The sequence below is a fragment of the Delphinus delphis genome, chromosome 7 (assembly GCF_949987515.2).
Source record: "Delphinus delphis chromosome 7, mDelDel1.2, whole genome shotgun sequence".
NCBI lineage: Eukaryota > Metazoa > Chordata > Mammalia > Artiodactyla > Delphinidae > Delphinus > Delphinus delphis.
The window spans coordinates 27,803,968-27,934,381 of NC_082689.1; the positions used below are offsets into that span (position 1 = coordinate 27,803,968).

The window sequence follows — 130,414 nt, forward strand, 5'->3', positions numbered from 1 at the left end:
GTGAGGGGTGGGGGATGGACAGTCTTGAGGGACTGAGCCATTAATCTGTAGAACCTGATGCTATCTCCAGGTAGACAGTGTCAGAATTGAGTTGAATTCTCAGATACCAGCAGGGTGTCCAAGAATTTCTTGTTGATGTGGGCAAAACCTCCACACATTTGGTGACCAGAAGTGTCAGAAGTGAAATTTTCTGTGTAAAAGTAAAGATGACGCACAGGAAAGAAACACACAGGAGATAGACTGAACTGAGGTCTTTCCCTCCAATAGGAAGGAAAGACTGGGTTTTTTCCTTTTTACGATGAGAAATTCAGAGGACAAAGACTGGCTTGTGACATTCCTCTAGGTGGAAACAAGTTTTACCAATGACTTTTCTCCACCTCACTCTGTGGTAGGCAGAATTCTAAAATGACCCCCAAATGACACTTGTCCTTGAATGACTTTCTCTCCTTGAGTGTAGGCAGAACATGTGACTATATTATGTGGCACAGTTGACCTTAAGATAGGGGAGATTACCTCAGTGGGCCTAACCAAACCGCATGAGCCCCTAGAAGCAGAGTGCTTTCTCTGGCTGGTTGCAGAAGAAGTCAGAAAGATTTGGAGGACAAGAAGGATGTGGCGCAACTTTGCTGGCTTTAAAGATGGAGGGGGCTACCTCAAAAGGACCTAAGATCAGACTCTAGGAGCTGAGAGCAAACCCTGTCTGATAGTCCATTAAAAAAAAAAAAGAGGGCTTCCCTGGTGGCACAGTGGTTGAGAGTCTGTCTGCCAATGCAGAGGACACGGGTTCGTGCCCCGGTCCGGGAAGATCCTACATGCCGCAGAGCGGCTGGGCCCGTGAGCCATGGCCGCTGAGCCTGCGCGTCCGGAGCCTGTGCTCCGCGACGGGAGAGGCCACAACAGTGAGAGGCCCGCGTACCGCAAAAAAAAAAAAAAAAAAAAAAGAAAGAAAGAAAGGGAAAAAAACAGAAATCTCAGTTAAAGGCACAAAAAAGTTAAATTCTGCCAACAACCCGAATTAGTTCAGAAGTTAATCCTTCTTCAGATTCTCTAGACGAGAATGCAGTTTGGCCAACACCTTGGTTTCAGCTTTACATGACACTAAGGAGAGAACCCAGTCAACCCAGTCAAGCCCACCTGAATGCTGACCTACAGAACTTAAGATATTTTAACATTCTGTGAAGTCAACAAAAATGCATTGTTTTAAGCCAGTAGTTTGCAGCAATATTTCATGTAGCAGTAGAAAATTAATACACCCATTGTATCAGAGACACTGAATTTTAGAATCAAAAAAAAAAGTATTCTGTGATGGAACACAAATAATTAATAGAAAATTTGAAGTTTAGAGAGGAAAAGTAGCTAATTAGAAGAAAGTTCAGACCCTACAGATCTGGAGAGTTTGCACCTTACCAAGTATTGCATTTTAATATTTGACAAAAATGTTAATATATATATGGAATGTTTATCTCTAAGAAAGTGCTTGAAGCACATTGCTAACATTCTCTAACATCTTCCACACAAGTATTCAATAAGTATTTTGTAGCCTTTGAATTCTTTTCTTTGGTTCTGATCCTACCTATTTCATAGGAGCCTCCATTGATACAAAGAAATACCCAGATACCCTTATTAAGTCATAGTAATTCAGATTAACTTACAAGAGGCAAGCTCTTAAATCTTGTCATTATAAGCCAAAATTATCTCTGTTGGACAGCCACTAATGAAAATAGAGTCCTATGAATTGAATTCCTTATTTTTGAAGTCTAGCTGTCATTTTCACTGGTTCATGGGAAAAAAAAATTCATTCAAAAAGGTAAAACTGTATCTTCATCCATTCATTCATCTAGATAATTCATTCAAGGGTTCATTTAATCCACAAGTATAGTATTAACTTAAGCTCCCACTATATGCCTGCCAGACTCCTTCTGATACCCCTCAGAACTAGAGGAGGCAACCCACATCTTTGCTTCTATAATCCTACAGCAGCTCTCCTTTACTTCTCAACCCATATCCTAAATATCTGTTTACGACTTATCTCACCTGTTGGGAGTTCCTTGAGCATCTTGTTCATTGTGTATTTTATGGACCTAGCCCAGCTACAGGCACATTGTATTTATTTACTCAATAAATATTTGTTGAAAAAATAAATAGCAATTGCTGTGCTAGGTACAGGGAATATAAAAGAGCATTTCATTGCCTTTAAATAGTTCAGTCTCCAAGTACACATATTGACAAGAAGAACACTATTACAAGGTATGATAGTGTCTATGCAAGAACTAAGAACAGGGTATTTTGGGGGCATCTAAACAGTCTGAGAAATAATGATAAATTATGAGTAAAGGCTGGATAGGAAAAGGAAAAGGAAATAGGCAGGAACAAATGTGGGCAAGAAGGACACAGCTGAGGCAATCTCAGAAATACGGGTGGTTCACTATGTCAGGATGGTAGAATGAGGGGGTCACAGTGAGGGGTGGAGCTGGATAGATATGTAGAAGACAAGTCATAAAGGTTATAGTAAGCAATGCTGAGGAGCTTGGACTTTGCTCTTCGGGTAATAGGAAGCCAATGAGGAATTCTAAACTGGATGCTCACGTCAGAATACAGTCTGGTGCACAGAGTGATAGACTGATCAAGCCACTGATGTTTGTGAATTCTGGCAAGAAAGAAGAAGGGCTATCCTGGCGGACAGACAATGATTACCAGGAGTCAGGGTCCAGGAAATATGCAGAGATCCAGGCCACCTGGGAGGTGAGACATGGGCTTGGATTGGCTCTACCCACCTCTTGGACTAAGCTTCAAAGTCAAGACTCCTGCTTGGGAACATGAAAAGAAATATCCCAGTTTGTCAGAATGGGGCAAGAATTCAGACTCAAAAGAAGAAGCAATTACTCCTGATACCAAACCAGATGTTCAGAGGAAAATTTGTTTAGCTGCCCATAGATGAAGAGCAGAGAGTCAGACAGTCTAGTCCAAATAAGCCTTGTCCACATCGTGAGCTGACCTAACAGAGATGCAACAACTGAAGGACATTCAGAGTTGTATCTAGCCCTAAAAATAATCTTCCTTGGCATGTTTGAGAAGATTTAAGGGCTATAAATAAAGCTATATCTACAAGAAAAACATTTGTCATTTATCATAAGAGAAACACTTGAAACACTTTTTATTGTCACCTCAAAAAGAACCTGGAAGGAATGTGATAACAGAAAGAGAAAGTTTTAAAGTAGGGGAAGAAGATTAGGGATGTAGGGAAATGTTATTCTAGTGCATTGAACCTTAAAGAGTAGTCCATCAGCATAGAAGCATCACAATACTTGGAAGTATATTAGAAATGCAGAAACTCAGGCCCACCCTAGACTCCCTGAATCAAAATCTCCATGTTAACCTGATAAGAAGGTAATTCATTTATACATTAAAGTTTGAAAAGCACAGATTTATGGGATAGCTGACTAGATATGTTAGTATCCACAGTATACCAAAAGGGCTCCAAGCCATGGCCACTGAGCCTGCGCGTCTGGAGCCTGTGCTCCGCAACGGGAGAAGCCACAACAGCGAGAGGCCCGCGTACAGCAAAGAAAAAAAAAAGGGCTCCAAGACTCTGTGTGTGTGTGTGTGTGTGTGTGTGTGTGTGTGTGTGTGAAAGAGAGAGACAAAGATGGACATGTTGGTTATAAAGCTACCAGGAGGAAAGTCAGCGAGATGCTGAGGCCAATGCTAAGCGCCCATTTCATAGTTTTCCCATTTCATAGTTTTACTTATCAATTTGCACTGGCTCTTGATCATACCAAATCTTAGTCACATATTGATTCAAACACTTGATAGAGTAATAAGGGCACTATTTTTACAATCAGAAAACCTTGTTCCAAAGTTCATCCGTACAACTAACTAACTAGGTTAACTTTACCTTCAAGGTCTTCATTTAAACATTGGGTCTGTGTCCATCAGAGTTCACTGCAAAGAAACAGAACACCTCTATGTTTTCAAGTACGACTAGGCTTGTAGAAGACAGAATGAATGGCTCCAATTCTCCACACCTTAGTCATGACCTCATCATTAGCAGAGCGTATGCACTGCAAGTTTGTGCTTTTCTCCAAGGACTCCAGGAGTCAGGGTACAGACCCTTAAGCAAACCTGAATAGAATACACAAACAAGTGATTAGCCCTGTCCTGAGCTAAAATTCAAAACATACCAAAGGGAAGCCTGTATGAACTTGTCACTATGTTTTATAGAAAATATGCATATCAGTGGTTTATACCTGGTATTGGTTACGTTACCTGAGTTTCTCTTATTGAGCTTGCTCATGCAGCTTTGTTTTAGCTATATGACCAATGACGTGTAAAAGACCTTTCCTGCTCAGATGAGACTGGCTTCTTTGAAATCAAGGTATCTCACACATCTCTTGGTGGTTTATCATCCAAAGACCAAGCTTATCCTGGGTAACTTGATCCTCTCTACTCTACATTCTTTCTCCTGCTTCACCATACCCTTCACCATTATTAAAGCCTTGCATGAATATATTCTGCAGAGTCTCGTAAGTGTTTTCAATAATTTAACCCCTGTGATTAACACCATTGGTATAATTTCTCCACAAGTATGCTCCACCAGTTTTTGGCTTTGAGCTTGGCCATGTAAGTTGCATTAGCCAGTGGTTTATAGACAAAAGTAACAAGGTACCAGTTCTGAGCCAAGGATCTAAGTGCCCTTTCATGTTTCTGTTTGCCCCCTTGTACTTCTGCTACTGCCATAGGAAGACTTCCCCTCCAGCTGGGTAGTTGCTGCCTCTTCCACATAGACCCAAGATTTAACAGATGTGCAGTGAAGTTGCCCAAGCTAAGCCCAGCTGGACAGACAGCTTGAAGCAGAACCACACTGCTTAGTCACACACAGATTAGGTCAGCCAACCATAAAAATGGCAGATTCATGAGAACATGGGATTGTTGCTTTAAGCCCCTGGACTTGGGGGTGGCCACATTAAGCAGTATTTGTGAAGAAATAGTTAACTGGTACAGGTCTGAATGTAGAAATTAAATGCTTACAAATATTTTGGAAGAACTGGGAAATCACTAAACCTTTAAGAAATGCTCAGAGAAGATGCAATCCAAACACTAGGAAACTGGTACAAATATCCAGATAACAGAAAACTTCAGGAAACCACTTCTCCACAGTGCCCCAACCAGGGAAATGGGGAGTTGTGTTGCTACATAAACTCCATGTCTGCTAAAACTTACTAGCGTCAGAGGAAAAATGACTGCTACCTCCCTTCTGCTTTCCATATCTTCTACTTTCAACTGGCACAACCCTTCTGACAAAGGAGTCAAGAAAACATAGTTATTGGATTTTAGTCTTTACACCATAGCCACTAGAAGAGACTGGGGATAAATGTGGACAGCCTGTGTACATTTTCCAATAGAAGTGTTATAATTCTCTTGTCTACAGTGTTCTTGTAAAAACTTAGTAAACAGTATATACAAAGTGATTTTAATTTACAGTGATGTAACTATGATAGGAGGTTCAAAAGAAAATAGCACCATTAAAAATGGAACCTACCTTCAAACTGATTTCCTCATTTCAACAAATAATGCTTCTAGTTTGGAAAGACCTACTTAAGGGCATTCTGTTTGAGAGTGAAATCCTGAACAACTGTGGACTAAGCAATGAAGTGACAAAAGGGAGTTAAATTGCTTATTTGGATAAAAAAAAAAACAGATTTGCAATTTGCTTCATGGGGGCTCAAGAAGGAAGTCTTGGTTGCTTGGGGATTTGGAGAAAAAAATGTGTGAGAAAAGTTGAGAGTGAGAAAAAAGACTGAAACTGAGTAAAGGAGTCCCAGTAATGGGGTAGCAGCCAGTGCTCAAAAAAGAAAACTGATTTTCTGGGAAGGAACTGAATAGCAAAATTCAGGATATTTGATATTGTTTTCATTTGTTTATTTTTTTAATATTTTTATTTTTTTTGCTTAAGTCCTTGCATTGTGTACAAACTCTCAGCAAAAGATTCTTACACAATAGCCCTGTGTCAGTGGTACTATAAGTCATGAAGGTAAAGAGGCCACTTGAAGAACAAGGCAAAGTGGGACAGCAACCTAGAAAGGTGTCCATCATGACAGACAGGAATCAATAACTGAGTTAGGAAGAGAAAATTCAAGACAAGAAGTGATGGAAAACCACCAGGAAAAGATAAGTGTCATCTTTAGAATCTTGAAAAAAAAATAGACAAGGGGTTTGTGCTTTCCATTTTTATATGACATGAAGTGTGAGTTATGTCATTTAGACATTGAAAGACAGAGAGACATCAGAATACTGGAAGACTTAGGGACTATTGGACTACATAAACTAGTACTCTATAAAGAGTATAGCAGAGCAGTCCCACCCCCTGCATCCAAAATGGAGCCCGTGTTTCTGCAGAGCTGGAGTTCCTGGCTCGGGGTCTCTTCCCTCCGCCGTCACTGAACTAGCCCGGAGCCCGATGGGAGGGGGGCCTTACTGAGGCTGCCAGCTCTGGAGGTGACCCAGTAGCCGAAGCCGCGACAGTCCTGGGGACCACAGACCAGTAAGTCCCCTACATATGAACAAGTTCTGTTCCAAGTGTGCATTTGTCACAGTAAGTTAAGCAAAATGAGAAGACAGAAAAACACACAGCAGATGAAGGAGCAAGGCAAAAACCCACCAGACCTAACAAATGAAGAGGAAATAGGCAGTCTACCTGAAAAAGAATTCAGAATAATGATAGTAAAGACGATCCAAAATCTTGGAAGTAGAATAGAGAAAATACAAGAAACGTTTAACAAGGAACTCGAAGAACTAAAGAGCAAACAAACAGTGATGAACAACACAATAAATGAAATTTAAAATTCTCTAGAAGCGATCCATAGCAGAATAACTGAGGCAGAAGAACGGATAAGTGACCTGGAAGATAAAATAGTGGAAATAACTACTGCAGAGCAGAATAAAGAAAAAAGAGTGAAAAGAATTGAGGACAGTCTCAGAGACCTCTAGGACAACATTAAACACACCAACATTTGGATAATAGGGGTCCCAGAAGAAGACAAAAAGAAAGGGACTGAGAAAATATTAGAAGAGATTATAGTTGAAAATTTCCCTAATATGGGAAAGGAAATAGTTAATCAAGTCCAGGAGGCACAGAGAGTCCAATACAGGATGAATGCAAGGAGAAACACGCCAAGACACATATTAATCAAACTATCAAAAATTAAATACAAAGAATAAATATTAAAAGCAACAGGGGAAAAACAACAAATAACACACAAGGGAACCCCATAAGGTTAACAGCTGATCTTTCAGCAGAAATTCTGTAAGTCAGAAGGGAGTGGCAAGAAAGTGATGAAGGAGAAAAACCTACAACCAAGATGACTCTACCCAGCAAGGATCTCATTCAGATTTGACAGAGAAATTAAAACCTTTACAGACAAGCAAAGGCTAAGAGAATTCAGCACCACCAAACCAGCTTTACAACAAATGCTAAAGAAACTTCTCTAGGCAGGAAACACAAGAGAAGGAAAACACCTACAATAACAAACCCAAAACAATTAAGAAAATGGTAATAGGAACATACATATCGATAATTATTTTAAATGTAAATGGATTAAATGCTCCAACCAAAAGACATAGATTGGCTGAATGGATACAAACACAAGACCCGTATATATGCTGTCTACAGGAGACCCACTTCAGACCTAGGGACACATACAGACTGAAAGTAAGGGGATGGAAAAAGATACCATGCAAATGGAAATCAAAAGAAAGCTGGAGTAGCAATTCTCATAGCAGACAAAATAGACTTTAAAATAAAGACTATAGGGTTTCCCTGGTGGCGCAGTGGTTGAGAGTTTGCCTGCCAATGCAGGGGACATGGGTTCGTGCCCCGGTCCGGGAAGATCCCACATGCCGGGGAGTGGCTTGGCCCGTGAGCCATGGCCGCTGAGCCTGCGCATCCGGAGCCCGTGCTCCGCAATGGGAGAGGCCACAACAGTGAGAGGCCCGCGTACCGCAAAAAAATAAAAAATAAAAAAATAAAGACTATAACAAGAGACAAAGAAAGACACTAAATAATGATCAAGGGATCGATCAAAGAAGAAGATATAACAATTGTAAATATTTATGCACCCAACATAGGAGCACCACAATACATAAGACAAACGCTAACAGCCATAAAAGGGGACAGTGACAGTAGCACAATAATAGTAGGGAACTTTAACACCCCACTTTCATCAATGTACAGATCATCCAAAATGAAAATAAATAATGAAACACAAGCTTTAAATGATACATTAAACAACATGGACTTAATTGATATTTATAGGACATTCCATCCAAAAACAACAAAATACACATTCTTCTCAAGGGCTCATGGAACATTCTCCAGGATAGATCATATCTTGGGTCACAAATCAAGCCTTGGTAAATTTAAGAAAATTGAAATCGTATCAAGTATCTTTTCTGACCATAACACTATGAGACTAGATATCAATTACAGGAAAAAATTTATAAAAAATACAAACACATGGAGGCTAAACAGTACATTACTTAATAACCAAGAGATCACTGAAGAAATCAATGAGGAAATCAAAAAATACCTAGAAACAAATGACAATGAAAACACGAGGACCCAAAACCTTTGGGATGCAGCAAAAGCAGTTCTAAGAGGGAAGTTTACAACAATACAGTCCTACCTTAAGAAACAAGAAACATCTCAAATAAACAACCTAACCTTATACCTACAGCAATTAGAGAAAGAAGAACAAAAAAAAACCAAAGTTAGCAGAACAAAAGAAAACATAAAGATCAGATCAGAAATAAATGAAAAAGAAATGAAGGAAATGATAGCAAAGATCAATAAAACTAAAAGCTGGTTCTTTGAGAAGATAAACAAACTTGATAAACCATTAGGCAGACTCCTCAAGAGAAAAAGGGAGAAGACTCAAATCAACAGAATTAGAAATGAAAAAGGAGAAGTAACAAATGACATTGTAGAAATACAAAGGATCATGAGAGATTACTAAAAGCAGCTCTATGCCAATAAAATGCACAACCTGGAAGAAATGGATGAATTCTTACAAATGCACAACCTTCAAAGACTGAACCAGGAAGAAATAGAAAATATGAATAGACCAATCACAAGCACTGAAATTGAAACTGTTATTAAAAATCTTCCAACAAACAAAAGCCCAGGACCAGATGGATTCACAGGTGAATTCTATCAAACATTTAGAGAAGAGCTAACACGTATCCTTCTCAAACTCTTCCAAAATATAGCAGAGGGAGGAACACTCCCAAACTCATTCTACGAGGCCACCATCACCCTGATACCAAAACCAAAGATGTCACAAAGAAAGAAAACTACAGGCCAATATTGCCGATGAACATAGGTGCAAAAAGCCTCAACAAAATACTAGCAAACAGAATCCAACAGCACATTAAAGGATCATACACCATGATCAAGTGGGGTTTATCCCAGAAATGCAAGGATTCTTCAATATACTCAAATCAGTCAATGTGATACACCATATTAACAAATTGAAGGAGAAAACCCTATGATCATCTCAATAGATTCAGAGAAAGCTTTCGACAAAAATCAACACCCATTTATGATAAAAACCCTCCAGAAAGTGGGCACTGTGGGAACTTTCCTCAATATAATAAAGGCCATATATGACAAAGCCACAGCCATCATTGTCCTCAATGGTGAAAAACTGAAACCATTTCCACTAAGATCAGGAACAAGACAAGGTTGCCCACTCTCACTACTATTATTCAACATAGTTTTGGAAGTTTTAGCCACAGCAATCAGAGAAGAAAAAGAAATAAAAGGAATCCAAATTGAAAAAGAAGAAGTGAAGTTGTCACTGTTTGGAGATGACATGATACTATACATAGAGAATGCTAAAGATGCTACCAAAAAACTACTAGAGCTAATCAATGAATTTGGTGAAGTAGCAGGATACAAAATTAATGCACAAAAATCTCTAGCATTCCTATACACTAATGATGAAAAATCTGAGAATGAAATTAAGGAAACGCTCCCATTTACCATTGCAACAAAAAGACTAAAATATCTAGGAATAAACCTACCTAAGGAGACAAAAGACCTGTATGCAGAAAAATATAAGACACTGATGAAACAAATTAAAGATGATACAAAGAGAGGGAGAGATATACCATGCTCTTGGATTGGAAGAATCAACATTGTGAAAATGACTCTACTACCCAAAGCAATCTACAGATTCAATGCAATCCCTATCAAACTACCACTGGCATTTTTCACAGAACTAGAACAAAAATTTCACAATTTGTATGGAAACACAAAAGACCCTGAATATCCAAAGCAATCTTGAGAAAGAAAAATGGAGCTGGAGGAATCAGGCTCCTTGACTTCAGACTATACTACAAAGCTACAGTAATCAAGACAGTATGGTGCTGGCAGAAAAACAGAAATATAGATCAGCAGAACAGGATAGAAAGCCCAGAGTTAAACCCACAAACATATGGTCACCTTTTCTTTGATAAAGAAGGCAAGAATATACAGTGGAGAAAAGACAGCCTCTTCAATAAGTGGTGCTGGGAAAACTGCACAGGTACATGTAAAAGTATGAGACTAGAACACTCCCTAACACCATACACAAAAATAAACTCAAAATGAATTAAAGACCTAAATGTAAGGCCAGACACTATCAAACTCTTAGAGGAAAACACAGGCAGAACACTCTATGACATAATCACAGCAAGATCCTTTTTGATCCACCTCCTAGAGAAATGGAAATAAAAACAAAAATAAACAAATGGGACCTAATGAAATTTAAAAGCTTTTGCACAGCAAAGGAAACCATAAACAAGATGAAAAGACAACCCTCAGAACGGGAGAAAATATTTGCAAATGAAGCAACTGACAAAGGATTAATCTCCAAAATTTAGAAGCAGCTCATGCAGCTCAACATCAAAAAAACAAAGAACCCAATCCAAAAATGGGCAGAAAACCTAAATAGACATTTCTCCAAAGAAGATATACAGATTGCCAACAAACACATGAAAGAATGCTCAACATCATTAATCATTAGAGAAATGCAAATCTAAACTACAATGAGATATCATCTCACACCAGTTGGAATGGCCATCATCACAAAATCTGCAAACAATAAATGCTGGAGAGGGTGTGGAGAAAAAGGAACCCTCTTGCACTGTTGGTGGGAATGTAAATTGATACAGCCACTATAGAGAACAGTATGGAGGTTCCTTAGAAACTACAAATAGGTCATAACCATATGACCCAGCAATCCCACTACTGGGCATATACCCTGAGAAAACCGTAATTCAAAAAGAGTCATGTACCGAAATGTTCATTGCAGCACTATTTACAATAGCCAGAACATGGAAGCAACGTTAGTGTCCATCAACAGAGGAATGGATAAAGAAGACGTGGCACATATATACAATGGAAGTTTACTCATCCATAAAAAGAAAGGAAATTGAATTATTTGTACTGAGGTGGATGGACCTAGAGTCTGTCATACAGAGTGAAGTAAGTCAGAAAGAGACAAACAAATACCATATGCTAACACATATATATGGAATCTAAGAACAACAACAAAAAAAAAGGTCATGAAGAACCAGGGACAAGACGGGAATAAAGACACAGACCTACTAGAGAATGGACTTGAGGATATGGGGAGGGGGAAGGGTAAGCTGTGACAATGTGAGAGAGTGGCATGGACATATATACACTACCAAAAGTAAAATAGATAGCTAGTGGGAAGCAGCCGCATAGCACAGGGAGATCAGCTCGGTGCTTTGTGACCACCTAGAGGGGTGGGATAGGGAGGGTGGGAGGGAGGGAGATGCAAGAGGGACGAGATTTGGGAACATATGTATATGTATAACTGATTCACTCTGTTGTGGGGCAGAAACTAACACACCATTGTAAAGCAAATGTACTCCAGTAAGGAAGTTATAACCCATAGACTAAAAAATATATATTAAAAAAATTTAAAAATAAAAAGAGTATAAGTAATAAAAAAGGATAGATTCCAATAGGTCAGAAGTGCTGGAGTATGAGGCACAGACTATTTCTTATTTTTTGTTTCCTATTATTAAATTATATAAAAGGGAAATGGGCACATAATTAATATGCAAGTAATATTTATTTTATTGATGATTTAGGCATGAAAAGTACCAGAGATATCAGATGATATTTTAAATTTGTCCCATGAGGCATCCTGGACTAATCTAAGAAGTAACATTACAGATCCCCTCTCTTTTAGATTACTGCCATAATTTTATCTCATTTGATATATTATTTTTTAAGTCCTAATTGCATTAAATAAGGCTTACACTGGAAAGATAGATCTTAAAAGGTTTCAGGTCTTGAACAACTAAACAAATGTGTCTTTGTATATGGAACAAGGGGAAGACGGAAGGGTATTTTTAGCCTTCATTAAAAAGCTAGGAAATATAGTCAGAGGGATGTGCTATTAAGAATACAGTATGTGAATTATGACCCCATATCTTTAGATAACACACTATAAAAGTCACAGCTCATTCAACCCAAAGTGAAAAGAATAATTCTTCATCCGAGTTTTTAATTTAAAAATGTCTTGTTTGCTCTTTCCTGAAAGAATGACTTCTTGGAAGTAGATAAAGCAGTTGGGTGACAGCTAATTTTTCTCTGGCTTCCACTCATTGGTATTAAAATTATATTTGGGTGTTGAGTGTACTTTGGGGTTCAAGAAATACTGGTAATAAATAAAAGGACAAAAAGCCAGTGTGCTCTCAAAACAGACAATAGGAGCTCAAAGGAGAAGGGACCTTTCTGGAGAGATCCTTGTCCCATTCATAGTCATTTCAATCATTCCTTGCACCTCAGTTCCAAATAAGTGTTTTAATGTCATCTTTTTTCTGCAGAGGAGATGAAACTTTTCTTTGGTTAAACAAAGAAAAGGAAAGGAAAATGCTGTTTAGTCTTCATCTAACAGTTACCACACACTGATTTCTCATCTTAGACATCCTCATTGTCTTCTACTTATATTTCTGTTATTATCACCTCTTAAAGGCACAGATTTTTATTTTAAATCTTTTACCTCTTTGTCAGTGTTCTCTATACAGTAGGAACTCCAAAAATTTCTGTTGTTCAAGATGATGATCTTTGTTCTATTGTGTCATGGCTTCTTGCTGTCTTTTCCTACTCTCACCCTACTAGCCAAGAAAAATCTCAAAATTTTCCATGTCTGACATCTTGAACTCCTCCGTTTCTCTTTTTTTTTTTAATCTTTATTGGAGTATAATTGCTTTACAATGGTGTGTTAGTTTCTGCTTTATAACAAAGTGAATCAGTTATACATATACATATGTTCCCATATCTCTTCCCTCTTGCGTCTCCCTCCCTCTCACCCTCCCTATCCCACCCCTCTAGGTTGTCACAAAGCACCGAGCTGATCTCCCTGTGCTATGCGGCTGCTTCCCACCTTCGTTTCTCTTAATAGATCTTTATACATCTGTATTTTAAAAAGACACAATTCTATTTCAGTTCCATAGTTTGGTTTTATCAAAATATTCTAAAAAGTAAGTATATGATATAGTTTTCTTTGTAGTTGAAATCACATGTATTCATGGCAGAAGGAGTAAAAAATCAGTTCATTAACAGAGGGGTAGAAAAAAATGCTGAATGTATTCTTGTATTTTTTTCAAAGACTTTTTTTTTTTTTCGGCAGTCTGCTATGTACTTATCTCAAGCAATTTGGAAGGTAGTAATACCAAGTTCTTTACTGTAAATATCAGTGGCCTCTGGTGATATGAAGAAAGAGGAATCTGTGCATCTCCTTCCCCAATAATCTTTCTGCTGTATTATAGTGAAAGTAAGTGTCAGAGCAAAGTCTGACAAACTTATAAACATTTACTAGCAAGAAGACCCAAAACAGTCATACAACTTATCATTTCATGCTCAGATGCTAAGTAATGTCTATGCATATACACTCCAACAGCCTACCACAGGAGATCCTTATTCTAAGGCACATAGAATAATACCTAACCATATCATCCAAATTCTTTTGGGACAAGAAACAAACAAAATGCAGTATACACACTACCGAATGAATCTCTGAGATCTACAACACTGCACACCATAAGTGCTAGGCATCTAGGCTTAATGGACTCTTACATCTGGATCATGAAATGTGATGGCACCTACATCAGTGTTTTATAGGCAATCATGTACCTTGAACTTCACTCATTTCACCAAAGGAAACTTTTTTCTAACATTGCTGATGCTAATTAGTGAATCCTTTGGAGTAGACTACTATACTATTTAAAGAACATATGCAAACACAATTGGAGTAAGAATTTCTAATCAAGGTCTTCCAAATGGTACTATCATACTATAGTTTATACAATAGAGAAAAGGTTACACATTAAAGTTAAAATACCCACTTACATCACACAATTCAAATGAAGTATTTTGAGGTAAATTACCACATAAACAATGTAATAGTCTAGAACCCCAATTTGATGTTGATCATCTTGAAGATAATAAGCATGTTTTCTATTTGTTCTGTATTCTTTCTGAGTTCAGCACCACGTTAATATATGAATGACAAACTATTACTGACTTAACATTTACTTAGGAATAGAATAACAATAAGGAAGAAGGAAGTGAAGAACAAGGATGTAAAACTTGGGCTGGGGAAAGATCTAGAGCCTCTCAAGGGGCCACAACAAAGCTTCTCATCGCAGCAATGTTTGTTCAAAAAAAGTTTCTCTTGGTAGTAAATATGGTCAAATGCCTCTCCTCTGGATTCTCTCTTATATCACTTTATGATTTGTTTTTAAGCTGTTGGGGGTAGGAGTTTATTTATTTATTTTTGGCTGTGTTGGGTCTTCGTTTCTGTGCGAGGGCTTTCTCTAGTTGTGGCAAGCGGGAGCCGCTCTTCATCGCGGTGCATGGGCCTCTCACTATCGCGGCCTCTCCTGTTGCGGAGCACAGGCTCCAGATGCGCAGGCTCAGTAGTTGTGGCTCACGGGCCCAGCCGCTCCACGGCATGGGGGATCTTCCCAGACCAGGGCTCAAACCCGTGTCCCCTGCATTAGCAGGCAGATTCTCAACTACTGCGCCACCAGGGAACCCTTATGCTTATTTTTATGTTGCTTTATAATATCTGTGTTTTTTCAGCATTCACTGTTTTAAATAATTTTTGGAAATAAGGAATAAATGAATTTTAAAACTGATTTTGTGTGAGGTATACTACAGTCAGAAACTGTTCCTCTGGTTCCTCTAATCAAATCTTTGAGCTAGTTCACCTGCTGTTCTTCCTATGTAGAATGTCCTTCTTTTATGTTGGCAAACTGTGTACTTTTCTTCTTTCAGTTTCCATCCTCCATGAACATTTTACAAATTAACACTTCTCAAATATTTTGATTTTCTACTCTTGAATCCCAACACCATACTGCTATCTTCTATCTTCATTTAGCTGTCTTCTTCAGTAAATGATAAACTCCTCAAGGATGGTGCAAATTTGTTACTTTGGTTTTAAATTTCATCATAGCAACAATACATACTTGCAAAAACTGGTATTGAACAGCATTATCTAAAAGCAAGTTATTTGATTTTCTGGCTTTTTCACCAAAATATCTGAAAATCATCTTCACATATATTAAGGGTTAACACTATGCATACTGATTGAGTGATATAATAATGGCTCACATAATTTTATATTTTACCATAAAAATAAAAGCAATAGTTTGACTTATTATCTTTGGATAAGCTAAAGCTTTTAAAGGTTAGATAATTTCCCTAAATCACAAAGATAGTCAGTGATGGGGCCTTGATGTTAACTCAGGTCAGTTTCACTGCAAGTTTATACTTTTAACAAACACTGGACACTACATCCCTAAGGAAACAGAAGGTTGCATCCTTGGAAAAGTATAATTTGTTTCTTAAATGAGAGAAATCCAAAACCACCAAATATAGTTAAGAGAATACTTAGAAAGAACAAAATTAAATGCACTTGAGAGAAAGACGTCAGACATAAACAAATTTAATGAAATTGGAGGTCAGAAGCCTATGACCAGCTAAACAATTATGTAACCATGGAAAAGTTGCTTAGTCTTTGAGTTTCAATAATTTTATCTGGTAAACGAGGTAGCTTAACTAGATGAACTCTAAAACTTTCTATAACTGAAAGTCTATAGACTTTCTAAAGACCCAGCTCAGATATAGGAAGTAAAGATGTTTCCTCAGTGACTATTGTCAATTACTATATATATTCAGCAAAACTATAAATCAGACTATCTCAGGAATTCTGTATATCTTTGTGTGATGTCAAAACTTGATGTTACTTTCCAACAGAGATTTTTATAGCTTAGTTCCTTACGTTGATCTCCTGCATCATTGAAACAATCATTTCTTTCTTCTTGCTTGCATTTTAGCTGAGAGACAAGCAAAATAAAGCTGAAGTTTAAAACACATAAATATTTGTTTTTTGGTAACATTGACTTTTGAAAATAATATGGTGTTCTTTGGAATTTCTCTGATGATAAGTTATTAAAAATATGATTTCCCCTAAGAATGTTTTATCACACTGATGTAGGTGTTGACAGCTGAAGATGAATTTAAATATACATATATATTGTATCAGAAAGGATAAAAACAACACCATATCCGCATTCTGAAAAGAGACATTTTATTCAGACATGGTTAAAGGACTAATATATATTGTAAAGTTTTGAACTACAGTAACAAATGAAACAATAACCCTATTCTTTCTATCTGAAATGATTATAACTATGATCGCAGTAAGTTATCTTCATAAAAAAAAGTAATCTAAGTTTTAATCAGTAGCATGTACTGAAAATTCTCTTTTAAGCGGATTACTATCTAAACCTTTAACTCTGACGTTCCTTGTTGAAGAATTTTTTTCTCAGTGACCATGGAAGTATCAGTAATATTTTGAAAATAATGCTGACTTTCTTCTTGAATTTAATTCCAGATTTATGTAACAAATCAGCGATCACTTGCACTCTCAACATCCAGCTCACCAACCAGAAATACCCACTATTGACATTTTAACATATAGTCCAACCTCTCTCTTTGTGTTTCTCTGTGTAAAACAATATTTTATCCTGTGTGTTAAACTTAACGTGAGAGCATTTAAACTAATAAAGATAGGCTAGATTGTGCTGTGGAAACAACCTCCAAATCCCAGTGAGTTATGACAACCAATCTTTATTTCTCCATCATGCTAGATCCACCATACTGGTCAACAGGGGCTCTTCTCCCAAGGCATCTCCAGGACACGGGCTGAAGGAAGCTTTCATCATCTTTAGCTGTGCCATCTGGAGCATGTGGCCACAGCAGTTGTCATCACAAGGGAGAAAGGAATTGCCATCATTCAGAGGCTTTCCACTTCCCCAATCCAGAAGTGACCACATCATTTCTGCTCACATGTAAATGGCACGGAATAGTCACATGGCCCCTGGCAGGGGGTGAGAAATCTGGAGAAACACAGCTGATGTTTGGTGAGTAGCACTAGTTTTTGCCACAGGCATTTTCTTAGGTCAGTGAACGAATCCTGACCTTTAGTGCTCAAGAATTGTTTGTGTAAAATTAAGTTTAAATTTACAACGTAACACCTACCATTCCTATCTACATGGGAAAACAAAACAAAGTACCACCAGGAAGCACTCCATGCCTCTAGTGAAGGACAAATACAGGGCTATCTACTGAAGTAAGGTCAAGTATTTCATGGTAATACAAGGATTTGGGCGGAGGGAGGGTAAGTTTTCTATTGATGTGTAACAAATTACTGCAAATGTAATGGCTTAAAACAACACACATTTATTATCTCATAGGTTTCCTTGAGTCAGGAGTCTGAGTACCCTTAGCTGGATTCTCTGCTCAGCGTCTCACTACCTGAAGTCAAGGTGTGAGCTAGGGTTGCATTCTCATCTGGGGCACTGCTGGAAAAGAGCTACCTCCAGGCTTCCTCAGATGGTTAGCAGAATTCACCTCCTTGCAGCTTTAGGACTGAGACCCCTGCATTTTTTTTTTTTTTCTGTCTGTTTTCTAGGAGTCACTCTCGATTCTTTCCACAGGCCCTCAGAACATGGCAGCTTACTTACTCAGAGCCAGCAAGGGGAGTCTCTCTACCCAGTCCGCTAAGAGGAAGTCTTATATAATGTAACTCAATCCAGGGGATGACATCTAATCACCTTTGCCATATTCTATTGGTTAAAAGCAAGTCACAGGACTCACCCACACTTGAGTAGAGGAGATCATATGAGGCTATGACTCACTGGGAGAGTCAATTTAGGTGTGTCTGCCACAAGAAGAAATGGACACACTGATAGAACCAAAAGATGTGCATCGTGCTCCCATGGAAAGTGAATGGACATATAGGTATGGTGACTCCTTTCCCTTTTAGAGAACACCATCCAAGTCATGTTTCCTCTAATACTTTACCCATCTGAATGTCTCTGTGAACAGCTTCTGTCTTACTCTCTGTTCTCTAATTGCAGACAATGACTCAGAAGCTTAACTGTAAATTAATTGTGCCAGATGGCAGGTGCTCCCTACCAGCTGCTGTTGTATTGTTGTAGCAATACCAAATACCCAACTGCACTGTGAGAAACCATTTCTCTCTATGCTAGATAGACTTCATTTATAGTATGAAACATTTCCAAACCACACTAGCCACCCTTAGAAAAAAAATTTAAGTACAGCATATGTATAAATAGAAGTCTGAAATTTGTCATTTTAAGAGGATGAAATTTGTTACCTTACCTTGGGTGCCCACTACATATGATCAGCCTTTCTATCCAAATGTGTTATTGATTTCTGAAAAGAGGTTTAAATTCTCTTCATTAAGGCTGTGGCTGGGGAGATTACCTTGTGTTGAGAAATCATTTGGTTTCATCAGAAGATTCTCTGTTCTGTCACCAGTGTATCTTCAGTATCTAAAAGGTCAATAAACATTTCTGTGACCTATCAATGTGATGTAATGAAATCCTATTCAGGATTTTGAAGTGTACCTTCAATGCTATGTTTAAATGCAGTTGTGAATAATCAAAAGAGTTCATTCTTATCTTTGAGAACTTTAAAATAATTAAAAATCAGAAAAAAAAAACCTCAGAGAAAGAATTTTTAAATGGCATAAGAAGGGAGAATTAACATTTGAATCTTACTGCCAAATCACTGGGCTATGATGGCTTGGTTATAGTACTGCCTAAGGCCATGAGGGTAACACACAACTTTTCAAGATTACCTCTAACCCACTCCCTCACAGAATTGGAATGGTTTAACTTGCAAATCAATGCGGAAACAAGTTTTCTCTGGTGGTTTGCGTCTATAGCATGACTTTATTTTTGCTTTTGTTTTTGTTTGAATGTTTTTAACTTTCACACCGAAAAAAAATTCAGACAGAAAAATGTTGAAAAAATAGTACAAAGAATTCCTGTATACCCTCCATCAAGATTATGCAAATATTAATATCTTATATAATCATAGGATAGTTATCAAAATGAGGAAATTAATATTGATTCAATAATATTAGCTGATCTAGAGACTTCATTCAAAGTTTTCCAACAGTTCCACTAATGTGCTATTTCTGGTCTAAGATCTAATCTAGGTCCACCATTGCATTTACGTGTCATGTCTCATTTGTCTCTTTTAATCTGGAACAATTCCTCATCCTTTCCTTGTCTTTCATGATATGTCTTTCATACTCATATATGAAGGATACTAGCCAGGTTTTTTAAAAATAGAATGTCCCTCAATATGAATTTATCTGCCACTTCATCGTTATAAAATTCAGGTTTTTCATTTTTGGCAAAATCTCACAAAAGTGATATTGTGTCTTTCTTGGTATATTCTATAAGAAGAGCATAATGTCCGTTTGTTCTGTTACTGGTCATGTTAACTATGATCACTTAGAGTTTTGTATTAGTTTGCTAGGGCTGCTGTGACAAAATATAGCAAATTGATTTGCTTAAACAACAGAAATTGATTGTCTCAGAATCCTGAAAGCTAGCAGTCTGAGCTCAAGCTGTTGGCAGAGTCAGTTTCTTTGAGGGCTGTGAGGAAGGACCTGTCCCATGCCTCTCCCCTAGCTTCCGGCAGTCTGCTGGCAATGTTTGGTGTTCCTTGGCAGGTAGAAGCATCACCTTGATTTTGGCATTCATCTTCATGTGGCATTCTCCCGGTACACATCTATGTTTGTCCAACTTTCTCCATTTTATAAGAACACCAGTTATATTGGATCATGTACTGCCATCCTGCTCCAATATGACCTCCTCTTAATTATATCTGTAACGACTCTATTTCCAAATAAGGTCACATTCTGAGGTTCTGAGACTTCAACTTACGAGTTTGCGGAGAGAGAACGCAATTCAACCCACAACAGGTGGTGTCTGTCTGATTTCTCCATCATAAAATTACTCCTTCCCTTTGTACTTACTATGTATCTTATGGGGAGATAAGTTAACACTACACAGTCTCAATATTTTCTTTTCTATCACACTTTCAGCGACTAATTTTATCATCCATTGATGATTCTTGCCTGAAGCAATTATTACTGTATTTGACAAATGGAATTTTCTATTTTCATCATTCTCTACATTTAATCTTTGGAATTCTACTATAAAAAAAAGAGGTTTCTTTCTCTCCCACTGATTTTTTTTTTGATTTTTAAAAAATTATTTCTATCACTGTGGACTCATGGATTCATATTTTATTCAATGGATTATAAGCCATTATTATCATTATTAATTTTGTTACTGATATGGTTGTTGGGGGCGACTTCAAGTTATTGCCTATGTCCTTTAATATGTTCCCATCATTTCTGAGCACTTTCTAATTTTATGGCACCACAATATATTTCAGGCTAATCTTGTATTTTCCCTATTCCAGCCCTGAATTTAGCCATTTGTCCAAGGAGTTCTGGTTTCTTCTATTGGAGAGTTATTCATTTAAACTCTTTTCCATGTAGTGCCTTGAACTAGTAAAATAAATTAGTAACCTAGTTGGAGGAGTGAAATCTCATCATATTCACAGGTCCTGCCCACACTCAAGGGAAGGGAATTATACAGGGCAGTTACGCCAGGAGGCAGAAATCTTGCAGACCAACTTTCAATTCTGCCTACCCCAAGTGCTCCGACCTCACCCTATTCACAACTTCTGCAAACAGATCTATATACAACTGAGAACTAAGAGGGAGGGTAGGATAAACGAAAACATTTTCAGACCATAAAGTAAGTATTAAAAAAAAAACTGTATTGAATCTGTGCTATGGTGAATAACTACTTACTAGATCAATATATCTGCAGCTTTCGTGATTGGTTATTCTTCTTGGTACTCCTTTTCTAAGCTATCATTTTTTCCCAGAAGAGCAGCATGGTACTTTCTTTGCACAACACTGGAAGCCTCTCACTCTAAATTTTGATTCAGTAAACACCATCAAAACATGTGACATTAGGACAATGCCTCCCTCTTTAAAATAAGATCAATATTTACTTATTTGTTTGGCAAATATGCATATTGTAATCATGGGTCAAGTATGAAACAGTAAAAAGGATATTATTTTAATCTCTCTTCACCCCGTTTATGTAACTCTAGAATCATGTTTGGCTTCATAAATGAAGTCTTAGGTACAATTCAAAAGGAGAAAATGTAATTTGACTGTCACAGCCACTAAAAGGCAAATGGATAATATCCTATCAACACGCAAGAACAAGATTAGCCACTCCATTTTTAGAAGCTCTTCATCTATCCATTACACTATATTCACCTTCAACTTCATTACATCCATAGCTAGTAAGCATCAGCATTAGATCTTAGTTGACAATCGGGACTTCTGGTCTGGTAGCCCTGTTAAATTTGAAATACTGATCCACTTTCCCAGACGTTTAGAAAGTATCATGTCTTGCTGCTTTCTAGTATACGCTGGCTGTAATGGCCTCTTTAATGGCTCTCCCAAGCTTTGATGAGCAGATTGCTTCTGCAAGAGCTCTACAGAGTTAAAGGCTAGAAGCTGGCTTGAGAACTTAAACTTCCACAACTTATGAGAAGTTTAATTTTTCCTCCATTAATCACAAGTGCTTTCTGATTCTGAATCTAAAGCAAGTCCATTTATTCTTTGGTTGCCGTGCAGAACTGTTGTACAAATTAGCCTGTACATCCTGCTCATGTGGTCTCAGTGAAGTCGTAATACTTACTGCAAAGTTCTTTTGCCAGAGAAACAGTGAGTTGCAGAGATAATAACTTCTTGCTAGTTGTAGACACTGATGAGTCTGACACACCACTTTCTCCTGCTCAGAAAGAAACTTGGCGCCATTTTCATTCTTCCTATCTTTCATGCTCACAGTGTGGTCCAGGAACTCTGCATTACTGGCATCAATTTGGGTCCCAGTGCAGATGTGCTGTGTCAGAATGTGCATGTGTAACTTGATCCCCAGGTGATTCTCATGCACATTAATGACTGAGAAGCAGCGCTTATAACTATTACTATTACGTTGGTTAACAATATGGCACTTTTTTCCTGAGAAAATCTAGATCCCTTAAGATAAGAAGAGCATACCAAGAAAATGGTTTCTTCAAAGGCTAAAACCCAAACTTATTCAAGGTCTATTCAGCTTTGTTCTTGCTTCCCAGGGTTAGGGATAAAGAGCAGCATCACCCAAGGCAGGTAAAGAAGGGGGTTTTCTATAAATCCTACTACAACCATCTCTCCCCATATAATATCTGACCTTGGTGTTGGCCCTACAGCATTTGAGGAATAGATTCCTACAATACCAAGATTTCACAGGCATTTGCAAAGACTGTTTGAGGAGGAAGAGGAGCCTTGAGCCCATCTGGCTAGGCTGGGGGGTCTAGAGGGTCTGGAGGATCTGGAAAAGATGGGGTGACTCACAGTTCTCCCTCCCTTAGAAAGGATGGATGTCACAGAGCTGGATGCCTGGATGCATATATGTCCACTAACATTTTTCCTTCCAGAACCGATAATCCCTCTACGTCTCATTTTCCATTTTAAACTCACTGTAATAGTCAAGTATTTCTTGGCTTGGCTGCTTTCTCTGAAAGTACATAAACCAAACTGGGGTATTTGCTTCCCTGAAAAGCCTACTCTTTGCCGTCTCATCAGGACTCCTCCCACTGCAAGATTATACCCCTCTTATTACTTCCCTCCATCCCCCATTAAGTCTAGTCTGAACTTCCATATTTCATTGATAAATACATGTCTGATAAGTATCAGTGCTTTCAGCAAATATCAAACTTTAGCATCAGAATCATCTGGAATGCTTGTTAAAACACAGCTTGCTGGACCCCATCCATAGAGCTTCTGATTCAGCAGGTGGGGAGTGGAGTGGGGCCCAAACTTTCGTATTTCTAAAAAGTTTCCAGTTGATGCCGATGCTTCTGGTCTGGCCACCACTTCTCTCAAATGGAATTCTGAGTATTGGTAGTGAGATGAGAAGCTTTGGAGGAGCTGGTGCCACACTAATGTCTCTTGTATGGACCAGGTTAACTTGGGTCCGCTGCTGTTTTCAAAACTTTCAAACACAGACAGTTGTAGGGTGGCTTCCTGAATTGGATATTTAATGGGGGAGGCTGGCATGCCAATTATGGAAAATAGAGTTGAAACAGCACCATTTGTATAGTGTCTACTTAGTCTCAGAGACCCATAAATTAATCAACTATCAAAGAAAATTCCGGGGATTTTTCCTTTCAAAAGTGATAAGAAAATCGTGTCTTTTCTTAGCAAAGAGAATAAAGAGGGTTGATCCATCGTGCCATCTGAAATGTGTACATTGAACTGTTCTGTATCCATTAAATATGTGTCATTTCTTTGCACTTCTATTTCCTTGTGGGTCTTCTCATACTTATAGATGAAACAGAGACCAAATCATGGTTAGAAATACTAGTTTAAATGTGAGGGAATGGGACTGGGGTGTAATCTCAGTTCTTATGCACCAGCATGAGGTGTGTGACAAAGAATGAAAGGTGCCTGCTCTGGACAGAGTTTCTGGAGAACAGGAAATTAAGAAAGTGTCTACTGAAAGAAAAAAAACTATAAAAATGCAAGAGCTTTGCCTTTAGACTTAATAATTTAGGGAAGTAACTTACATGTGTGGAGAGCAAAGTCCTAAATACTTTTTAGAAATTCTAAGTCAATTCAAGCTATTTGTGCTACAATCAGATATTTAGATTATGTTAACATTGGGTCTGCATAGCTGAGGTAGTTCATGTGAGTTTCTGGTCCAGTAGCATATTAATAACTGTTTTATCTGATCTTAGGCAATAAACAAATCATTTTAATTGTTTTTGTGAAATGCCATAAATTCCTGCCTCTATTAGTCACAAGACTATGCATGCTGCAATAAGAACTAAACCACAGGGAGGAGCTTCAAGATGGCAGAAGAGTAAGACGTGGATATCACCTTCCTCCCCATAAATACATCAGAAATACATCTACATGAGGAACAACTCCTACAGAACACCTTCTGAATGCTGGCAGAAGACCTCAGACCTCCCAAAAGGCAAGGAACTCCCTACGTACCTGGGTAGGGCAAAAGAAAAAAGGAAAAACAGAGACAAAAGAATAGGGATGGGACCAGCACCAGTGGGAGGGAGCCGTGAAGGAAGAAAGGTTTCCACACACTAGGAAGCCCCTCCGCGGCTCTGAAGCTCCCCCCTCCATCACCCGCAGCCAGAGACAGGCAAGAGACACAAAGGCTGCTGCTGCCACCACCAAGGAGCCTGTCTGCAAGCACAGGTCACTATCCACACCTCCACTCCCGGGAGCCTGTGCAGCCCGCCACTGCCGGGGTCCCGTGATCCAGGGACAACTTCCCCGGGAGAATGCACCGTGCCCCTCACGCTGGTGCAACGTCACGCCGGCCTCTGCTGCCGCAGCCTTGCCCCACATCCATAGCCCTCCCTCCCCACGGCCTGAGTGAGCCAGAGTCCCCGAATCAGCTGCTCCTTTAACCCCATCCTGTCTGAGCGAAGAACAGACGCCCTCAGGTGACTTACACGCAGAGGCGAGGCCAAATCCAAAGCTGAACCCCGGGAGCTGTGCAAACAAAGAAGAGAAAGAAAAATCTCTCCCAGCAGCCTCAGGAGCAGTGGATTAAATCTCCACAATCAACTTGATGTACCCTGCATCTGTGGAATACCTGAATAGACAACAAATCAACCCAAATTGAAGAGGTGGACTTTGGGAGCAATTTTATATATATATATATATATTTCCCTTTTTCTCTTTTTGTGAGTGTGTATATGTATGCTTCTGTGTGCGATTTTGTCTGTATGGCTTTGCTTTTACCATATATCCTGGGTTCTGTCTGTCCGGTTTTTTTTCCTTTTCTTTTCTTTTTTTAGTACAGTTTTTAGCACTTGTTATCATTGGTGGACTTGTTTTTGGTTTGGTTGCTCTCTTCTTTCTTTCTTTCCTTTTTTTTTAATTACCTTTAAAAAAATTTCTAATAATTTTTTTATTTTAATAACTTTATTTTATTTTATCTTCCTCTTTCTTTCTTTCTTTTTTTTCTCCCTTTTATTCTGAGCCGTGTGGATGACAGGCTCTTGGTGCTCCAGCCAGGCATCAGGGCTGTGCCTCTGAGGTGGGAGAGCCAAGTTCAAGACAACTGTCCACAAGAGGCTTCCCAACTCCATGTAATATCAAACAGCAAAAATCTCCCAGAGATCTCCATATCAACACCAAGACCCAGCTCCACTCAACGACCAGCAAGCTACAGTGCTAGACACCCTATGCCAAACAACTAACAAGACAGGAGCACAACCGCACCCATTAGCAGAGAGGCTGCCTAAAATCATAGTAAGGCCACAGACACCAAGAAACACACCACCAGACGTGGACCTGCCCACCAGGAAGACAAGATCCAGCCTCATCCACCAGAACACAGGCACTAGTCCCCTCCACCAGGAGGCCTACACAACCCACTGAACGAACCTTAGCCACTGGGGGCAGATACCAAAAACAACGGGAACTATGAACTTGCACCCTGCAAAAAGGAGACCCCAAACGCAGTAAGTTAAGCAAATGAGAAGACAGAGAAACATACAGCAGATGAAGTAGCAAGGTAAAAACCCACCAGACCTAACAAATGAAGAGCAAATAGGCACTCTACCTGAAAAAGAATTCAGAATAATGAGAGTAAAGATGATCCAGAATCTTGGAAATAGAAAGGAGAAAATACAAGAAAAGTTTAACAAGGAACTAGAAAAAGGAAAGAGCAAACAAACAGTGATGACAACACAATAAATGAAATTAAAAATTCTCTAGAAGGGATCAATAGCAGAATAACTCAGGCAGAAGAACAGATAAGTGACCTGGAAGATAAAATAGTGGAAAAAACGACTGCAGAGCAGAATAAAGAAAAAAGAATGAAAAGAATTGAGGACAGTCTCAGAGACCTCTGGGACATTAAATACACCAACATTCAAATTATAGGGGTCCCAGAAAAAGAAGAGAAAAAGAAAGGGACGGTGAAAATATTTGAAGAGATTATCGTTGAAAACTTCCCTAATATAGGAAAGGAAATAGTTAATCAGGTCCAGGAAGCACAGAGAGTCCCATACAGGAAAACTCCAAGGAGAAACATGGCAAGACACATATTAATCAAACTATCAAAAATTAAATACAAAGAAAACATATTAAAAGCTGCAAGGGAAAAACAACAAGTAACACAAAAGGGAATCCCCATAATGTTAACAGCTGATCTTTCAGCAGAAACTCTGCAAGCCAGAAGGGACTTGCAGGACATATTTAAAGTGATGAAAGAGAAAAACCTACAACCAAGATTACTCTACCCAGCAAGGATCTCATTCAGATTCGATGAAGAAATTAAAACCTTTACAGACAAGCAAAAGCTAAGAGAATTCAGCACCACCAAACCAGCTTTACAACAAATGCTAAAGGAACTTCTCTAAGTGGGAAACACAACAGAAGGAAAAGACCTACAATATTAAACAATGAAGAAAATGGTAATAGGAATATACATATTGATAATTACCTTAAATGTAAATGGATTAAATGCTCCAACCAAAAGACATAGATTGGCTCAATAGATACAAACACAAGACCCGTATATATGCTGTCTACAGGAGACCCACTTCAGACCTAGGGACACATACAGACTGAAAGTGAGGGGATGGAAAAAGATATTCCATGCAAATGGAAATAAAAAGAAAGCTGAAGTAGCAATTCTCATATCAGACAAAATAGACTTTCAAACAAAGACTATTAAAAGAGACAAAGAAGGACACTACATAATGATCAAGGGATCAATCCAAGAAGATATAACAATTGTAAATATTTATGCACCCAACATAGGAAAACCACAATACATAAGGCAAATGCTAACAGCCATAAAAGGGGAAATCGACAGTAACACAATCAGAGTAGAGGACTTTAACACCCCACTTTCACCAATGGACAGATCATCCAAAATGAAAATAAATAAGGAAACACAAGCTTTAAATAATACATTAAACAACATGGACTTAATTGATATTTATAGGACATTCCACCCAAAAACAACAGAATACACTTTCTTCTCAAGTACTCATGGAACATTCTCCATGATAGATCATATCTTGGGTCACAAATCAAGCCTTGGTAAATTTAAGAAAATTGAAATTGTATCAAGTATCTTTTCTGACCATAACGCTATGAGACTAGATATCAATTACAGGAAAAAATTCTGTAAAAATACAAACACATGGAGGCTAAGCAATACACTACTTAATAACCAAGAGACCAATGAAGAAATCAAAGAGGGAATCAAAAAATACCCATAAACAAATGACAATGAAAACACGATGACCCCAAACCTATGGGATGCAGCAAAAGCAGTTCTAAGAGGGAAATTTATAGCAATACAATCTTAACTGAAGAAACAAGAAACATCTCAAATAAACAACCTAACCTTAAACCTAAAGCAATTAGAGAAAGAAGAACAAGAAAACCCCAAAGTTAGCAGAAAGAAAGAAATCATAAAGATCAGATCAGAAATAAATGAAAACGATATGAAGGAAACTATAGCAAAGATCAATAAAACTAAGGGCTGGTTCTTTGAGAAGATAAACAAATTTGATAAACCATCAGCCAGACTCATCAAGAAAAAAAGGGAGAAGACTCAAATCAATAGAATTAGAAATGAAACAGGAGATATAACAACCAACACTGCAGAAATACAAAGGATCATGAGATATTACTACAAGCAGCTATATGCCAATAAAATGGACAATCTGGAAGAAATGGACAAATTCTTAGAAATGCACAACCTTCTGAGACTGAACCAGGAATAAATAGAAAATATGAACAGACCAATCATAAACACTGAAATTAAAACTGTGATTAAAAATCTTCCAACAAAACAAAAGCCCAGGACCAGATGGCTTCACAGGCAAATTCTATCAAACATTTAGAGAAGAGCTAACACCTATCCTTCTCAAACTCTTCCAAAATATAGCAGAGGGAGGAACACTCCCAAACTCATTCTATGAGGCCACCATCACCCTGACACCAAAACCAGACAAAGATGTCACAAACAAAGAAAACTACAGGCCAATATCACTGATGAACATAGATGCAAAAATCCTCAACAAAATACTAGCAAAATGCAAGGATTCTTCAATATACTCAAACAAATCAATGCAATAAACTATATTAACAAATTGAAGGAGGAAAACCATATGATCATCTCAATAGATGCAGAAGAAGCTTTCGAGAAAATTCAGCACCGATTTATGATAAAAACTCTCCAAAAAGTAGGCATAGAAGGAACTTACCTCAACATAATAAAGGCCATATATAGCACACCCACAGCCAACATCATTCTCAATGGTGAAAAAGTGAAACCATTTCCAATAAGATCAGGAACAAGACAAGGCTGCCCACTCTCACCACTATTATTCAACATAGTTTTGGAAGTTTTAGCCACAGCAATCAGAGAAGAAAAAGAAATAAAAGGAATCCAAATTGGAAGCGAAGAAGTAAAGCTGTCAGTCTTTGCAGATGCTGAAGTTGCTACCAGAAAACTACTAGAGCTAATCAATGAATTTGGTAAAGTAGCAGGATACAAAATTAATGCACAAAAATCTCTTGCATTCCTATAAACTAATGATGAAAAATCTGAAAGAGAAATTAAGGAAACACTCCTATTTACCATGGCAACAAAAAGAATAAATTACCTAGGAATAAACATACCTAAGGAGACAAAAGACCTGTATGTATAAAACTATAAGACACTGATAAAAGGAATTAAAGATGATACAAACAGATGTAGAGATACACCATGTTCTTGGATTGGATGAATCAACATTGTGAAAATGACTCTACTACCCAAAGCAATCTACAGACTCAATGCAATTCCTATCAAATTACCAATGGCATTTTTCACAGAACTAGAACAAAAGATTCACAATTTGTATGGAAATACAAAAGACCCCGAATAGCCAAAGCAATCTTGAGAAAGAAAAACAGAGCTGGAGGAATTGGGGTCCCGGACTTCAGACTATACTACAAAGCTACAGTAATCAAGACAGTATGATACTGGCACAAAAACAGAAATATAGATCAATGGAACAGGATAGAACGCCCAGAGATAAAACCATGCACATATGGTCACCTTTTCTTTGATAAAGGAGGCAAGTATATACAATGGAGAAAAGACAGCCTCTTCAATAAGTGCTGTTGGGAGAGTTGGACGTATAAATGTAAAAGTATGAGATTAGAACACTCCCTAACACCATACACAAAAATAAACTCAAAATGGATTAAAGACCTAAATGTAAGGCCAGACACTGTAAAACTCCTAAAGGAATACATAGGCAGAACACTCTATGACATAAATCACAGCAAGATCCTTTTTGACCCACCTCCTAGAGTAAGGGAAATAAAAACAAAAATAAACAAGTGGGACCTAGTGAAACTTGAAAGCTTTTGCACAGCAAAGGAAACCATAAACAAGACGAAAAGACAACCCTCAGAATGGGAGAAAATATTTTCAAATGAAGCAACTGACAAAGGATTCATCTCCAAAATTTACAAGCAGCTCATGCAGCTCAATATCAAAAAAACAAAGAACCCAATCAGAAATGGGCAGAAAACCTAAATAGACATTTCTCCAAAGAAGATATACAGATTGCCAACAAACACATGAAAAGATGCTCAACATCACTAATCATTAGAGAAATGCAAATCAAAAGTACAATGACATATCTTCTCACACCAGTCAGAATGGCCATCATCAAAAAATCTACAAACAATAAATGCTGGAGAGGTTTTGGAGAAAAGGGAATTCTGTTACACTGTTGGTGGGAATGTAAATTGATACAGCCACTATGGAGAACAGTATGGAGGTTCCTCAATAAACTAAAAATAGAACTACCATATGACCCAGCAATCCCACTACTGGGCATATACTCTGAGAAATTCATCATTCTAAAAGAGTCATAAACATAAAAATAAGTAAACATAAAGAATTAGACTACTACTATGTGCCTGTGTTATAAGAAACTACCCATGGGGATGTACTACCATCTCTTTTGGAAATATTATTCATAGAAGAAGTCATAGAAATTCAAACAAATTTCTAAGAGCATTTTTTTTAATCTGATCTTTAGTAATCCAGAAATTATTAATGTAGTTTAGACATTTGCTCTGGAGAAATAAGCAGTCCAAAGTGTTTTTCATCTGTAGAGGAAATCAGTTAACATACTAGAAAATGTCCCTCTGCTTCTTACATGAGGGGATTAAATCTATTTAGAATTTGTGTAGGGATAGGAGTTTGTTCTTTGGTCATAATAGCATTGCTTCAACTGCTTACACTTTCTTTGACATAGGGTCTTGATGAGTTTGACAAGAAATGATTCTTATGGGGAAGAATGAAATTTTTCTGTTGCTAAAGAGACAGCAACCAAATTTCAGATGGCAGAGAAGATTTAGAAACACACTCAATATTTCACAAACATAACCTTTGAAAATTTTTAGGATCACATCCTTCAGAGCAGGTTTCCAATGAAAGTTCTACTGTGGACCAGCAATATTTCTAAACCCTTTACATCAGACATCAAGTTAAAGATTCGAGGAAAATAAGAAAGGAGGCAAATGAGGAGAAGAGTCCTAACATCTGTTTCCAAGAGAAAATGGGACCCAAAATATGACTATCTCAGGCTTCAAGAAACTACAAGAAGACACCATTGAAAAGCAATTATACTCCAATAAAGATGCTAAAAAATAAAATAAAAATAAATTAGTTCCAGACAAAAAGAAACTACAAGACCTGAAAGAGAACCACAATGAGGTATCACTTTATGCCCATAAGAATGGCTGTAATCAAAAAGGTGAGAATTAACAAGTGTTGGCAAGGATGTGGAGAAAAGGAAACCTTCATACACTGTTGGTGGGAATGTAAATTGGTGCAGCTACCATGGAAGACAGTATGGAGATTCCTCAAAGAATTAAAATATTCTTGTATTAAACTTCTGGTATTTATCTGAAGAATTCAAAAACAGTCATTTGAAAAGATATATGCACCCTTATGTTCATTGCAACATTATTTACAATAGCCAAGATATGGATACAACCTAAGTGCCCATCAACCGATAAATGGATAGAGAAGATGTAGTATCTATATACAATGATATACCACTCAGCTATTAAAAAAAAAAAAAGATAAAATCTTGCCATTTGCAGCAGTATGGATGGACCTTGAGAGTATTATGCTAAGTGAAATAATTCTGATGGAGAGAGACAAGTATCGTATGATTTCACTCATATGCAACAAACACACAAAACAAAATAAAGGAACAAGTCAAAACAAACAAAGACATAGATAGAGAGCAAGTAGTGGTTACCAGAGGAGATGAGGCAGAGGTGGGAATGCTAAATGGGTGATGGGAATCAACTGTCTGGTGACAGATGAAAACTAAATTTTTGGTGGTGAGCACGCTGTAGGGTATACGGAAGTAGAAATATGATGTTGTACACATGCAGTGTTAATTTCACTTATATAGAAGTTTAAGTTAGACAACTAGGATAAAAAGATATACTTTAGGTTCAAAATATTTTCATTTGTTGATTTTTAACAATGATATTCTCAGAACTTCATACCATTTAATGCCATGAAGATTACTTTAAAATATATGCTTGAGACAATAAACCCAGAATTGTATTTACGTGGATTTTTATTTTAAAGAGAAAAATAATTTTTCCTTCTGCTTTAATTGATAGAAGACATGCTGTAAAGATTCAGACCTCAAACCTTTTGATCTTGGGACCCCTTTACACTATTAAAAGCTGAGAACACCAAAGAGCTTTTGTTTGTGTCAGTTATTATCCATCAATATTTACCATACTAGAAATTAATACTGTGGCATTTAAAAATATTTATTTAAACGCATTGAAAATAATGGTAGTATACATATTCTCTATAGTATGCATAATAGTAAACATTTTAATGAAAAATAACTATATTTTCCAAAACCAAAAAAAAAAAAGAGTGAGAGTAGCATTGTCTTACATTTTTGTAAAATGTATTCAATGTCTGGTTTAACAGAAGACAGCTGGATTTTCATATCTGCTTTTATATCCAATTTGTTGTGGTGTGCTATTTTTGATTGCGGTACACAAAGAAACTATGGCCTCACTTAGATACGTAATTGGAAAAAGAAGAACCTCGTGGTCCCTGAGAAAAGTCGTGGGGATGCTCTGGTGGTCCTGGAAACACACCTTGAGAAGAGTCATTCTAAAGCAGACCAAACAGCTGAAATGGAGGAGTTACCCCTGTGATACAAAAATAAAGAATGTTTTCCGTACCTGGAGTTCTGACTAACCATTTCAAATTCTCGTTTGAGTGGCAAATTGTGTTACTGACAGAAAAATTAGAAGGCCTGTATTTGCCCACATTGTAGTGGTAGGTGGGAGCAATGTTTGCATAATTCCTGCCCTTTTAGTAAAATGCCTGCTGAAAGAGGGGAGTAGCTGACTAAAACATATGCTTTTTCGTTTCATTAACTTTCACAGTAATGGGAAGCAATGTTGTTGCACCTATATGAAGAGAAATTGATGAAGAGAAAGTGCACCGAAACAAAACAAACCACAGACGGGTAAATATAATCTAAAAATTGAATTTTGGGGCAATTTTACTCGTTAGAGAAAGTGCATTTAGGAGCATGATAAAATATTGTAGTAGGTGTATGCTGAAACGTAGATATTTCCAGCCCTCATACTATCACAACTTCACCTTTGTAACGCAGCTTCTGCTGAGAGGGTTATAATGAACTCTCCCTAAGAGTTCTTTAGCTGATTCATAGTAAGAAGAAAAATTAAAATATTGACAAATGCTTAGAAAAAGTGCACTAAAAGCCTGCATCCTAATTTCCTGAGGGACTTCCCATTTTCCCTCACACTTTAAAATCACATTCTTCCTTGATTTAACAAGCTTTTAAAACATGAGGCTTTTAAAAAATAGAGACTAGGGGCTTCCCTGGTGGCCCAGTGATTGAGAGTCTGCCTGTCGATGCAGGTGGCACGGGTTCGTGCCCCGGTCCGGGAAGATCTTACATGCCGCGGAGTGGCTGGGCCCGTGAGCCATGGCCGCTGAGCCTGCGCGTCCGGAGCCTGTGCTACGCAACGGGAGAGGCCACAACAAAAAAAAAGTGATATAAAAAAATAGAGACCACGTTTAGCTTTCCTTCATTTTTACAATAAAATATTACTGAGGAGAGCAACACCAAAAGACAAATGGCTTTATTTATGATAGAGGACACATATAATTATACACACCTATAACTTGGTCTTATTAATCCATTTACAAAATACTAAGCTTTTTTTTTTTTTTCACCAAGGACCAAATAAAGAGCTAATCGAAGTTATTACTAAAATTTACAGCAAAGATAAGGGAAACCAACCATATCTTCACCCCCTTGAACCTAGTATTAAACATGACCACTTTGCTTCGAAATGGAATCTTGACATCCCCGTATTCTAGGAAGTGGTGTCAGAGGTTTTTTCAGTGAGTTTTCAAAAGGAAATCACTTTTTCGACATGTTAGTATCAAAAGAAGAGATTCACTGCTTCAATAGAAAATGTATCAATTCTATGCACTAATATCACATTCATACCTTAAACATTATCACTGATCTTTGTATCAAGAAATGTTCTCATTATATTTGCATTTTATTAATTTTTAAATTAAGGCAACCAACTATATCTGACAAAGAGTTTAATTATTACTTATATATGGAACACTGGGGTAATCTAAAAACTAGACTAATGACTACAGGGGAGCAAACCAAATGTTTCAAACCTCCCGGGCTATTGTGAGATTGCCACTGCCTGACAGAGTCAAAGTGCCCTTGGTTGCTGCCCAGGTGTGCAGCAGACTGTGCTACATGGGAATGCCTCCTCTGGAGGACTCTGATTTCACCCAGCAGTTCCCCACTGTGGTAACCAGTAGTGAAAAATCAGGGCGGGGAGTTGGACTAGTCTAACAGGGGTCATGACATAACACCATAACAGTGCTGACAAAAAAACACACTGCTCAATTTGGGATTTTCTCAAATTGTTTTCTAAATGGAAAGATTAAGTATTATCCAGATAGAATATTTTTAGACATGAAAGATTTCAGATGGAAAGTTGGAATATTGGCCCACCTGTTTTAAAACAGAATATCTTGCAATCTTATGGGGGCTGCAGGGCCAAATTGCTCCAGGGCTGAAATAGAACAAGTCCTGTGAATCCCAGCCCTGAATAACTTCCACTTAAATGAGGTTAGTTCTTTCTTTTCTGGTTGAATTCCCATTGAAAAAGGAATTAGCAATGACAGCAAATCAACGATCAATGTGAACGTTATTAATAACCTGTGGATAATGAACTTTAAATCCTGCCTGGTCACTCTGTGGGCACCAATTTCATTATGGTAAAGCAGGGCTGTGGTGAGGATTAACACGGGTAAAACACAAAGCACCTGGCACAAGGTAATTTCTCAATAAGTGGTATTATTTATTGTTTACAAAAGAAATATTTTCTTCAAGCTATAGATAAGATCCAGTGGTAACTCATGTAAACGATGTTAAAGAAGGCAATATTTCATGTCTCAGCAGCTGCTCCTTAAAGCCTTGAGCTTTTATGTCTAGTGTAGAACTCTGAACCCACTGAGGATCCAATAAGGACAGATTAAAGAAAGATGATAAAAATATTATTTTCCCTTTCCATATAGACATACTCTCTGATTTAGGGACTTTCTGCATGAGGCACTCATTGGTCATATCTCTTATATTTAAATATATTTTATATTTTATTCCCTATTCACGTTCAGGCACTTCATTTCACCAAGGTTTCTTCGTTTTCTGGAATGAAAGGGCAACATGAAAAGAAGTAACTGACCAGCTCTTACTATATCCTCATTATTCTGAAATGTCTTGATTAAATCCCATTACTATTATTCAGGGATAATGACTCCATTTTTTTATAGATTCTTAACATCCCTGAGTATGAACATGAACATATATTCTTGTATTCTACTTTAATTTCCTTTTTATATTTTAATGGCATCTTTCAATAAGCCATTAACTCACCATCATGCACATTATTTGGTGAGGACATTTCATTTTCCAATCTACTATCATTGTAATATGTTCCAGGTGCTTCAGATGTTTAAATCTAAGCAGAAATTTTAAAACTAATCACCCTTACTATGGAAATATTCTCTCTGAATGTGACAGCTCATAAATTAATTCAAATATATTTTTGTGTTAATTGAGCTTTCTTTGGTTATTTTTCAATTTTCAACTTTTAATAAAATCACTATGTATTTACCATGTTTATCTAATTGATACCGAATTTAATAAATTATGTCAACGTTATTATCTGTACCCATATCTCTCCCACCACCTTTATTCAAAAGCATACAAATACAGACACACACTCTGATACCTACACACACACACACACACACACACACACACACACACACACAGTTAAAACGAGGAAGAGGGAAATGTTTTATGCCTGTTTCCTTAGTATCTGAGTTTAGTTTTTATTAATTTGGGGTCATGGCTTCTTTCCACTATTATAATGATTATGTGCTCTTTTTCTATTACTCACAACTAAGTGCATGGATTTTGAATATGCGACATCACTAGATATGGAGAATAAAGTGGTGCTCCTTGACATTTCCCAAAACCTCTTCATCACCCAAGTTCCTAGTTGATATTGAAATCACCATTCAGTTTTAATATATGATGTACCTACTCTAATATGAATTATACATCGTTTGTATGTGAATTATATATCCATGTTCATCTTCAAATTCTAAAGGCACCTGTACAAAGTTAAATTCTTCACTTTAATGTAGGTCAGGACACCTAACTTACTACTAATCAATCACCGTGACAGTATATTTGAAGAAAAAAATAAAACTTGCCTTATCTTGCTTATTATCTCTGAGTGAAGGTTGTGTGAGAGATTAGTACGAACCGTGGTATCATGTATTTTCTTGATTTGCAATTGCATGCCTCACTAACAATCAATTCCTCTCTTCAACTAGTTTTCATTTGAATGTTTAAAAGAGATATTTTACTGGTTACATTGTCATTTTTGCTACTTCCTTTTCAGGAAAATTATGCTTTTAAAAAGGTAACTATGGTTACACATGAGTCAGTAGCCAGCCTGTTTTTTTTTTTTTAACTTGCTATAAACCAAATAGGACTGAAATTTACAAAGTTGATGGATCCTCACAATTTAGAATTTTTAGGCAACGACTCTTTCTTTACAAAATGGATATAACTGCTTGCTGTTTACTTAACTATTTCTATTCTACAATGCCTAAGTCCTACTCTCAGAAAGTTCTTCCCAACTACTAGAAACACAGTATGTCTTTCCCTGGAACCCTCTTTGGAATTTTTTCTGTCCATTATTTCTCAAAGGGTGTCACTTTCTCTTAAGAAGTGCCTGGTATGGTTGCTAATTATGCCAATTCCTAAGTTTCACCCTAGGCCTAATTAACTAGAACTTCTGCTGTGGAACATGGTAATCTAAATAAAATATGTAACAAATGTCCAGAAAATTAATATGCACACTAAGGGTTTTTTAAAAACAAATTTTTATGGATTTTTTAAGTAAAATTCCACATGTCATAAATCTCACAATATATTATTTTGTGCTTTAACCATCAAATAGGATTTAAAGAAATCTTATGTGTACAATTTCAACAAGTATATACACCTATGTAACCTATACCCTTATCATGCACTAAAACATTTCCATGACCCCCCAAAATTCCTTCATATCCACTTCCGGTCAGTCTCCCCTCCCCCAGAGCACTGCTCTGATTCTGTTGTTTTTTATATATTTTATGTGATTTATATTAATGCATTTGCCACCCGAGACTGTTTATCCTATTGATGCATAAGATAAAAGCCACTCTCACAAGTTCCAAGCATATGGTCCTGGCTTTTCCCTGACTGGTGGGAAAACCTGCTCCCATTCAAAATAAAAATTTAATTAAGAACTGAACCATTTTTAGCAGCTATGGAAGATTCAGGTGCAAACTGAGTGTGACTATACTGCTCTTCAAAAATTCTACCACACCTGCTTCCTTAATCATTTCCAGATGAATACCACGTGGATTATTAATTAAGGGATGGGTGTATTTTAACGTTAAAAAGTATTTTCCTGTGAGATCCTCAAAACTCCCGTCAACAGTGTTAATGTGTGCCTCAGTGACTAATATTACCATATTCTATGACTAATGATACAAATTTTGATATAACTCTATAATCCCTGTAATTGACTTTTTAACAACAGACTATACATTCTTTTCAAGTGGATGTGGAGCATTAACAAATATAGGCCATTTAATGCTCCATAAAATAAGTCTCCATAACCTGTGGTGGTAGTACACAGGTATACGCTTTTATCAAAACTCACTGCACAGTCTACTTAAAATAGGTATTTAAAATAGGTACATTAATAGGTACATAAAATAGGCAAATGATAAGATTGATAAGGGATTAATATTCAACATATATAAACAGCTCATACAATTCAACATCAAAAAAGCAACCCTATTAAAAAATGGGCAGGGCTTCCCTGGTGGCGCAGTGGTTGAGAGTCCACCTGCCGATGCAGGGACACGGGTTCATGCCCCGGTCCGGGAAGATCCCACATGCCACGGAGCGGCTGGGCCCGTGAGCCATGGCCACTGAGCCTGCGCGTCCGGAGCCTGTGCTCTGCAACGGGAGAGGTCACAACAGTGAGAGGCCCGCGTACCACAAAAACAAACAAACAAACAAAAAAAATGGGCAGAAGAACTGAATATATATTTTTCCAAAGAGGAAATACAGATGGCCAACAGGCACATGAAAAGATGCTCAACATCGCTAATAATCAGGGAAATGCAAATCAAAACCACAATGAAGCATCACCTCACACCTATCAGAATGGCTCATTTGAAAGAACACAAATAACAAATGTTGGCAAGGATGTGGAGAAAAGGAAACCCTTGTATACTGTTGGTGGGAATGTAAATTGGTGCAGCCACTGTGGAAAACAGTATGGAAGTTTCTTTAAAAACTAAAAATAGAACTACCATATGACCCAGCCATTCCACTCTGCGGTAGAATACGTGGTGGGAATATATCCAAGAAAAGCAAAAACACTAATTCAAAAAGATACATGCACCCCAATGTTCATAGCAGCGTTATTTACAATTGCCAAGATATGGAAGCAACCTAAGTGTCCATCAACAGATGAATGGATAAAGAAGTTGTAGGGGACCTCCCTGGTGGTCCAGTGGTTAAGACTTCACCTTCCAATGCAGAGAGTATGGGTTTGATCCCTGGTCAAGGAGTTAAGACCCCACATGCCTCGGGGCCAAAAAACCAAAACATAAAACAGAAGCAGTATTGCAACAAATTCAATAAAGACTTTAAAAACGGTCCACATCAATAAATAAATAAATACAATCTTGTTTAAAAAAAAAAAATATGTGCTATATATATAGAATGGAATACTACTCAACCATAAAAAAGAATGAAATTTTGCCATTTGCAGCAACATGGATGGACTTGGAGGGCATTATGCTAAGTGAAATAAGTCAGACAGAGAAAGACAAATACTGTATGATATTGCTTATATGTGGAATTTAAAAAGTATAGCAAACTAGTGAACATAACATAAAAGAAGAAGACTAACAGATATAGAGAACCAACTAGTGGTTAGCAGTGGGGGAAGGGGCAACATGGGGGGGTGTGGGAGCTATAAACTACTGGGCGTAAGACAGGCTCAAGGATGTATTGTACAACATGGGGAATATAGCCCATATTTTGTAATAACTATAAATGGAAAGTAATGTTTAAAAATTGTATAAAAGTATTAAAAATTAATGTACCTTTAAAACAGGTACGTTTTATTTTAACACTTTATTGTCTTTTTTAAGGAAGTAGAGTCACTGGAAAATTTAGCATGAAAAATGTGAATTTTCACTGTTACTTCTGTAATAATGTCTGCTTTTGTTTACAATAATACAGAGACAAATGCTTTTAAGTAAAATGATGTTTCAATCACAATGGTATCCTTTGGAGAGAATAACAATTTGATCATAAAGAAAATAGACTGTAGTATCTCATTAATAGTGGGGGGTTCAGATCACCAAGTTCTTCCCTCATCCTATTAGCATATGTCCCATCCCCAACCAAACAAGCAAGTCTATCATCATAGAGGCACAGACCACATATCTGAAGCAGTATTGATAGGTCATGCTATGAGCTGGCATATTTTGATTTATCTTTCTTTTTTCTTTCTAACTCGACACACATTTTTAATGTACACACAAATTCAGTAGCTATCCAACTTTAGCTTATGTTTCATGATTTACATGATTCATTTTATATGCAGTATTTCATGCTTAATCACCTTTTGGAGAGTTACATGTTATTTCTTTCTTTTGAACATCACTATTTTTCATTGTGATGTGCCTGTTTGTGATATGCTTTTCATTTTCTCATGCTTTCTACAAGAAAAAAACAATAAAAGAGGTGGCACCTAAGTTAAATGTATCTATCTACACACATAAAATTCATAGTTATATATCTATATGCATACTACTACTTGATGACAGTTTCTTAGAAACCTAAGGAAAATTAAATAATAAAGGAGGGAAAGTAAGGTGAAGCTAATTAAATTATATTCATTTTCCCACTAGGACAGTGATTAGAGGTTGGTGTGAAATACCTGTCTTAGCATTCTGAATGACTGCCTGAAATAAAATTTGGTATGTCTAAGCTTTCAAACTTTTCAATATTTGAAACTGTCTTATGATTCCTCATCATTTTGCCTTCAAATATTATTTTCATAGTTACAAAATTATGTCCATTGAATACTCCAATGTCAATCTTGCTTCAGTGTTTTGTATAAAATAACTTGATAAATATTTGCCAATGAAAATTATCTTGTTTGCCTTTATCATTGCTTTTCTGGTATTCTCTTTGTTATTAATATATGAAGTATCTTCTGGATGATAAACATTTAAGCCTACTTCTCCTGAGTCTCCTAATTTAGAGGGCAGATTTTTGTGTGTGTGCAAACTTCTCTAGTTATTTTTCATCACCTATCTGCTAGTCTGGCTTTCCGTTTGAAAACCTCATAAACATATAGTCTTCATTAACATCATTAGAATAGTCTTAGATTCTGTACAGAATTCCTGAATTTATTATTGCAAATGAGGCTGTCTTAAAAGATATATTATAAAAATTTACATTAGCAAGCATGCATGTGGTAAGACCACAGCAACTACAACAAATTATATACCAAATTTGATGACATTTGTGCTATTTAATAGCACATACAGCTTTGCTTTAGAAAACTACTTACAGCCCAGAAAGTGGGGAGCTCAGAGGTAAGCAAAGACATTTAGGTCTGAGACAGTAACATGAAAGATAGGATGGGATACAGGGCAAGAAGACAATGCTTGGTTGAACTGGTGACGAATGTGAGGAGGTAGACTTCAAGCTCAGAACACTGCGATGTCAACACAGAACCAGGAAGGTGCATGAAATTCTAGAGGCTGTGAGTGAAAAGAACTCTCAAAGACTGTGAGATCCTCTGGAATAGGAATTCTGAGGTTTTCATCCCTTTATTTGCTGTATCTACCACAGAGCCTGGCACATAAAAGGCCTAAGTGTTAGTTGAATGAATAATATGTGAATGAAGTAGAAATCCATTTGGGTTAAAATAAGGGGTAGGATTTGTTTCTTGGGTGGGGGGGGGCACCAAGCTCACCTCTGTAGTCACATGTTTCTTTCTTACTCATTATCTTCAAATAATACTGATTTTCATTGCATTTTTAGAATACTCAAAGGTCTTCCTTGCTGAAGAATTTGCTCTTGCTGTGCCATCTTCCTCAAACATATTTCCGTAGCTGGCTTTTTGGTTTCAACTCAGAAGCCATATCCTCAGAAAAAGACCTTCCCTGACCTACTGTATCTTAAGCATCTTCCCCAGTATTACTCTCTGTCACATCACTCTATTAATTTTCTTTATAGCAGCTAACTTAATCTGAAATTACCTCATCTATGTAAGACCTCATTTGTTTACTGTCTATGCTCTTTTCCCAAAGAATATAATCACCTTGAGAATAAAGACCCCGTCAATCTTGTTCACTGCTTTAATCCCAACTCCTTGAACACATGGCACATGTGAAATATTTGTTGAACAAATAAACTTCTGAATAAAGTGTGATTTTTTATATCAATATACTTTGGGCTGAAAAGGCAGAAAAACCTCAAGTGGCAGAAAAATAAGGAATGCATTGGTTTCATCATTAAAGAGCTCATACATGAAGTGAAGGGATTCTTACCACAAAACAATGTCACCAGGACGCATGCGTCAGCTTTGCCTCTTTGGGGCCAGCTCCGTTGTCAAGCTCTGTATGATGGCGGCTTCAATAAGGGAGTGAGCTTCTTTTCCCCAAGAGCCCAACCTATTTCTTCTTCGTTACACCCTTGTCACCAACCCAATAACCGGCCAGAAGAAAGAGGTTGCTTAATTGAAACCTAACAGGTGGTTCTTGGAAGTCACAAGTGGCAGCAATCCCACCCAAATCACATGGCTGAGAATGGCGGAGGGGTGGTTTCCCAAAGGAAATTTGGAGTATTATTACCAGAATGAAAGAGAACAGATGCTGGGCAGCAAACACAAGATGCTCTGTACAGTACCTTTCTTTGAATCCTTTAATTGACATCAATGATAGCTAGATTCAAACCTAGCATTTTATTTGAATGTTATTCAGTTTTACACAGTGCTGCTATTTCTGATCAGAATAAAGAAAACAGAAAGGAGGGCAGAGGCTATGTTACTTAATATTCCTTTCATTGTTCATGAATATTTCTACAGCTCCTAACAGCAGGTTACCACTCTGCCCTAACACCTCCACAGGGAGGGAGATCACCATCCCCATAGAGGCTCATTCCATCCTTTATCAGCCTTAAATTATGGGACCATGACTCTTTTCTTTTAGCTGAAACCCGATATATAATACTTAGGAAAGTCTCAGTGGTACAGCCTGCAAAGCTCTGGTTGCTAGAGCCATGGCAGATAGTAATTCCTTTGCCTCAGAGGAAATTTCGTCTGCCTTTCTTTCTGCTCCCATCCTCAGGCTACCTCGATTTAAAGAGCTCTCAAATTCAGCATGTCTAACACTGGAACTACCAGCTTCTCTCAGTAGTACTTCTGCCTGCCTTCTACGTTCTAAATACAGGTTTTCCCCCCACTATACAAAAGTAGAGTGTTTTTATGAAACCTTTCATAAAATGGTAGAAAGCAAGGAAGCACGTACCTTAGGACACATCTTGCTAAGGGATGCACACAATGAAATGAGATAAAACACAGACGCTCAAACCCAGTTCAGAGCTCTGGTGACTTGATGCTGTGATGCTGAGTGTAGTTCCAGGTAAAGCAGCTTGGCGGTCCCACTTTCACTGCTCAGGGTGTGCGCTGCCTCTGGCTGGAAAACAAAGGTTGAACGCTAGTTTTGCTTTTCGCCTTTTTCCATAAAAGTGAAAATTCTGTTTAAATTTCTTTCAGTTAACGAAAACAGTACATGCCAATGTAGGTCTTTCCTAATAGCGAAATGGCCTATAGCGAACTTTCGAAGGGGGTGGGGGAATACCAGTACCTTCTCTCCATTTTCACTGCCCTTGTCATACTTTAGACTCATGTTGTATCTCATCTGTGTCATTGAGTCACCTCCTAACTGCTTTCTTTGCTCCTACTTAACCTTTTCTAGCTCATTCTCAGACAGTTTGAGAGTTATTTCAAAAATACACACCTGCTTCTTTCCTGCTTGTATCTGTTAGAGATGCCTTACTCCCTTTAGATTATAGTAAAGGATAAAAGCCCTTCCAAGTATCTGCCCTGTCTCTCTCTCCAGCCTCAACTCTTACAGCTACTCCTTCACAGCTCACATGTGATCATGAAACCCTGGAATCTCCCTGGAGGTACCGCATTCTCCCACACTTTTGTGGCTTTTCACCTGCGGTTTCAACTGCCTAGGACACCTTCCTTCCTTCTCTGACTGCTCACTTCTACTCTTCTTTAGAGATTCTACTTTACCTCCCAGGAAGCCTCCTTTTCACTCTGTGTCTGAACCAAGTGCCTCCTCTTTGTGGTCCCATAACTATCGTCTCTCATAACAGTCTTTACATTTGACTGTGAGCTTCCTGAGAGTAGGAATAGAACCTGTTATTTCTGTATCTTACACTTAGGGTTTTTAATCAGAGTTCAATAGATGTTGGTCAAACAAGAGTTGACAATCACTGTTGCTCAGTTGGAAATTTCCAAGATTGTAAGGGCACAGCCTAAAACTCGACAAAGATGATATTCCACACATTACTTAACTCCAACTCTAGTCAATCAATGTATATATGTATAACAATTATGATGAAAGGAAAACATGGAATTATTGTGACTATTTCATTACAAAGGGAAATATGTAATCTAGATTGCATTATAGAAACTGATACTTTCATAAAAGGGAAATCGCCAAAAGGAAACATGCAGAAGAGCACATATTATGTGCTGGATGGTGTCACAGCTAATATAATAAAACTACCGGATTTGAGCTCCAAGTCTGACCTTTTAGCAACTCTCTTCAGTGTAACAGAAATTCAACTAGACTAAAAACAGCATTCAAAAGATGGGAGGAGAGGCCTTACCAGAGAAGGAATGGTGACAAAATAACAACTCCAAAAGATAAGGCCTCCAGACCACACTTTTAGAATTTACTGTTTTTTTCCAAAGCTTTCAAAAACCTTAAGGTTCGATCGTAACTAGAAATTTTACATTGTAATAACTGAATGTGAAAGAGGTAAAAGGTTTGTGATGGGAACAGCTAAAAACAAACATTTAACATTTTAAGATAAAGGCATTCAGTAATTATTAATTATTCACAAAAGCGGGATTAATATTAGATATATATTTATAAGCCAAAGGATCCTAGTGTGTGATTTTTGTTATATGTCAACTTATATTAAAAATTCAAGGAGGAGCTTCAAGATGACGGAAGAGTAACATGCGGAGATCACCTTCCTCCCCACAAATACATCAGAAATACATCTACACGTGGAACAACTCCTACAGAACACCTGCTGAACGCTGGCAGAAGACCTCAGACCTCCCAAAAGGCAAGAACCCCCCCCCCCCCCCAACGAACCTGGGTAGGGCAAAAGAAAAAAGAAAAACCAGAGACAAAAGAATAGGGATGGGACCTGCACCAGTGGGAGGGAGCTGTGAAGGTGGAACGGTTTCCACACACTAGGAAGCCCCTTCGCTGGCAGAGACTGCGGGTGGCGGTGGGGGAAAGTTTCGGAGCTGCGGAGGTGTGCACAGCAACAGGGGTGCAGAGGGCAAAGCAGAGAAATTCCCGCACAGAGGATCAGGGCCGACCAGCACTCACCAGCCTGAGAGGCTTGTCCGCTCACCCGCCGGGACGGGCGGGGCTGGGAGCTGAGGCTTGGGCTTCGGTCGGAGCGCCGGGAGAGGACTGGGGTTGGCGGCGTGAATACAGCCTGCAGGGGGTTAGTGCACCGCGGCTAGAGGGAGGGAGTCCCGGAAAAAGACTGGCGCTGCCGAAGAGGCAAGAGACTTTTTCTTGCCTCTTTGTTTCCTGGTGCGTGAGGAGAGGGGATTAAGAGCGCTGCTTAAAGGAGCTCCAGAGACGGGCGCGAGCCGCGGCTAAAAGCGCGGACACCAGAGACGGGCATGAGGCTAAGGCTGCTGCTGCGCCACAAGAAAGCCTGTGTGCGAGCACAGGTCACTATCCACACCGCCCCTCCCGGGAGCCTGTGCAGCCCGCCACCGCCAGGGTCCCGTGATCCAGGGACAACTTCCCCGGGAGAACGCACGGCGCGCCTCAGGATGGTGCAACGTCATGCCGCAACGTCACGCCGGCGTCTGCCGCCGCAGGCTCCGCCCCGCATCCGTACCCATCCAACACCCCGGCCTGAGTGAACCAGAGCCTCCGAATCAGCGGCTCCTTTAACCCCGTCCTGTCTGAGCAAAGAACACACACTTTCAGGCGACCTATACGCAGAGGTGGATCAAAATCCAAATCTGAACCCCAGGAGCTGTGCGAACAAAGAAGAGAAAGGGAAATTTCTCCCAGCAGCCTCAGGAGCAGCGGATTAAACGTCCACAATCAACTTGATGTACCCTGCATCTGTGCAATAGTTGAATAGACAGCGAATCATCCCAAATTGAGGAGGTGGACTTTGGGAGCAATGATATATATTTTTCCCCCCCATTCTCTTTTTCTGAGTGTATATGTGTATGCTTCTGTGTGAGATTTTGTCTGTATAGCTTTGCTTTTACCATTTCTCCTAGGGTTCTGTCTGTTTTTTGTTTTCTTTTTTTTACTTAAAAATTTTTTTCTTAATAATTTTTTTTATTTTAATAACTTTATTTTATTTTACTTTAATTTATTTTATCTCCTTCTTTCATTCTTTTTTTTCTCCCTTTTATTCTTAGCCAAGTGGAGGACAGGCTCTTGGTGCTCTAGCCAGACATCAGGGCTGTGCCTCTGAGGTAGGAGAGCCAAGTTTAGGACACTGGTCCACAAGAGACCTCCCAGCTCAATGTAATATCAAACGGTGAAAATCTCCCGGAAATCTCCATCTCAAAACCAAGACGCAGCTCCACTCAATGACCAGCAAGCTACAGTGCTAGACACCCTATGCCAAACAATTAGCAAGACAGGAACACAACCCCATCCATTAGCAGAGAGGCTGCCTAAAATCATAATAAGGCCACAGACACCCCAGAACGCACCACCAGACGTGGACCTGCCCACTAGAAAGACAGGATCCAGCCTCATCCACCAGAACACAGGCACTACTCCCCTCCACCAGGAGGCCTACACAATCCACTGAACCAACCTTAACCACTGGGGACAGACACCAAAACAACGGGAACTATGAGCGTGCACCCTGTGAAAAAGAGACCCCAAACACAATAAGTTAAGTAAAATGAGAAGACAGAGAAACACACAGTAGATGAAGGAGCAAGGCAAAACCCCACCAGACCTAACAAATGAAGAGGAAATAGGGAGTTTACCTGAAAAATTCAGAATAATGATAGTAAAGATGATCCAAAATCTTGGAAATAGAATGGAGAAAATACAAGAAACGTTTAACAAGGACCTAGAGGAACTAAAGAGCAAACAAACAGTGATGAACAACACAATAAATGAAATTAAAAATTCTCTAGAAGGGATCAATAGCAGAAAAATGGGGCAGAAGAACGGATAAGTGACCTGGAGGATAAAATAGTGGAAATAATTACTGCAGAGCAGAATAAAAAAAAGAATGAAAAGTATTGAGGACAGTCTCAGAGACCTCTGGAACAACATTAAACACAACAACATTCGAATTATAGGGGTGCCAGAAAAAAGAAGAGCGAAAGAAAGGGACGGTGAAAATATTTGAAGAGATTATAGTTGAAAACTTACCTAATTTGGGAGCGGAAATAGTTAATCAAGTCGAGAAAGCACAGAGAGTCCCATACAGGATAAATGCAAGGAGAAACACGCCAAGACACATGTTAATCAAACTATCAAAAATTAAATACAAAGAACAAATATTAAAAGCAGCGAGGGAAAAACAACAAGTAACACATAAGGGAATCCCCATAAGGTTAACAGCTGATCTTTCAGCAGAAACTCTGCAAGCCAGAAGGGAGTGGCAGGACATATTTAAAGTGATGAAGGAGAAAAACCTACAACCAAGATTACTCTACCCAGCAAGGATCTCATTCAGATTTGACAGAGAAATTAAAACCTTTACAGACAAGCAAAGGCTAAGAGAATTCAGCACCACCAAACCAGCTTTACAACAAATGCTAAAGGATCTTCTCTAGGCAGGAAACACAAGAGAAGGAAAAAACCTACAATAATAAACCCAAAACAATTAAGAAAATAGTAATAGGAACATACATATCGATAATTACCTTAAATGTAAATGGATTAAATGCTCCAACCAAAAGATACAGATTGGCTCAATGGATACAAACACAAGACCCGTATATATGCTGTCTACAGGAGACCCACTTCAGACCTAGGGACACATACAGACTGAAAGTGAGGGGATGGAAAAAGATATACCATGCAAGTGGAAGTCAAAAGAAAGCTGCAGTAGCAATTTTCATATCAGACAAAATAGACTCTAAAACAAAGACTATTAAAAGAGACAAGGACACTACATAATGATCAAGGGATCAATCCAAGAAGAAGATATAACAACTGTAAATATTTATGCACCCAACGTATGAGCATCCCAATACATAAGGCAAATACTAACAACCAAAAAAGGGGAAATCGACAGTAACACCATCATAGTAGAAGACTTGAACACCCCACCTTCACCAATGGACACATCATCCAAAATGAAAATAAATAAAGAAACACAAGCTTTAAATGATACATTAAACAACATGGACTTAATTGATATTTATAGGACATTCCATCCAAAAACAACAGAATACACATTCTTCTCAAGTGCTCATGGAACATTCTCCAGGATACATCATATCTTGGATGACAAATCAAGCCATGGTAAATTTAAGAAAATTGAAATCGTATAAAGTATCTTTTCTGACCACAATGCTATGAGACTAGATATCAATTACAGGAAAAACTCTGTAAGAAATACAAACACATGGAGGCTAAAAAACACACTACTTAACAACCAAGAGACCACTGAAGAAATCAAAGAAGGAATAAAAAAATCCCCAGAAACAAATGACAATGAAAACACGACGACCCAAAACCTATGGGATGCAGCAAAAGCAGTTCTAAGAGGGAAGTTTATACAAATACAATCCTACCTTAAGAAACAAGAAACATCTCAAATAAACAACCTAACGTTACACCTAAAGCAATTAGAGAAAGAAGAACAAAAAAACCCCAAAGTTAGCAAAGAAAGAAATCATAAGGATCAGATCAGAAATAAATGAAAAAGAAATGAAGGAAATGATAGCAAAGATCAATAAAACTAAAAGCTGGTTCTTTGAGAAGATAAACAAAATTGATAAACCATTAGCCAGCCTTATCAAGAAAAAAAGGGAGAAGACTCAAATCAGAATTAGAAATGAAACAGGAGATATAACAACTGACACTGCAGAAATACAAAGGATCATGAGAGATTACTACAAGCAACTCTATGCCAATAAAATGGACTACCTGGAAGAAATGGACAAATTCTTTGAAATGCACAACGTTTTGAGACTGTACCAGGAAGAAATAGAAAATATGAACAGACCAATCACAAGCACTGAAATTGAAACTGTGATTAAAAATCTTCCAACAAAACAAAAGCCCAGGACCAGATGGCTTCAAAGGTGAATTCTATCAAACATTTAGAGAAGAGCTAGCACCTATCCTTCTCCAACTCTTCCAAAATATAGCAGAGGGAGGAACACTCCCAAACTCATTCTACGAGGCCACCATCATTCTGATACCAAAACAAGAAAAAGATGTCACGAAGAAAGAAAACTACACGCCACCATATCACTGATGAACATAGATGCAAAAATCCTCAACAAAATACTAGCAAACAGAATCCAACAACACGTTAAAAGGATCATACACCATGTTTAAGTGGGGTTTATCCCAGAAATGCAAGGATTCTTCAATATACACAAGTCAATCAACGTGATACACCATTTTAACAAATTGAAAGAGAAAAACCATATGATCATCTCAATAGAGTCAGAGAAAGCTTTTGACAGAATTCAACACCCATTTAAGATAAAAACCCTCCAGAAAGTAGGCATAGAGGGAAATTTCCTCAACATAATAAAGGCCATATATGACAAACCCACAGCCAACATCGTCCTCAATGGTGAAAAACTGAAACCATTTCCACTAAGATCAGGAACAAGACAAGGTTGCTCACTCTCACCACTATTATTCAACATAATTTTGGAAGTTTTAGCCACAGCAATCAGAGAAGAAAATGAAATGAAAGGAATCCAAATTGGAAAAGAAGGAGTAAAGCTCTCACTGTTTGCAGATGACATGATACTATACATAGAGGATCCTAAAGATGCTACCAGAAAACTACTAGAGCTAATCAATGAATTTGGTAAAGTAGCAAGATATAAAATTAATGCACAGAAATCTCTTGCATTCCTATACACTAATGATGAAAAATCTGAAAGTGAAATTAAGAAAACATGCCCATTTACCAATGCAACAAAAAGAATAAAATATCTAGGAATAAACCTACCTACGGAGACAAAAGACCTGTATGCAGAAAATTATAAGACACTGATGAAAGAAATTAAAGATGATACAAATAGATGGAGAGATATACCATGTTCTTGGATTGGAAGAATCAACATTATGAAAATGACTCTACTACCCAAAGCAATCTACAGATTCAATGCAATCCCTATCAAACTACCACTGGCATTTTTCACAGAACTAGAACAAACAATTTCACAATTTGTATGGAAACACAAAAGACCCTGAATAGCCAAAGCAATCTTGAGAACGAAAAACGGAGCTGGAGGAAACAGGCTCCCTGACTTCAGACTATATTGCAAAGCCACAATAATCAAGACAGTATGGTACTGGCACAGAAACAGAAAGATAGATCAATGGAACAGGATAGAAAGCCCAGAGGTTAAACCCACGCACCTATGGTCACCTTATCATTGATAAAGGAGGCAAGAATATACAGTGGAGAAAAGACAGTCTCTTCAATAAGTGGTGCTGGGAAAACTGGACAGCTACATGTAAAAGAATGAAATTAGAACACTCCCTAACACCATACACAAAAAATAAACTCAAAATTAATTAAAGACCTAAATGTAAAGCCAGACACCATCAAACTCTTAGAGGAAAACATAGACAGAATGCTCTATGACATAAATCACAGAAAGATCCTTTTTGACCCACCTCCTAGAGAAATGGAAAAATAAACAAATAGGACCTAATGAAACTTGAAAGCTTTTGCACAGCAAAGGAAACCATAAATAAGACAAAAAGACAACCCTCAGAATGGGAGGTAATATTTTCAAATGAAGCAACTGACAAAGGATTAATCTCCAAAAATTACAAGCAGCTCATGCAGCTCAATATCAAAACAACAAACAACCCAATCCAGAAATGGGCCAAAGACCTAAATAGACATTTCTCCAAAGAAGATACACAGATTGCCTAAAGACACCTGAAAGAATGCTCAACATCATTAATCATTAGAGCAATGCAAATCAAAACTACAATGAGATATCATCTCACACCAGTCCGAATGGCCATCATCACAAAATCTACAAACAATAAATGCTGGAGAGAGTGTGGAGAAAAGGGAACTCTCTTGCACTGTTGGTGGGGATGTAAATTGATACAGCCACTATGGAGAACAGTATGGATGTTCCTTAAGAAACTAAAAATAGATCTACCGTATGACCCAGCAACTCCACTACTGGGCATGTACCCCGAGAAAGCCATAATTCAGAAAGAGTCATGTACCAAAATGTTCATTGCAGCTCTATTTACAATCGCTAGGACATGGAAGCAACCTAAGTGTCCATCAACAGATGAATGAATAAAGAAGATGTGACACACATATACAATGGAATATTACTCAGCCATAAAAGGAAATGAAATGGAGTTATTTGTAGTGAGGTGGATGGACCTAGAGTCTGTCATACAGTGAAGTAAATCAGAAAGAGAAAAGCAAATACCGTATGCTAACCCATATATATGGAATCTAAGAAGAAAGGAGCAAAGGTCATGAAGAACCTAGGGGCAAGACGGGAATAAAGACGCAGACCTACTGGAGAATGGTCTTGAGGATACGGGGAGGGGGAAGGGTAAGCTGGGACAAAGTGAGAGAGTGGCCTGGACATATATACACTACCAAACGTAAAATAGATAGCTAGTGGGAAGCAGCCACATAGCACAGGGAGATCAGCTTGGTGCTTTGTGACCACCTAGAGGGGTGGGATAGGGAGTGTTGGAGGGAGGGAGATGCAAGAGGGAAGAGATATGGGGACATATGTATATGTATAACTGATTCACTTTGTTATAAAGCAGAAACTAACACACCATTGTAAAGCAATTATATTCCAATAACGAGGTTCAAAAAAATTCAAGTGGAGTTAGACTATAGTACTTATACTGATTTCCTAAATTTATTTCTAACTTGCTAAAATGAGATTTTTTTAAGACTTTTTATTTTGGAATAGTGTTGTATTTACAGAAAAGTTGCAAAGATAATACAGAGAGTTCCAGTGCACCCCTCATCTCACTTTGGGTTTCCTCGTTTGTTAACATTTTATATTACCATTGTATACTTGTCAAACCTCAGAAACTAATACTGTCACATTTACTATTAACAAAATTTCAGACTTTATTTGGATTTGACCAGTTTTTGACCTTTGACTCTTCTTTCTGTTCCATGATCCCATTCAGGGTGATAATTGCATTTTTATTTTTTAAGTATCTTACTAGCTTTATTTAGATGTAGTTGACATATAACATTATATAAGTTTAAGGTGTACAATGTGTAGATTTAATACACTTCTACATTGCAAAATGATTACCACCATAGCATTAGCTAACACCTCCATCTCATCATGTAATTATCATGCCTTTTTTGTGGTGAGAACATTTATTTTATTCTTATTCAAATTATTTTCCCAATTAGGTTGTTATAGAATATTGAGCAGAGTTCCCTGTGCTATACAGTAGGTCCTTGTTGGTTATCCATTTTAAATATAGCAGTGTATACTGAGTGAAGTGAGTCAGACAGAGAAAGAGAAATATTATATGATATTGCTTATATGCAGAATCTAAAAAAAATGATAGAAATGAACTTATTTACAAAACAGAATTCAGACTCACAGACTTAGAGAATGAACTTATGGTTACCAGGGGGGAAGGGTGGTGGCGAGGGATAGTTAGGGAGTTTGGGATTGACATGCACACATTGCATTGAGTTGTCCTGTCTCTCTGTCCCCTCTGATCATGACAGTTTCCTCAGTCTATTCTCTTTTCATGACTGACTGTCTTGAGAAATATTAGGCACGTACTCTGTAAAATGTTCCCCAATCTAGGTTCGTCTGTTTTCTAATGACTAAACTGAGACAAAATGAGATTTTTCAGGGAACTAGCACTTGCTTAAGTAGTCATTTTTAGAAGCCCTTTTCTTTGTGTGCCATAAAAGCCTGTGAAATCCTTCTTAGTTTATTCAGCCCCTAGTCAGACCCCAAAATAAGATCCAGCAAGATTAAATCACAATTGCCATTTTTTATTTTAAACAGTTGTTATGATTTATTCAGGCACTCTTTCCAAGTTACAGTAGCTTTGAAAATGTTAGATGTTCTGGTTGTCAATTGGAATGGAATTGGGAGTGCTGCCAGCGCCCCTCAATTAAGCTGAATTGGGGGTGCCCGCCTTTTGCCAGCTCAGGTTGGCATTTTTCTGAGGCACTGAACCCTATTGCCATGCTCTGGGGGGGTCAAGATCAGACTCTGGAAATGTCTTTGGTCATCAAGAATCTGCTGTATGTGCTAGAGTTGCAGGAAAAATGTTATACAAATTCAGAGCTTCATCTACTAAATTTGTTTTCCTATTTAGCCATTTAAATCATTAATCAAATGAGCCACGTAAGCCACCCAAATGAATGTGGTTTTGAAAGAGATTAAGGATCTAAGTAGGGGCTGAATTTAAATGCTAACAGCATTAAATTAAGAGTCGGTGAGAGATAAGGACATTTACCATTTTGCCTGGCTCTACACCATTTACAGATACTTCCATTGCTGTGAGTGATTTTTATAATAGTGAATAAATAGAAGCCCTACATAAAAGTTCTCTTTAAATGCCAGAGAGATGAGTAATCTAAAGGTAAAGTTGTTTAAAGTCATTTTTGCAACAATACGGGGACAAATTTTCCATGGCCTCATTAGGCAGCTTAAGAATAGGACTTAGATATTATCAAGATTCTTTAGCTATATACACAGGACAGAAACACTTATTTAATGGCTTGGTAATCTATGTGTCAAATATGAAAGTAAAAAGAATGTTCCTTATGTTTAAAAATATATTGTATGTTCAGAAAAGAAATACATCATGGGAAGCAGATCCTCCTCTTTACATATTTACTGAAACTACATTTCCTTTAATAACGAGTCATTGATGTTGCACCTAATTTTTTATAATAATAATACTTTATTTTTACCAGGATTGAAGAATCCAAAACAAAACATGATTTGTGGCCTTTCTCTGGGTAGAAAACTGGGATTTCATTTGTAAAATAAGTAACTAAGAACAGATCATGTGCAAAGATTGGAGTATTGCATGTTAACTGGTGAAGAATAACTGAATTCCTTAGGAGTCAGAGCTTTTAGAGACGCTCTTCTGCATTCTGTGCCTTTAATTATATGACCTTCTCTTTTTTTTTATCCCTCCTTACTGTTTATAATGTAAATATTAGCTCCTACATTAAGGTCAGTAAGTTTTTAGAAGGGACCAAAGAGAAAAAATTTTATACTTACACAATGTTGAATTTATCATTTAATAATTTGACTTTATTGTAATATTTATTACTACCTTCCCTAACAATATAGTTTAACAATATAAAATTGTCATTATTGTGAATCAAAGTGATTGAATATATTAATAACTTTTAACTATTAATTCCAAAGGAAGACTTTAGGAAAACAGGGATCAGCTATTTGGTTAGTAAATAAAATTGTCACTTTGAAATCCACTTTACTTTAAAATATATGCTGATACTTGTTATACAAATTGTTTCTGAAAAAGACCTTAATAAAATTCAGTTCTTATGTTTTCTTCTGTGGGGCATTAAGGGAAACTTACCTTGTTTACTGTACATCAAATTAAAAAGTTAACAAAATACTACTTTACATACCGACTGTCAATAAACACAGTATGCATATGTTCTTAAAAAATAGGATTTAGACCTTTATAAACTTAAGTTAGATATTTTGGGTGAAATTTTAAAAAGAGCTTAGAGTCAGAAGTTTTTTTTCTATTTTGATAGTCATGAAATACTGGGAGATAAAAATGCTTTTATTAAAAACCATAATCTTGTTATTATTTCTTTTTTACATTCTTGTAACTATTGCTAATTCTACCATCAAAATCTTTTTTATTTCCTCATTGACTTGCCATACTATCAAGCTCTCGATAAAGAAAGTAAAAAAGGGCCACATGGGTGAGAGAACAATCAGGGGCCTTGGAGTCAAACTGAACTGGGTTCAAATCCTGACTCAGCTACTTTGATCTGGAGCAAATCATTTAACTTCTGATTATCATGACATTTTTGAAATGGTGATAACTGCATCATAGTGTGTGACGAAGATTATATGATAAAATATACTGAAAATACTGAGCTCAGTTCTTAAAATAACGCCAATGTATATTGATTGTTTATCTATGCGATTTCTAAACTGCCCATCTGTTCAGCATAGAACTTCTGGGAAGAGCAGGTTAGAGATTTACTGAGCAATTGCTTCCCTGTGTGTCTTAGGGAGAGGGTCCAAGAGTGGAGGACATAGGCAGAACAGGTCTAAAGAGAGAAAAAATGAACTAAAATATTTAATAACTCATTAGAAAAAATGAGACTGTCCTCCACAGATTTTTGAATAAACTCAACCATATAAATATTTACTTTTCTAAAATGAAATAATCGCTGGTAAGAAAGTGAGTTCTAATGTCCATACTACCCAAGACAATCTATGGATTCAATGCAATCCCTATCAAACTACCAATGGCATTTTTCACAGAACTAGAACAAAATAATTTAAAATTTATATGGAAACACAAAAGACCCCGAATAGCCAAAACAATCTTAAAATTAAGAAGAACAGAGCTGGAGGAATCACGGTCCCTGACTTCAGACTATACTACAAAGCTACAGTAATCAAAATAGTATGGTACTGGCACAAAAACAGACACAGAGATCAATGGAACAGGATAGAAAACCCAGAAATAAAACCACACACCTATGGTCACTTATGACAAACAAGGCAAGAATATACAATGGAGAAAAGACAGAATCTTCAATAAGTCGTGCTGGGAAAACTGGACAGCTACATGTAAAAGAATGAAACCAGAACATTCTCTAACACCATACACAAAACTAAACTCAAAATGGATTAAAGACCTAAATGTAAGACTGAATACTATAAAACTCCTAGAGGAAAACATAGGCAGGACACTCTTTGACATAAATCATAGCAATATATTTTGGATGTCTCCTAGAGCAATGAAAACAAAAATAAACAAATGGGACCTAATTAAACTTAAAAGCTTTTGCACAGCAAAGGACACTATAAAAAAAATTAAAAGACAACCTGTGGAATGGAAGAAAATATTTGCAAGTGATACAACCAACAAGGGACTAATTTCCAAAATATACAAACAGCTCATACAGCTCAATATCAAAAAGAAAAAAAAAAACAATCAAAAAATGGGCAGAAGACCTAAATAGACAGTTCTCCAAAGAAGACATACAGGTGGCCAAAAGGCACAGGAAAAGATGCTCAGTGTCACTAATTATTACAGAAATGCAATCAAACTGCAATGCAGCATCACGTCACACCAGTCAGAATGGCCAACATTAAAAAGTCTACAAATAATAAATGCTGGAGAGGGTGTGGAGAAAAGGGAACCCTGCTACACTATTGGTGGGAATGTAAATTGGTGCAGCCACTATGGAAAACAGTATGGAGTTTCCTTAAAAAACTAAAAATAGAGTTACCATATGATCCAGCAATCCCACTCCTGGACATATATCTGGAGAAAACTCTTAACTCGAAAAGATACATGCACCCCAATGTTCATTGCAGCACTATTTACAATAGCAAAGACATGGAAGCAACTTAAATGTCCATCAACAGATGAATGGATAAAGAAAATGTCATATATATATATGTGTGTGTGTGTGTACACACACACACACACACACACACACACACAATGGAACATTACTCAGCCATAAAAAATGAATGAAATAATGCCATTTGCAGCAACATAGATGGTCCTAGAGATTATCATACTAAGTGAAGTAAAAGTCAGAGAAAGACAAATATCTTATGGTATTGCTTATATGTGGAATCTAAAAAAAAATGAGACAAATGAACTTATTTACAAAACAGAAATAGACTCACAGACATAGAAAGCAAACTTATGGTTACCAAAGGGGAAAGTGGTGGAGGGATAAATTAGGAATTTGGGATTAACAGATACAGGCTACTACATATAAAATAGATAAACAACAAGGACCTACTGTATAACACAGGGAGCTATATTCAATATCTTGCAATGACCTATAATGGAAAAGAATCTGAAAATATATATACACATATATATGTATATGTATAACTGAATCACTTTGCTGCACACCTGAAACATTGTAAATCAACCACACTTTAATAAAAGAATAAAAATTACAAAAAAAAGAGTACTAGTTTAATGGCAATCCTTGATAAGTGCTCAATATTTTACTTGATAAAATCAATGCACAGGTATAACTTACAGTCCTAGCTGTCTAATTGGATGCAAACATTATCAAAACCTAGAAGAAAAAATGTGTGTACACAGTTGAGATAAAGACTCCTAGCAACTGAGGGGTTGTTTGTTCCTTGAAGGAGTAGATTACGCCTTACTTTTTGTTATGTCCCTAGCACATAGCATAGTATCTGTCACATAATAGGCTCTAAGTAAATGTTCACTCAATTTGTGAATGACTAAACTTTGAGTCACTTGGTGACTCACTTAAACTTTGGTGAGTCTGAGGGCTTTATTCTTACTTGTTATTGTAAAGAAATAGTGGTCTAGCCTTGGAATTTGAGGGTGGCTTAGAATGTTCTCCATATTATCAAAATATATATATTCTTATAATTATTATGTTGCAATGACCAATGAGTCCTTTTATAATACAATGGGGCAAAATGGAATTTAAACAGTAAACAACCTAAACCAAGTATCAATATTTGTATGGAATTTTTATTTTACAAAGTGCTTTCAATATGTGATTTCTCTTATCACCTGAACATTTCTCTAAGGTAGTCAGATATCTTCATTTTAAAGATAGAGAACTTGAACTACAAAGAAAAGTAAGTGATTTATAAAGCCTTGCACAAAAGTAGCAATGGAACTGAACTTAATCTCTGGCTCAGCCCATGATGGTTCTCCTAACAGGGAGGTAGCATTAATATGTGACAATATACTAATGATCTATAATGGGAAAGAATCTGAAAATATATATACACATATATATGTATATGTATAACTGAATCACTTTGCTGCACACCTGAAACATTGTAAATCAACCACACTTTAATAAAAGAATAAAAATTACAAAAAAAAGAGTACTAGTTCAATGACAATCCTTGGTAAGTACTCGATATTTTACTTGATAAAATCAATGCACAGGTATAACTTACAGTCCTAGCTGTCTAATTGGATGCAAACATTATCAAAACCTGTGCATTCAATATAGCATTGAATCAAATGAATTAAGTATGCACCATGGCACCTTCGTAAACAGGATGGGAAGGAAATGACCTCTGTCTGTCACAGGGGAGGAAGGAAAGAATGAACATGGGAGAAAAGTGCAATAGTTTTCAAGAGGGCATGTAGACATCAGAGTACCTTTTTCATCATAACACTATTTGTATATTTAAACCATTCAGCAAAGTAAGATGGACCAGCTTGACCTGTGTCATTTCACCTAAAAACACATTACTCTGTGATGTTTTCATTTCCTATGTGTATTTGGCTCTCCCATTAGAGTGGAAACTTCATGAGGGTCAGAGGCTAGACCATACCACAATAAGAGTTCCTAAAGCATTCTCTACCCAGAAGGAATTCATTTATTTTTTTGTGAATGGTCAATATATACATTGGCAACAGTATGCATATGGCTAAGAACATGGGACTTAAAGTCAGATCTGTGTCTGAAACCGTGTTCTCTCAATCACTAGCTGTGTGACTTTGGGCAAGTCATTCCACCTCTGTGAGTCACGCTGTTATCTGTAAAAAGGGGGACGGTGATAAGACTTACTCCATAACTTTGTGGTGAGGATTAAATAACTTAATGCTTGTAAAAACCTAGCAGGATGCTGGGTACCTAACATGCACTCAGTAAATGTTTCAATACTGCAATACACTGAAATTTCAAGCTCAGTGAAGTTCTGGGGCTACATGCTGATCTCTGTAGATGTGGAGAAGAGACATTTGGTTGATTCCCAAAAACAAAGGTAGGTGCTAAGAGAACATTTAAAAAAGTGACCCAAAATATATTTTTAAAACAAACTTTTAATTTATCCCACATGCCATCTGGAATAGAGTAACAGAACAAAGAAAAAAAACATAGAAGCAGTGTGACTATCACTATAAATGATTATAAACAAAATCAGCTTGCAGACACAAGCTCACTGACTAAGAAAACCTTGTGACATGTCAAGGTTTACAAAAGAGTGAAGACTTGAGATTTGGCTGGTCACAGAGGGGACATTCAAAAAGAGGAATATGTGCAGTATTCTTTTTTGACTAATTTTCCTTATTCCTAGAAACAAGTTTCTCACACAGTTATTATTTTAACAAAGTCCAGCCAGCTTATTTTCCAGTGTGTACTTGTTCCGAGATCTTTCATCTTTCAATGTATTTTCAGATCCTAATTGCTCCGATGAACAGGCTAAATGAATGCAATGATAGAGGTCCCTTAAAGTGAGAAAGAGAATACTAATTTGTTAAAAAGAAAATGACACATACTAAATGATCTCTATCATATTTCGAGTGATATTTATGAGAGAAAACTAGAGTCGAGCAACTGAAACGGTTTGTTCTACCCAAAAGTAGCAGAAAAATGAACAATCACAGAGCAAGTACTACAGGTACTACACATCAATTCAGAAGAGAATGTGATGCCAAAATAAGGTAATTATTCCACTGACAGTTCTCCTTTTGTGGCTTTAGTATTTACAGGAGCCAATTCATACAGCCTAAAAAGGCTGTGAACACTTGAATCCTGACTGTTCAGCTCTGGGGCTCAAGCAGAGGGACGCTAGCCACGCTCCTCTGCCACAGCCAGATGGATCAGCTCCTTCAAGACACAAATGTTGATTCACAGCGCATCCTCGGTTTCTCCTTTGCTTCCTTCAGGGTCTGGGTTAAATTCTAATGGCGTGGACGACTCCTCCATTGGAATCGCATCTCCCTGCCTCCTGTCACTTTCCTTGGTCTCTGCATGGATCAAGTGTGGCAAGCAGTCCTGCTCCGAGTTACTCCAGACGTAGCCGGGTAAAGTCACGTGGTTGTCGGGCTGCCGGCTGGCCGTCTCGGCCGCTTTGCGGGAGATGAGCACCATGCGTGTGCTGGCCGCCGTCTGCGACTGGCTGCTGGTGCTGGGCGTCACGGTAGTGAGCACGGAGCCGTATCTGTGGCCGCCGCATGGGGGCGTCCTTTTCCAGTCCACAGAGAGATTCCACCGACTCCACATCTTCTTCACCTCAGACTGAACCTAAACCGCAAGGACCATATTGTGCATCAGAAACCATCAGAGATCCTGGAACCTTGTTAGATGGATGTCTGCCTGATTTCAATGATAGTAATAATCACTAAGGTTCCACTGTGCGCCAGGGACTTTATATATACAGTTGACCCTTGAAGAACACAGGCCTGAAATCCCCTATGACTTCACAATTGGCCTTCTATATCTGGGGTTCTGCATTGGTGGATTCAACCAACCCCAGATGGTGCAGTACTGTAGTACATATTGAAATGCAGCCAATACATATATCGGACTCATGGGAGAGGAAAAGAGGACATGGGGTTGGAGGAGAAAATGGGATAAATAGTGCCAGCTAAGGCTGTGGAAGGGCATGGAAGGTACTCAGCTGGAAATGTAACTGTAACACCATCGCTTCTGCATGGGCATACTGAAGGAGGGAAATTGAGAAAAGGATTGGATGGTGAAAAGTGGGTGCTGCAAGGGCATTCCTTGTAGGGTAGGGCTCTTGTTTCCATTCTTGCTGCTGAAGATTCAATTTTGCTATTGCAACTTTCCAGAAGGGAGCTTTTTGAAAGTTCCATTGGAAGCAGTGGAAACCTGGTAAGCTGATGTCATCTAAAAGATCGGTACCATTCTTTCTCTCCAGCCAACTCCTAAATGAACTGAAATTGTCCCATCACCATCTTGTAGTTTTAAAAATGTCAAAATGTTCTAATGGATTATTCCCAGGGAAAGTTATATTTGAGTTTCTTATAGAACTTGAAATAAAATATAAGTTGAAGCATTGACTGGAATATGAAGTTCACGGTCCTTCCAAGTATCAGTCTGCATTCCTGTTAAGCTGGGTTTTTGATATCAAGGGTTGCAACTGAATTGACATTGAAAAGTGCTGGAAGAGGAAGACCTTGGCTTATTTACATGAATTCTTCCTTTCTCAAAATAATTTATGATTAAAATATCTCCCTTCTCTGTGTCCACTTTGTCCTGTAACCCCTGAGGATTCTAAAGAGATTCCGGTCACATTGCGATGGCCATTTATGAGCTTACTCGGAGCTAGACCTGCAGGAGGTATGAGGTTCCTTCAAACTTACCTCTCCATTGCAGTAGCAGTAGATGATAGACACAAAGAAACCCTGGAGGAGAAAATAGAATGTTTTAATTAATTAATTTTAATTATAAAGATCACAGCACTAAAGTGTCTTGTGCCACAATGCGTAAGTTGAAAAACTGGGTTCTTTTTTAATGATTCCTCCAGAAAATTATGCAAATTATCTCTCCTAATATTTCGAAATCCTTAAATATACATGAAATTTGTCTGAGATCTTTCCTTGGTATGAACTGAACCAAATAACTAAATAAAACACGCCAAGATACATGAAGAACTGGTTTCTGTTACATTTGTTTCATGTGTTGCCACCCCAGGACCACAGAACATCCCCTAGTCAGTAAGTGAAATTTTTACACTGTGAATGCTGGAAACTACAGACATAGGGTCTTATCAGGTGAAAACACACAGAAACTTTTTTTTCACTCGTTCAAAAATATTTATTGAGTTTATACAGTGTGAAATGCTCAGCATGACAGGGATAAACAACTTAATCAAGACAGACAAAGTCCCTGTTCTCTTAGGGCTTACATCCTAGTAGGAAATACGGATGGATAAAATATAAACAAATAGGGGCTTCCCTGGTGGAGCAGTGGTTGGGAGTCTGCCTGCTAATGCAGGGGACACGGGTTCGAGCCCTGGTCTGGGAGGATCTCACATGCCGCGGAGCAACTAGGCCTGTGAGCCACAACTACTGAGCCTGCGCGTCTGGAGCCTGTGCTCGGCAACAAGAGAGGCCGTGATAGTGAGAGGCCCGCGCACCGCGATGAAGAGTGGCCCCTGCTTGCCACAACTAGAGAAAGCCCTCGCACAGAAACGAAGACCCAACACAGTAAAAATAAATGAGTTAATTAAAATATAAACAAATAGCCACAGGAGAAAAATGTAAGATGATAAGATAAAGGCCATGCAGGCAAAACAAGTGGTATTGAAAAAGAAGATGGAGAAGATCTATCAAAGGGGGAACTCAATGAAGACCTCCCTGAGGGGGAGACATTTAAGCTGGTTTGAGTGAGAAGAAGAAGCCAGGCCATGTGAATATTAGAGGGAAGAGCATTCCAGGCAAAGGAAACAGCAAGTACAAACCCCTGAGGCAGAAATGAACTTGAGGTACAGAAATTGTGGAAGAGCTAGTGTGGCTCAAACTTAGTGGGCATCAGGGAGCATGGTGTGAGGTGAGGTCACAGCCGGGCAGGCTCCCCGCCAGGGAGGGCTGTGCACACCAGGAAGCTGCGTTTGGATTTTATTCTGACTGGAATGAGAAGCCTCTGGATATGTTCAGCAGTTCAGTGACATTATCAGATTTATTTTTTTATTTTTATTTTATTTTTTATTTTTTTGCGGTAGGCGGGCCTCTCACTGTTGTGGCCTCTCCCGTTGCGGAGCACAGGCTCCGGACGCGCAGGCCCAGCGGCCATGGCTCACGGGCCCAGCCGCTCCGCGGCATGTGGGATCTTCCCAGACCGGGGCACGAATCCGTGTCCCCTGCATCGGCAGGCGGACTCTCAACCACTGCGCCACCAGGGAAGCCCTATCAGATTTATTTTTAAGATTCTTCAGACTATTGTATGGAGACTAGTTGAAGGCAGGAGGTGGCAGCAAAGCAGTAGCAGGAGGAAGAGTTAGGAGGCGCCTGTAGCCTCCACGTGAGGGAAATGGTATCATGCTTTCAAATGAGATCAAATATAAGGAAGCAACCTCTTCCTCTTACTTGTCTCCCTTTCTCTTTTTTCCTCTCCCCTGCCTATCCCTTCTTTTGCTTTCATTGACTTTCCATACACACACACACACACACACGCACACACGCGCGCACACACACACACACACACACACACACACACACAGATTCCTGCTTTGTAGGTGTCACGTATTTTACAACAATGTGCTTTCTTGTCTCATAGCCCAAGCTTGTCTGTGAGAAACAGCTCCTGCTGTGGTCGGAGGTTAACCTGACTGACCGCTGCAGGACAGAAATGCGCAGGTGCCAGAAAATAGCCCCTTTCCTGGCCCTTGGGAGACAGGTGCGTGAAAGCCAGAGGGAGGGGCAGAGGAAGGAAAAAAGCAAAATACAGGAATCAAATTACTAGTAGCACTCTCTACCTGAAAGGAGTTGAAAAAGAGCTCACAGTGCATCCGGATCTCCCACCCAAGCCCAGCAAAGGAGTGGGGCAGGCACACGAACACGATGTAATGCACTCCAAAGACCAGCACCAGCACCAGCGTTGATTTGGCGAGTTTCCTGGAAGAGAATGGCAAGCCTTTTAATTAGTCAATGTAGAGTGCCTTTCCATAGAGACAGCTTGCTGGAAAACATAAAGCTTATTTAGCAGAGCTACCAGGGTCTGACGTTCCCCCATCTCTTTGGATCCACTGCTTCTGCTAGTTTTTTTTTCCTCTCCCTCTTCTTCCTGTCACTTCTATACTAAATCAGGTAGTTTATTCTCACTTCCCATGATTACTATCCCCTAAGTCTCTTTAATCTCATTTCCACTCTTCTTGCTTAAAGGATACTATTTTCATAAAATTGTAAAATGCCTTTTTTTTTTCTCTGTCCTAAGTCTTCTTTAACTTCTATGTTTGAGACTTAAAGAGGTACCACCTCCATCCTCAATAACTGTCTTTACTTTCACAGGCAGGATTTTGGCTTGTTCTGTTCATTTTAGAACCAACTACTCCCTGGTCTCTTCTTACACTTGGATCTTCATTTATCATTTCATATTTTCTTATGAGCTACATGTGGTCAATACCTCTTGCCTTCCCTAAATATTCTCTGTCAAATATTCTGTCTCAAATTATCTATAGTTGTAGGTTTGTTTGTTTGTTTGTTTACAAACTAAGCAATGTGACCTTTATTTCCTTTAACTGCTTCTTCATACACATTTTCTTGTGTATTTAGAGGAATCCCAGTTTCCAATATAATGGATTGACTTTAACATGGCCCCTAATGATTCCCAACCTTCTGGTATTTACATCCTTGTTAATCCTCTCTGCTTGAGTGTGGGCAGGACTTGGGACTTACTTCTAACCAATCAGTTATGGCCAAGATGGTGGGATGCCGCTTCTGTGACTATGTTGTCCGAGAGTGTAACATACATTTTAGTAGCAGACTCTCTCCCTTGTTTGATTCAGTGAAGCAAGTTGTGAGCTGCTCTACTGAGAGGCCCATGTGGCAAGGAGAGGTGGCATCTGACCAACCCAGCAAGAACATAAATCCTGTCAACAATCACGTGAGCTTAAGAGTGGATTTTTCCCCAGTCCAACCAACTGACATCCCAATTATATCCTTGTAAAGAGACCCAGAAGCTGAGGACCCAGCTAAGCCACGCCCAGATTTCTGACAAACAAACCATGAAATAGCCAGTGTGTTGTTTTAAAGCCACTAAGTTTGTGGTAATTCATTTTGCAGCAATAAAGAGCTAGTCTATGACGCAAGCACATCATTTTCTAGTTAGGTTTTGTTTTTTTTGCATTTTTTATCCAAGAAACAGCCAAATCAGGCTTCTTCTTTATTTCTCAAATATCCCTCTTTTTCTAAGAATCATTAATGCCCCAGTAATCTCAAATGATTACAATCTTCTTCCTTTCCTCACTAGTCTTTCTTTCAGTTTCTTTCTTCCTTTCCCCCTCCCTCCCTCTCTCCCTCTCTTTCCCTTTTTCTTTCTTTCTTTCTCTCTTTCTTTCTTTCTTTCTCTTTCTTTCTTTCTTTTCTTTCTTTCTTTCTTTCTTTTTCTTTCCTTCTCTCTCTCTCTCTCTTTCTTTCTTTCTTTCCCTACTTACTTATTATTTTTTTTTTTGCAAATAAGCTGTCTATTCTGTCTTGGTTTAAAGATAATCCACTCTGTTCTCTCCAGAGTTTCTCAAATCTCTTGAGCAACTTTCTACTGAAAGTATAATTTCACATCATTCGGATATTCTAGAAATTAGTAGCTTTTATTCAGAACTATAGAAATAAGTAGCTTTTATTCAGAATGAGAGAAATAAGTAGCCTTGATTCAGAACTAGAGAAATAATTAGCTTTCAAACACCACTGCACTTTTTCATTTTATGAAGAATGAAAGGCTACTTATATTTTCCATTTTTTATCATCCTTTGACCTTTGTCTTCACCAATGGAATGTGACATGAGACAAGCTATTCTAGTATAGCACAGACCCTTCACTGTAAACACAGGCATGATTTTAATACTACCACTTGCAGCATATTGAAAATGACTGGAGCTAGCAGCTGATGGTTTGTTCATACTGTGCATCCTATTCTAGACTTCAGTCCATCTGTATCTGTACTCTTTTCTCCCTGACAGTAAATGCTGCCTACACGGTGCACGGGAATGATTCCACAAAGGACTTAGAGAACGTTTGTGAGAGAAGATCGAAATGTTGACTATGATTTCTTCCTTTCTGTGTCTGTGATAGCATTTCATGACAATGTGAGGCAGAAAGAAATAGATTCTTGTTTGGGGATTACAAAAACTAATCCACATGCACCTGACTAGTGGTGCATATGTTCAGGTGGATAGAAGCCACTTCCAAAACGATTCAGAACTTCCAAAATGATCATTGGGAGAAATGGACACATTCTTAAGACAGTTTGATAATGATTATAAATACTTAATTTGTCCTTTTCTTCAGCAAAGACTGAATAACAGACCTCCTTCAATCAGTACATTTGAAAGTTCTTAAAAATCAATATTTGGGAGGTACCAATTTGATGGGAAGATTGGAAACAATATAGCAAATACACTTTCTTGATTTTTTTCAGTTATGACATTATTTTAAGAAGGCAAGTGAAATTGTCAGCCAAGATCATCAACAAGAGATTACATAGTTACATAGGTTACATAGTTAATGGTAAAATCCCCTCTGCTAAGAACAGATTTTTAAAAATATACTTAGAATTTAAGCATATTGGGAAGGTTTGTTGTTATTTATATTTTCCTAAAATATATATACTTTTCTGATAAATAGCACAAGCACAGTTAAACCAAACGAAAATACACGTTCACAATTTAGTCTCTTAGAAACATTTCAGATCAACTGATATCTGTCCTTTACTCTAAATAGTAACCAAAATATTTCCTCTGATGGATGTATGTCCTGGAATTACCTGTATTGTTTTCTTGTGTCATGCCCAACCGCATTCGTCTCCCAAATTTTGGTAGCCAGAACTCTAACAGTATTCAGAAACAGAATAAAATTCAGCTGAAAGAGAAGATAATATTTCAAAGAATTATTAAGTTAGTCTTCAAGTTGTTTGTAAAAATTTACATAAATTGCACCTCTTTGTATTCAAAGACTGAACATTACCCATTCTGTAAATGTGAATGAGGAAATCTGAGGTAAGATATTGGAAAGATAGGGATTCTGGATTTGCCCTCATGAAAACACAGAGATAAAAGTTCAACAGCACTAGAAACTAGAAATACCAGAGGATAATCTGCCAGAATCCATGGGGAATTTCCAAACCAAAGTTTAGATGAACTTCTGTGGCAGACTTGCTGGATAAAGGATAATAGTTATTATACAAATGTAATTGACAGCCCTTTTTGAAATGAATTCCCAACTTCTGTATCTATTTTAGGGAGAAGAATAATAGGGTTGCTTTGGGGATGATGTCTCTATTATGATGTATGAAAAGCACTGGGTGAAGTATACAAGGTTAAAAAAAAAAGCCAGGTAAGATGCTGTATAAGAAATAGTCTCAGTGTAGGCAATTAAATTGAGGTGTGGGAACCACCAGACAATCACATTCTGGCTTTAAAAAGGGGGAGGGAGGGCTTCCCTGGTGGCGCAGTGGTTGAGAGTCCGCCTGCCGATGCAGGGGACACAGGTTTGTGCCCCGGTCCGGGAGGATCCCACATGCTGTGGAGCGGCTAGGCCCGTGAGCCATGGCCGCTGAGCCTGCGCATCCGGAGCCTGTGCTCCGCAACGGGAGAGGCCACAACAGTGAGAGGCCCGCGTACCACAAACAAAAAAAAAAAAACAAAAAAAAAAGGTGGGGGGAGGGAAGGGAAAGTATTGGTGGGATAAGACATTTTATGTCCAAGGGCCTCAAGGATCAGTGAAGAGGTCCAAAATGAAGAGGAAGAAAAGATCTCCAGGTCAGGGGTCATAAGGAGGTAGAAGCCCGAACCCCTTGGGTCCCTTAATCCAGGGAGATGTCTACAGTCCAGGAAGCGCTAGTACTTAGGAATAATGGAATTGTGGATTGCCAAGAGTGGCTTTCTGTTAATGCCAGAGCAACAGCTAGAAGAGAGGACCCATCAACTCTGCATTCCTGGGGATAAATTATCCTGCAGAATCTCCAATCATTTCTGGAATTTGGAGAATTTTGGTATTGGGTGATTCATGTGCCCCACTGCCCAAACTAGTTGATTATCTGCATCAGCCCTTAATTCCAACCACCTTCTTGGCCATCCTACCACTGACTACCCCATAGGCAACTCTCACCAATCTCACAGCCTCCTATAAGAACTGGGGGCTGGCTTTTCAATAAGTGGTGCTGGGAAAACTAGACAGCTACATGTAAAAGAATGAAATTAGAACACTCCCTAACACCATACACAAAAATAAACCCAAAATGGATTAAAGACCTAAATGCAATGCCAGACACTAAAAAACTCTTAGAGGAAAACATAGGCAGAACACTCTATGACATAAATCACAGCAAGATCCTTTTTGACCCACCTCCTAGAGAAATGGAAATAAAAACCAAAATAAACAAATGAGACCTAATGAAACATAAAAGCTTTTGCACAGCAAAGGAAACCATAAACAAGATGAAAAGACTACCCTCAGAATCAGAAAAAATATTTGCAAACAAAGCAACTGACAAAGGATTAACCTCCAAAATATACAAGTAGCTCATGCAGCTCAATATCAGAAAAACAAACAACCCAATCCAAAAATGGGCAGAAGACCTAAATAGACATTTCTCCAAAGAAGATATACAGATTGCCAACAAACACATGAAAGGATGCTCAACATCATTAATCATTAGAGAAATGCAAATCAAAACTACAATGAGATATCATCTCACACCAGTCGGAATGGCCATCATCACAAAATCTACAAACAATAAATGCTGGAGAGGGTGTGGAGAAAAGGGAACTCTCTTGCACTGTTGGTAGGAATGTAAATTGATACAGCCACTATGGAGAACAGTATGGAGGTTACTTAAAAAACTAAAAATAGAACTACCATATGACCCAGCAATCCCACTGTTGGGCATATACCCTGAGAAAACCATAATTCAAAAAGAGTCATGTACCACAATGTTCATTGCAGCACTATTTACAATAGCCAGCACATGGAAGCAACCTAAGTGTCCATCAACAGATGAATGGATAAAGAAGATGTGGCACATATATATAATGGAATATAACTCAGCCATAAAAAGAAATGAAATTGAGTTGTTTGTAGCGAGGTGGATGGACCTAGAGACTGTCATACAGAGTGAAGTAAGTCAGAAAGGGAAACACAAATACCGTATGCTAACACATACATGTGGAATCTAAAAAGAAAAAAAGAAAATGGTTCTGACGAACATAGAGGCAGGACAGGAATAAAGACGCAGACATAGAGAATGGACTTGAGGACACGGGGAGGGGGAAGGGTAAGCTGGGACGAAGTGAGAGAGTGGCACTGACATATATACACTACCAGATGTAAAACAGATAGCTAGTGGGAAGCAGCCGCATAGCACAGGGAGATCAGCTCGGTGCTTTGTAACCATCTAGAGGGGTAGATAGGGAGGGTGGGAAGGAGACGCAAGAGAGGGGGATATGGGGATATATGTATATATATATATATAGCTGATTCAGTTTATTAAACAGCAGAAACTAACACAAAAATATAAAGCAATTATACTCCAATAAAGACTAAAAAAAAAAAAAGAACTGGGGGCTGGGTCTTGAGCCCCATACCCTAGGGGAAGGACAGAGCTGTGCTGTGAAATTGTGGAAGAAGGATGTTTTCAGGTTAATAAGAGCTACTAGTTATTGAACACTGCCTAGTGTAAACGCTCACATAAATATGATACAGGAATTTTTATTATGCCTATTCATTATGAATGAAGAAACTCTAGCTCAAAGAGATTAATTGATTTGACCTAGACTACCCAGCTATCAGCTGGAATTTGAACCAGGCCTATGTGAGTCTGTATTGTGAATTCTTAACCACTACCTTTATTTTTTAATTAAATTTAACTTTTTATTTATTGAGGTAACATTAGTTTATAACATTGTATGTTTCATGTGTACAACATTTAGACTTCTGTATATACTACAGCGTGCTCACTACCAAAAGGTAGTTTCTATCCATCCCCTTTACCCATTTCGTCCTCCCCACACCTTTCCTTTCTGGTAAACACTACTGTGTTCTCTATATCTAGGTGTTTGTTTTTATTTGGTTTGTTCATTTATTTTGTTTTGGGGAGATATTGTTTTTGTTTTTATATTCCACATGTAAGTGAAATCATACAATATTTGTCTTTCTGATTTATTTCAGTTAGCATAATACCCTCAAGGTCCATCAGTGTTGTCACAAATGGCAAGATTTCTTCTTTTTATGGCTGAGTAGTATTTCATTGTGTCTGAATAGATGATAGATAGATAGATAGATAGATAGATAGATAGATAGATAGATAGATAGATACAGATATAGATATATAGATACAGATATAGATATGGATATCATATCTTCTATACCCATTCAATGGGCACTTAGGTTATCTCCATATCTTGGCTATTGCAAAAAGTGCTGTGATGAGGCACTTAGGTTATCTCCATATCTTGGCTATTGTAAAAAGTGCTGTGATGAATATAGGGGTGCATATACTTCGAATTAGTGTCTTTGTATTCTTCATATAAATACCTAGAAGTGGAATAGCTAGGTCATATGGTAGTTCTGTTCTTAATTTTCTGAGGAATCTCTATATTGTTTTCCATAATAGCTACACCAATTCACATTCCCACCAACAATATGTAGAGTTCTCTTTTCTCCACATCCTCTCCAACACCCGTTATTTCTCATTTTTCTTAATAATAGCCATTCCAATGGGCATGGAATGATATCTCATTGTGGTTTTTTTTTTTTTTTTTTTTTGCTGTACGTGGGCCTCTCATTGTTGTGGCCTCCCCCGTTGTGGAGCACAGGCTCCGGACGCGCAGGCTCAGCGGCCATGGCTCACGGGCCCAGCCGCTCCACGGCATGTGTGATCTTCCCGGACCGGGGCACGAACCCGTGTCCCCTGCATAGGCAGGCAGACTCTCAACCACTGCGCCACCAGGGAAGCCCTCTCATTGTGGTTTTAATTTGCATTTACCAAATAATTAGTGATATTCAACATCTTTTTGTGTGCTCGTTTGCCATCTGTATGTCTATTCAGCTCCTCTACCCAACTTTTGTTGTTGAGTTGTGCAAGTTCTTTATATATTGTGGATATTAATCCCATTATTGGGTACAAGATTTGCAAATATCTTCTCCCATTTGGTAGGTTGTCTTTTTTATTGTTGATAGTTTCCTTTGCTATACAGAAGCTTTTTAGTTTGCTGTAGTCCCATTTGTTTATTTTTGCTTTTGTTTCCCTTGCCTGAGGACACGTATTCAGAAAGATATTACTAAGACCAATGCCAAAGAGTATGTTGCATATGTTTTCTTCCAGGAGTTTGTGGTTTCAGGTCTTACATTTAAGTCTAATCCATTTCGAGTTGATTTTTGTGTGTTGTGTGAGATAGTGGTCCACTTTCATTCTTTGGCATGTGGCTGTTCAGTTTGCCCAACACCATTTATTGAAGGGACCATCCTTTCTCCATTGTATATTCTTTGCCCCTTTGTTTTAAATTAATTGTCCATATATGTGTGGTTTTATTTCTGGTCTCTCAATTCTGTTCCATTTATCTGTGTGACGCTTTTTCTGCCAATACCATGCTGTTTTGATTACTATAGCTTTGTAATACAGTTTGAAATCAGGGAGTGTGACATCACCAGCTTTGTTCTTTTCTCTTGGGATTTCTTTGGCTATTCAGGGGTCTTTTGTTGCTCTATACAAATATTTGGATTTTTATATTCTAGTTCTTTGAACAATGTCCTTGGGATTTTGATGGGTATTGCACTGAATATGTATATTGCTTTAGGTAATGTAGACATTTTAACAATGTTACTTCTTCCAATCCATGAGCATAGAACATCTTTCCATTTCTTTGCATAGCCTTCAGTTTCTTTCAGGCTGTCTTATAGTTTTCAGTGTACATGTTTTTCACCTCCTTGGTTAAATTTATTCCTAGGTATTTTATTCTTTTTGTTGCAATTGTAAATGGGATTGTTTTCTTAATTTCTCTTTCTGCTAGTCCATTGTTAGTGTATAGAAATGCAACAGATTTTTGTATGTTGATTTGTATCCTGCAACTGTACTGAATTTGTTTATTAGTTCTAACAGGGTTTTTTGTGGGGTCTTCATGGGTTTTTATATATAAAATCATGTCATCTGCAAGTAGCATCAGTTTGACTTCTTCCTTTTTAATTTGGATGCCTTTTATTTCTTTTCCTTGCCTAATTCCTCTGACTAGGACTTCCAATACTATGTTAAATAAAAGTGGTAAGAGTGAGCATCCTTGTCTTGTTCCTGATCTTAGATAGCTTCCAGTTCTTCCCTGTTGGATGTGTTAGCTGGGATTATGATATTGTCATATATGGTCTTTATTATGTTGAGGTATGTTCCTTTTATACTTATTTTATTGAGAATTTTTATCATAAATGGGTGCTGAATCTTATCAGTTGCTTTTCCTGCATCTACTGAGATGATCATATGATTTTTATCTTTTATTTTGTTAATGTGGTGTATCATGACTGATTTGCAGCCATCGAATCATCCTTGAATCCCTGGAATAAATCTCGCTTGATTATAAGATATGATAATCTTAATGTACTATTGCATTCAGCTTGCTAATACTTTGTTGAGGATTTTTGCATCTAGGTTCATCAAAGATATTGGCGTATAAGTTTTGTTTTTGTGTGTTGTCCTTGGTGTCAGGGTAATGTCCTCATAAAATGAGTTAGAAAGCATTCTCTCCTCTTCAATATTTTGGAAGAGCTTGAGAAGGATAGGTAATAAATCTTCTGAGTGTTCGCTAGATTTCACCTGTGAAACCGTCTGGTTCTGGACTTTTGATTTTGGGGAGGTTTTGATTACTGTTCCAATATCCTTAATAGTGATCAGTCTATTACAATTTTTCTATTTATTCATGATTCAGCCTTGGAAGGTTGTATAATTCTAAAAATTTGTCCATTTATTCTATATTGTCCAATTTGTTGGCATATACCTGTTCATAATATTCTATTTTAATCCTTTGCATTTCTGTGACATCCATTATTATTTCTTCTCTTTCATTTGTGATTTTATTTATCAGAGCCTTCTCTCTTTTTCTAAGTGAATCTAGCTAAAGATTTGTTAATTTTTTTAAACATTTTCAAAGAAACAGCTCTTAGGTTCATTAATCTCTTCTGTTACCTTTTTAGTTTCTATTCATTTCTTTCCACTCTAATGTTTAGTATCTCCTTCCTTCAGCTGAATTTGGGCTTCATTTGTTTTTCTTTTCTAGTTCTTTTAGGTGTAAAGTTAGATTGTTTATATGAGATTTTTCTTCTTTCTTGAGGTAGGCCTGTATTGCTATAAACGTCCCTCTTTGTACCTCTTTTGCTGCATCTCATGGATTTTGGCATGTTGTATTTTCACTTTCATTTGTCTTAAGGTATTTTTAAATTTCTACTTTGATTTCTTCTTTGACTCAATATTTGTTCAGTTGCATGCTGTTTAGTCTCCACATATTTAAGATTTTTCCAGCTTTCTTCTTGTAGTTGATTTCTAGTTTCATCAGAAAGGGTGCTGTTATTTTTTTCAATCTTCTTAAATTTATTGAGACTAGTTTGGGTCCCAACTTTTGGTCTGTCCTTGAAAGTGTTCCATGTGCACTTGAGAAGAATGTGTATTCTGCTACATTTGGGTGGAATGTTCTGTATAAATCTACTAAGTCTACCTGGTCTAATGTTTTACAGCTGCTGTTTGCTTGTTAAGTTTCTGTCTGGATGATCTATCCATTGATGTAAGTGGGGTGTTAAAGTCCCCAACTATCACTGTGTTGCTGTCACTTTTTTCCTTTTGGTCTGTTAATTTCTTTATATATTTTGGTGATCATATGTTAGGTGCATGTTGGTGTTGTCCCCTTTATCATTATATAATGTCCATCTTTGTCTTTTGTTACCTCTTTTGGCTGGAAATCTATTTTGTCTGTTATGAGTATGGCTACATCCACTTTCGCTTGGCTGCCATTTACTTGGAGTATCATCTTCCATCCCTTCACTAGAGTTTATGTTTGTCTTTAAAGCTGACATAAGTCTCCTGGAGACAGCATTTCATTGGGTCATGTTTTTTTAATCCATCCGGCCACTTTGTGTCTTTTGATTGGTGAACTGAATCCATTTTCATTTTGAGTGATTATTGATAAATGAGGACTTAGCACTGCCATTTTATCTTTTATTTTCTAGTTGCTCTGTATCTCCATTATTTCTTTTTCCTTGTGTTTCTGACTGCCATTTTAGTTTGATGGTTTTCTATGATATTTTCTCAGTTTCCTGTTTTTTATGTTTCATGTCTCTGCTCTAGATTTATGCTTTCTGGTTACCATAATGTTTGTTTAAAATTCTCATAGATAAAATTGTTCTTTTTCTGCCGATAGCATCTTATCGTCATTTGACTACATGACTTCTGTACTTTCCTCTTCCATTTTTATGTTTCTGTCATCTCAAATTATCCCTTTATATGTTGTGAGTTTGTGACCAACTTGCAATAGCTATAGTTGTTTTTACTGCTTTTTTCCCCTTTAACCTCTGCGTTATTCTGACATAGAGTTGCAATTTTCTGATTCTACTGATCACTTTACTCAAAGTTTTGCACACTTTTACCTTTTCGTTTAGGAAGAACAGCCCCTTTCAACATTTCTTATGAGGCAAATCTGATACAAATGCACTCCCTCAGCTTTTATTTGTCTGAGAAATTTTATTTCTCCTTCATATCTAAATGATAACTTTGCCAGAAAGAGTATTTCTGGCTGATAGTTTTTATCTTTCAATATTTTGAGTACATCATTCCACTCTCTCTTGGCTTGTAGAGTTTCTGCTGAGAAATCTGCTGATAGCCTAACTGGGGTTCCTTTGTAGGTTGCCAGTCTTTTCCTCTGGCTGCCTTTGAAATTCTTTGTCATTTATTTTGACAGCTTTAATATAATGTGTTGTGGAGAAGGTTTTTTCACATTGAAGTAATTAGTTGTTCTCCCAGCTTCATGGACTTCTATATCCAGTTCCTTCCTCAGGTTTGGAAAATTCTCTGCTCTTATTTCTTTAAATAAACTTTCTCCTCCCTTCTTCCACTCTTCTCCTTCTGGGATACCCATTAACATAATGCTGCTCTTCCTAATAGAGTCAAATAGTTCTCAAAGAATGTCTTCTTTTTTTAAGATTTTAATTCTCTCTTCCTTCTGTCCGTATCATTTCTAGATTCCTATCTTCAAGCTCACTAGTCTCTCTTCCATATCATCTGCTCTATTTCCAGTGCTTTCTTCATCTCATTTATCAAGTCCTTCAGGTCCAGAGTTTCTCTTTGGTTCTTTCTTAGAGTTTCAGTCTCTTTGGAAAAATATTCCTTCTGTTCATCAATTTTATTCCTGAGCTTATCGAACTGCCTTCCTGTATTTTCCTTTAGTTCACTGAGTTTCTTTATGACAGCTACTTTGAATTCTCTATCAGTAAGATTGCAATATTCTGTGGCTCTAAGTTTGGTTTTTGGAGAACTGTCACTTTCTTTTTGTGATACAGTGTTACCATGGTTCTTCATTGAGCTTGACGAGTTGTTCTTCTACCAGCATATTTGAAGTAGAGGACACCTTTCTTCTTTAGGTAAAGCTTTTTAAAAAAAAAAAAATTGATTCAAAAGATTCAACAGATTAGTAACTAGAGGCCTCTCTTGTTTTCCAGTAGGGGTGATATAGCACAAATTTTTGGTCACTTATCTGAGCTGCTTCTGGTTATATTTGAGCATCAGCATTTTCCACTCTCCACCACCTCTGTCAGAGGTGTCATCCATTGCCCTGGTTGTCGCTGCTTGTGCCTCTGGGGTCATTAATGCATTGCTGCTACTGGCATCACTACCTGGGACATTGGGTTGGTGGGTACTTCTGCTATGTCCATGGGCTCATGCTCCACTACCCCCGGCAGGGTGGGGAGGGTAGGTAGCCAGGGTCCCAGGTGTCCTTACCATGTCCAGGGTTGTCAGGCTCATAGGCACTGCCACTGTGGATAGGGGCAGGCAGGGGGAGCCAGAGTAATAGGCATCTCCATAACTGGAAGGACAGGGTCATAGGGCCACTGTCACTGTTGCCTGGATCTCTTTGGCCAGGGGCACCACTTTGGCTGGAGGGCTGGAGTCATATGTTCTGCTTCCCCTGATATTACCAGGTTCTCTGGGGCTGCAGGCTCAGTTACCATGGCTGAGGGTCCAGGATCATAGGCACCACCTCTGCTGTTCTGCCCAGTTCTGCCTCTTCCATGTGTTTCAGCCCACCCACCTTTAGATGTGTGGGATTCTCTGATGTCCTGCTGTGTTGAGCAAAGGCACCTTTGTTGAGTTATGGATGTTTTTACTGGTTGTAGATCGAAGGGGAAAGGGCACCTTTGTTGAGTTATGGATGTTTTTACTGGTTGTAGATTGAAGGGGAAAGGCAAAGAGAGTGCCACACACTGCCATGATGCTGATGTCACTCTTAACCACTATCTTATACTTTCGTTTCAGGAGGATAAAAACATGAGAGTTGAGGATTTTCATTCATCCTCACCCACTACAACACCTGATTGATGTCCACATAATCTTTTTCAATAAGAAGGTGAGAAACTACTACTTGTCTATCACATGAGTGCTACTTTCTATATGGCCAAACTTATTTCATGCTTCATTAATTCCTCTCTCCCTAAGACTATACTCCCTGGCAATACAAATGCAGCTGGGAGTGAAAATAGTGGGGAGTGATGCTGTGTAACTACTGTGTGAAGGACCAAGTGCTAGGAGCTGAAGCTGGCAGCGCTGTGGAAGCAATGTTAGCTGGGTATTGTCATTTGCCATTCCTTATTCCTGGAAAAAATAAAGAATTACAAATGGCTTCAGATGGGCCAACCTTAAACTCCGTCCATATTAAAATGCCCATGACCAGGGACTCTGTACTCAAGTCAGTAGACCATACTAAGTAAATACTGCAAACTCCCAGAAACTTATTAAAGAAGACACAAACCAATTAGTCCATAGGTTTTGTAACTCAAAGGACAGCAAAGTGGATTATGGAAAGAATTAAGAATTAAGAAAAATAGAACTTGCTGCCTTAAAAGATAGGTAAACAAAATACACACATATACACACACACATGCACACACACATATTGATACACGCAGTAACAGTTGAATGAATTTCCAAAAAATTATTATAAATAATTTAGGAAAGTATAGAATATAGGTTAACTAGAAACTAAGCTATTTACTACTTACTTACTATTCTAAGTGTTTTAGGTGAATTGACGCTTAGTCTTCACAGCAGCTCTATGAGATAGGCGTATTGCCCCCATTATACAAATGAGGAATCTGAGTCACAGCTTACACAAATTATGCATGATCACAGAGCCAGCAAGCGTCAGAGCCCTAATTAGTCCCATGCAGCCTGGATGCATAGCATGGACTCTTAACCACTGCACCAAACTGCCCATAAAATAGAGTTAATAGCAGATTGAGATGGAGACAGAAAGTTTTTAAAGAGCAGGATGGGTTAAGAAAAGATTGTAAAGAATCTAACTTATAACCCAGTTTTAAAGTCAGTATTAGAAACCTAAACATTAGGTCTAACAGAGTAGGAAAGTGGATTTAGCAATTTAGAAGACACTCGAAGAATCTTCCCAAATGAAGGGATGAAGAACAAAGACCTCTGTGATGAGGGATAGATGCTTACATGGAGAGCATGGAATTCAGAGTCATTATGAAGATTATTTCTCTTTCTGAAGGAAGTGATAAATAGAACAAATCAATGAAGACATAAAAGAAAAAATCCTGCTCGAAAGAAAGATCCAAGTCTGCAGGAGGAAAAATGACTCTATATATGGGTAAATGGAATGAAAAAGAACAACACATTCTCGTGAGATTTTTTTAAAAATTTTAAGTGAAATATCATTCAAAGAGAAAAAAATCATTTAGAGAGTCCTTGCATATCTCAAGTAATCTTCTTGGAGGAAAAATTTTGCTTAAAGCTGTTAATAAGCCAGTAGCACATAGAATAAATTTTATGCAAGGGTGGTTTTAATAAGCCAGTAGTGCATAGAATAAATTTTATGCAAGTGTGGTTTTAAAATAATGCAAATATAAACATTAGAGTCTCTGTCAATTAAATTTTTAAAGATTTATTCAAAGTGAACCACAGATGAATTTCAAAGTCAAAATTTCAGCCATGAAACCTCTGGCTCCTCAGGCCATCTCAGAGACTGCTCCTAGAATCAGCTTTGCCTGGATCATTCGCCCTACTCCCTCCACTCTCTCACCCTTACTAGGACAGCTCATTCTCAAGATTTAAGCTGAATGTCACTTCTCAAAAGCTATTCCCCACACCCAAGCCCCACCACAGCACTCGTCACATTTCAATGTCTGTCTCACCCACTATGCTTAAGTTTAAGGAGAAATTGATGCCTGTTTCCCCCATCTCATCCCCACTGCCTCACACAGCACCTGCCATGTTCTTGGTGTTTAATCAAGATTTGTTAAATGAGTGAATGAATAAATGAGTGAATGAAATGTGCACTCTCTAAACCCTACTTATATTGAGGTAAATCAGCATATCCCCCTTCAAGGTAGAATTTTCACTTCTAGGTGTTTATCACAAAAGACATAAGTAGAGAAAGAAGTCAAAATTTATGTACAAGAAATTCCACTGTTATAAAATATATTTAAAACTATCTATTTACACTTAAAAATTTCATCAATGCCTTTGGATACACGATGGGGAAGATTTGCTATCTCCCCTTTCCTGATGTTTCCTCCCAGGGAAGGTAGGTCAACTGATGTGCACTTCTGTTCTCCCTACTCCCTCTTACTGTCTCCAACCCTGGAGAAGATGGATTGAAGTATTTGATGAGTGAAAATGGGATAAATACTGAGTTTGCTTAACTCAGCCCATCCTTCTTTTCTTTGGGAGCTTGCAGTGAGCAGACTTTATCTGCAGCATCTCCAGGCTTAGGAGCCTGCCCCTCAGCAATATGTGCCTGGGTGGGCAGATCCTGCCTAATTATAGGGTTCTTCAACTGGCCCACTTGGCTAACAGACCGAAGATCACAACTTCCAACCCAGACTCTAACAGCTATAAGGGTTTTACTTTGTTTCTCTCTCTCCTCCTTTGTTTTATATCTCGACTTATTGAGAATCTGAGCAGCAAAGAGGGATGCTATGTATTAGCTGCCCTCAGAGATTCTCTGAATACATCACATCTCACCCCATATATTGGTTTCTTTTTCAATATCATGAACATGAGAAACATTTTTGCTTTGTTTATATGTGTATCAATTCTAAATGTTGAACATTTAAGTGATAGATAATAAACTCCTTAATCTATATCAGCTACTATAATTTGATTATCTGTATAATAGATATGAAGACAAAATATGTAGTTCACTTCTTATCCGTTGGAATTCAGTTTATAACTTAGAGGTAAATGCTAGAGCTTTCATTTCACTCAAGGTTCTATAGTTGACTGATTTAGAAGAGGAAAGAGATTATGGAGCAGAGATTTTCCTCTGGGTAAAAAAAAAAAAATTGTATTTGTAATTCCATCAAAGATCAGAGATTAAATTTTATCCATTTTACTTAAAACTTCTCCCTTACCAGTCATCCCTCTCATGCTCCCTTCTTGTGCTTCATGATCGAGCCTCCTTTAATAACAACTGGGTGGAAATGAATCACTGACTCAACAGCAGCTGAGAAGCTTATGTTCTGTTTGTCCCCTTCTTTTCATATTTTATAAAATGCACTGGATATGATTTTTTAAACATATCGCTTTAGAATTCTTCTTAAAGGAATTTATTAGAAGTACCATCTTATTCCATCTGCCAGAATTCCCTGAGATATCCTTTGACAGGTACATGGAACAAAACATGTATAAGAAAAAAATTGAAAGTCTGGAGCTCTCCATTTAATGCACTCTGAGTAGCATGCAGTCTCCTCAGGGGCCACTACTTAGTTAGTCATTCAAATTAGATCATTATTCATAGAATGAGCAAGCCCATGACAAACACCACAAACTACTTGTTGACCACAGACATTAGTCCTTAGCTTGGGTACACAGTGGTGCTGTAAGCCATGGTAGACATCTAAAAACAAGCAAATATACCAATAACAAGGAAGGAAGGAAGGAAGGAAGGAAGGAAGGAAGGAAGGAAGGAAGAAAGAAAGAAAGAAAGAAAGAAAGAAAGAAAGAAAAGAAAGAAAGAAAGAAAGAAAGGAAGGAAGGAAGGAAGGAAGAAAGAGAGAGAGAAAGAAAGAAAGGGAAGAAGGAAGGAAGGAAGGGAAAGAAAAAGGGAAGGGGTAGGGAGGGAGGGAAAGAAGGAAAAGAAAGAGAAAGGTAGGGAGGAAGGGAGGGAGGAAAGGAGGGGAGGGGAGAGGGAAGGAGGGACAGACTATTGCCCTGTATTTTCCTAAAATCCATCAACATATATAAAGCAAACTATAAACTCTCACAGTTATAAGTTCTCTGTAGGGTTATTTAAAGCTCAAAAATCTCTGCAATAGTGTTGCCAGATCAACATCAGGCAAGAGCCCCCCCAGAATGCTTGCCAACATGGACATTTTTTGATTCTATGGCTTACTTTTGAGGAGTTACCAGAAAATGAACTACTGTCTATAGAAAAACAAGTACATAAATTCTAACGTCTCCATGAGTGACTGGCCCTGATTTCCAATTTCAGTGTCTTTAATAAATAAAAGTTTTGGGTTGATTTAAGACTGAATCTTGGATTTTCTATTTTACCACTCCCACGGTATAAACATTGCTTAGATGTATGTACCATAAGAAAAGTAACTCTGGAAGAAATTTCGACCCTCCAAGTATAAAAGATATATTATTAAATAGTAATACTTTAAAATTAGTAATTAAATTAGTAATACATTTACATTTTTATTGATGATATTTACCTTTTCTTGGCACCTTTAAAAAATAGTTCTTACTGCACATTTGCATTTTAGTTCAGCTAAGATGAAGCAACACATTGTATAGAGAAATATTTTGGGAGTTTGTGGTCTCTCCAAAGGAATGGATTTATATGAATTGAAGATATGGGCTTGACTCCTATCAAAAGAAGAAAAAAACATGGATTGCTGTCACCCTGCTCATGGTCACCAACTGCTGAAGCACTGATGTCCGTTTGTTGCTCACCTTAGTTTAACACTGTTTATGGTTGTTCCAAATTTAAATATTTATTTATTTGGCTGTGCTGGGTCTTAGTTGTGGCACGTGGGATCTTTGTTGTGGCGTGCGGGGTCTTTAGCTGCAGCATGCGGGATCTTTCAGGTGTGGCATACGGGATCTACTGCCCTCATCAGGGATCGAACCTGGGCCCTCTGCACTGGGAGAGCAAAGTCTTAACCACTGGACCACAGGGAAGTCCTGGTTGTTCCAATTTTAATGCAACTCTTTAATTCCTGTATCTTTCTTTGGAAGCCTGCATCAAGAAAATGACCTCTCACATAGAAATCTGAGGACCTTTAAAATATCATAATTGATGTCAGAGTCAGTCAGATAGAATTACGTACTTAAAAGTGAATAGCCAGGACTTCCCTGGTGGTGCAGTGGTTAAGAATCCGCCTGCCAATGCAGGGGACATGGGTTCGAGCCCTGGTCTGGGAAGATCCCACGTGTCGTGGAGCAACTAAGCCCGTGCGCCACAACTACTGAACCTGCGCTCTACAGCCCGCGAACCACAACTACTGAGCCCACGTGTCACAACCACTGAAGCCTGCGCGCTATAGCCTGTGCTCCACAACGAGAAGCCACCGCAATGAGAAGCCTGCACACCGCAACAAAGAGCAGCCCCTGCTCACTGCAACTAGAGAAAGCCCGCGTGCAGCAATGAAGACCCAATGCAGCCAAAAATAAATAAATAAATTTTTTTTAAAAAGTGAATAGCCAATAGCTCTCTTAGATAGATTGCCATACCTCCAGACTAGTTCATTTAATCCCCGTTCCTGATTTTTCCTTCCAGGGAAGGCAGCTCAACTGATGTGCATGTCTGTGCTCCTCAGTCCCCCATACTGTCTCCATCCCTGGAGAGGATGGGTTGACGTATTTGATGAGTGAATGTGGGAAGAATACCGAGTTTGCTTGACTCAGCCTATCCTTCTTCATCTTGGGAGCTTGCGGTGAACAGATTTTCTCTGCAGCATCTCCAGGGTTAGGAGCATCTTGTGCCTGGGGCACCATCCCCATAAGGCCAAAACCCAAATCTAATCAGATCACTATCCTGCTTAAAATCTTTCAATGTCTTATAATTTTAAGGAAAATTCCAATGTCCTTATAGCACAGAATACGAGTCCAATCATGATTCAACCCCCATCCACTTCCAGTCTGATCTCTTGCATTTTCCACAGATGCACCCATCCTTCCAGCCACAGAAAACATGACCTGTCCATTTACACCCTTAACGTTCCTGAACACATGACACATGTCTGTCCTCCCACAACCATGTGGACACTCACTGGTTACACTGGTCAGGCCTTTTTCAGTAACTCCAAATTTCATTGTCAAAGGAACTGATCTAGTTCAGCGTTTTCCAAGTGGCTTAGGGTGTCACCACCATGATTTTGGCCATATCAATATTATTCATCTACTATTATTTACTTAATACCCTTCTTCAAGCAATCCATTTTATTAAATTATTAAAATTTAAATTTCATATCATTACCATCAGTGGAAAACCAATAGAAGCTGCTACAAGCAAGAGGCAACTGTAAAAATACAATGGAAACAAGTCATATGAAATTTTACCTAGACTGGGTTGCCTGTCCCCCACCTCCATCCCCCAAAGGAAGACACCACACACATTAGAAAAGTGTTAAAGACCAGTATCAAAATGAGACCTCCAAGATGTGTTCAGAAGGGTTGGAGAGGGACCAATATTCTCAATGTTAATTGATTTTACTTAATAACCTTGCACGTATGCACCAGGGTATGTGCTCTCACCCTGACAAACACTGGCAGAGCTTAAATTCAATTACCACAAACAGGGAAAACTGTGGGCTCTGGAACTACGCTGCCTGAACCTGACTCCGACTACAGCACTTTCTAAATGTATATACCTAAGCTAGTTGCATAACTGCTCTTGGACTCAAACCAAGAATAATGAAAATACCAATCTCAAAGTTGTTTGAGGGTTAATGAAGAAAACGTTTTGAGATAAAACATGAAGCAAAAAATGCACTCCAAAATATTTATTCATCAAATGATAAATAGAAAGAGATTTAACTCTGTCAAGGGACAAAAGAAAAGACATTTTGGTAAAAATGAAATTGAGCAGGGACTAGAAAGACCATTTGATCACACATCAGAGGATGATAAATGAAAGGATGGAGGGATGAAGCCGACTAATACAGGATGAAGGAAACAAGTAAAGACAAATACCACAGAGTTTCTGTTTTTCTTTTCCCTAACCTGTAATTCCAAGATCTCAGATTTCTACTAAGACCAAAGCTCTCTCCACCCCGTATTACTGGCCTCTTCAAAGACCATCTTGTAAATGTTCAGGAGCAAATCTGCTCCATTTTACAATCTGTATTTTTATGTCTGTGGTTTTATTTCTCTTCAGCTATTATAGTCTCTTCTGGTTGACACCAGTGAAAACGTAGGTTCTCGGGTGTCAGGGGGCAGTGTCCCGCTTGGTCGGGATTTATCACCTCTGCCAACTTCACCTTCACCACTTCTAATCCATTCTGCCCTGCCTGTGGCTTCTCCTGCTCTGTGGGCCAAGCACACTGTTCCTCCTAATGCTGCTCTGGGAGGCCCAGGACCAAAACAATGCTTCGTGTCCCGTTGTCAATTAGGAAATATTCCTTTCATATTTTTTTAATAAATTTATTTATTTTTGGATACGTTGGGTCTTCATTGCTGCCACAGGCTTTCTCTAATTGCAGTGAGCAGGGGCTACTCTTCCGTTGTGGTGTGCAGGCTTCTCATTGTGGTGGCTTCTCTTGTTGCAGAGCACGGGCTCTAGGCATGCGGGCTTCAGTAGTTGTGGCACGCGGGCTCAGTAGTTGTGGTGCATGGGCTTAGTTGCTCCACGGCATCTGTGATCTTCACGGACCAGGGATCGAACCCATGTCCCCTAGGCAGGCAGATTCTTAACCGCTGCACCACGAGGGAAGCCCATTCCTTTCATATTTTAATGCTATATAGAACTTCAAATCATCTTCAAATCAACAGCAAGATGTTGAGGGTGAATAATTAATTATATTTAGAGACATTTATTTTCAGAACAAAAATTAATGTTTCAAATTACCCTAATTCTCTTAAACATAATTTTACCACATATGAACAAAACACAGAAAACCATCGTGCTACAATTTTAGATTCTATGATTCCAAAATCAAGTTGTTCCTTCCAAATTTGTACTAAAGTCTGTGATTATCTCCGAAATTCAATTCTCTTGATATGATTTCTTCAAGTTAGAACCTATGAACGCTCATCCATACTACGAAATGCAAGACTAAAAAACACACAAACCTTTTATTCTAAAGTTAACATATAAAAAATTATCAATGTAGCCATAAAATTGAAAAGATTATTTTCCCATAACTTCAAGAAAAAATTTTGACATGCTTTGGAATGTTAAGTGAAAAGAAAGTGGTCCAAAAATGCAGGTTATAGTCTTTGTTTTGTTACACTGGCTGTGTGACCTTTATCTGTGTGGGCTTTAGTTTTCTTCTCTAGAAAATAAAAAGGTTGGTAAAATGGACTCAAAAGTTCTGTAATTATACTGGCTTTCTGCTCTTATTTCACTTCGTCCCTCTTACCGTGTCCCAGAATATTTACTTTGTATGCATGTTTTATTTTTTCAGCAAGTGTTTATTGAGTGTCCACTCTGTGCCAGGAAAATTACAAGGCATTAGAATATAGAAGTTGAGAAAAATATGGTTCTTGTTCACAAAAGCCTTTCAGTTTAGTGGACAAGATGGACATTCAACAAACAATCAGAAGCATTATACTTGATGATGATCTTGAGAAATAAAAACCTCACCGTGCTCTGCAGATTATAATAGGTGACCTAATTTTGATTGGGGGCAACAAGGAAGCCACAATGAAGAAGTGACATTTAAAGTGAGGAGTAGAAGGAAGCATATCCCAGCCTTCCAGGGGTACAGGGCAAAATGAAGAATAGTCTTGAGAGGGGCAGACATGGACAAGTTCAAGGAACCGAAAGGGAAACAACGAGGCTAAGGCAGAGAGCATAAAGGGGTGCAGGCATGAGTGACAGGGTCTCCTCTGGACTATCAGGGATGTTGGCTTTATTGTAAGTGCGGGATGTAAGCTTTTTATTATAAGAGCTCACATTATTTACTGTGAGCTCACTAGGTAGGGACATTGACCCTGAAATTAGAATCTGAGCTCCACCACTTACTAGCTGAGTGACCTTGGGCAGTTTCCTCATTTAGAGTTATTGGGAGGATTAGATCAATCAATGTAAATGAAGTGTTTAAAACAGTGCCCAATGGTGGTAAGCACTTTGCTGTGTATGTTGTTATTATTAGCATCATTCTTCCTGGCTTCAGGACACAGAAGAGCTCAGAGGAAGGAGTACTACACTCCAGGTGCTGAGACCAGGGCTCCAGGTGCATCTCTTCCCATACAGGCTGTTTCCACAGTAAAGTGAGGAAACCTTAAAAGGAACTGAGATAACCCTGAATTGTAATAAAGAAACAAAAAGGTAACTTTAAGTGAACAGAAAGGTGCTCTTGAATCTCTTCTCTGATTTTTGAGATTAAATGGATGTTATGATATTGGGAAAATATTTAAGAATTCTTGCTTTGCATTGCCCATAATATTAGTCCTAGAAGACGAAAATGGCATCCCACCTAAGTTTCCTTCAAAATGTATTGAGTGTACCATCATTTCTGGTTCTCTTTCATCAATGGTGAATCTTTCAGAACCTCTATAATCACCTAACTGTACTGTTTCACATTGCAATTTAGAAACCTCAGCAAATAAACTTCTCATCCACACTGCTGATGTGAGTAACTAAGATCTGTAAATAAACAACAAAGCTTTGGATAAAATACAACTATTTCAGTGGAAAATGTCCTATGATTTACTTTTTTCTCCACTGTTCTTTGCTTCAATTCCTAATAATTTTACAAGGATCCCTTAGATTTTAATAAGCCCTTCCTTTTCATCAAAAGAAAACACAAACTTAATGTTCTTAAATTTGCCTCATTTTTATAATATTTAATTACCTCTTATTTATCAATTCAAGTACAAGGTACTGAAGACACAAAAAGTATTAAGACATGGGTTATCCCTTTAAAAAGATGGTAGTAAGAGATGGAGGAGCAAACATAATAAAGGAGGAAGAGAGAGAAAGGAAAGTTAAAGGCCTGGAAATGCAGATAAGGTTAGCATATCAGAGCATAAAAGGGAAATCAGAGTAGTAAACCCCAGTTAATTTATAAAGTTAATTATCTTCTTTAAGTTTATTGATAATCTCTCAGGGATCTAGTTTATCACTAGGTTTGATGGGATGGTTTATCACTACATTAATACAGCAGCACTTCATTAAAATTAATATGAGTTTCTAAACTGAAGTCATTCATTCATTCATTTATCCACAATCCATTTTTTTAAATTTTATTGAAGTATAGTTGATTTACAACATTGTGTTAATTTCTGCTGTATAGCAACGTGACTCAGTTATACATATATCTTCTTTTTCATATTCTTATCCATTATGGTTTATCATAAGATGTTGAATATAGTTCCCTGGGCTATACAGTAGGCACCTTGTTGTTTATCCATCCTATATACAATAGTTTGCATCTGTTAATCCCAAACTCCCAATCCTTCCCTCCCCCACCCCCTCCCCCTTGGCAACCACAAGTCTGTTCTGTATATTTGTGAGTCTGTTTTTGTTTTGTAGATATGTTCATTTCCACAATCCATTTTTGAGCTTCCCCTAAGACTTAGAATTGGGTCTTGATAACAGGCTGCTGTAGCAAGGGTACAAACTGGCTTCTCTAAAACTTCTATACTTTATTTTCCCCTCTAAATATTTACATCAATGAGCTTCTGAAGTGAAGATTCCTCTTCAATCTCTTCTACCTTGCTATCTGCATTTTTCCTATGAGATAAATAAGCTTTTACCTGACTATCTGGATAGATCTTACAAAACCTCAACCACATTAATGGCTGTCCTTCTGGATCCATCATGCCAACATGCTGACACACCTTGTCCAAAAGAAAACAAAATGAGAAAAGGAAGAAACTGGAGAACAAAGAAAGACTGAAAAAATTGGTTAAAAATCAGGCTGCTACTATTTACAACAGCCAGGACATGGAAGCAACCTAAATGTCCATGAACAGATGAATGGATAAAGAAGATGTGGGGTGTGTGTGTGTGTGTGTGTGTGTGTGTGTGTGTGTGTGTGTGTGTATACATATATGTATATATATATATGTATACACACACACACAATGGAATACTATCCAGCCATAAAAAAGAATGAAATAATGCCATTTGCAGCAACATGGATGGACCTAGAGATTGTCATACTAAGTGAAGTAAGTCAGACAGAGAAAGACAAGTATCATAGGCTATCACTTATACGTGGAATCTAAAAAAATGATACAAATGAAAATATTTACAAAACTGAAATAGACTCACAGGCATAGAAACAAACTTATGGTTACCAAAAGGGAAAGGTTGGGGGGGCATAAATTAGGAGTTTGGGATTAACATATACACACTACTATATATATAATGGATAAACAACAAGGACCTACTGTATAGCACAGGGGACTATATTCAATATCTTGTAATAAACTATAATGGAAAAGAATCTGAAAAAGAATAGATAGATAGCTAGATAGACAGATAGATATAGATAGATATGTATTACTGAATCACTTTGCTGTACACCTGAAACTAACATAACATTGTAAATCAACTATACTTCAATTAAAAAATAGAAAAAATCAGGCTGCTATATTACTTTCAAATTATTTAACATTTAATATTGGGACATCAGTCCTTTTTTAAAGATGTATATAATCTTGGGTTAATACATGAAAACCAGGAAAACACAAGGTGGTATAATTTCTTCATCAAACCACAGAGAAGCTAATACCATAAACTCTTCAGGGAAGGTCAAGAGTAAACATTTCTTTTTTTTTTTAATTTTTATTTTATATTGGAGCATAGTTGATTAACAATGTTGTTAGTTTCAGGTGCAGAGGAAAGTGATTCAGTTATACATATACACGTATCTATTCTTTTTCAAATTCTTTTCCCATTTAGGTTATTACAGAATATTGAGCATTTTGGTGAGTTTTGTTAGACACAAAGTGTGTGATTTTGTTTTCTTTTGTAACACAGACATAATATACAGGCAGATAAGTCCCATGCAATACGACTGCGAACTCTAGTCTTTTTTGGACTAGACAGTCCAAAAGAGTATGGAATCGTCTTAACTCCTTGGGGAAAGTATGTGAAATAAAAGCTTTAGGCAATGTTTTATAATAAATCACACTATCATTTTTCTCTCTCGATAATTCCTCTGTTCTCTTGCTATTACATCTTTGCCCCCTCCTCCTACCTATTACCAGGTGATCAGGTGGTCAGAACTTTATAAAATAATGGCTGAAAAGGGGGAAGAGTTTAAGGACCGCCCCAACTGCTTGAACCTATAAATGCTCATAGATATTTTGAAGTCCCGGAATTTTCCCTACATGTTGGCAGATTAAAGGGAGGGTATGCGCTTTCTTCATGGATCGCAGTGTCAGCCATGAATAAGGGTCTGATCCCCAATCCAGACTTTCCCAACAGCTATTGCTGTAATGTGAGGTTTAGGAAACAAAGTGACAGACAAACTTTCTCTGGGTTTTAGCAGTAGTTTAATTATGCATCTTTTTCTTCTTTATTTAAACTATACAGGTTTTTAAACTTACCCCGATAGCTGCTAAGATTGGGGCTTGATAAATCCACTTGATGTCTCCAGCACTAAGTTCCCAGCATCTGAGACATGAAAAAGAACTTCCATTAAAGAATCAGCAAAGCAAATAAGCAGTGAGAGGTAACATTTTGTTTTACCAAAAATTCCAGACCCAGGTTTTTGATTAAGAAACAAGTAGACAGGGAAAAAAAAAATCTCCTAAAACACCCAAAACAGTAAAAAAAAAAAAAAAAAAGTGTAACAGTCCTGGTTTCCATACTATTAGCTACTCCTTGGGGATAAGTAAAGTATTATAAATAGTGGTTTATTATTTTTATGAAAGAGTCAAAACTATGTTTCTAGAGCCACAAAAAAATTAGTCTTCTAAATGTGGTACCACTGATTCTTTATTTTTGTTATCACTGGAAAGATCCATGACAATTAAACCTTGTTGATAGAGAAAGTCCTCTCACTTTCAGAAGTTACTCCATTGGTTGTAGAACATTGACATTAGTACATTCTTATCCACAGAAATGCAACAGAAAACTGACAATCATGCAAATGATTCTTGTTGATAGGAATGTAGACGAAAACTGAATGCAAATGATTTTTGTCCATAGAAAGGAAAATTAGCTGTGTTTGGTGGAATGTAATTGCTCAGTGATCCGTGAATATTGACCAGTTTTTACATTAATTTGTAAAATTATTTCAGTGTACATATTACTAGCTATAAACATGTAATTCTTTTATTTCTCCTTTGAACAAATTACAACATCTTACTGGTTTCCTCATTAATTAGTGAGTTAAAAAATCTTGATAGGTGCTCATTTTATATTTGCATTAGATCATGATTTTATCTTCTATTTTAAAAAGTTAGTTTTTAACAGTACTTAATAAAAACACTATTTGATTTACTTATTTGTTATATTTATTTTCTGCTTCCTGCTCACTCCAACTAGAATTTAAGTTTACATAGGCAGGGATCATTGTTGTTTTTGTTTTCTGTTACAAGTGCCTAGAACAGTACATAGCATGTAGGAGGTCAATAAACATTTGTTGAATTGAATTGAATTCAAAGTAAGTTAGACCCAACCTCACCCAATCTGGTTTGTGGTAAAGGTCTTACACTAGAATAAATGGAACAGAGTTGAGAAAAACTAGTTCAACTTGAAACTTTAATGTAGCACTTTAAATGGTTTTTTTAAATTAAAGATACATAAATAAAAGCCTTCAGTTTCTTTCTCCTTAGACAAAACCTAGCATTGATTGTGGCAACAGTAAATGAAATTTTATAAAGAAATTTTAATGATATAATGATAATTTTTAAATTCTGGATAATAAACTTATTAAGAAAGTTACTTTTAAATTAATGAACAAATTATGGATAATAAAAAGCTATTTCAACTATTCCTTGAAGGTAAAACATTTTCAGTACACATGTAATAACAACATATTTTTTAAATATAATTTTGTACATAGGCAATACATTCTCATTTCAAAAAACAAACTATATAAAAAGATAGACATTGAGACATCTCAGTCCTCCCCATGTTCCTGTATACCTCTGACCTCACCTTTCTCCTTACAGATAACATCTTTTATTACTTTATTGTATATGCTTTCAGTATTTCTTTATGCATATACAAACACATACAAATATTATAATCTTATTTTCCCCATCTTACAAAAATGCAATGTACACTCTGTTCTGTAATTTGCCCTTTCCTTTTAATAGTATATTTTTAATTTCTTTCCATATCAGTACCAAGAAGAGCTTAGTAGCCCAGCATTCCATTGGAAAGAGGTACCACAGTTAAATCAAACAGACCCCTAGACCAAAGTGTAATTCTGGTCCAGCCACACTGAAATCTGCAAAGTCAATGGGCTTGAAGACTGAATAAGAATGGAAATCAAACACAGGGACATTTCATACTTGCATACACCTTACTTGTTTACACATTATTGAACATTGCCCATATTATTTGTATGCATCTATTTTCCACATTGTTCAGCCAGACAAGAAAGATAAAAGTGTTAGAGTCGTGCAAAACATCTATCACACTACGCTAAAAAGGCTTCCCACTGTAAGGAAAGTGGTACATATTGTGAGAATATAAATTGAACATTGATTCACTAAATTCTGGATTTCATAAATTTGGATTTCATAAATTTTCTTTTCAGCTTTGACATCTGGTAATATCTTCATAATCTTCCCTCTTTGTTTCAATGACATTTCATCGTGGTGTCTCCTAACACACTGGAATTCAATTACACAATTTCAGCTCTACAAAATACTTTTATCTGGAAGAAGGTCAAACCAGCTACTTCTAAATACAGGAAAAACTTGACTCTGATCATTTTCAATGTCAAAGTTTCAAATTTGCCCTTTGATAAGAGGCAACTGAGGTTTCAGATATTTTAAAGAAAATGCTATTAATCCTTATTTTTCATTAATTGTTCAATGTCCCAGCTCACACCGTGTTTGTTAACATGGCTGAGAAACTACCCTCTGTCCAGATTTTTTTAAAATAAATTTTAACACTCTAGGAAATGCAGGACTAAATGTCGGTAAAAACGTAGTTCTGAATGGTAGAGCATGAAACACAGTAGTCTGTATGCTGAATGGTATGCTGACAGACTAGAAAGTAGGATTTCCTGCAGCCAGGACTGGAAACAGGAAATGCATTGTTCCACCAGAGGGATCCAGAGAATTATATTGATTGAATACTGCATTGTCTCCACAACTCACACTCTGATAAGAGTAGAGGAAGTGAAGTTCCCTGAGAGCCATGCAGATTTCCTAGGAATGATGGAGTGTATCTTTTCTTGGTCCTTTCAATTGCAAGCCCTAAGGTTCCTGCTGGCATCTCTTATCTCCTTTGAATGAGCAGGGAAAAGGTAATAAGGTATCTTGTAAGGTGCTTTTGCTTTTGTAAGTAAAAAGAAAAACAAAATTATTCACTTTTTAAATCATTTGTCCCATCTAAACTACCCAACTATCTTACCCTACCTTAGTCAAATAACACTTTGATAGAATTTTAGAACTGGAAGAGACTTCTTTTGTATATTCTATAGAGTTTAGAGTACCTTCTAAAACTGGGTCTTATCTGCTTATCTCTAAATGTCCAAGATACAGAGAAAATCAGAGTTCTAGCTTTGAAAGGCCAGATCAGAAAAAGATAAATCGCAACTATAAGAGACATGAGCAGGGGCCCCATCTGTCCTTTGGAGATGCTCCAAGTCTGCTCTCTCCACTTGAACTTTGTGACATGGCACTATACATAGGTCAGATGACGACACTCAAGAAAACCCACAAAAACTTTTTAACTTAGACAAGCTGAATTTCATGAAAAATCAAATCTGGCAATTATAAAATCATGCCATGAATGTGGTAATACAGTTTTATTTTCTATGCAAAATAAATATAAAATGACCCCTTAACCCAATTATCGCACTCAGATCAGGGCACTATAGAATTCAAGATTTTATTCTAAGTAAGGTAGGAATAAATATTTTATGCAAAAGAGTCACATGATCTAACTTATATTTAATATTTTTACATTAATACAGCTGGTTTAGAGCAATATTTAGTATCAGCTGTATTTTTCAAAGTATTACGTACCTAATGGATTTTTTCTCAAAAATGATAAACATGTATTTCTTATTTTTTCAGCAAAAAGACTTATGATTATTAATGACTTAATATCTAGTTTATGATTTTTTTAAAAATGCAAGATAACTAAGAAAACTAATTAATTCAATATAAAATGTACTATGAATATATTTGCTTTCTTTCCTTGCTCAAGGCCTAGAATAGCTGTTGAATGGATGAATGCGTCAAAATTGCTCCAGGCTAGCTGTAGGCTTTGGAGATGTAACCTGATATCTCTGGGTCTCATTCTATGCATCTCTCAAATGTGGGGATTGGACCAAACAATGCCTTCCATTCTACCTTCTCTAAAATTCCAAATCTAAGTGATTTGGTTACACATCTCAGGGTAAAATTATTTAGCATTATTTAGCACCTCTTTACTGACTCAACCTCCCTCCCTCCTTTAAGAAATCAAACAGCAATGCTGCAAGTTTTCTTTGAGATTTCCAATATCGCTGTGTAAATGTAACAATAATGATAACAATGTAGATAACGTTAACCCCCAATTGTCAACAAATCCAAATGGCATAAAGAGATAAAGTAAGTAAAAATAAAACCCTGCGGGACCCTACTGGGTACAAGCCCCTCTGTGTCCCCACTTCTTGTTTGTAGAAAAAAGCTCTAGTCTCCAAGGGTTTCCCCAAGTTCCAAAGAGCAGACTCAAACAGTTACTAATTAGTGAAGTGAGAAAATGCAGAAACAAAGGAAAAGCAGTCAAGCAAGAAAAGTAATAATAGCTTGAAGAGCAGAGTCACAGGACTCCTAGTTCCTCCTGAAGGGATACAGGTAACAATCTGATGCATATCTTGCATTGTTCTGCAGAAACTAAGACCCCTACCCTGTGGAGGATGTTGACTACATGCTGACCACAAGCATGTAGACCCTGGACTGGTTGGAACCAGAAAACTGATGATTCAGATTCCTAAAACATCACCTGGTTACTTCACCACCAACCAGTCAGAAGAATGTCCATGAGCTAACCATGCACCTATGACTCTCACTCCTAATGTTGCCTTTAAAAACCCTTGCTCCAAAGCAACAGGGAGTTAAGGTCTTTTGAGCATTAGTTGCCCATTCTCCTTGCTTTGAGTCCTGCAAATAAAAGCTGTACTTTTCCTCACTACAATCCAGTGTCAGTAGATTCGCTTTGCTGCTCATCGGGTGAGTGAACCCAAAGTTCAGCTCAGTAAAAATAATGCAAAGCTGCAACCTAAGTGTCCATCGACAGATGAATGGATAAAGGAGATGTGGCACATATATACAATGGAATATTACTCAGCCATAAAAAGAAACGAAATTGAGTTATTTGTAGTGAGGTGGATGGACCTAGAGACTATCATACAGAGTGAAGTAAGTCAGAAAGAGAAAAACAAATACCATATGCTAACACATATATATGGAATCTTAAAAAAAAATGGTTATGAAGAACCTAGAGGCAGGACAGGAATAAAGACTCAGACATAGTGAATGAACTTGAGGACACGGGGAGGGGGAAGGGTAAGCTGGGATGAAGTGAGAGAGTGGCATGGACTTATATATACTACCAAATGTAAAATAGCTAGCTAGTGGGAAGCAGACACATAGCACAGGGAGATCAGCTTGGTGCTTTGTGACCACCTAGAGGGGTAAGATAGGGATGGTGGGAGGATATATGCATATGTACAGCTGATTCACTTTGTTATAAAGCAGAAACTAACACACCATTGTAAAGCAATTATACTCCAATAAAGATGTTAAAAAAAAAAGAGCAAAGCCAGTTAAGTTCTAGAACTGAGGGAAAGCTGATGAATGGGGAGTTCTGGAGCAAGGCTGCACCTAAAGATAATGGTCTGTAGACTTCAGATTTGTGGAACAGTGGTAGTTCTTTGTAGAATTCAGGTGCTCACATAATGTGGCATTTTTTTCACTGCACAACTGACAAAATGCTTCTGAAGGAAATACTCAGTGACTCAAAACAAAGGTATGGGCTTAATGAAAAAAAGAAGCAAACAAAAAGGAGTTGCTGTCAGGAAATGTACACGATCTGTGGATATTAAACTGTATTCTGTTAACAGGGAAGAATGCTCAGCATTACTACATCTATAAGTTAAAAGTGTCTCTCTTAAATCGCCTTTTCATGTATCATAAGTGTATTAGTCTGCTCGGGCTGCCATAACGATGTAGTATAGACTGAGGGCTTAAACAGCAGACATTTATTTTCTCACAGTTGGAGTCTAAAGTCTGAGGTCAAAATGCAAGGCACTGTCATCTTGCTGTGTACTCATAAAACCTTTACTTCATGTGCAGACACAGAGAGAAGGAGCTCCCTCGCGTCTCTTCTCATGAAGACACTAATCCTATCATATCAGGGCCATACCCTTAGGATTTCATTTAACCTTAATTACCTCCTTAAGGGCCGTATCTCCAAATACAGTCACACTGGGGATTAGGGCTTCCCACATATGAATTTTGGGGAGACACAATTCATTCCAAGCAATAAGTTTGACCATGAAAGCAAAGAGCAGGCACTGAATGCTTCTCCATGCTCTCCTTTTCTTTCTTTGACTCACCATTACTAAAAACAGAAATAATATGAAAAAATGAATGTTTCAGTCTCCATTCACCATGTAGCATCCAAAGAGAAACAGACAACTGGGGGGCTAGTGATTCCCTAGGATGGATTCCACTTCTAATGTGCATTTGTTTTATCATTTAAGAATATTTAATTACGCTATAGAAGACAAGAGAACAAATGGGGTGGATTAAACCTACAGTTTGCATTAAATGTAGAGCACATGCATGTTAAGCACAGGTACTAAATATCTGGGGCAACTGAGCACTAAATATTCACGATGCGCTAAATATATAAGAGGCACAAAGTATCCCCAAATATGCAGGAAGTACTTGATAGTCTTGATGTCTTAATTCAGCCACTGATTGGTGGAACCCATGGCCACATATCCTTTGCCCAAAGAACGCAAAAAAAACCCAGAGCTGCTCAGCAGGCTAAGTGGCAAGCTAGAGCCATGGCCAGGTGAACTCGCCCTTATATCTCTCTGAGACAGCAAGTGTGTGTCTCCGGCCCAAGGCACCTTCTGTCTGTGGGTCCCCTTGTTGCAACCACATTTCTGGTCCTCATAACCACACCATCAGTGGGGAAGGCTGATGTGGCAGAGAGAGTGAGAGAGAGACCGAGAGGAGATGTGAGCACTGCCTATCCCAGGACTCAGGTAGTGCAGTCCTTTCTGTGTGCATGGTATCCTAAGTGTGTTAACTTACCCATCTCTTTCCCTTTGCTTCTCACTGTATGTTTCAAATTGATTTCATAAACCATGGAGTTTATGACCATCCTAATCGGGTCTGTGAGTCTTTCTGTCCCATGACTCTGGGATGGATAGCTTGCTGGTAATGTATCAGAGGCTACAAGGTAATTTCCCACATAACGTCCCTAAAGGGCAATGTCATCAAGAACAGCAGCAAGTCTTGAGAAAATCCCAGGCTCTTGCTTTACCTCTTCTTGTTTCCACTCACCTTGCATCAGCCAGAGTTGCTCGTGCCACAGCCCAGGCTGTAACAAATGCCGCTGGGAACCCTGCAATCAGAAAAGGATTCAGACAATCAGAAAAGGATTCAGAGACCATATTTCTTTTGAGATTAAGGGATTTTTTCTTATATTCATCACATAAAAATATACTATTAAAAGGTGAGAGAGAAACACAGGCATGAAAAATGTTGCTATGTGAATATGAAAAGTCCACTTAATTTTCATCTTGTCCGTTTGAGAAGGTAGTGGTACACTGATGTTATTCGTTCTCAGAAGTCTGAAGATGAAGACTGGCTCTATTTTCCTTTGAAGGGTGTAAGGTTAAGCCATGTATGGAGGGGACTGAAGTTCCCGGGGTCAAAGGCAGGCGGTGGTCGGTGCATCCAACTTTGCCTCTTGAAATGCCGAAAGCCACATGCTTTCCAAGAGGAGTGAAGCAACAAGAGGGACTCATGAGAAGTGGCAGGAAGGCTGTTGTTCTAAAATACTCAAATTTTCTCATTCTAAAAGTTGAAGGCATAGAGAGGCTATACTGCAAGTTACAAAATTAGGAAGTTTTGATCAGTTTAGCCCTTCTGTTTTTGTTCGTATCGGCTCCAGACAGAAGCATTTGCAGGCACTGAAAGCTTAGCAAAGGGTGGTGCTATATTAGTTTGATGATTTGCGCATGACATATTTGTCCTTCATAAACAATAAACACCTATGAGCTTGCAACATCAACTCTATTATACTGACTTTCCATGAGTCCTTTGCCCCCAGTAAAGGTTGACTGCTCAGTTCACGCTATACCCGGACTCTGACATCACAAAAAATCACAAACCATAACTTTTATGCAGCACTGCAATAGAAGATCAAAGGATTTAATGGATAACTCTTCATTATGTGGCCTTTTAGAAAGAAGTTTAAAAAAAAGGAAGAGAAACCATAGGAAGCACCTTACAAAGAGAGAAAAAAAATTTAACTCAGAACGTTTTTTTAACACAATATTCTTTACCTTTTAAAAAACACATTTCTAAATTTTCAGATATATTTTCTAAGCAAAAATGTAAACATAAAAATAGATTCAGATGAAAAGAATTTCAGAAAAAAATTAAAATAAGGTGATATCCCACGAAAGGGAATTTCTTTGTTCTCCTTAGTGATCTAATTGAATTTAACCTCAGCCTGCCTGTGTGGCTATTTAATTTTATGACTCCATATTCCAATTTTATTTATTGTTTTTATATAACTCCTTTTTAAAAAATTCTGCTCGAATTCTATGTTCTAGGAAATTTTTGTCAAAAGAGATCTACCCAATTCTGTTTAATTCTTAGGTTCAGCTTGCTATTCTATCTACCTAGTCCACCTATCCATCCATCTGTATAAACATATATCCACTAAGCACTTATTAAATGCCTTTTCATTTGTTAAGAACTGTTATAGTCTCAGAAGATTAAAAAAAAGAACAGAATAAACAATATCCCCATTTTCCTGAAACTTATATTCTGGTATGGGAGGCAAAATTAATAACACAACTTCAGTTATCAATTAGCGCTATGAAGAAAAAACAAGAATGATAACTATGTAATGGAGAGAGCATGGCTCCTTCTGACAGAATGGTTCAAAAAGGTCTGACATGGATCCCTTTGCTGTTCTACTGCCTTGGTTATCTTTAAAAAATGTCTGCCTTTGATCAAAATGTTCACATTTTCTCATTTGCAGGTCTTCATCTTCTGCTTCCTTTACAATCTCCTGATCAGGCAATTTCCTGAATGATGTTCTATATATAGAACATTGATTAATGGTGCTGGATTTGGAATTGTGTCTTAAATGATAATTATAGCAAATACTTTATATCAGACACCATGTCTTAATGAAATTGCTTTTCTCATCCTCTTGGAAGACCCTCATTCACAAGATGAGCACAGAGACAACCATAGAGGAATAAAGAATAGAAACCACCTTGAGGCTTTCTAAGAATTTTTGGTCACCAATCTTAGTATCACATTATTATGTAACTAAGAACATATAAACAAAGGGAAAAATCTTTGAAATCTAGACGTTATTTTAAATTTAAGTGTTACTTTAAGTAAATTTAATGTAAATTGGAATGTTATTCTATATTTGCATTTATCTTAAGAGCTGAGTTATTTTCATAAAATACATCAGTATAAATAAGTGATTCTGAGAGGGAGGCAATCTCTGGTCTCAGAATAAGTAGACTTGAGTTTTGGTGTGGCTTCATTACTATTCTCCCCTAAAATGAAGCTTTGGACTAATAGTAGTCAAAAAAACTTTAGCAATTAAACACTTTCTTCAAATAAAAACTTATACTGCAGCCCACCGCATAAGCCAGAGATGCCTTGAAGCCAAAGTGGGGTAAAAGGGTCTTGCCATATTGGCCCATGTAATTTTATCTTGTTTTGGACACTTCAGAGTCTTCATAGAACCCAACCTCAGCCTTACCATCCTCCTGAAATGCTGCTGTGGCATTGCAAAGTCATAGCTTGATCATAAAGTGTAGAGTTAACCCTAAAAATTAGAAACCCATCATGACATGGGGATTCCCAGATTTGCTATAGACATACAATGTCTTACCAGAAACCTTGATTCCCCTGGGAATCCAGTCTATGTTGACTGGTCAGACATGAAGCTCCAAGCTATGTATTCAGTTCCCTCTCTACTCACTGCAGGATGCTAGAATTTAGTATCTATCACTTGCTGATTCATTCTTTGAGGAACCTAGAAATTCGTCTATATAATTTTGATAGAATTGTTCTCAAGTCTCATAGGACTCTAAGGCCAATACTGAATGAGTCTTTCCTCTCTGTAAGGAAAACTGCAGAGCCTTTAAAGTTTTCCATTGTTACAAAGGTGAGTGTCTATTTATGAAACTTCAGAAGAGTTACCCTCCCCTGAGATGGAATTACTACAGTAAACAAAAGAAATCTTTAAAAAATATATCTAATTCATAGTCTAAAATCTGCTCTAGAAGAAGAGTAAAGCATTATGAAAAAGGACCAATCTAAAACAGAAGAGCTACAATAGAAAAGAAAATGTTTACTGAATTAAATATTGCCAGTGGGCAGAAACTGTAGAAGATCAATTGGTGGAGAGGAGGTGGAATCTTGAAACCGGGTGAACCCACAGAGATAAATCTACATGATGGTTACAAATATAAATTTGACTATAATTTCTTTTAAACAGATAATAACCTGTAGAATTTTTTAATGATAAGTAGTAAAACCCCAAATTACATCTTGAAGGTCTGGAAAAAGTAATAAGCAGGGAGAACCAAATTCCTTATCTTTCATAAAGTAGGGCCAAAATATAGATCTCTTATTGACTCTAACGGTTAAATATAATTTTAACTTTAAGATAACTTTAAGGTAGAATTAATAGTGGCATTAAAAATCATAGGGCAAGGGAGAAACAGTTTTTCTAGATTTTTAAATTCAGCTTAAAGCAAACAACAAAGATTTTTAATTGTATAAAGGTGTTATATTGACTATCATAAATAATTTTATGAAGAACAGATTTTATAAATTAAATATTTTGAATATAATACATATGATGAGAATAGGCCTACAAAAAATAAAATAACCTAAAGGGTCAGACTCCATGCTTCTTGTGTGCTGGGACTTTAACATATATCTTGCATTTCAATTATATATGCTGCCAAATGGGTGATCAAAAAACGTTTGCTGGATTGGAATAATTTTATACAGAGACAATAAAACTGGAAGTGTTTTCTGATTATTTTTCTCCTGATTATTTTAAGATAGTACAAAATATGAAAATATTCTACAAGAAAGCTTGGCAACAGGGACGTGACTACGTGGTATAACCAGGATAGGTGTTTTTATATGATAATACATACATTCTGGCATCTCATCTGACAGGTGAAAATTAAGAATGGCTGCTAATACAGAGGTAAATTATCACATTCAATAAGGATAAAGAAGCAAGAATGACACTTTTTTTCCTATTATGTTGTATATTATATCCCCAGTACTTATTTACCTTATAACTGGAAGTTTGTTACCTTTTGACTGACCTTTTAAATATAGAATTAAATATATTTTTTAAATATGTAGTTGGAACCGAGAATAAAGTGTCTTATTCATGAGAAAATTGAGCAGGGATAGGAAAAATTAAGAAAATGGTTAGTTGAAAGAAAAGAAGCATAGTCATCATTAGAATTTGCCTTTACTCCTCTATACATCTTGTTTTGTGATAAAGATATACAAAAAGGTCATTTTAAATATCTGCCTTCAATTTACTAAGGCAGACATGGCATATGTTCCTCTTTAGATGGTAATTTCCTTCCCTGCCAACTTATTATTAAGAACCAGCAAAATCAATGTAAATAATGCAACTCCACATATCATTACAAAGTGAGTAATAAAGTGCTGAGTATTTACCTAGCTGAAGAGAGCTTTAAGTTATAATAATTGGGTCCAAGTGAACAACAAAGGAATCCAAGCAAATTCACTTCTCTAGTGAAGCCAATAAATCACTGGAATAAAGTCTGAAACTGGGTTCACTATGGATTAGTCTAGCAAAGGATCCTGCAAAGCAGCTATAATGTTTTGATATTTATTTTTCTTATAGAAAGTTGGAAAAATGAGTCTGAAATAAAAATGATATTCTAAAATCATACTCTCAGTGTTGAGATAAGAGAAAACAGTCTATTAATCAAATAGACTTGGATATTTACTTCAGTAGCAGAGAGAAATTCTTAAAAGAATATTACTATTTTGGGGGGCTGCCCTGGTGTCCGCCTGCCGATGAGGGGGATGCGGGTTCGTGCCCCGGTCCGGGAGGATCCCACATGCCGCGGAGCGGCTGGGCCCATGAGCCATGGCCGCTGAGCCTGCGCGTCCGAAGCCTGTGCTCCGCAACGGGAGAGGCCACAGCAGCGAGAGGCCCGCGTACGGCAAAAAAAAAAAAAAAAAAAAAAAAAGAATATTACTATTTTTTAATTATATATGCCCTAGCCTAGAGCATTTATTTTTTTGGAGTTGCAAAGAGAGAAGCCAGAAGACAGACCAACTATAGCACCATAACTCTGTAAATATTACTTGTTACTGTTTTAATTGTGGTTAATTACATAATATTGCATGTAAGATGCTTTTTGTAACGTGATCTTCCATGTAGATACTACTTGCTTTCATGCATGTTCTTAAACCATTTGGTGAAATGAAGATTTCAAGTTGTGATGCTTCTCTACTGTAATTGTCACTCTTATGACAAAATTTTGTGGACAAATAATTAAAGTTGTAAAGGAAGGTGAGAACCTCATACTTGCATAGAAGCTCACTGGAACCCTCACTGTTTTTTTAATTCTCATTTTCAAAGACAGATTTGAAAACTAGTTTCCTGGGTTTCAGTGAGGCAAACTCCTGATTTTACAGAGCGACAGACTGAGTGATACAGCCCAAATAAGAGCTGACAGGGGAATTTGCTATCAAATCAATATGTAAATAAAGAAAAACAAGTTTATTACTAGTGTGACCAATGTCACAGAAAACCAAAAAATAAAATGGAACTCAGACAAATTCACTGTTGAATTTTCTATCAACATCTTTACTAACTTCTAGTAATTATGTGGGTACACAGATATAATTTTGCCTTGAACGCAAACTACCAAAAACTGTTGAGAAAATTTCCAAAGTACCCTAAACAAATAAAGTGTATCTTTTTTTATTTTAGTAACTGTTAGTCAAAGATAAGGGAGAGCCTAAAAACAAACCGCTTTCATAAATTTTTATTCACAACAATTATTATTTCATAATAAATATCGCTTGACAGTAAATTGACCCTTTGTCTTCTTAAAGGTTATTAACTAACAGGAAATTCAATATCCTTTACTTCATGTTTTCAAATGTTAAGACAATATTAAGACAAAACAGGCCAAAAAATTCTTATTTTGATGTGAAAAAAACCTTCAAATTTAATCTTGAGCCACTTAGTTGATTTTTTTCCCTGTGCTGAGCACGTCATAATTTGGATATTAAAATAGCAATTGTTAATATTGACACTTCTTAATTTTAACCACGTATGAGTTTTAATTTTTCTTAAATTATAACAAACAAACAACATCCTTTCTCCACATCACATTAAGTTAGTGCCTAATTCAGTAATCCCTCTAGTACTGACAAGGCATTTTTGGAATGTGAGCTGAATATCCTTTTTTTAAAATTATTTATGCCGCAAGTAATTTGAATTATTTCCTTCCAAAAGACATCCACGTAATTAGTTTGTAATTTGCATTGTTAAATGCAGTCAAGATGGTCCTATAAATTCCTTTCTGGCATTCTCATCATATGACCTAGAATTACAAATCAAAGGTGCATCATTATAGCTTAGAAATTCAAAAATCAAAATTTTTAGGATGAAATTATTGTTAAATCAAGATATTGACATAAGATACGATGAGCACAGCAGTTCTAAATGTGCATGGCTAACAAGGTATTTCCCCCAAAGAATCCTCTCAAGAATCTGGCCTAAGAACACTAACCCTAAGTTAAAAGTGAAAAGTTTGTTACCACTAGGAGGATTATAGACTTGATCTTAATACATTTCCTGAATAATTAAAGAGAAAGAAAGGATAAAGATAGAATAGGGAGGGATTATTTCGGGAAAATGACAGAAAGAATGCTAATGACAGGCAAGACAGAAAGCCCTACAACCCATAATCCAGTTGAAAAGGAAAGGAGACAGAAATGCCTTACCCCAGCCTATCAAGGTGAAGCCCCACAGGTACTTGGTGTCCGAAAAGAACGCCACAAAGATTAAACTATGCAGATAGAGGCCTTCCACCAAGATCCAATAGTAGTTTGTAGCCAAGAAGTAAATAAACATCACAACAGCAATCTTGCACCCAATCTGTTACAAATAAACCAACATTGCACCATATTAGAATTCCTAATCGTACTGGTTCCAACATTAGACCACTAAAAAGCAGTTCCTCCATTTATTTTTTTATAATCTAATATCTCTTATACCTGGGAAGGCCAAGACTTTTGAAAGAGACCAGAACAAAGTTATTTTAACATAGCATTTCTAAGACTGCTGGCTTGATTCTATTTTTAAAATAAGATTTTTATTCCTTTAGGAGTTATAAGAAATCACTTTTCCTTAAGTTTTCTTGTTTATAAAAATACCTGATCATCAGAGAAAATTAGGAAAGGAAAGAAAAGCATAAAGAGGAAAACTTAACCATCATTCTACCATGAATTTATTTTATTCTGGTCTTTTTTATGCCCCAAAAGTTAATGGCTTAAAATGATAAACATTTAATATGTCTTATGAATCGATTGATTGGCTAGATGATTCTGCTGATTTGGGCAAAGCTCAGCTAATCTTGGCTAGGCTCACTCATAGAGGTCTACCCGCAACTGACACACCATCACACCTACTTCATTCTAGTTCATTTAAAAAGTCACAAAGCCAATCCAGAATTAGAATCAGCAGAGACAACAACGATCTACAGGGCAAAGGGCAAAGATACCAACAGCATTAATTCACACCATCAATACAATCAATCTATTCTACCTAATTTCCAGATATATTGCTTCAATGGTGATAATGCTTCTCATTAACTGAATTATTGGGTGATTCTACTTACTAAATAACAACAGGACATTTAAGAGCAGAATCAAGTACCATGGAATCTTATTTGGGAACAAGTCTTTGAGGCTACAATAAAGGAACTAAATGCCCTGGGTTTTTAAATCCCAAGCTCCTGGTCTTGCAGGTGGGCTTTTTACTTTTGAAAGTGGTGAGCCATGCAAGGGCTCATGGTGAAAACACTTACATATTGTGATTTGTCCACAGAAGGCACTTCTATGGAACTCTGTAGGTCATCTTGCATTATCAGGGACTGCAGCTCCTTTACTCCTATGTGAGCATGGACCACTCTGTCCTTGACAAAGATGCTCGCAGCTCTCAGCATGAAAGACACAAATAAATGCATGTGGATATAGTTCCTAGTACAATGCAATCGTCTATGGAGAGAAAATATTCAGTATTTAGATTTGAATAAAATTAGAAATGGAGAAAGAAAATACATAAATGAGCTCAAACTCCTCCCAAAAAAAGAAGAAATAAACCTGAACAAAGACAGAAACAATTGGGGTCAAAAACTAAAATGTAGCTTTTTGAGACTTAATTACAAATTTATCCTGATCAGCTACCATGGTTATCCAGATTATGCAGTGTTAAATATTATGCTACATTATACTATAGCATTACATTATCCTATATATTAAGGTCATAAATAATCGATGGAGAACCACCTTGAACAGGGATAAGCCTTATTAAAACTGGAATGTTCACATTTTCAATATATTCTCTATATGAAAAAGTAAGATATTTTGATAGAATTACACAGTTTTATTTCCTAGGAATGTTAGAGAGAAAACAAGCTTCCTTTAATATAAAAAGCTTTGGAATTATAAAAGGATCTTAGACACAAGTTAAGTCAGTAACATACTCAGGAGTAGATATAGCAACTAGTACAGAAAGGTAACTCCAAAAAAAAAGATTTCTTTTAAGTTTGATTAAAACAAAATCAAAAACACCAGGAAAAGGGATGTATAATCTGGTCAAAAGGCCCAGCTCTACCATTGCTTGACTATGAAAAAAGCTGAGCTTTCGTGTACAATGAACACACTGATACTACGTCTCTTCCTGAAAAGACAAAGTACTCAAGTATAAGGAAGTAAGAAATGTTTTAATCCAGAAGAAAAAGAAGAAATGTTTTAATCCAGTAATATATTTTTATATTTCATAATATAGAAAGAATCTACTGTTAAATACTCTGATAAACTATTATGTAAACTGAGGAATTATTACTTAGTCATTTGTATCCTCCTGAAATTTCATGTAACTCTTATTCTCATAAATATCTATCTATTATTTTGAACAACCACAGCTAACTTTGATGTAATGGAATGAACTCTGGATCCGAGTCAGAAGATGAAGGTTCTGTTTCCAGCTGGACCACCTATGACCTTGTGACTTTGAACACTGAGCTTCAGTTTCTTGTCTCTCAAATGAGATCATCCCTGCCAAGCCAACTTCACGAGGTTATTTTGAGGAACCCCTCTACAACCCCAGAAATGTGATCGTGTTACCCTTCTAGTTAAAAACTTCATTGGCTCCCTGTACACTACCTTATAAGACAAAATTCAAAGCCCTTGACAAGAGCCTGTAAAACCTAATGCTACAAAATCTAGTTTCTCCCTGGCCATTCCCATATGGCCACTCCTCCCTAGGCATCAAATGCTGCATTCATATGGGACCCTTCTATATTCCCTGTGTATACTCTGCTCCTTTGTGCCTCTGACCTTTGTACATTCTGTTCCCATCATTTGGAATGTGCCAAATTCCTTCTCATCATTCAGTATCAGCTCACACACCAGTTGTTCTGGGAAATCTCTCTCCCTTATCTTATTAGTTTTAGACTAGTTCCTTAGTATTCCCAAAGCCCTTTATGAAACCTGCATTACAGTACTAATAATATTTTAATTGATAATCATCTAATGTGTCAGTTTCTCTCAATGGTGTATATACTACTTTTCTGGTCTTCAACATATCTTAACTTGGCCTCCATCAATACCAAAAAGGGACTATCACATGATAGAGAAAAACGCTTGTTGAACCAATGGACTAGTAAATCAATAAAGCAAATGCTTTGGAAATATAAACTACACCACTATACCACTACTATATGAGAAACTGTTGGAAGTGGTTGGAATATTACAACTAGTCATTATTTATTAATTCAACAAACATTTACTGAGCACCAGGACATATCAAGTACCACTGAGAGTGCAGCAGTGAGCAAACAGAAAAAAATAAATGCCTACTCTTGTGTGGCTTTACATTCTAGAGAGACAAAAAATAAAAAGATAAATAAGTAAAACATCAGATAATACATTAGACAGCTATAAATCAGAGGAGAAAAGTAAACTAGGAAATAGGTATGAGAAGTTTCAAGGAAGAGAGGATTGTAAGATAATAGGAAACAAAATATAAAATTTTTCTTTTAGTTATAGTTTCTGTTAATTTCTAAATCCTCTGTTTCCATTTTCTAATGTATCATCTAACCTCATTCCTTCTTTTCCTGCATATAATTTAGCACTAAATTTTTTCAGTTGTACAATCTTAATTTAATATGTCTCAGAACTGTCCATTTCTATCCAATCCCCAAGGCCACTGCCCTAGGCCAGGCAACAGTCTTCTTGTCCTGATGACTCTACTAGCATCTTCCAAATGGGCTTCCTACCACCAGTTCACACTCCACCTTACAATGCACGTTCCATGTCACTCCTCTGCTTAAAATCCTTCATGGCTCCTCTCTGGCTCTTAGGGTGAAGTTCAGATTCCATATACAGGTCTCAATACCTTCCCAGGCTGCTTACCTCTCTAGCCTCAGTGTCCATCACCTGCCTACAGCAAAATTCTCAATTCTCAGATATTCCATGTTTTTTCTTGATCTAAACTTAGGTTTGGAACTCTCTCCTCAGTCTCCTCTTTTGGTTAAATTTTGTGTATACTCATGTGTCATTTGGGAAGTCTTCTCTCTTGTCCCTCTTCTGTCCTCCCAAATCACTATAAGCCACCTGAATCACAGCACTTCTCAAACTGTAAACTCATTGTTTTCTCAGCTATTTGTGTCACAAACCAGCTGCAAGCATCAGCCTATACACGTAGTTCACTGTTTTATCACCATATTGGCTTTCAAAATTCTGTGTTGACTTAGATTAAGTTGAATTGAATTAGACAAAAGTTTAAGTGGATAAAAATTAAACCACAGCAAAAGCAATAAATACTATTTATATATGATATCAAATCAATTAGAGACTATTTAAAATGAATTTCTGTCCTATGGCACCAAAATCACTTGGGAAAAGTGAAATAAGTCTTTACATCATGAGTGAAAATTTTTGTAACTCACTTGACAATAGTCTACGTCACTTTGCAAAAATATACTACAATGCAGATCTATTGGCTTAATGGTTTCATACTGCTTTGATGCTTTAAGTTTTTAAACAAACAAACAACAAAGAAGAACCCTGAATTTTTCATCAAAAATAAATTGTCAAAGTCAAATAATTTTACACTACAAAGTCAAATAATTTTACACTAGGCTGAATTCAGAAACTTGTGTTTGGGAAAAGTATTTGGAGGTACAGATTATGAGAGGTCTGTGTCTTTGATGAATAAGAAACAGAACTACCCCTTCATGGAGAAAGTGACTGGGAATCACTCACCTGAAGTAACCAATGATGAGAATAGCCACAGCCAGAGATCCAAAGGAGACAGAGTAACCAATAGTGTACATGACATAGAGGCGTTCAAAGAATTCTTGCTGGAGGGCAACAGATTTAATCAGAAAAGCAGGTTTGAACAAATAATTTGATGTAGATAAACTTAAAAATCATGCTTTTAACCTCTTTAAAGATAGGCAACGTGTGACCACATTCGTATAATATACAGGTTATTTTTCTGGCCTTCCTTTTACTCCCTAAATTCAAGTCAGGGTTAAAGATATAATTAAAATATTTGGCATTTCTTCTTGCTTAAGTGAGGCCAAATTCAATGTTACAAAATTTACTTCATGTATTTTTACAGTGTTCGTTTTAACTAATTGGAACTGTATATCTAACATGTGATATTTGGAGTAAATAAAACACATATTACAGACTATTTTAAAACTGGTAAAAAAAAATATGTCACTTTTGGAATATTAGTTCTAGTTTTCTTTAGCTTTTTTATTGAGCTGTAGTTTACATGAAACAAAATGTGCAGATTTAAAATGAGCAGTTTGATGGGTTTTGACAAACCAAGTTCGTTGTGCCACTTGCTAGTCAAAAATCCACCCACCATCCACCCCCAGGTAACTACTGTTCCAATTTCTGTCACCACAAATTGGCTTTATCTGTTCATGTACTTCATATATTTCTCAACTGTTCTTATATTTCTTGGAATTATATAGTATATAATCTTTTTGTCAATATACTGTTTTGATATTCACTGATATTGTTGCATTAATCAATGGTTCATTCCTTTTTTTTTTTTGTATTTTAAAATAACTCTAGATTCAAAAGAAGTGGAAAAGATAGTAAAAAGGGTCCTATGTACCCTTCACGCAGTATCCTCCAATGCTTACACCTTACATAAGTTCACTAAAATATCAAACCAGGAATTTGGCATTGGTGCAGTTCATGTGTTTACAGTTTTGTGTCATTTTATTACATATGAAAATTTTTGTAACCTTCTCTGCAATAAAGATACAGAACTATACCATCACCACAAAGATGTTCCTTGTGCTGTTTCCTTTACAGTCATACCTACCCTGTTCCTCTCCACCATCCTTATCACCTGCCAAACATTAATCTGTTTTCTATCTCGATAATTTTGTCATTTCATAAATGTTATAGAAATGAAATCATACAGAACATGACCTTTGAGATTGGTTTTTTTCACTCAGAGTAATAACCTCAAGATGCATTCAAGTTGTTACACATACCAAGTTTGTTCTTTTTTATTGCTGCATAGTACTGCATGGTATGCATGTGACCTACATATACCATATTTGAAAAGAGTTTCAAACTTTGTAGATAACATACAAAGTTGGGTCATGTTTTTTATAGACTCTTTCAATCTCTGTTAATTGGTATATTAAGACCATTTGCTTTTAATATAATATTGATATGTTAAGGCTAAGTCCATCATTTTATATTTTTATTTTCTGTTATGTTTTTCATTTCTGTGTTTTGCTTTTCCTGCCATCCCTGGTTACTTGAACATTTTGTAGAATTCCATTTTGATTTATATTTTTGTATAGTGCTTTCGGTGGTGGCTCTCGGTATTACATTATGTAGCTTAATGTGGAAGATTTGATCATTGAATTTTCACCTTTCTTCTATTCTAATTAAACATTGAAAAGTATAAATCTTTCTCTACACTCTGCTTTTGCTGTTTCCCACAATTTTTTATATATATTGCGCTTTCATATTTATTCAGTTCAAACTTTTGCCATTGGTCACATAATTTCCAACTATTTATGAATTGTATACATATTTTAATTTATTTTCAATTAATTCTTTTGTGGTCAGAGAACATACTCCATAAGATTTTAATCTTGAGATTTACTGAAACTTGTTTTATAGCCCAGCATATGTTCTATCTTGATAAAACTTTGGTGAGTACTTTAAAAGAATGTAAATTTTGCAGTTATTGTGAATACTAACCTATAAATGTCAATTTATTCAAATTGTTTGAAATATATTCTATAGAAGGTTTTGTCCAATTGTTCTATCAATTACTAAGAAAATGGCATTCTTTAAAATGTCAACATGCTGTAATTTGGTTATTTCTCCCTTTAGCTCTGACAAATTTTGCTTCATGTAATTTGGAGCTCCTAAATGCATGTATATTTAGGATTATTTCCTCTTGGTAAATTGATTCTTTATAATTTGAAATGTCCCTCCGTCTTGGTAATTACATTTATCTGTATCTTTATAGTTAGAGTACATTTCTCAAAGACAGCAAACTACTGATTCATACTTTTATTATCCATTCTGACAACCTCTGCCTTTTAAGCGAAATGTTCAGTTCACTTACCTTGAATACAATCATTGCCATGGCTGGGTTTAAATCTAACATACAGGTATTTGCATTCTAAATGTCCTATCTCTTCTTTGTTCCTCTGTACCTACTTCCTTACCTTTTATTGGGGGGTAGGGGATGGGGAAATCAATCAAGTATTTCTTAGTATTTCACATGTGGGTTTGTCTTGTTTTGTTTTGGGGTGGGGGGCAGCTTAAGGGATCTTAGTTCCCTGACCAGGGGTTGAACCCTGGCCCTTGGCAGTGAAAGCTTGGAATCCTAACCACTGGAATGCCGGGGAATTCCCAAAACTTGTGTTATTTTTTAGCAGTTACTATAGAGACTTGGTTATGCATCTGAACTTATTAGAGCCTACATTTAAGTAATATTGAACTATTTCACCATATAAATAGAACTTTACAATCATGTACTCAATTTTGCTCCCCTAGCCTTTGTCCCTTTTAGATTTTGTTCTGCATAATTTATAAACCCCAGTAAGAGGCTATTATGTTTGCTTTAAGCAGTCAACAAATTTTAAATGAATTCAATTACAGATATAATGATAGATATAAACATAGCCATAAATAAGGATAGGTATATAGTTTTGTTTATTATTTTAGTCTGCTATTTTTATCCACATATACACCTGTTCTGGTACTCTTCATGCCTTTCTGACAATCTATGCTTCCATCTGGTATATTTCTCTCCTGCCTAGAGAATTTTTTTGAGCATTTCTTATACTGAAAGGCTGATGAAGATAACCTGTCTCAGATATTTTCTGTCTGAAAAATATCATTATTTTGCCTCTGTCTTAATGAATATTATCACTTTAAAGATATCATTCCATTGTATTCTGGCCTCCACTGTTTATTACTAAAACACAGCATCTTTTTAGTTGTTGCTCCCCTGAATATAATGTGCCCTTTTTCTCTCACTGCTTTTAAGATTTTCTTTTTACTTTGATTCACAGCAGTTTAACTATGATGTGTTTAAGTATGGTTTTCTTTTTATTTACCCTGCATAGGGTTTGCTGAATCTCTGGAACCTGTGGATTGATTTATTTCATCCACTTTAGAAAATTATGGGCTATTGCCTTCTCAGATATTTATTTTGTCCTATTCTTTCCCTCTCTCTTTACCTCTAATTTCACATATGTTTAGACAATTACATATTATCTCACAGTCTCAGATGGTTCTGTTTCTTTAATTTATTTTTCTCCTAATGCTTCAGTTGGGTAATTTTTACTGACCTCTCTTTAGGTTCACTGATTTTTATCATGCTGTGTCCAGTTTGCTGTTGAGCATATCAAATAACTTCTTCATTTTTTAATTGAATATTTCAATTCTACAATTTCCTTTTTCTGTAAGTTTTCATTTCTCTGCTGATTTTCCCACCTGTTTTATGCACCTTTTTCACTAAATCATCTAACATATTTATAATAATTATCAAGTCCTCATCTGCAAATTACAACATCTGGATCATCTGTTTCTTCCTGCTTTTGTTTTTACTCTAGATTTTGGGTCCTTACCTTGTAATTTTTTATTACACTACAGGCATTGTAGGTAAAAGAAGAGTAAGGACTGGAGCATGTAATATTAACAGCCTGAAAAGGGCAGTCCTCTTCCTCTACCAGGCTTCTTGGGTTGGGAGGACGGATTACTTTGTTTTTAAACTGGGATTGGGTTTGCTGTAGTGCTTTGGTTTTTTTGTTTTTATGATTCCCTTTATCCTGATTTTAGGTTTTGAGAGCAGATTCGAGATTTTTCCTTCAGCAGATTGTGGGATCTGAGCACCAGCAGCCTCTAGTGGCCAGTATATGGGTTTTAGTCCATCTGACAGTTTTCCAAGCCACAGAAGGACTCTTTCTGCTTTTTGAACCATCCATCAGCTTTGGAGCTGCTGGAAATTTCACTTTGCTCTCCAGCTCTGCCCTGGGCTTTCTGCATCTCAGAAGATGTCACTCCATTATGCTGCTCTGCTCCAGTTCTCAGCTAGCCACTGCCTTGCTTTGGAGCTGCTGGAAATTTCACTTTGCTCTCCAGCTCTGCCCTGGGCTTTCTGCATCTCAGAAGATGTCACTCCATTATGCTGCTCTGCTCCAGTTCTCAGCTAGCCACTGCCTTGCTTTGGATGAAGACATCATGTGCCTAGGAAAGATCTTTCTCAGCTCTCTTTTGTCAGGCTGCTGCCTTTCACTTAGTGAGATTTGTCATCTTGGGGGTCTGTCTCAGCTTTCCTGCCCTCCCCCTGGTCTATGAGCTGCAGCAGTCATGCACTTAAAGAGAGCCACAGATACTCCAAGAGATGTCTCTTAGCTCCTCTGTTCCATGCCATGCCTTCAGCTTACAACTCATTTTTATTGGAGTATAGTTGCTTTACAAGGTGTTAGTTTCTACTGTACAGCAAAGTGAATCAGCTATACATGTACATATATCCCCTCTTATTTGGATTTCCTTCCCATTTAGGTCACCACAGAGCATTGAGTAGAGTTCCCTGAGCTATACAGTAGGTTCTCATTCATTATCTATTTTAGGGCCTGAAACATTTTGATATTTTCTTTAGGTTAGAGTGACCTGGCTGAGATATATGCATATATACTTATAAATATGTGTCTGTTATATTATGTTTACATTACACTATATGATGCTACATTATTTATGTATAAAAATTCAAATTGGTAGTCAGTAACGTGATGCATGATTTTTTTCTTGGTTACCTATGAATGGCTACATCTCATCTCACTCTCATTCTGTGAGGGTCCTATGCACATCTTGGGAAACTTCTCTTGGCCCACCTGCTACACCCCAGCCTTTGGCACACTGGCTCTAGACACTCAGTGAAGGCTTATGGGAAAGAACTGGATGATGGGTAATAGCTCACTGTGACTGGGGTTCATTCCTTGGAATTCTAAGCCCTTATTCCAGTCCTTGTCTGATAAAAGTTGTTTTAAAAGTCTGGTTCTTTTCTTTTTATCCCCTTCCATAGCCTGGTTGCTCCTCTTCTGGCGCAGAGCCAGGGATAAATGCAGCCATAGGTCTTTTCTCTCATAAGAAGGGCTTTCCCATTTCTGCAATTAGGTTCATTTAGATTTCTTGGCATCCTCAGCTTACTGATAGGTTTTTACAAATTATTAATTTTGCATCTTACTCAACTTATTCTTATTGTTGCAACTTCCCACATCCTGACTTTGTCTCTTGTTTCTTTTTTAAAACATTTATTACATATTATTTTCTCTTAATAAAATGTTAAACTTTTTATAGAAAATATCTGGAAAATGTGTAAAATACAAAAAAGAGAAGGACAAAAATTCCCTAATTCCCACCAAGCAAAAAGAAACACTGTATTTCATGTATTTCTTTTCACTCTATTTCTATATATCATTTCCTACTGTTTTGAATATTTGCATTCCCAATTTATATACAAGTTTATTATCTGATTTTTTTTTCCGGGTAACTGTATAACAAAGGAATTTCCCAAGACCACAAACTCTTTACACAAAATATATATTTGAGCTTATTTAACCATTTCTTCATTGGAAATTTAAATTCTTCAGAATATTCACTATAATAATTAATGGTTCAATGAATATTATTCCATTCAGTTCCCCCCATTTCAAATCTTTATGCTTGAATCTTAGAAGTATAATTATAAGATCAAAGGATATGACCCCCTTGAAATTTCTTAATATATATTGTTAAATTACTGTCCAAAAGTCCATATAACCTTTAGCCATGAGATATATGGTAATTTCTACAGTTGCTACTATTTAAAATATCATACTCTAAAGAATTTAACAACCTCATGGCCCATCATAAGAGTTTTCTTGCTTTTTTTATTGAAAGTAATTAGCTCATTTTGTCAAGTCAATGATATGGAAATTATTTAAAGAACAAAACAATAGATGTTTTAAAAATCTTTACCTTATGTCCCCTATAAAGATGTGGCATTTATTCTAAACGCACTTTTTCATTTTTACCTTTTTTATGCAAAAACTCTGATTATAACCATTAATAATTAATATCTCATAAGTAATATCATTTTGCCCTACACTATATCAAAACTTTAGAAGGTATCCAGTTTTCTTATTAAAAGATATTTACATTCTTAAGTTTTCTCAAGTTATTGCTTAAGGGTTGTAAACAACAGAAAACACTCTTTATATTTTTTATTAAGGAGATATAATTACTGACACTAACAAAATCAAATTTTTCAGTTAACTTTTAAATCATGTTTATATAAAATAGTATGTATTTTGGGTATTTCACCATCCTTAGCTATTTTGATTCTTGGAATACATAGTAATTAAAAAGAATGGTTGTAATATTCTGAATAGAGTTAAGTGTAAATAAAATCATGATATAATTTAATGGCCATTTAAAAGCTGTGAAGACTTGCCCTTATCATCATTTAATGCACAAATTCATAGCAGAGTATACTAACTATTGTGAATGTTTATTTATATCAATGAAATTGAAATTATTTTGAAGTAGTTTATATTAACACATTGTTGGCTTTGGTTCCATTGTAGAGTACATAATTGTCTCCTCACATTGACTAATTTTATCTAAGAAGCATGTCAACAATGAAATACAAAACTGAGGTCTTTTGGCAATTTACTAAAGAGTCATTAAGGTGGTAGTGCTTTGTGCTAGAAAAAAAGTTAAGAAAAGAAGTTCTGACTATTAATGCAAAATCAAACAGGGACTTCCCTGGCAGTCCAGTGGGTAAGACTCCACACTGCCAATGCAGGGGGCGTGGGTTTGATCCCTGGTCAGGGAATTAAGATCCGACATGCCGCTCAGCACGGCCAAAAAAAAATAAATCAAACGAAGAAAACTCCAACTTACCACTTCTGCCACTGCTCTCCCTCCCTCCCCACCAAAAAATAAATATCGTCAAGCATAAAGAAAAATGTCTAATGTTAGGAGAGTTATGTATTATGACTGTTCTCAGGATCCTCATAAAATCATTTATACATCAACTTACCATGTTCATTCCTAGCATCATATGCTTATAGCATCATGCATTTTACTGACGATGTCTGCGTGATAGGAATTTAGGCATAACTTTTAATCCACCACATATAACCTAAAAGTAACTATCTAGAAGTTTTTGAAATTTACATATGATTACCATACCGGAAACAGCACTGACCCTGCCATGATCCAGCTGTGTCACTTTGACCAACACTTAACTTTTGGTTCTGAATTGCCTCACACGTGTAAAATTAAGGTATCATGTGAGAAGACCTATAAGACACCCCTTGCTCCTCTTTAATTCTGAAACTCTAATTGTTCACATACTAATGAAATCACCTGCTGGCAAATCTTATGATATGGAAAATACATCTCAAAAATACAAAGCTCCTCCAGGAATAGAGTGAGATGAGATGTAGCCATTCATAGGTAACCAAGAAAACAATCATGCATCACGTTACTGACTACCAATTTGAATTTTTATACATAAATAATGTAGCATCATATAGTGTAATGTAAACATAATATAACAGACACATATTTATAAGTATATATGCATATATCTCAGCCAGGTCACTCTAACCTAAAGAAAATATCAAAATGTTTCAGGTCCTAAAATAGATAATGAATGAGAACCTACTGTATAGCTCAGGGAACTCTACTCAATGCTCTGTGGTGACCTAAATGGGAAGGAAATCCAAATAAGAGGGGATATATGTACATGTATAGCTGATTCACTTTGCTGTACAGTAGAAACTAACACCTTGTAAAGCAACTATACTCCAATAAAAATTAACTTTTAAAAAATAAAATAAAATACTAACTTCTTAAAACAGGAAAAAAAAAACGTTTCAGATCCTAGACCTTTCCTTAACTAGGTATCTGAAAAGATTCCAAACTTGCTTTTATCTTTTTTGATCTTTGTGTCATATAATATAAGGATTTTTATAATAGTGGTTGACAATCAAGAATTGTATAAAGACTTTTGCTTTCCCTTAGGGGTTCACAAATACAAAGATACCATTACCTTTCCTATGCTGATATCTGGCTGCAGAAAGCGAAGGCAGTCTGAATAATTAGCCCATGTTTTATTTAAACTGTGCATAAAATCCCATGTTCCATTGGGGTTACAGTGTCGGAAAGCAACTCCTGTGAAGACATGAAGAAAAACACTGAGACTGCTCAGTTCTTGTACAGTCCATTATAAAAAAAAATATATTTCTATTCCAAATTAATCATTTCAGAAAAATTCAATACCTTTATGATTGAAGTCATAAATATAAGGAGGGCATGGGACAGCCAACATTTTCCCCACTGTTCCTCTAGGCCAACAGATGAGTCCATCCCATTCTGGGAAACAATTTCCCTCTGATAAGGAAAAAAATTAAAAAGCAAATAAACAAAGATGCAGTTAGAAGCAGAGAATGAATGCATTCAAAATACAAAATTTCAGGTCACTGCCTATGTAAAACACAGGCACTGTAAAACAAATCGGTAGTTTTGGAAACTAGAATGGGGTAGATTTGATGCAAATACCCCAAAACTCATCCACCTAGCCTCATCAAAGGCCCATTGATAGGAACATTTGATTTGCATAAATTAAACATATTTTAGTGACTCCAATATATATGAGTTATAGCAATTAATATATAAGAAAGACACAGACCTACTAGAGAATGGACTTGAGGATATGGGGAGGGGGAAGGGTAAGCTGTGACAAAGTGAGAGAGTGGCATGGACATATATACACTACCAAACGTAAAATAGATAGCTAGTGGGAAGCAGCCGCATAGCACAGGGAGATCAGCTCGGTGGTTTGTGACCACCTAGAGGGGTGGGATAGGGAGGGTGGGAGGGAGATGCAAGAGGGAAGATATATGGGAACATATGTATATGTATAACTGATTCACTTTGTTATAAAGCAGAAACTAACACACCATTGTAAAGCAATTATACTGCAATAAAGATGTTTAAAAAAAGAAACATCAGAATTCATTGAGAACAATTTCTTTTTTATTAATTTTTATTGGAGTATAGTTGCTTACAATGGTGTGTTAGTTTCTGCTGTACAGCAAAGTGAATCAGCTACACCTATATGTATATCCCCTTTTTTTAGACTTCCTTCCCATTTAGGTCACCACAGAGCACTGAGTAGAGTTCCCTGTGCTGTACAGTAGGTTCTCATTAGTTATCTATCGGATAATATCGCTTATATGTGGAATCTAGAAAAAGGGTACAAATGAACTTATTTGCAAAGCAGAAATAGAGACACAGATGTAGAGAACAAACGTATGGATACTAAGGGGGAAGGGGGCGGGGTGGGATGATTCGGGAGATAAGAACAATTTCTGTTAGTAAAAGTCTATCATAGTTGTAACTACATTTTTTACCCTAGATTTTTAAAAAATTTACTGTTAAAACATATGACACATGAAATAGATTGAGCTTCACAGGTAAGCTCCAAGATTTGGGTTTGCCCTTTTACCAATTATTAGTAATTTCTTTGAGTCTAACACTCATCTTACACAAAATTCTCAGAAACTCTACTCTCCTCGAGATGAATCCAGAACCTTATTACTTCTCACAATGTCCACTGTCAAACCCCTGGTCCAAGCCACCATATCTCCAGACTGAATTACTGCAATGGCCCCCAATGGGTCTTCTTGATTGCATTCTTGCTCTCCTCTCATTTATTCTTCATGCAATAGCCCCAAATCCTCCAAAGGCTTCCCATCTCACTCTGAGCAGAAGCCCAGTCTTTTCAAGGCCTAATGGCCCCTCAGGATCTTCTCTCTCCCCTGGCTTATTCCCCACTCACCCACCCCAACCCATACTCCTTATCCCCTTTCCTACTATAGTTTTCACCTGAGCTCTCATCACCTTCCACTATTAAGTGTTATTTTATTATCATTTTCTTAAAACATAGGATTTAAGGAGCTTGAGGGTGAGGAATTTTGTCTGTTTTTTTAAATTAATTTTTATTGGAATATAGCTGCTTTACAATGCTGTGACAGCTTCTACTGTACAGCAAAGTGAATCAGCTATACATATACATATACCCCTCTTGTTTGGATTTCATTCCCATTTAGGTCACCACAGAGCACTGAGTAGAGTTCCCTGTGCTATATTGTAGGTTCTTATTAGTTACCTATTTTATACATAGTATCAATAGTGTATATATGTCAATCCCAATCTCCCAATTCATCCCAGCCCCGCTTCCCCCTTGGTATCCATATGTTTGTTCTCTACGTCTGTGTCTCCATTTCTGCTTTGCAAATAAGATCATCTATATCATTTTTCTAGGTGCCACATATATGCATTAATATATGATATTTTTTTTCTCTTTCTGGCTTACTTCACTCTGTATGACAGTCTCTAGGTCCATCCACATCTCTACAAATGGCCCAATTTCATTCCTTTTTATGGCTGAGTAATATCCCTTGTATATAATGTACCACATCTTCTCTATCCATTCCTTTGTTGATGGACATTTAGGTTGCTTCCTTGACCTGGCTATTGTAAACAGTGCTGCAATGAACATTGTGGTACATGACTCTTTTTCAATTATGGTTTTCTCTCAGTATATGCCCAGGAGGAGGATTGCTGGGTCATATGGTAATTCTATTTTCAGTTTTTTAAGGAACCTCCGTACTGTTCTCCATAGTGGCTGCACCAATTTACATTCCCACCAACAGTGCAAGAGGGTTCCCTTTTCTCCACACCCTCTCCAGCATTTGTTGTTTGTAGATTTTCTGATGATGCCCATTCTAACTGGTGTGAGGTGATACCTCATTGTAGTTTTGATGTGCATTTCTCTAATGATTAGTGACGTTGAGCATCTTTTCATGTGCCTCTTAGCCATCTGTATGTCTTCTTTGGAGAAATGTCTATTTAGGTCTTCCACCCATTTTTTGATTGGGTTGTTTGTTTTTTTGGTATTGAGCTACATGAACTATTTGTATATTTTGGAGATTAATCCTTTGTCAGTTGGTTCCTTTGCAAATATTTTCTCCTGCCTTGTTTCATGCGTTTGCCACTCTGTGTTTTTCAGGACTCGCTTCCATTAGTTGTGTATGAAACTTTCAAGAAGAGAGCCTATCAGCCATGTCATATTCCAACTTACCCAAAAGAGACTATTTTTCATGAGTGCTGTATTCATTTTCCATTGCTTCCATAACAAATTAGCACAAACTTAGCAGCTTCAAATACCCCAAATTTATTATCTCACTCTTTCTGTAGGTCAGAAGTCCGGTGAGCTCAGCCAGACCTCTGCTTATAGATTCACAAGGCTGAATCAACGGCTGGGCAGCACTGTGATGCTTTCTGAGGCTCTGGGGGAAAATCCATTTCCTTACTCATTCCAGTTGTTGGTAGAATTTACTTCCTTGTAGTGATAAGACTGAGGTTCCCATCTCCTTCCTGGCTGTCAGCTGAGGGCTATTCCCAACTTCTGAAAGCCACTTGCATTCCGTGGCTCATGGCCCCCTTCCTCCATCTTCAAAGTCAGCAAGGGAGGTCAAGTCCTTCTCACATTTCAAGTCTCTCTTCCATTCTTTTTTTCCATTACTGACTATTCCGCCTTCCTCTTTCACTTTTAAGAACCCATGTGATTACATTAGTCCCATCCAAATAATCCAGAATAATCTTCCTATTTTAAGGTCCACAACCTTAATTCCGTCTGCAATGCCCTTTTGCCCTGTAATATAACATACACAGGCAGAACACCAGATATTAGGGTTTGGACATCTTTGAGGGGACATTATTCTGCTACCACAAGTACCATTACAGCTCTCTCAATTTTTTAGTTACCAATTACACTAACTGTAGCTGAGCATTTTTGTTATAGCTAACATTCGTTATGTCGAGTTGTTCAGTTTTGAATAGTCAGCATGATAGAACCTCATGCAAACACCGATTTCTACAGAAAAGAATTCCGCACAAACCTGAAATTAACTTGCTAGTGTCCACCATATCACATGGAAACAAGTACTTGATTTGCTTTGTGAATTGCTGAAGCAATAAGAAAAAGAAAATATCTTCCCTCACCACATTGTTCTCGTAGAAGAGAATGTTTCTTGGAAACAGCCTCACTTTGCTCTCATCATAAAAGCCTGGGCTTTACATATTGCAAGTAACCCGGGAACTCATTACGCTGGCTCCTGTTTCTGGTATATGGCTTCACCTACTTCTTTCCACCATGACCTGCTTTTTTGTGTGTTTATCTTCCTTCTTGTTTAAACAGAGTATAATGAATCAATCTCTTCCATAAACTTTGCACTAGATACTCTTCTACGTCTTGATAGCATTCCATATGGCTTCCCATCCATTCACTTTAACTTTAATAAGTCATGCATCCTTATTTATCTGGATCCAATCCTTTACCAGATACAGTATCTATGGTGCAATCTACATAAAATGGACCCAGACACATATTCCTGTGTTCTTGTAACTAGTTGTCCCTCTAAAATGTATGCTGCAATGTCGTGTGAGATTTTCTGACAAGAGTTGATCATGTGATGGACTAAGGTCTTCACAGAAGTCTAAAAGCCAATGATCAGTTTATTCTATAATTATGTAGTTTTTAAACTGCAATAAAGAACACTGCTGATATTTTCCTTACGCTTTAAAAGGAATCGTGTTTTTGTTCCCTAAAAGATACCAGTCCAAATATACATACAGTTAAATATCTAAAAAAACAACCCAATCAAAAAATGGGCATAAGACTTAGATAGACATTTCTCCAAAGAAGATACACAGATGGCCAACAGGCACAGGAAAAGATGCTCAATATCACTAATTATTGGAGAAATGCAAATCAAAACCACAATTAGGTATCACCTTACACCTATCAGAATGGCTATCAAAAAGTCTACAAATAATAAATGCTGGAGACGGTGTGGAGAAAAGGGAACGTCCTACACTGTTGGTGGGAATGTAAATTGGTTCAGCCACTATGGAGAACAGTATGGAGGTTCCTTAAAAAACTAAAAATAGAACTACCATATGATCCAGCAATCCCACTCCTGGATGCATGCACCCCAATGTTCATTGCAGCACTATTTACAATAGCCAAGACGTGGAAGCAACCTAAATGTCCATCAACAGAGGAATGGATAAAGAAGATGTGGTATATATATATAATGTAATATTACTCAGCCATAAAAAAGAATAAAATAATGCCATTTGCAGCAACATGGATGGACCTAGAGATTATCATACTAAGTGAAGTAAGTCTGACAGAGAAAGACAAGTATCATATGATATCCCTTATATGTGGAATCTAAAAAGATGATACAAATGAACTTATTTACAAAACAGAAATAGACCCACAGACATAGAAAACAAGCTTATTGGTTACCAAAGGGGCTTATTGGTTACCAAGGCAGATAGTGAGGTGGGGGTGGGAGATAAATTAGGAGTTTAGGATTAACATATACATACTACTATATATAAAATAGGTAAACAACAAGGACCTACTGTAGAGCACAGGAAACTATAGTCAATATCTTGTAATAACCTATAATGGAAACAACATATATAACATAGATATATATATAAAACTGAACCACTTTGCTGTATACTTGAAACGAACACAACATTGTAAGTTAACTATACTTCAATTTTAAGAAATTTTAAAAAGTAAAATAGAATACATGTCCTTTAAAAAAAAAAAAAAGATACCATCCCACACACAGACATATTTCAAAATTCAGAAAACCAACACTCCCCCAGAATAATGTTTCTGTAGATTGTAATCATCTCTCTGGTGGCTCTTTGACAAAGAGAATAATCAATATTCACAAAAGGTTGAAAAGATTGTGAAAGCCATGCCCTCATACAGCTAATACAGAGATCTTAAATAACATCTCTTTGATCATCATTTCACATTCTATGCGAGTAAATACTTTCATTATTTAGCAAGAAACTAATTAATTTCCTAATGAGTCACCAAACTCCCTTTATAAATTAACACCATTAATTACACTCCCTGTAATCTTCTGTGTGTGCCAGGACAAACTGACCATTAGTGAAACTTGTCAAACCATGAAATTTACACAGAGCAAACTAAAATTTGGAGAATATAACTTTGACTCTTTTCAGTTCTACAGTTACCCAAAACATAATACAACCATACAATTGTGAAATAAAACTGGGATCATTAATATTTTGGGTTTTGTTCTTAAATACCTAAATAGTTGTATAACGAGGTATTTGCATTTACGTTTTCTTTTCTTTCTTTCATAGACAAGAAGAAAAATTATATTTTATTTTTATTATAAAATTTTTTTCAGAAATAAAACAGAGGATATTATATACCCACAATCTAGAATTTACAGTTGGTAATATTTTACCATATTTATTTCATCTAAATGAATGCTATGGTATTTTAAAGTAAGTTGCAGGCAGCATAACAGCTCACTCCTAAATATTCTGATATGCATCTCTCAATTTTAGAAGAATTTTAAAATGAAAACTTCTTAAATTAACTAGTGAATTCAAAATGTCATTTATCTTTTCACACTTGTAAAGTGAAGAAATGCTAAGTCAATTTACATATATAGACATTTTTCATTGAAAGGGAGACCAAAGTTCGTCCAGATTTAATTCTATCCTATTGTATGGAGAAAGATCTCAAAGAAAGTGCCTTTTCTCTTTTAATATTTATTCATCTACACATTTCACATGAGTTGCACCATCACAAATTTTAGATGTTACATAAGTTTACATCCAGATCTCTTACTCTTTTTAACTCTTGTGGTGTGTGACTGATTCCCAGTTGCTTGTCTTTGCCAACCCTATTCCCTCTGCCAGGAATGTCTTTTTGCTTCCTCCTGTACACATCTAAATCCTACTCCTTTAATTTCAAGATTGCTCCTCCAGAAAGCTTTCTCTGATTCCTCCCTGATGAATTAAGATGCTTTTTCAGTGGTTCCATAGTTGTGATACCTCTGTTGTTACACTTACACACCATCTGAAAGGTGTCTACTTCCCTTATTAGATCATCATTCCCATGGGGTAAGGACAGACTTTGATTCATTTTTTCCAGTGCTTACTACAGAAGCACCACACTGTAGGCACATAATGTCTTTGCTGAACTGTTAAAGGGACAATAAAGATGACAATGTTGGACTAGATAGTCTCTAAGATGTCTTCCAGCTCAAAATTACATGAGACTTCATAGAAAATAGTTCATTTAGCCCTCCTAGATAACAATCTTTATAAATTCCTTCATGACAGTGTTGCTCTTTGTTAGTAGACCTACATGTTTGAGATATCAGGGTCAGTGTTCTTTAAAGGTAATGTAAGTGATTCCCTTTCCTGGCATTATTAGTCTAGCCATTCAGAGAACTCTTTCCTAGTATAAGACACCTACAAAGGCTGAATTAATATAAAAACCTTCTTTGTTAAAACATGGCTTAGCTGGCTACAAATTAAAGGAATAAATCTGAGACCAGAAATTATTCCGTAGGATCAGTAGGCACTGCATTTGGGGCTTACGTTAGAGGCCTCTACTGACTTATTGGCTAAGAGCCTGGATTTTGATTGTATTCTGGTAACAAAAGATGAGTCTGAGACCTGATGAAGTGGGAAACTGGACTGGAAACTCCTGTATAACTCCAGGATCCCCAAAATATGAACGCCTTAGTGAGTGAACAAGAAACAAAAGTATCTTTCAGAAAGAGATTGGCTTGTTTCACTCCTGGCTGCATTTAGAGTTGGACTAGGAAACAATGGAGAAAACGATTCTTCTCTGTCAATTTCTAACCACAAGCTCACATTCATGTGTGGTCTAATATGTGGTCTTAGTTTAAACTGGAAATAGATCAACAGTTCCACTAGGCACCTTGCAGAAAACAGAAATTTTGGAAGAGTACCTCATTACATGAGTACCTTATAAGTTCTTTATCATAAGTCATTAGACACACAAGGAAATAAGCCCCCATGTGTGGTAGTCAGTATTGACAAGCAAAGTCTGTGGTTCTTTTAATAGCAAATGCAGAATATAAAATGTGTCTAAGAAGGAAAAAGAAAAGAGATTAAAATATTTAAGATAAGGAAACTATCAAAATTAAATAGGAAGATCCCAAAAAACTGAAAAATAGAATAATCAAAATTAGCTTAATGGATGGAGTAAAGCCATTAGACAAAGCTGAACAAAGAGTTGGTGAACTGGAAAATATATTTGCAGAAATTAACAAAACAGCAGTAGAAAAACAAAGAATCATATAAGACATAAAGATACAAAGGGTAATGTGAGAAGTTCCCATACTTGTCTACTTAAAGTTCCAGAAACAGAGAATAGGAGAATAGGGGAGAGCAAATTTTCAAAGACAAAACAGCAAAACATTCCCACCACTGCAAAAAGACACAGAACCTTAGACTCCAGAAATCAAATGAACTCATACCTAGATACAGAATGAAACTGCAGAACATCAAAGTCAAAGAGAAACTCTTAAAACGAGCCAATGAGAAAAACAAATCACCAACAAAGACTGAGAACTGATTTGTCAACAACAACAATGGAAGCCAGGGTGGAAAAGTAAAACAATATCCTTAGGAGATAAAAGTAAACAATTCTCATCCAAGGATCATAAATCCAGAAAAAGTATCTCTGAAGATTGAGACCGAAATAAATACCTTTTCAGACAAACAAAAACTGAGAGAATTCACTATAAGTAGATTCCAATGTAAAGAAATCCTTTAAAAAGATGTATTTCGGGAACGGCTTCAAGATGGCAGAAGAGTAAGACGCAGAGATCACCTTCCTCCACACAAATACATCAGAAATACATCTACATGTGGAACAACCACTACAGAACACCAACTGAACACTGGCAGAAGGCCTCAGACCTCCCAAAAGGCAAGAAACTCCCCACGTACCTGGGTAGGGCAAAAGAAAAAAGAAAACACAGAGACAAAAGAAGAGGGACGAGACCTGCACCAGTGTGAGGTCTGCACCAGTGTGAAGGAGGAAGGGTTTCCGCACACTAGAGAAGCCCCTTCGCGGGTGGAGACGGTGGGTGGCAGAGAGGGGAAGCTTCAGAGCCACGGAGGAGAGCGCAGCAACAGGGGTGCGGAGGGCAAAGCAGAGAGATTCCCGCACAGAGAATCGGTTCTCGGAACTCACCAGCCCGAGAGGCTCGTCTGCTCAGCTGCCGGGAAGGGTGGGGGCTGGGAGCTGAGGCTCGGGCTTCGGAGGTCGGATTCCAGGGAGAGGACAGGGGTTGGCTGCGTGAACACAGCCTGAAGGGGGCTAGTGCGCCACAGCTAACCGGGAGGGAGTACGGGAAAAAGTCTGGCGCTGCCTAAGAGACAAGAGACTTTTTCTTGCCTCTTTGTTTCCTGGTGCGTGAGGAGAGGGGATTAAGAGCGCCGCTTAAAGGAGCTCCAGAGACAAGCGCAAGTCGCAGCTATCAGTGTGGACCCCAGAGACGGGCATGAGACGCTAAGGCTGCTGCTGAAGCCACCAAGAAGCCTGTGTGCGAGCACAGGTCACTCTCCACACCGCCCCTCCCGGGAGCCTGTGCAGCCCGCCACTGCCAGGGTCCTGTGATCCAGGGACAACTTCTCCGGGAGAACGTACGGCATGCCTAAGGCTGGCGCAACATCACGCTGGCGTCTGCCGCTGCAGGCTCACCCCACATCCATACCCCTCCCTCCCCCCCGGCCTGACTGAGTCAGAGCCCCCGAATCAGTGGCTCCTTTAACCCCGTCCTGTCTGAGCGAAGAACAGACGCCCTCAGAAGACCTACATGCAGAGGTGGATCCAAATCCAAATCTGAACCCTGGGAGCTGTGCGAACAAAGAAGAGAAAGGGAAATCTCTCCCAGCAGTCTCAGGAGCAGCGGATTAAATGTCCACAATCAACTTGATGTACCCTGCATCTGTGGAATACATGATTAGACAACGAATCATGCCAAATTGAGGAGGTGGAATTTGGGAGCAACGATATATATTTTTTTCCCCTTTTTCTCTTTTTGTGAGTGTGTATGTGTATGCTTCTGTGTGTGATTTTGCCTGCATAGCTTTGCTTTTACCATCTGTCCTAGGATTCTGTCTGTCCGTTTTTTTTTTTCTTTTTCATTCACTTAAAAAATTTTTTTTCTTAATAATTATTGTTTATTTTTATTTTAATAACATTATTTTATTTTACTTTATTTTATCTTCTCCTTTCTTTTTTTCTTTTTTTTTCTCCCTTTTATTCTGAGCCGTGTGGAGGACAGGCTCTTGGTGCTCGAGGCAGGCATCAGGGCTGTGCCACTGAGATGGGAGAGCCAAGTTTAGGACAAGGGTCCACAAGAGGCCTCCCAGCTCCACGTAATATCAAACGGCAAAAATGTCCCAGAGGTCTCCATCTTAACGCCAAGACCCAGCTCCACTCAACGACCAGAAAGCGACACTGCAGGATACCCTATGCCAAACAACTAGCAAGATAGGAACACAACTGCATCCATTAGCACAGTGGCTGCCTAAAATCATAATAAGGCAACAGACACCCCAAAACATACCACCAGACGTAGACCTGCCCACCAGAAAGACAAGATCCAGCCTCATCCACCAGAACACAGGCACTAGTCCCCTCCACCAGGAAGCCTACATAACCCACTAAAACAACCTTAGCCACTGGGGACAGACACCAAAAACAACGGAAACTACAAACCTGCAGCCTGCAAAAAGGAGACCCCAAACACAGAAAGTTAAGAAAAATGAGAACACAGAGAACACACAGCAGATGAAGGAGCAAGGCAAAAACCCACCAGACCTAACAAATGAAGAGCAAATATGCAGTTTTCCAAAAAAAGAATTCAGAATAATGAGAGTAAAGATGATCCAAAATCTTGGAAATAGAAGGGAGAAAATACAAGAAACGTTTAACAAGGACCTAGAAGAACTAAAGAGCAAGCAAAGAGTGATGAACAACACAATAAATGAAATTAAAAATTCTCTAGAAGGGATCAATAGCAGAATAACTGAGGCAGAAGAACGGATAAGTGACCTGGAAGATAAAATAGTGGAAATAACTACTGCAGAGCAGAATAAAGAAAAGAGAATGAAAAGAATAGAGGACAGTCTCAGAGACCTCTGGGACAACATTAAATGCACCAACATTCAAATTATAGGGGTCCAAAAGAAGAAGAGAAAAAGAAAGGGATTGAGAAAATATTTGAAGAGATTATAGTTGAAAATTTCCCTAATATGGGAACGGAAATAGTTAATCAAGTCCAGGAAGCACAGAGAGTCCAATACAGGATAAATCCAAGGAGAAACATGCCAAGACACATATTAATCAAACTGTCAAAAATTAAATACAAAGAACAAATATTAAAAGCAGCAAGGGAAAAGCAACAAATAACGCATAAGGGAATCCCCATAAGGATAACAGCTGATCTTTCAGCAGAAATTCTGCAAGCCAGAAGGGAGTGGCAGGAAATATTTACAGTGATGAAGGAGAAAAACCTACAACCAAGATTACTCTATCCAGCAAGGATCTCATTCAGATTTGATGGAGAAATTAAAAGCTTTACAGACAAGCAAAAGCTAAGAGAATTCACCACCACCAAACTAGCTTTACAACAAATGCTAAAGGAACTTCTCTACGCAGGAAACACAGAGAAGGGAAAGACCTACAATAATAAACCTAAAACAATTAAGAAAATGGTAATAGGAACATACATATCGATAATTACCTTAAATGTAAATGGATTAAATGCTCTGACCAAACGACATAGACTGGCTGAACGGATACAAAAACAAGACCTGTATATATGCTGTCTATGAGAGACCACTTCAGACCTAGGGACACATACAGACTGAAAGTGAGGTGATGGAAAAAGATATTCCATACAAATGGAAATCAAAAGAAAGCTGGAGTAGCAAATCTCATATCAGACAAAATAGACTTTAAAACAAAGACTATTACAAAAGACAAGGACCCTACATAATGATCAAGGGATCGATCAAAGAAGAAGATATAACAATTGTAAATATTTATGCACCCAACATAGGAGCACCTCAATATATAGGCAAATACTACCAGCCATAAAAGGGGAAATCGACAGTAACACAATCATAGTAGGGGACCTGAACACGCCACTTTCACCAATGGACACCTCATCCAAAATTATAATAAATAAGGAAACACAAGCTTTAAATGATACATTAAACAACATGGACTTAATTGATATTTATAGGACATTCCATCCAAAAACAACAGAATACACATTCTTCTCAAGTGCTCATGGAACATTCTCCAGGATAGATCATATCTTGAGTGACAAATCAAGCTTTGGTAAATTTAAGAAAATTGAAATTGTATCAAGTATCTTTTCCAACCACAAAGCTATGAGACTAGATAGCAATTACAGGAAAAAATCTGTAAGAAATACAAACACATGGAGGCTAAACAATACACTACTTAATAACGAAGTGATCACTGAAGAAATCAAAGAGGAAATCAAAAAATACCTAGAAACAAATGACAATGAAAACACAATGACCCAAAACCTATGGGATGCAGCAAAAGCAGTTCTAAGAGAGAAGTTTATAGCTATACAAGCCTACCTTAAGAAATAGGACACATCTCAAATAAACAACCTAAACTTACACCTAAAGCAATTAGAGAAAGAAGAACAAAAAAAAAAATCCCAAATGTAGCAGAAGGAAAGAAATCATAAATATCAGATAAGAAATAAATGAAAAAGAAATGAAGGAAATGATAGCAAAGATCAATAAAACTAAAAGCTGGTTTTTTGAGAAGATAAACAAAATTGAAAACGCATTAGCCAGACTTATAAAGAAAACAAGGGAGAAGACACAAATCAATAGAATTACAAATGAAAAAGGAGAAGTAACAACTGGCATTGCAGAAATACAAAGGATCATGAAAGATTACTACAAGCAACTATATGCCAATAAAATGGACAACCTAGAAGAAATGGAGAAATTCTTAGAAATGCACAACCTTCTGAGACTGAACCAGGAAGAAATAGAAAATATGAACATACCAATCACAAGCACTGAAATTGAAACTGTGATTAAAAATCTTCCAAAAAACAAAAGCCCAAGACCAGATGGCTTCACAGGAGAATTCTATCAAGCATTTAGAGAAGAGCTAACACCTATCCTTCTCAAACTCTTCCAAAATATAGCAGAGGGAGGAACACTCCCAAACTCATTCTACGAGGCCACCATCACTCTGATACAAAACTCAGACAAAGATGTCACAAAGAAAGAAAACTCCAGGCCAATATCACTGATGAACATAGATGCAAAAATCCTCAACAAAATACTAGCAAACAGAATCCAACAGCACATTAAAAGGATCATACACCATGATCAAGTGGGGTTTATCCCAGGAATGCAAGGATTCTTCAATATATGCAAATCAATCAACGTGATACACCATATTAAAAAATTGAAGGAAAAAACCATATGATCACCTCAATAGATGCAGAGAAAGCTTTCGACAAAATTCAACACCCATTTATGATAAAAACCCTCCAGAAACTAGGCATAGAGGGAACTTTCCTCAACATAATAAAGGCCATATATGACAAACCCACAGCCAACATCGTCCTCAACGATGAAAATCTGAAACCATTTCCACTATGATCAGGAACAAGACAAGGTTGCCCACTCTCACCATTATTATTCAACATAGTTTTGGAAGTTTTAGTCACAGCAATCCGAGAAGAAGGAAAGGAAATAAAAGGAATCCAAATTGGAAAAGGAGTAAAGCTCTCACTGTTTGGAGATGACATGATACTATACATACAGAAAGCTAAAGATGCTATGAGAAAACTACTAGAGCTAATCAATGAAATGGGTAAAGTAGCAGGATACAAAATTAATGCACAGAAATCTCTTGCATTACTACTATACACTAATGATGAAAAATCTGAAAGTGAAATCAAGAAAACACTCCCATTTACCACTGCAACAAAACGAATAAAATATCTAGGAATAAACCTACCTAAGAGACAAAAGACCTGTATTCAGAAAATTATAAGACACTGATGAAAGAAATTAAAGATGATACAAATAGATAGAGAGATATACCATGGTCTTGGATTGGAAGAATCGACATTGTGAAAATGACTCTACTACCCAAAGCAATCTACAGATTCAATGCAATCCCTACCAACTACCACTGGCGTTTTTCACAGAACTAAAACAAAAAAAATTCACGATTTGTTTAGAAACACAAAAGACACAGAATATCCAAAGCAATCTTGAGAAAGAAAAACGGAGCTGGAGGAATCAGGCTCCCTGATTTCAGACTATACTACAAAGCTACAGTAATCAAGACAGTATGGCACTGGCACAGAAACAGAAATATACATCAACGGAACAGGACAGATAGCCCAGAGAGAAACACACACACATATGGTCACCTTACCTTTAATAAAGGAGAATATACAGTGGAGAAAAGACAGCCTCTTCAATAAGTGGTGCTGGAAAAACTGGACAGCTACATGTAAAAGAATGAAACTAGAACACTCCCTAACACCATACACAAAAATAAACTCAAAATGGATTAAAGACCTAAATATAAGGTCAGACACCATCAAACTCTTAGAGGAAATCACAGGCAGAATGCTCTATGACATAAATCACAGCAAGATCCTTTTTGACGCACCTCCTAGAGAAATGGGAATAAAAACAAAAATAAACAAATGGGACCTAATGAAACTTCAAAGCTTTTGCACAGCAAAGGAAACCATAAACAAGACGAAAAGACAACCCTCAGAATGGGAGAAAAAATTTGCAAATGAAGCAACTGACAAAGGATTAATCTCAAAAACATACAAGCAACTCATGCTGCTCAATATCAAAAAAACAAACAATGCAGTCCAAAAATGGGCTGAAGACCTAAACATACATTTCTCCAAAGAAAATATACAGATTGCCAACAAACACATGAAAGAATGTTCAACATCATTAATCATTAGAGAAATGCAAATCAAAACTACAATGAGATATCATCTCACACTGGTCAGAATGGCCATCATCAGAAAATCTACCAACAATAAATGCTGGAGCGGGTGTGAGAAAAGGGAACCCTCTTGTACTGTTGGTGGGAATGTAAATTGATACAGCCACTATGAAGAACAGTATGGAGGTTCCTTAAAAAACTAAAAATAGAACTACCGTACGACCCAGCAATCCCACTACTGGGCATATACCCTGAGAAAACCGTAATTCAAAAAGAGTCATGTACCAAAATGCTCATTGCAGCTC

The 130,414-nt window shown here is 37.3% G+C and overlaps 1 protein-coding gene across 2 annotated transcripts; it reads right to left on the bottom strand.

Moving 5' to 3' along the window:
* Positions 1-59,671: 59,671 nt before the first annotated feature.
* On the bottom strand, positions 59,672-115,292 carry PTH2R (parathyroid hormone 2 receptor). 2 transcript variants are annotated; one of them, XM_060015567.1, is made up of 10 exons: positions 115,200-115,292; positions 106,856-106,953; positions 103,393-103,582; positions 102,308-102,461; positions 95,579-95,639; positions 88,433-88,499; positions 66,266-66,360; positions 63,264-63,402; positions 61,150-61,191; positions 59,672-60,067 (listed from the first exon to the last, which is right to left on the bottom strand). In XM_060015567.1, the coding sequence occupies exons 1-10, from the start codon at positions 115,275-115,277 to the stop codon at positions 59,672-59,674; spliced, it is 1,320 nt and encodes a 439-aa protein (XP_059871550.1). In that variant the 5' UTR covers positions 115,278-115,292. The 2 variants fall into 2 exon arrangements, with proteins under 2 accessions (XP_059871550.1, XP_059871549.1); XM_060015566.1 differs by lacking the exons at positions 61,150-61,191; positions 63,264-63,402; positions 66,266-66,360 and having other exon boundaries at positions 115,200-115,277.
* Positions 115,293-130,414: the final 15,122 nt, after the last annotated feature.

Coding starts and splice junctions, on each gene's coding strand:
- PTH2R (XM_060015567.1), bottom strand. CDS start 115,277: ATGCACAGTTTAAATAAAACATGGGCTAATTATTCAGACTGCCTTCGC. Junction 95,640..102,307: donor CTTCACCTTGATAGGCTGGG/GTAAGGCATTTC, acceptor TTCTGATTGCAG/GGTTCCCAGCGGCATTTGTT. Junction 63,403..66,265: donor GACACAAGAAAACAATACAG/GTAATTCCAGGA, acceptor ATTCTCTTCCAG/GAAACTCGCCAAATCAACGC.